Genomic DNA, 121,896 nt, shown 5'->3' with positions numbered 1-121,896 from the left:
AATCATATCTTAGAGAAAACTTCTAATCAAATTCAAAACAAAACCAAACATTTACAATCCCTTCAGGAAGAAATCAAATATAAACAAATAGAAAATCAATTATCTCAGTCTTGTCTTCAAAATCAAATCACTGAATTTCACCAGACCTTAATCAGTGAAATTTGTGCAGATAACCCTAATGCCTTTTGGCATCGGGCTAAATATACTGTTAAATTACCCTATATAAAAGATTTTGATAAAAAGAATATCCCTACTAGGCCAGAGCTATTAAAATGAATCAAGAATTAATGGAATACTACAAATCAGAAATCAATGATCTTTTAAATAAAAAATTAATTCGTCCTAGTGAATACCCTTGGTCTTGTTCTGCTTTTTATGTTCAGAAAAATGCTGAATTAGAAAGAGGATCTCCTAGATTAGTAATCAACTATAAACCCCTAAATAAGTGTCTTCAATGGATTAGGTATCCTATTCCAAATAAACAAGATTTAATCAAAAGACTTAATCAAGCTACTATTTTTTCAAAATTCGATATGAAATCAGGATTTTGGCAAATAGAAATCAATGAATCAGATAGATATAAAACTGCTTTTGTTACCCCATTTGGCCATTACGAATGGAATGTAATGCCTTTTGGTTTAAAAAATGCTCCTAGTGAATTTCAACACATGATGAATGATATATTTAATCAATACAGCCATTTTACTATTGTCTATATAGATGATGTCTTAGTATTTTCCCAATCAATAGATCAACATTGGAAACATTTAAAAATATTCCTAACTATAATCAAGAAACATGGTCTAGTTGTTTCTGCCTCTAAGATCAAGTTATTCCAAACCAAAATCAGATTTTTAGGTTTCAATATCTATCAATCCCAAATCACTCCCATAACTCGAGCCATAGAGTTTGCTAATCACTTCCCTGATGAAATCTTAGAAAAAAATCAATTACAAAGGTTCTTAGGATCCTTAAATTACATTGCTGATTTTTATAGCCAATTACGAATCAAATGCAAACCCTTGTTTGATAGATTAAAATCAAATCTTCCCCATTGGTCTCCCAATCATACCAATCTTGTCAAACAAATCAAAACTCATGTTAAAACCCTTCCTTGTTTGGGAATTCCTTCTCCAAACTCATTTAAAATTGTTCAAACTGATGCCTCCGACATTGGTTTTGGTGGTATTCTCCTCCAACAAATCACTCCTGAATCACCTGAACAAATAGTCCGGTTTCATTCTGGAACATGGACATCCTCTCAAATCAATTATAGTACAATCAAAAAAGAAATTTTATCTTTAGTATTATGTATATCAAAATTTCAAAATGATTTACTTAATCAAAAATTTTTAGTTTGCATTGATTGCCAGAGTGCAAAATACATTTTAGAAAAAGATGTTCAAAATCTTGCATCTAAACAGATTTTTGCCCGATGGCAAGCTATCTTAAGTGTTTTCGATTTTGACATTGCATACATAAAAGGAAATCAAAATTGCATTCCTGATTTCTTAACCAGAGAATTTTTACAGGAAAAGAAATCTCTCTGCAGGATCATAATGCCTCTTAAGAAAAAGGGATCATCTATCCCAAAGGGATCATTTATCCCTCCTCCTCTTCATCAAAAGGGATCATCTATCCCTCTTTCTACCCCATCCATTCCATCTTCCCAAAATCAAAACCCCCCCAATGAGGATCAAACATCCCAAAATCAATCCATAATTCCCATTAAATCAACCCATCTTCCTCATCCTATCCCAATCAGTCAAATCAATTATCAAACTGCTTTAACCAAACCATATAACCCATACAGTTTAACCCCAAGTCAACCATTCACACCTCTTGCCCAATCATAACCTAAATCAACCCCTTACTTTGATATTGCTAAAAAAACTTCTATTCTATATTGAACCTTCCCTTACTAAATTATCTACCATTCCCCAAATCATTAATCAATTCTTACCACCCAATTTCCATTTCATACCTAAATTACCAGGCATAACTTTAAAATACTAACAAGGGGAAACAGTAGAGTATAACAACAAGAACAGATATGGAAGGGACAGAGTATGAATATGAAAGCGGAAGGAAATGAAAATGACAAAAGATAGAGGCGGCAAAGCCAGCCAAGAACAATAATGAAATGTGAAATATAATGAAATGTGAAATATAAATAATTAAATTGAAATATAAATATAGAGAATATATATTGTAGGCGGTAGAACCAGCCAAGCAATACAATTTAAAATAAATGATTAATATAAATGAATGGTAAAATAAATATGAATGCTTACTTGATTATGAAGAATCAAAATGTTACAAGCACTCAACACTCAGAATACACTCAGAATAAATTGATTACAGAGTTTTTTGGGATAGAAGAAGATTGAGAAAAGAGGAGAAATCTGCCAGAAACTCTCTAAGCTCTCTCTATCTTCAGTAGTAAAAAACTCTTGGGAGAAAAAACTTCCAAAGAAAAAACTTGATTTTGGAATGGGAATGGGGCTCCTTTAAATAGGCAAAGGAGGACTCGATTCCTGTTGATGAACAGTGATTGATCAGTGATTGAACAGTGCTCTGTCGGGAACAGTTGATTGAACAGTGATCTGCTTTCGGCTCCTTTTACTGTTTATGAATAGTGATTGAACAGTAAAGTCTCGTGATCTGCTTTTGTGAATGGAATTTTGAAAGCAACTTTGTACTATCAAAGATTCCTGATGTTGATTATGATTCAGCGGGCCATTATGTTGATTTTAGTCAGACCCAAGATCATAGGGGTCTTGACTGTCTTGATAATCTGCCCATCTTGAGGAAGATCCAGGAACAGTTTTGGATTGGGAACCAGCTGATTTAGCTTTGGGTTGACTAGAAGCATCATCAGATGTGTCTGATTCATCTGATAATTGATCAACTTCTTCGATTAATTTTTGAATATGGGCCAGCATTTCTTTCTTTGATCTGGTTGATTTACCTAAAGATTGACTAGTAGATGGTTTGATTGGCTTAGGGGGAGAAATAGGAAATTCATCCATGACCATTTTGTGAGTTCGGTCAGAATTCCATTTATCCCACCATTTAACTGAATGAATACGATGTATAATATCTTGTTCTCGAGAATATTGCCATTTGAATATCCAAGAGACTTTATATTTAGACATAAAAATTAATTCAATAGGAAATCCATTTTCTTTATAAGTGATTTGGTATTTTTTGGAAAAATGAGTGATTAAATTTTGAATTTGTGATGGAAGATGTTCCTTTGCAGGTCCATGATCACACCACCACTGGAAAAACCAGCTAGGAAACTTTCTTTGAAATTTAGAATCCCAACTGATGAACCAGGAATGAAAAAATGATTCGTTTTGATGCAAGAAAATATAATCCCAAGCATCGATATAATCATAATAATTATAGGTATAGGGGATCATAGGGACATCACCAGGGTAAGTGATTTTCTTGGATTTGTAAGCAGGTTGATTCCATTCTTCAAGGGTGATTAATTTATGGATCCAAAATTTGTGGAAAATAACAGTTTGATTATCATTTTTGTCAAGGAGTGGGGTAATGGTTACAGATTGGGTATGTTGGAGAATGGCAGTATAATATTTGAGGGTTATGCCGGGTGTTTTAGGAATAAAATGAAAATTGGGAGGTAAAAATTGATTAATGATTTGGGGAATGGTAGGAAGTTTAGTAAGAGAGGGTTCTATGTAAAATAGAAGTTTTTTAGCAATATCAAAGTAAGGGGTTGATTTAGATCGTGATTGAGAAAGGGGTAGAAAGGGTTGACTAGGAACCAAACTATAAGGATTATATGGTTTGGTTAAAGCAGTTTGGTAATTTATTTGGCTGATCGGTATGGGATGTGGAAGGTGGGTTGATTCAGTAGGAATTATAGATTGATCTGTGGGTGATGGAGTTTGATTTTGGGTAGGTTGATTAGGGTTTGAAAGGGGGGTAGATGACCGCTTTTTACGAGGCATGATTAGGCCTCGGGGAGGAAGTCGTACCTTGCAGAAATTCACGTGTTAAGAAATCAGGAATGCAATTTTGATTACCTTTGATGTATGCAATTTCAAAATCAAAAATGCTTAATAGAGCTTGCCATCGGGCAAAAATCTGTTTTGATGCAATGTTTTGAACATCTTTTTCAAAAACATATTTAGCACTTTGACAATCAATGCGGACCAAAAATTTTTGATTAAGTAAATCATCTTGAAATTTGGATATACATAGTACTAAAGATAAAATTTCTTTTTTAATAGTACTATAATTGATTTGAGAGGAAGTCCATGTGCCAGAATGAAAACGGACTATTTGTTCAGGGGAATCAGAGTTGATTTTTTGTAGTAGAATTCCTCCAAAGCCTAATTCGGAGGCATCAGTTTGAACAATTTTGAATGCAGTAGGGGAAGGGATGCTAAGACAAGGAAGAGTCTTAACATGGGTTTTGATTTCTTGAACAAGTTTGGTATGAGTGGAAGACCAAGGTGGGGGTTCTGATTTTAAACGATCAAACAAAGGTTTACATTTGATTCGTAAATTATTATAAAATTCAGTAATATAATTTAAAGATCCTAAAAATCTTTGTAATTGATTTTTATCTAAAATTTCATCAGGAAATTTGTTAGCAAATTCAATGGCTCTAGTGATAGGAGTGATTTGGGATTGGTAAATATTAAAACCTAAAAATATTATTTTTGTTTGAAATAATTTTAATTTAGAAGCAGAAACAACAAGACCATGTTTTTTGACAATTTCTAAAAACATTTTTAAATGTTTCCAATGTTGATCAATTGATTGGGAGTAAACTAAGACATCATCAATGTAAACAATGGTAAAATGGCTATAATTATTAAATATGTCATTCATCATTCTTTGAAATTCACTGGGAGCATTTTTTAATCCAAATGGCATTACGTTCCATTCAAAATGACCAAATGGGGTAACAAAAGCAGTTTTGTATCGATCTTCTTCATGAATTTCGATTTGCCAGAATCCTGATTTCATGTCGAATTTAGAAAAGATAGTAGCTTGATTAAGTCGATTGATTAAGTCTTTTTTGTTTGGAATGGGATATCTAATCCATTGGAGGCATTTATTTAATGGTTTATAGTTGATTACTAATCTGGGGGATCCACGTTCTAATTCAGCATTTTTCTGAACATAGAAAGCAGAACAAGACCAAGGGGATTTACTAGGACGAATTAATTTTTTACTTAGAAGTTCATGAATTTCATTTTTACAATATTCCATCAATTGTTGATTCATTTGGATGGCTCGGGCCTTAGTGGGAATGATCCGTTCATCAAAATCTTTTATATAAGGAAGTTTAACAATATATTTAGCTCTATGCCAAAAGGCATTAGGGATTTTAGCACAGACTTCTTTGATTAAATGTTGTTGAAAATCAGTGATTTTTTGTTGATTATAAGAGGTAGATAATTGATTTTCGAGGTGTTTATATTTAATTTCGTCTTGTAAAAAATGTAGATGTTTAGTTTTATTTTGAATGTAATGAAATGTTTTTAAATTAGAATTTTGTTTTGATTTCTGAATAAATTTAAATTTGATTGTTTCACCTAAAGGGTGACTAATGATTCCATCATTTTCTGTGGTGAAAGGGTATAGCAAAGAGAGAAAAAGGGTGCCTAAAATGACTGGATCTATTAAATTTTTAATTAGAACAAAGGAGGTGATGAAACAAACGTTTTTGTGGCAAATATGAGCTTGATTGACTTGATAGTTTAAATCCATTTTATTGCCGTTGGCAGAAGTTAATTTTTCTTTTATTTTGGTATAATATTTACTAGGGATAAGGCCTTCTTGAACACAGTTTAAATCTGCGCCTGAGTCTAAAAGAGCATGTGTGGTTAATTGAAAATCTTGAATGAGTATGGTTATTTGAATGTGCCATTTGTTAAGTGTGGGTTGGGGATATAAAGTTTGATTAGAGGATGCAGATTGAATTTTTAATTCTTTTATTTCTTTTTTGATTGATTTATATTCAGATTGTAGATCTTGAATGGTTATTAAATTTTGGTTTTGTTTTTTGTTAGGTTTTGAAAGAGGTGATTCTGGATGTTCTTGTGATGTTTTGTCTAGAGTATTTAGACTAGGATGATTAAGGGGTGGTTTTATACAAGAAGAAGGTGTAAGTTTACCGGGGAGTGAACTGAACACAACTGTCGAGTTATCGGTTTCTTTTGGTAATGTATTTATGTAATTTAAAGTATAATAATCTTCGAGAAAATTGAAAAATAGTATATTAGTTTTAAGGTCGAGCATTGTCTCTTTCCAACTAGATAAAATATGAGCTTTTTGTTCTTTAGTGTGTGATTGTTGGTATTCTAGTAATTGAGTTGTATGTTTTTCTAATTTAAATTCTTGATTTAAATATTTCCAGTTTGGTTTAAATGGTATGTTTTTGTTGATTAGGTGGCAGATTTCGTCTTGATTAAGTAATGTATATTTAAAATTTTTGTTATAATTATTACTAGATGAACCTAAAGATATATTATATCTAATAGACTTACTAAAGAGGGACTACAGGAAGGATAACTAATATGTTCTTCATTAATTATGTCTGGTATTTGATTTCCACTAAGTGATAACCTAGAGCTAGTACTTAATCTAAAACTAGTAGAAGAATTAGTTCTGAATAATCTATCAATTTTCAAATTTTAATTTTTAAAACTCTATTAATTCAAAATTATATATATATATATATATATAGAGAGAGAGAGAGAGGAGTTCTATGCTTAGGACGTCCTGATCCAATTGCATGCGGACAAAAAACGTGATTTTTTGTGAGAAGTTCTATTGGCTGTTTGATTAAACAAATGGTTCAGATTTTTTTTTTGGCTAGTCGGGACTTTCTCCTCTCTCTCTCTCTCTCTCTCGTGGCTTCTGGGGCTCTCTCCTCTCTTTCTCTTGCTTCCTCTCTCTCTCTCTCTCTCTTCTTCTTCTTCTTCTTCTTCTTCTTCCTCTTCCTCCACCACCTCTTTTCCTTACTTCAATGTCACCATTTTAGTTCTTTTTTTTTTTCCTGACTCTTTCTTCCTTTCTCTCTCTCTCTGTCTTCTCCCTTTTTTCTTTTGTTTTCTTCTTCTCTTTCTCACACAAAACCAGAAAACGCAAAAGTTCAAGGAAAAAAAAAAAAAAGCCTAACAGAGAAGAAAATATGATTTTTATTGGGATTTCGAGGATGCCAATGGAGATGCTGCGAAGTGATTGATGTTTTAATAGTGGATTTATTAATTTAGGGGTTTAGGTTTGTGATTTAGGGATTTTGTAATTAGGATGGATGAAGCTCAGGTCAACTCCAATTTACTGCCTCCTTTCGTTACAAAGACGCATGAGATGGTAGATGATCTTTCAACTGATTCCGTTATGTCATGAAGTTCCAATAATAAAAGCTTTATTGTGTGGAAACCACCAGAGCTTGCCAAGGATTTGTTGCCCAAATTCTTTAAGAACTATAACTTGCAAATTATTTAATATTTTTTTTATACATCTAATTACACATCCAAAAGAAAAGTTGAATAAAAAAATTTAAAAAAAAAAAGATTTCAAGGTGAACCATTCATAAAAGTAAAACCCAACTTCAAACGATGGTTGTAACTTCTGCATCATATGCAAAGGCTTCTTACCCTCACCAAAAGCCCTTCTTTCTCTTTAGTCATTTTTTTTTTTTTTTCTATCTTGAATTTTTGCAAATCTCATTAAACAGCTTGGCAGGTGGATACTTTTCTCTATTCTCTTCCCCATACCGACCCCATAAAATATTTTTGCTTTTATCCTCTTCTTTTTTTTTTTTTTAACTCTTCATGATGCCTTTCTTTTTTTCTTGTCATTTGTTCTATACTTAGTAGGCTCCACTAAAATAGATATAATTTTCTATTTTATCACAAAATTTGCCATTGGTCCGGATGAAACACGATCAGGGTGGTCCTCTCCTTAGCAATTCCTTGTATATAAATAAAGAAGATAATTCTATGATCAAAATCATCCGTATATAGATTAAGGGCAAAGCAGATGCTATTTTAAAAAAATTCTAAATAGCATCTAGTTTTTTCTGTATGTGTGAGAGATAAATCGATGCTATTTAGGATTTTTTTTTTTAAATAATGTCTGTTTTTTTGGGTCCATATTCAGAATACTAAAAAATTTATATATATATATATACATATAGGATGATTCTATTATGATCAAGATCATAGAGCAAAACAGACGCTATTAAAAAAAAATTCTAAATGTCATTAGTTTTTCTTGCATGTATGAAAGAAAAATCAATGCTATTTAAGATTTTTTTTTAAAAATAACATCTACTTTTTTCTAATCCATATATGAACGATCTTGACAATAGAATGACTCTATATATATAAATTTATAACCTTTTGATAGTTTAAAAAAAAAAAAAAAGTAATGGAGAATACTCCATCTAGATTTTTTGAAATTTGCATTAATTTTTATTTAGCTTTCTATGTTTTGAAAATTATAATTGACATTTTTAAAGGAATGTAACTAAAATTATTTTGAAGGCTATAAATGAATTAAAAAAAATTAAAAAAAATGAAAACTAATTGAAACTTAAAAGGATGAAAATGACATTTTTAAAACTATAAGGATCAAATTGTTTTAAAATTAAATTTCAATGGAGATAAAAGAAATTAATCCAAAACTAATAAACAAGCACAAATAATTGGTCCTTCAGGTTTGGGTTTTTTCAATTGTAAAAGACGAAAAAAATGATGCTTCCATACAAACATACTTGAATAAAAGAGTTTATAGATATAAACAGCACAAAAACAGATTTGAGCAACTAAAGAGTTTCCGATTATACAATAAGCCATTTAGAAACTTACTGGGTTAATTTTTGGTAATAAGAAACTTGACAAAAAGCAAGTAAAAGTAGAGGAAATCTTTTTCTTTTATAAGAGCACATTCACTTCATCTCGAGGGCATACCCACATACACAAATCTCTTACATAACCGATAACATTAGGGGGAAAAAAAAAAAAATATATTAAAAGGATAAGGACAAAAACAAGAAGAAAAGAATGATATACAAATTTTAAAGTGTTTTGAAGTAATACAAACCACAAAAGAGCGACCCAAAAAAGCCATAAAAATTTTGGGCTTCCTAGACGTCCATGTTCTCAATCTAATCAAGCCAGCGAGTGATTCCATCATCTTCTCCAGCAGCCGCCAGAATCTCGATGCTTACATCCAAAACAGCCTGCAGTTTGCATTGGATTAAAGGTCTGTAGGCGACAATGGACGAAAGGAATCTAAAGTGCTTAGTTAATTACACATGTAACATGTTTTGTCAAGGCACTGAAAGAACAAGCGATCAAAACTAACATTCTAATCAAATTAAATAAGCTCCTAAAGAATTTGACATATGGAATTATTCAGGTTGCAAATGACAGCATGGACTCAAGAACATGCACAGGAACTTATGTTACAATTTAGTAATTACCAGCATTTACACCAAGTAATAAAGGAACTTACCAGTGGATTTCTACAGTTAACCAGCCTACATTCCTCTAAAGACCCTTCCAACATCCAACTTTCCCAAACATCAAAGCTGTGACTGGCAAATACAAATTCCATTCTTCTATTAATCTGCAATATGAAAAAAAGAAAAAGGGCTTAAATTGCTAAACAACGTTAATCTCGAAAATTATGTTGTCAGGGTGTCAGGATTAATGAATGACATCGCCATCTTTATAGTCATTACCATCTCTATAGGCTTGTAGTAATCAGGGTAAAAAGCAGCTCTATCAAAACAATTTACCTGCAATAATTTTCCACCAGAGGAAAAAGATCGCAAACCAATTGTATCCTACACAAAGTCCAGAAATATTTTCATATCAGCTAACCAGTATTACAATTAATAACTGCACCCACCTAGGCACCATAAAAATGAAAACAGAACTTGTGCCCAAGAGAATATCACTAAAGTTCATTTGAGGGCAAACCTTGCTTCTGTAAGCTACAAGAAACTGTGCAGCGGGATCTCTCTTTGTTACATTTGATACGGTATCTAGGAACCAACCACCGCCCTTAGCTCTTTGCCGAGAGACATGAAGAGCAGGGCGATCTCTTGCATATAAAGCGATAACATAACCATCTTTCAACAGCTCACTTGGCTTTCCTCTAAGCACCTTGCTTGTTTTGATAAACTGGCTGGAAGGTGATTCTTGAATTGATTCTATTGTTGTTTTCCTACTTCTAGAGTCTTCAGGGGAAGCAAACCGAGAACTGGAACTCAATGCTTGATCTGTTCCACTCATAGCAGTATCATCATCCCGATGTGAGGTACTCTCCTTTTCCAGTGCAGAAGGATCATCTGATTTTTGGTGGGATTTATGACGAGTATGCCTCTTTTTGGCCTTCTTACCAGATCGTGAACGCCTTCCATCAGATCGTGTGGCAGTACTTTGAGACAAACTGGAACCCTGAGGCTGGATAAGAGACTCTTTAGACTGAGTAACTCCTTTGTTATGGGAGCTTTCTGGAGTTACATGTATGACGTCGGTTAATCTTTCACCAAGAGAACTCTGCTGAGCACTCTCTCTGTCTTGTTTATCAGACAGCTCATTTTCATTACCTGTTTCACTCATTTCTTCTTCCTCATCAGAAACAGCACTTTTTGGAACAATTCCATCAAAGAAGAACGTCTGCAATATGGAGATTGCTTTATCCCTTATCTCCATCCACACTTCTTCACTGTAATCTGCACTGTGCGGAAGTATCAAAACATTGGGCATTTCCTTTACCTGAAGAAAGCCACTGATCAGATGTTATATTCAATTGACTTATTACTAGTTGTAACAACCAAAGAAAATATTTTGGAAGAAAAAGATCACAAATGCATATAGGATTACATTTATGTAACTCCAGAGAAGAGAAAACCAAGTACACAGAGAATAGCATAAAGACACCCAAAAGAGAAAACTAACCAAAGAATAGTGAAGAAAGAATTTTGATAAGAGAAGCGATAATGTCTATAGCGAGGGCTACAAATTTCTAATTCTTTACTAAAATGAAATGTTAAGCAGCAACTCTCTCCACCCTCATCCGGTGATACCACACCCACACACAAGAGGGTAAACCATCATTCAATATAATGCAGTCAGTTGGCACCTTGAAATTGAAACCTATATATTAATTATGAAATATATTTTACAAACAACTTGTGAACCAAAATTTACAAACAGGTTATAAAAAGTTCATGTTAATTACTGCCGCACAGCTCCCAAACTAGTGTAACCAAGAAAAAAAAAAAAAAAAAAAAAAACAAAGCAGCCATACTGAAAAGCAGCTCCTCAAGCTATGAAGCACAAATCAATACAAATAGAAGATGCTTTTAGCTTGCTAGAGTATTATAAAATCAACAAAATAAGTTCATAGCCTAAAACTAGTTAGCATACCCATGCTTCCATCCATTGAGGACCTTCAGCACCATCCAGAGCACAGCCAGCTAAGGTTCCATCAATTAGAAGCTGCTTGACAGCACAATCATCCAACAATTGACTGCTACCTGTATTTACAAGAAATGCCCCTGTACAAGAAAACTGATAATTAATCCACGGTAAGAGATAATTGGAGTAACCACGAAACATTCATTAAACAGGGCTCAAATGGATACAAATATACCTGGCTTTATGTGCTGCAAACATTCAGCATTGATGATCTGAATCGTTTCGTTTGTCAGTGTGCAGTGAAGTGAAACAAGGTCACTTGCAGCAAGTAAATCATTGAGAGTATCCATTCTTCGGGCAGCAGGAGGAAAGGTTATAGAAGACCTGCTCACTTTTCCATTCTCCTGTGTGAATGCAATCCATGAAAACTTGGTCCGTAGCACAACGAAATGCATTCTCAAAAGTCATATACGAAATGAACTAGGCGCATGAAGGAGAAAATGTATGATAAATAGACAAGAACACTAAAAACATCAAGTTATATTACAATGAAGAAAATGCAAAATTGAAATCAAATTTAAAAAATAAAAATAAAAAAATTTGCAACCCATCTAACTATGACACAGATATAGTCTATTTCAAATCCAAATGGTTCATCACCAAAAATGCATATAGTTCTCGAAAATGATAACCCATTTCAGTTAGTCTCTCATTTCCATCTGATTCATGCTTCATAAACAACAAAACGAAGCACATTCTCCTTGGCAAACACGATCACAGCAGCGACAACTTCAAAGATCAAATTTTTAGCTTCTCTACATGTAGTCCCAAATCAAAAAGCAAATTGAATCGCATTTTCAGCGACTGAAAATTCGACCACCAACAATTTCAACCAAAAATAACTAAATAAAAAAATGCTTGTCGTATTTGTACCTCGAAAACATCGAAATAGAGGACGCTCATCTTGAAAGCCAAGCTCCGAGTAGCCAAAGCCCTCGCCGAGGCAGATCTACCAATAATCCCCAACACCAACCCACGACACCGTCTCATACCACGGCAAAGGGGCTGGAGCGAGCCAAGCCATCCAGAAGCCGAGAGCGCGTGCCTCGAAAGCAGATGCGTACGGCGAAGCAAGCCGAGGAAAAGCGCCATGACGGTGTCAGCAATCTCCTCGGCGCGCGAGGTGTCAACGTGGACAAGGCGGAGGCCGAGGTCAGCAGCGAGAGCAGAATCGACGGCGCGGTCGGAGGAGCCGAGGCAGAGGATGAGCTGGTAAGGACGGAGACGGCGCTGGGCTGCACGTGGGAGGTAGGCGAGGGAATGGAGGAGGACGGCGGAGGCGGACTCGATCTTGCCGTCGGAGAGTCGGCTGAGTGGGACGTGCTCGACGGTTGCGACGCCGGCCAAGGAGTCCTGCTCCAGGGCACAGTCATCGATGCAGTTGAGACTGACGACCAGGGGGAGAGGAGGTGGAGGAGGAGGCGCAGAGATGTTGCGCTGGGGCATTGCAGCAGGGGATCTGATATGATAGCCACACACGACGTCGTTTTTGGTGGTGAGGAAATGAAGTAGCGGTTGTGGTAGCAAGAGCAGTGGTGGAGGTTGTTTCTGTTGTTGTTGCAGGTGCTGGATTTTTTTTTTCTTTTTTTTTTTTTTTTTGGGCGGGTCTAGGGTTTATGAGTGTAAATTTGGAAAACTGTGGAGGTCAAAATGGACTTTTTAGAGATGCGAATAGGGTGGCAGTTGGAGATGGGATTGGGGGTTCCGGTGGCGGGTCGTTTTTGGTTAAAAGCTGACTCTCTCTCTCTCTCTCTCCCTCTCCCTCTCCCGTGCTCCTGGAGAATGGGGAGGAGGAGTAAAACGAAGGGGTCCGAGGATCCGACCCCAAATCGCTTTTCCCTTTTCCCTCTCTCTATTCTCTTTATGCCCCTCACCTTACCATAAAATGCCATTCATATCCTCGTTCTTTGTCTTCTTCTTTCTCTCTACCACTGTTCAGCAAGTTCAAACTTTTCCCAGAGGACCCAGTGGACGATAACGTGGAGCCCACCAATATATATATATATTTATGGGAAAAGTAGACAAACAATTTGTTTATAAAAAAGCTCTTTATTTTTCACCCCTTTTTTTTTCAGTTCTACAAAGGATTATGAAAATTAAAAAGAAATTTACCAATATAGTTGCTCTTGGATCTTTTGGCCAAGTGAATTAATAGTGTTTTTGCGTGAAAATGCAATAAATTGGTGAATAATTGCTTTGGACAACATACAAAAAAAATCTGCTTCTTTTTGCATAATAACCATAACATTTATCACACTTTTTCTTAATAACTAAAGCTCACAGCTCACAGCTAGTTGTTTCACTTTCACCAAAAAACTAAAAAGCTCAGCGCCTGTTGATTTGTCATTTGTATAAATTCTAACATGTGCTGCCATTTTCATGGAAATAAGTTTCATGGAAAGATAATGTGAAATATTTGATATATGAAAATTTTTATCAATATATTTTCATATAAATTTCATCACAACTTGATTAAAATTTTCAAAATATTTGTTAATAGTATTGAAATTTTCACCCTAATTTTTATAGAATTTTAAAAATATTCCTTAACTTTCATTTTTATTAGATTCTTAAACCCAAAAAAAAAAAAAAAAAATTTACGTACGAAGGGGAGTATCATATTAACAATATAATAATATAAATGTAATGATTTCTAATCTTTTAATCAAACTTTTGAAAGAAAAAAATAATTCAACAATATTTAATATCAGATCCAATCCTTCGTATTCTCTTCTATTATTTTTTATTCATAAGTAATAGTATTCATTTACTTATTATTTGAATAATTATATTAAATGTTGGCTCAATGTGTGATATTTGAACTTAATTATGGTAGAATGGCACCGCTGTCTTCTTTGCCCTAGAGTGAGAGGACGGGATGTTTGAGTGTGTGAGACTCTTCTAGCTAGAGAGAGAAAGATGTTTTTTTTTTTTTTACCTTCCTCCCGAAAGACCCAATGGCTGCCATTGTTGTGGGTAGAAGCAAGCTTGTAATTTTTTTCTAAATTAATACAAGAGTTTATTTCTTGATTACGTGTGGAAGTAGTGGTAGATAAATAAATATTTATGAATTTAGCATAATTGATTATTTATTTATAAGGTTCATTTATACCATTAATGAGATTGATTTGTTTATTATTTCATAGTAAAGTCTTTGGTCACATATTCTCTGTAATATTCTGGTTGGTCCATTGGACTGAGGATCAAATCTTTTTAAAAGTCCATTTTGACTTACTTATATTTTTATTATTATTAAATTATTATTATTTTTTTTTGTATGTTAAATGAGATTTACAGAGACAATAAAATATCTAGGACAAATTAATAAATACGAATGTTCAAAAATTTACTTGAGAGTAGTGTGTCCATATTATTACGTTAATATAATATTTCTATAAATGTATATAGATTTTGAATTTATAGTGTTACAATAATATATATTTAATTGTTCATATTTAATAGCACTAACAAGTACATCGTTACACCGACAATTAAACTACGTAAGATTGCTTGTTGTTTCTTGTGCTCATTCTACTTTGCGTTTATTTCTCTTCCTCTTTGATTATGGTTTGGTGGTTGTGGATTTATTGTTCATTTGTAACTTGCTTGCCTTCTTGTTATTCATATTTGTGCGCTTGGGATTAGATTTGTTAACAACCCATTCTCAATTGCCCACATAATTGTTTGTTGTTGAGTGATTAGACCTCGTTTCACCAGCATTTGTTAAAGTGCATCATCAGTATTGGCTACTTTTTATTTATTTAATGGAATGACTAAAAACCAAAAACAAAACCATCCGATTCCTCAATGATGGTATCAACTTGATTGGAAAGGCTTTGATTTTACTATTTGATGGTGTGGCTATAATTGGATAAGACGATCAGATCCAGTTGTTTCTATTGCACTTCGATTTTGAAATGACGAAATTAGTCTTTTTAAGTGATTATTAAGAATTAAAACTTCTTTTACAAATTTCTTATTCTATTATATTTTAAAGGCTATATCACAAAAACAAACAAGGCAACTAATTGGTGCTGGAATATAGAGTATTGAAGATACTATGCTTTACCTAATTGGAAATGACAAAAGATTCTGGCTCTTTGGTTTCTAACTAACCTTCAACATTGTTCATCTCCCAACCTGGTTCTGTAACTGCTACTTGTTGTGGAAAGGAAGCAATGCCATTTTGTGAGATCAAATTCTACTTTGAAAAATGCTATGATGAAGAGATTAACAGAGATACAGAAGACTGAGTCAGTGAAGGGAATTTATTTTTATTTTTATTTTTTATATCTTAGGTATATATAAATGAAAAGATATCACATTTAATTCACAATTATCTAATATTTTTTGTAGATCCACATACTTTGTCATTGTGTAGCGTTGTGGATGATTATAAGTCGTAGATTTTATGTTGCACTTGATAATTGAGAATGACACCATTAAATTATATATACATGTTATATAAGATATTTTCTCCAGCGAATGAGGACAACAACGGGATTGAGGAGGGCAACAAAAGGGGCTAAAATTATCTGATTTGTTGTATAGAGTCTGGAATTTGGAGCAATATTGTATAACACCTCTCACAAATTGAAAATTGAGTATAATTGAAATCGTTACCATTTACCAATTATTATTATTATTATTATTATTGTTAATCTATAAAATCAAGCATAATTTGTTTATGCGGCTGAGATCGCATCCGAGTTGACAAATATCATACTTTCTTATCTTTTATTGTCTAGATTCGATCTTGTAATAAGACGGCAATATCAATAATTAAAAAAAAAAAAAAAACATAATTTGTTTATAAAAATCTTTCATTTATTTTCAAATTGGAATGTGCTACCTTTGCAGATTTTTGCGAAAGCATTGCTTTTGGTTTTTTAAAAAGAATTTAGGGTTTAACTGCACTTTCAACTCCCTCTAGTTTGAGATTAGAGAGTATTTACAACTCTAAAATTTAAATCCACAGTAAATTCTATTCCCATTTTATCAATATTAAAATATAATTAATTGTAGTTTAGGTTTTATAATTTCAAAATTTGTTACATCCCCACATTTAACTTCTCTTAACATTTAGAATGCAAAAATTTAAAATCTGGGGGCTAAAATTGCGAAGGTCTAAAACGTAATTTCCCAAATTAGAGGGCACTATTGCAATTAACCCGAAAATTTAATGCAAGGCTTGGTAGATAATGTGCACCGGTGAATTGCATTCTAAAGTTGTATATAAGAGTATTACTAAAAATACATAAAAAGTAGTTTGTAGGAGTGCCTTTCTGGTTACTGTCAATTTGATGGAGTCCGACAAATAAGATAGGACCATAGGAAAAATGGTGCAACCAAATTTAAACAACAACAATACCCATAAGAAAACCTCATTCTCTGCCTAGGGCCGTGAAAGCATGGTAAAATCAAGACTTAAGAAATAGCTTTCAATTTACGAGCATATAAACACAGAAACCAAAATACCATTCAAAGGAACAATTTCCACATGAGCATTTTTTCGATTGCTTGAATGGCATATCATATGGCAGCTTACAAGCAAATTTATGCAAAACACCAATATGAAATTTACAATATACCATTAAATCCATTAGCAATCTAATTAGTTAATTTAACATTTAATTCACAGAAGATGTAATTACAATACATTTATTCTTATTTCGATGACACAAACCAAAAACCAACTTTCCACAACTAATGAATTGAATGTAAGAACAAGAACCATCAAAAAGAAGACAAAGACAGTGTTACACTTCCCTCCACCGTGATTTTAACAAAACTCAAACTTTTGCAAAATTTCTACAAGACAGGAAAGAAAATAAATACATCTTCATAAAAACTGAACTCACACCTCTCACAAGCCTAAGCCGGCTACCAAAACTCTTCTTTTATTCCTGCAGGATCATGGTTTCATTAAAGCCTGCTGTACCTTTCTATTTCCAAGGGTCATACAGTTCCAAGGTTTTAACCATATTTGCCTTACATACACCTCTTTGTTTCTTTCGAAACAACATATACACCGCCTAGTAAGCAGCCTTGCAAATGAGACGGAACTTTTTAAGCTTCTCTAACAGCTTTATGCAAAGATAAACTACAGAACAGAAAACCCTGTACAACTTCCAACCCACCTACAAAAGGTCGTGCTTATCAGATCTGTTATTATCTATTTTCTGATTTCAATCTTCCACAAACTTTACAACTTCTGTTTCCTTTGTCATCAGTTAACATGTTTTTCCCTTCTTAATTGAACCAGATCAACAGATTTTTCAAAGTGAAAAGATCTGATCTAAAGAAACCTCCTCCTGAAATTCCTTGTAGTTGCTTGGTAGGAACGCATAAGGAGTCCGACACCAATTCCTATCCCAAGGCACATTCCAAGACCAATTCCAACGCCAACTCTAACACCAGCATTAAACCAAGAAAGCTGGCCATCCTCACCAGCATACATGTCTTCAGAGTAGAAACCACGTCCAATCTTCTCATCTGACTCATAATCATCAACTTCAGATTCTGTGATCTGCATGCATAGTCCCACCAAGGATTCTACATTAGTTGTAAACATAACAAGTAATAATCTTCTTCTTCTGAAAGTCCGAAGGACCATCTAAAGAAATCATTAACCTTTTCCCAGTTCAGAACAAAGACAAAAAGATACAAACAAATAAAACAAGAGGACTAAAATATATATTAGAACGTTATAGTTACACAGTGAAGATGTTTCTGAATCCATGCATTGTAAAAGTAATTTAATATAGCAAGTAAATAAGCTGCCAAATTGATGCTCTAAGTTACTTTCTATAATTCAAGTTGACTAGTTCATCGACAAATTTATTAGAATCTAAAGTTGTAAAAGACAATCCGAAACCATATTTTAAGTTTTCATTGCATGAGTTGATTCCAATAAAAGGAAAACTTTGAATGCACAATCCAACACACCCAGACCATTTGCTAGAAGAGCATTTCAATAACCGAAAAAAGTAATCCTAGTTTTACTGTCTTCATACCATTAATAACTGGGTCAGCTCGTCACTCCCTCCAGACCGCTTGGGGACTAGCACATGATTCTTTATATATTGTATTGTAATTAAATATTGGATGAAACAGGTACAAAAGAAGAGAATTTTGTCAGTCTTTATCCATCATTTTATAGTGAATAAAATTTTTTGTGACGCTTTATACAAAATGAGAAAGATGTAAAAGTGCTTTTGAAGTGATCTTAAAATTAAAAGACTTTACTTGCTAGAACCTCTCATTTTTAATAGGGTCAATGGAATTACTTTGTCATCATATTCACCTCCATCGCCCAACATTATTTACTTTCACCATTCTGCTAACAAATAATTCTTTATTTTTGATAAATATTCTACTGAAAAATAATTACACAACCAAGTTTCGTGCAAATTCATAAACTTGAAAAATAATGTTCCACCAAATTTCATAGCATTTCACAGCATCTCAAAAGTTCTAAAAATGCAATAAATGGGCTTTTTTACCCCTACTGATACATACACTCACAAGATTCTCTTCGGAGTATTAAACATAAAGGAATTTTTCCAATTGCAAATCAACGAAGCCATGGCACTTCTACACACAGTCACAAGATTCTCTTCAGAGTATTAAACATAAAAGGGATTTTTCCAAGTGCAAATCAACAAAGCCAAGGCACTTCTAAAAAAATATAAAATAAAATTGTCGAAAAGGTAATAGGCATATACTTTCTACTTTTACAAGCAATTTTTATACAATTCATCCATCTGTTCATCAAATATAATATTATAAAAATCATATCCAATACATAAAATCGATCATGTAGTTCTAAATAAAATTGAAAACAAAAAAAGAAAAAAGAAAAAAGAAAAAAGAAAAAATAAATTTTGAATCAGTGAGAACATATCAATTTACCTGAACTTTCCGTTGGCGAATCAGGGCATTACCAGTCTTCTGCTCTTTCCCAATTTCTTCATCCTCCGGAATCGCATCAAGTGTCGCATGTCTCGTGGGCTTTCTCCTCGGACTAACCTGAATCGTCTTAGTCAAAATCACCGGCACACCGGAGCAACACCCAGCGATGTAAACCTCGATGGACGGCGTAGAAACCCCCAATTTCGGCTGGAAAAACGCGGAAGAACCCGAACCGATGGATGCAGCCAAACAGCAATCCATGCTCCACCCAGTTTTCGAATCGTTCTCCAACCGAACAACATTCCCATTCACCCAATTCGTCTCCATCTGTTCCAAAGAACCGCAGAGAACCAAGTCGTCCTTCTCGTAAACCTCGAATTCCACACCGCCAGTGACTCGAACAGTATCGGTACTAACATAGGTGACCTCCGACGATTCCTTATCGACCCTGTCCCGCCGGAGCGTCAGAACCGACGAATCCGAAGCTGGTATTCTGGACCCATTGATTTCCAACGAAACTCCAATCTCGCGGCGAAGGTGACGTAGAATGAGATGGTCCGGCACGCTGTCGATCACGCAGGGAACAATTCGAACGTAAAACAGCCGGATTTCGAACCCCGCCGAGTGGGTTAGAGACGGCCCGTTCAGAATCTGACATGAATTCAAGCTCTTGGAGATCGCCATGTCATGTTGATCCATAAAACCCTAGAAACTCCAAAAGAAAAAAACAAAACACTCGATTTACAAAAACAAAAAACAGAATAAAAAAAAAATAATTTCTCAGGAAAATTTAGGGTTTTCCGAACCAATTGAACCGAAAAAAAATCGCATTTCTTTTTATTTTTATTTTTTTCAGAACGGGAAGGAAATTTTTTGGCGATCCAGGGAATGGAGATTTTGGGGGATTCCAGAAGAAGAAGAAGAAGAAGAAGGAAGGAATGAGAAATTTCGGAAACAAAGAAAACAAAAAGTTGTTGCGGAAAACTGGGTTTTTGGAAGCAAAAGTAGTTTTTCTTTTTCTCCTGGCGTTATGGAAATCGATCAAAATCAGGGTTTTTGGACTTTTTCAGGTGGGTGTGTCGCTTGCATGAAACGGTGGTTTTTCTTATTTTATTACGGTTTATTGGGATATTTTTCTGGTTCCACTAAGCATAAGACGGAGTCAACCTATGAGACACGTGGCATTTCTCTGACATGAATAACGGTAATTAAACAGCGTTAAGTTTCTGGGCTGTCTTCTTGTGTGGGCTTACATGTGTCGAATCGAATCAACAAGATTTCGCACGGCCCATATATATATATATATAATTTTATTTTTTTTTGCAAAAAAAATTTCTATTATGCTTCCGAAATTTATTAAGAAAAAAAAAAGTATTTATACCACTCCATAAAATAAATAACCGTCCCTAAAATATTTGAAACACTAAAAATTCAATACTTAACTCTAAAAAACAGATGAAGTGGGTTAGCGTTAAGCATTTTTATTTATGTTTATTAAAATATAAATTTGAATTATATAAGAAATGAATGATTTGAATAGTCTGTAATTTAGATAATTTATTAAAAAATTTTTTTTGAAAAACAGATACTATATAAAAAAAAAAAATCTGTTAAAAAAATCTTCAACAAAGTATTAAAATATGAGGTATTTTGTTATAGTTATGCCATAATCACCAACATAGATGATAAGTTTTTGTAATTTTTTATATTAATTACTTTTTAATTATTTTTTTTCAAAAAACTCAAGCTACCAAATTTTCCTTTTGTAGCTGACATTGTATTTTTAGCTTATTTATTTTATAATAATTTCATTTTTATAGGCAAATTTTAAGTACGGTTCAAAGTTTGTACCTCTTTTTTTTTTTTTTTTTTAAATTTATTCTTCAATATTTTATGCTATTTCTATTTCTTAGAATTAGAAACGGTATTTATGAGCAAAAAGGACATTTTAAAATTTTGGAAAAGGATTTTTACGTAATTAAAAAAAAAGAAGTTAAAGATTGTAATAAAGTTTGGAAAAAGGATATTTACGTAATTTAAACGAAATCAAATTGGTCGGTTTTTCTTTTTCCCTCCAATTCCCGCTGTGCGGGAAAATTTTTACATTCTCTTTCAAAAAATGGGCTCCATTTTTACCCGAGAAAAAGAGATGAAAGAGAGAGACGAAGCCAAACACGCAGACAGAGAGAGAGGGAGAGGGAGAGAGAGAAATGGTAAATGGTAACTGCTTCGGCAAAGCCATTTGCTCAATCTGCTATGAAGATCTCCAGCCCATTGTTGAAGATCTCCAAGTCATCTCCATCTGCGGCCATGTCTTCCACGAGCTCTGGTAACTCTCTCTCTCTCTCTCTATATATATATATATATATATATAGTGCCTGTATGAATAGGAAATCAATGTTCAATTTGTGTGATTTTTGAATGTGAAACCCTAGCCTACAGCAATGGTTTGAGTACTGTCCGGGCAAGAAAAAGCAAAGTTGCCCAATCTGCAAGCAGATCTCAAAGGCAAACGATGCGGTTAGGCTTTACTTTCAGTCGGTCGGGGACGCAGCCGATCCGAGTCTCACTCAGAAACTTGTCGCCGATTGCGAGGATGATCCGGTGGCTTTGCGTAGAGAGGTGAAACGCCTGGAATCGAAGGTGACAGCACTTGATTCGGCTTTGGAGAGGCAGACTAAAGACTTCAAAGAGCTCAATGAGGAGGTAATCACATTTGATTTTTGTGGTCAAATAATGAGAAAAAAAAAATCATGATTGAAATTTTGATCTTTTTGCTGTTTTGTTATTGTTATACACTGTTTAGAAAATTTTTGGAAATTAGAAGGAGAAACAATAATAAAAAAAAATTACATAAATCATAATTTGAAATCCTGGCCTCTACATGTTTTAGTAGTCTCTCTGTGTGGATTGTTGATAAGTGGAGCAAAAAAGGACATGAAATTTTTTTTGGGTTTTTGATTGTAATATGGATCAGAGGAGTAACGTATTTAAAATTGTTTTTAGGATTAAAATCTGTTAATTGTTTTGCTGGTAAAAATTATTTTCATTTTCATGTTTGCCATTATGAGACATTTCTTTTTCCAGTTTTCTCTTTGCAAAGAACAGGCAGATAAAGAAAAAGCTATGAGGAATGAAATCTTCAAAGAAAAAGCATCCTTGCAACTGCTTCTTCGTATGAAAACTGAGGTGAAATATTGCTTGCATTGCTGTTCTAAAAATATCTATTTAACTCTCTTTCATTTGTTGTAAATTTATTTATAAAATTTCTAATGAAGTTAAAGTTCAAATCTATTGTAGGAGCTTGATAAATCGACCTCAGATCGAGTGAGATTGCAAGAAAGGAATATGGCGCTGGCCAAAGAGCTTGCAGCATTTAAACTGTGAGTCCAATTTAATTTTTCAGTTTTTCTTGGTAAGGTTGGAAATTAAGATCTGCCTTCGACGTATCCCATCTTTAAAAGTTGAGCTCAATCCCAAGGACCAATATTGGTAGATTAAACTCTGAATAATTGAATCATTTGTATGTCATACTTCTTTGTTTTTTCTTTCTACTCATTTTCTTATTTATTGCCGACTATCATATGGCTTTTGCTATCTAGGGTGACTGATGTTGATTTGGATGAAGAGGAGGTTTTAAAGCTTGCCTCCTTTGGAAATGCGGCTAATAATAAAGATACCATAGATGTTCTAAGAAAGTCCTTGGTTATGCGTAACAGGTGGGTTATCCAAATTTTGCTTTTGTAATAATTGACGGATTTATGGAGCATGTTGTCGAACCCATTCAGCAATTGGGTATTAAATTGGATCTTGGTTTCTTATTTTTAATTGACATCTTTGTTGCTCATATTTTATTGTACAGGAGTTACAAAGAATTGATGGCCAAGTGCAATCTTCTTGGACGAGGAGAGGCTCGATCTAGTAAAAAGTTAGAAAAGGCTAAGGAAAAAATAAATAAATTAAAGGTAAGTTCACTGAGGCTATTAACAATCTCGATTGGTGAATGTTCCCTGATCTAGTAATTTTTTACCATTATCAGACAAGGTTAGAAGAATTGGAGATAGCTAATGAAGTGAAAGATAATGACGCACTAAGAGCTTTGAAAGCTTCAACTTGTGAAAGGGTTTCCAATGATATTAATTATAAATCATATTCTTTTGCTGCCAACAATTTATCAGAAGATCGAAGGAAACAACTTTCTTCTATGGTTAATTTGGATGAGAGTGCAATCTTGACATATGAGCCATCACATCCTAGGAAAGTAAAAAAAATCAATGTCAGTAACAATATGGATACTAATTATGCTAAAGATGGTACAAGTACAACGATTCTTGGTAAAAGGAAAGATGTAATCTCTTTACCCGATGAGGATGGTTCAGAATTATCAACTCCTATACACCCACTAACAAATCCTGATTTGAAACATCAAGCTGCGGAGAATGTTACTACCCAGAAGAAGTCTACTCCACCAACATCAAAGACAGCTTCAGATACGAAAAAAGAAACCTTAGTGTGTGAACCTAGTAGCCCTGTTGGGCACTTGGGTTCGGGTATTGGTATTGACAATTCCATCAAGAAAATTGCTGTCAATATTGATGAGGATGTGGCTTTGCTCCATGATAATGGCACACATGATGAACCAATGCTTAACATTAGAAAAGAATCGCCACTCCCACCATCACTTTCTAACCCAGGTAATTTGTTCATGCATTGAATTTGGATCAAGCTAATAAAAATTTGCTCGAAGAATCTTCGTATCTAACATTTTAACTTTATTTTCCTTTCCAACTTTTTTAAAACCTTAGGGAACATATGCTTTTCTGGTGGATTGCTGGGCCCAGATGGATCAAACAGGTATTTGGGTAAGTGGTGCAAGCGGGGACCAAACAAGGAAGTGAGACAAGGTTTAAGCACAAATACTGGTGATTTAATTGCTGTTGGAGCTGATGGAAAAGGCGGTAGAATCAAAATTCTGAGATCTTTGAACCAATCAACACTGGTGGGTATATTTTTTGCTGGTTTAATTGAGTTCAATTTTTGTCTGTAACCATTTATTAGATTGCCAGTCGCCAAAATTAGGAAACAAATGCATGTGCTAGGTGGTTTTGTTAATTTGAAGCCTATATACAACATGAAATCTACATGACAGGGGATGCAGTTTTGGTTATGAATTACTTCTTGCTTTGCTGGTATCACTTAAAAACATTGTGATAACCTCTTCCATTCAACGAAACATTAATGAGCAGTGCTTTTTTTTGTTTTTATACTTAGGGTGCTACTCCCAGAAGTTAGATTTCTGCATAATATTTTCCAGGGTTGCAACATAAAGCATGTTAATTTTGCAGGAATTTAAGGAGTCTTCCGGAGGGGCAAAGAGGTGCAAAAATGGAGCCAAGTCAAGTAATATGCAGTCCCAAGGCTGCTTGCAAATTGAACACTTCTTTGGAAGGGTCAGTAACTAATGAAGAGTTTGAGTAGATCGTGTCTTATGGCCAAGAAATAGTTATTCTTTTTCCTGCTGTGGACTGTTCATTAGTGAGCAGAGTGATACACGGAAGTAGCAAATGACACTACTTGTTATACATAGAAATGTATATTAAACATTTTAGCTTGAAATATCCGTCGATCTTGTTTTGAAAAAGTTTGTAAAAAGACCATAAAAAGTGATGCAAGTATATTTTTCAGCAAATTCAAAATGAATATGTAGCTGCAAGGCTTCTTTTTTTTTTCAGGTCTATTTTTGCAGTCTTAAACCCTAGAGAGGTGTCCTTTGGATGTGCCACACTTTTGAACTAATTAACAAAAGGCAAAATACAGTGTATTCAGCTTTTGAGTGAAGACTAAATGAGTATTCTACCTATTGTTAAAACTCAAATTTTAAGGATTTTGTTTGCATTATGAAATGGTTTACTGGTTGGTCATCCTTCGTTTAGGTATATTAAATTTGGTATGTTGCCAGTCCAAGTAGCGGCATGATTTTTGTGAATTAGATCATTTTCAAAATAATTTATTTATTTATTTTTACAAGTCACGTGGAGATTTGAATTCTCAATCATTGTCTGCCCCCTCATGGACTGCAACTAGATAGCCTGTTTGGTGGGACTGTCTATAAATATTCTGTGGACAATAATAATATGATTTTTTCGTTATGATTGCTTCAACACTTTGGATTTGGAATATATGAACTGTCCCGCGGTCCAGGTGCCTTTTTGGTCTTGAAACTTTCTGTGAACCTGTATTTGGGATCCAAAAGGTTTTTATTTTGCTCTAAATGAACCTTGTATTGTCAAAAATGTTATCTGTTTAAAGCCTCAATGTAAAGAGCAGGAATACCAATTTCCTCATTCTTTTCAAGTGGGATTAGTTTAGATGGCAAGTGATTCACTAGGAGGTTGTGTTCCAAGCATAGAAAAGGTGGAAATTATTGTAAATACTATATATATATATATATACACACACACACACATATATATACACATAGTTTTCCACTCTTCTAATCCCCGCCATCTTAGCGAGATTCACTGAGACTAGATGGCAGGAATGTAAGTTTGTTTCGTAAAAACCTAAATGAGTAAAAAATGAGTAAAAAATAATAAAAAATTTAAGTGATAATTGTACTTTAATATTTTTTCATTTGAAAAAAAATAAAAAATTTAAATTTAAATATTTAAATTGTAACTTCTAAATTGAAAGATCGATAGCTATTAAATTGTAATTAATCTTAAAAATAAAAAATAAAAAAGGTCAAAAGAACAAAATTATCCAATCCATGGTAAAACTTAATTTTATTTTGATTTTAATAAAAATAGTTAGAATCGTTAAGGTCAATGAATGGAGTGTCCTTTTTCTTATTTTTTAATGGTCAAACAAAAAAATAATGGTCAAATAAAAAAAAAAACTAATTGGGCCTATGGAAACTTAATCCAGGCTGCAAGATAGAACAGTATAGGGCCCATATTGACCATTCCCACCTAATTCTTTCCCGGCTTCTCTGACCCTATTCTGGTCAAGACAAAAGCAACTGGTTTTTGCCCTATTTGTCCCAAATATCTTCGCCGAAAACCCCCTCTCAAATCTCTCGGAAAATCATACAGAATGAGCAGGTCAGGTCAGCCTCCAGATCTCAAAAAGTAAGCTCTTTTTTTCTTCACCTCTCTCTAAGCTTTATCATCTATATATTTATTCCTCAGTTTAAATTGGTCACACTATTTTATCGCTGTCGTGTTTTGTTTCTTAATTTTGAGTTTGTTTTTGACCTAACATTTGCCCTTCTTCCGCAGGTACATGGACAAGAACCTCCAGAGTAAGTTCTCACATTTTTCTGTTGCTATTCTAATTTTTAATTTTTGGATGATTATCTATTTTCCACTAATTTACAGTCCACTGTATTCCCGCATTTTGTTGTTGAGAAAATCTAGCGAAAATGGACAAGTTTGAACTTTAAACCTATTTATTGGAGTGGTAAAGTAGATATGCTGAATCAAACTGTTATATATATATATATTTCTATTTCTCTCTTTTTTTTTTTTTTTTTTTTTTAAATTGTTTATATTGCAGTCAAACTAAATGCTAATCGGATGGTTGTTGGAACACTTCGTGGGTTTGATCAATTCATGAATCTTGTGGTTGACAACACTGTGGAAGTGAATGGGAATGAGAAGACTGATATAGGCATGGTGGTGGGTCCATTATTGTTTTATTTTATTTTATTTTTTTATTATAACTTGTATAGTTTTCTGACCCTCTGATCAATTTATCATTTTGCAATTGATGTTGCTTCTACCGCTGCAGGTCATCAGGGGGAATAGTGTGGTCACTGTTGAAGCTCTTGAACCTGTAAATAGCTCTCAGTAGTATTGTGGCTTTGTAGTGGTAGGATATGATGTAATACCAGCTCAAGTTTAGTTTGGGTATATAGCTGTGAGTATGTATTATGGAATAAAAAATGGTTTGTAATTTTGAATTTAATGGTGATGAAGTGGGCCTCTTTTCCATACATATGGATTCTGAGTGGACTTCTTTGAGTATAAAACTATATGAATGGATGAGGAATTTCAGTGATTCTTCAAATCCCATTTGTGGCAATTATTTTTCTGAGTGGAACTTTGTTTGGTATATTCTGTGCGTTGGAAGGCTGATTACGGAACTAATCCTGAAGCTGTTTACGATTTGTTTGATAAGAACAAGCAGATAATGATACTTTGCAATAATTTTTGTCTGTTGCATTTAAATTTGCATGTTAACCCAGATCTGATGCACTGTTGGATAGCAACACAAAATGTGTCTGTGTTTGTCTTTGCCAGCCCGTCTGTCATTTTCCCAGCTCCCCAAGCATAAGATGGTTTGTGCAAGCTTTCATTACGTATAGCCTAACTGGATCAACAATTGAACAAGGTGTGCTTTATGAACCATTTGCTCCTAATAACGAAAACATACTTTTCCTCTCTTTAGCTTAGCTTTTGGTATTGCTCTCTTTTAAGTTAAAAGTTAAACTTAACTATAAGAAACTCTTTTCTTATACCTAACTAGAATTACGTTATGTCTTACATGTTAATTGGGATTTTATGTTCAGCAATGAATAAGTTGGGAATGTCTCTATGGGCTGAAAGTTTATTCAGAGACTTTTTTGCAATTTCATTGCATATAATCACACTACTGTTGGAAATTCCCATTGATATAACCTACTTTTCATTTTAATCTTTTACTTTACCCTTTCAATGTTGCAGTTTGCTTTTCCTCTACTTTTTGGTAATGAAAGGCAAGCTATCCCATCTTTGTAAAGAAAACATCTATTCTGGATAAGCAAACACTTGCAAAAAGCTTGCCAGTGCGTGCTACATATTTTGATTGGATAAGTAAGATTTAGTAAAATTAAATGATGAGTTGATTGGTTCAGCACAAATCCATGAAAATACTAAGTATTTCTGTTGAATTTTCATTGTGATTAGTAATAACAATGTTCAACTACAGATAGAGCAAATTGTTCCCAATGAGCCAGCGAAATTGATGGCTTTGTTTTTGCAAAATCTGGGCCCCCACTGTTGTTTTGTTGGCTGGTCTAAAAGGACTTGGAAAAATAACATTACGTACAAAGTTGGCTTTTAGAAACAGGTGGATTTCCAAGCATGAACCATCCCTCTTTTTATGTATTGTTATTTCACGTATGCCAAGTCTTGCTGACATGACATCAACATCAGGGTAGAGTTAAATGCTAGTAGCTGGAGATGTGTATAGATAGACATGCTGCTTTTGATCAACTTCTTACTTCGGGTGAAAGTTATTTGGATTTTCGTTGTTATTAAATCAACCAACATATAATGATAGTAAAAAAAAAAAAAAAAAAAAAAAAAAATTCTTCACCATACGGAGTTATGTCTCATAACAGGTGAATCTGGCTGTACAGCATGGACTGAAGTTACACTTGCAGAAATGGATAACTGGAGTTTAGTGTTTATTATAAGTCTTGCAGAACTTCCAACTAGAAATACCTCATTATTTTGGTAATCTTTAAGCATATAAACGAAATGTTCAGTTTGTTTTGAAAGTTGGAGTTGAAAACCTTTCCAGACCAAGGCCAAGTAGTATGCAACTGTTCTTTCTAAGTTCTGAATTGCAGTTGTTTTATGAAAGGTGGAATGAGGGGTTAATGGGTTTACGCTTTTAGTAATTTGACTTGTTGAGGATAGGCATATATTGCAGTGCTGGAAGAACAACCCAATAAAGTATCTCTGCAAAACTAATGTTCTTCACATGTTAAAAAAAAACAAGAGATCAATTCCGACGGGGATATATATAATATTTATATTTTATTAATTGTATATACAGCACACTACCCAATGTGGCAAATCAAGATAGAATAATGTAGAATGAATATTTTGGACCATTTTATGAGTACAGCACTTCATCCTTGACTCAATTATGGAGATTCCAAACAAGTCTCTGGTATGGTGTCACTGCCACCGATCTTGGAAATTTCTTAATTTTTTGTTTCTGTGGGAACAATTTTTTTTATTATATCATACAAGTTCTTTTTTACATTGTCATTTAAGTGTGCAGCCACTCAGCCCTAGTGGTCCACTTCAGTTTGGATTTCTCTTTTGTTACATGTTAGAAAGCATCTTAAAGAAAATAAATATAAGGCTAATATTTCTCCTAAAGTAGCTGTGATATTTGCACTCGCAATTCCAACTGATATTTGCTATCTAAGTGCACACTAAAATACAAAGATTTTATTTGTTAGATTGGTAATCCATGTGACAATAAACCATGCATGGATGTCAATCACATAATATGTATTTTATAATATATTTCAAAATATATATTTTATAATAATAATGTACATGTAATAGATCATACTTTATCACATTGTTCGATAGCTATTGGTAGATATGTTATGAGGAGAAAGATGAAGTTATTTAGGCATTTATAGATTTTTTAAAAAGAGGATAAATGATAATAATTTTTCATTGGTTTACAAGTTTTCGATTCATGTTTTTTGTTTGAAGACAGTGGTTTTTCAAACTTTTATTTTAACATCATTATTTTGATAGAATTCTGAATGTGAATATTTTGAAAAATGATATATAGAATACTTGTAACAAAAATGGAATATAAGTTTGTTTTTATATACTTTAAGAAACTAGAATACATATTAGTAATCATCTTTGGAGAAAGGCAGAGAAACATAAAATATGACCTATCAAAATATATACATCATTCCGATTTATGTAATTACATTTTTAATTAATCAGGGTCCAACACCTAACAAGTTAATTTTTGATGATTTAATTAAAAATTAATTGTCAAGTAGCTCTTCTTTCCAAAAAAAGAAAAAAAGAAAAAAATAAAAAAAGAAAAAAAAGAAACAAAAAAAAATTGACATTACATTATGGAAAAGAACTGGTTTTTCATCAATGAAAATTTCAATATTTTTTAATTGATATTTAAAAAAATATATATTAAAAAAATACTTAGTTTGCGGTTCTAAAGTGAGGAAAATATAATATATTTAAAAAAAAAGAAAAAAAGAAAAAAAGAAAAAAAGAAAAAAAGAAAAAAAGAAAAAAAGGGAGATAAAAAACACTAAAAAGGGTTTTGACGATGGCATTTGAGACTTTCAAGTTAGGGGTGGCAAAGAGCTTGGCGGCACCGAGCCATAAAGCCTATGACTCCTCTTTAGCAATCTTGAGGACCCACCTTTCAAACCCCTCAAAAGAGAATGAATGCAGAATCTGGTGGTGCTGAATCAGTGGCAATCCGATAGGCATGCCACGTGTCGATATCAAGAAGGATTACACAATCGGCGGCATTCTAATTTGACGGCCAAGATGCACCGCCGTCTCAGATTGTGAAAAACCCGCAGATGTATTTGACATTGACCATAGTGTGGGACCCACACTCCACTCTTCCCTTTTGGCCCAATGTGACGTCTAACTAACACCTTTTATGGATCGCAGCCGGAGGGTAAGTCACTTCACGCGCCACGGGACAACTCCAACCTAACACATTGGACAATGATTGACCAACTGATGGGACCCACATTGGTCCCACTAGCCTCCTCCAGCAGAACTTTATCATTCATCTGACAAGGTTAAAACCAAATACACGTGATGGGGTGAAAATTTTACATGTCTATCTGTCTTTTCTTCAAATTTATTTAGATATTTGTTTTTTTTTATTATTAATTAGTTAAAAAAAAAAAGATAAATAATATTATATGTTTTTTTAATTTTATTACATTTTATTTTTTGTACTAGCTCAATAGCCCCTATCTAAGAGAAACAATCACATTGCCTCTTTTAATTTATTGTTTCCTATTAAATTAATTCATAATATTATAGGTGATAAACAAAAAAAAAAAACAAAAAAATATATATATTTTTTTTTGGGGTCTTCCAGATGAAATGCAAATTGTGATATAGTCTATCCAATAAAATGACATTTACTTATGAATAAGAAATGGGTTGGCCGTCTCTGTCCCGTTGAATAAATATGTTTAATGCCGTGAATGTAATTATATTTTCTAAGACTAAAATAAATTATATTATTTTATTTTCCTACTTCTTTTTGTTTTTAAGTAGGATTTAGAAATAATGGCTATCTATTATTATAAGCTAAAGTAAGTAGGATGGGACTTAAGGTATATAGGTGCCTACCATCCTGGTTGTCTTATCAAAAATAGAGAGCTTAAAACCTCACTAGCTAACTACATCAATCAAATTAGAAGAGTTAAATTAGGATCCTAGGTTTACAAGACCTTGTAAATATATATTAACATAGTTAATTAGTTAAACCATAAGTAAAAAAAAGTATCCTAGGAAAACTTTCAACCAAACAAAAAAAAAAAAAAAAAAAAAGTATCCTAGGAGAACGAAAAAGAAAAGGCCAAGGGAAAGAATTACAATCTTCTACTTATTAGTTTTTTCATATTTATTTATGTTTGTTTTTCAATTCTAATCATAAATTGTCAATATATTATATAAAATATAATCACTTTATCAATTCAATATTTTTAGATATAAGTAAATTCAAATAAAATATGTGTGGTTAAATATTTACAATTTTTTAAAAAGCAAAAATATACAAGGATAAAAGAAAAACAAACAGAAAATCCAAGTTTGAAGAAAAAATAGTTTAGGCTTATCAACAAAGATATTAACATAACTTTAACCATTTTCCCCTGAAAATCATAAAATTAAATTCAATTACTAGTTCTAAATTCTTATAAATAGCCCAAATTATTCTTGATTATTTAGGCATTAGGGATTTAAGTTACTTAAGTTTTTTTTTTTATACAGTTGTTTTTTTAAAACAATGACTACAAGTTTAAATTCTCATAATCCTAAAATATTAAAAAAATAAAAAGAAGAAGAATTGGAATGTTTAGAGAACCATTAAGGAAGAAAGAAAAATATAGAGTTATGTAAGTGGGTATATATTTCTATTTCTTTCTTTCTAGTTGAGAAACTTTTGTATCTTAAAGATAAATTGATTTGGATATAAATAACAAAGCAATAATAGTTTGCATTAAAACCAAACTATCAAAATAACTTAAAATATAAACTTTCTACAAAAGGAAATTTTTATATTAAGATTTTGTTGCTCCAATTGTAACTCATAGCGTATACCTATTTGTGTCACATGATATAATCTTAAATTCCTTAAATAAAGTTTTCGATGTGTAATTTTGGTTTCTTAAAGGTTATATTTCACTTATTTTTATATTCATTCAAACATGCATTATCTATTTCAAACTAATTTTGTTTTCAAAGGTGTCAAAATTTTGCAATACTTTAGAGATTATATCCATGAATTTAGGCCTCATCTTTCTCATATCACCCAATCTTATCACTACCTCTCTTACATTATTTATGCAACATAAACAATTACATGCCTCTACCACTTTCATTTTCGGTTATAAATACATACAACCAATCAACTTTAACCTAAAATTCAGTAAAAACCCATTTACATTGCTTCATAAAGTGATAAACAATCAACCGCTCTATATGTTTTAAGTAGATGAAATTTATTTTTGGTAGAATTCATTTCATTTTTAGGGTAAAGAAGGATAAAGAGGGTTGTTGTTCTTTGTTATATTTCTATTTAAACATATAAAATACTTATTGAGGTTAGTATTATTTGCATAGGTTTCATCTAAATTTAAAGTTAACCGGATCCCATTAATTTTTACAATTCCCAATAGTTTTTTTTTTTTTTTTTAAATCATCCCATTAAGTCGATGCACTATTTTCTGGTACAATGATCCGGATACGAATTCTCGCATTTCTAGATTAAAAGAAAAAAAAAATCAATAAACTTCGATTAAACTAAAAGCAAAAAACAACAAAAAAACCCATATTAAAAATGTCTACATAGAACACAACGAAGAACCAATAAGCGTGTAATAAACGTCCCTCATGGATCGCGTGACCGTTATGCAGAAATTAGAAGAGACTTTGGTTTTCATGTTCCAAATGGACCATGGACTTGCTCATAATTTTAATTTCTTCAAAAATCAACACCTTCGTGCACACAAAATCTCTTTCTCTCTTTTCTCTCTCTCTCTCTCTCTCTCTCTCTCTCTCTCTCTCTGTACCCTTTTCAATTCCTTTTTTTTCCCCTCCACTCTAAACTTTCTCTTTCCTATTCTGCATTTCTTGTTTTGATTCGGATTTTCTGGTACCTAGTGTGTCCAACTCCAATCCTCCTCTATCTTTTTCAACAAAGCATTATTCGATTTCTTCTTGGCCTCTATCTCTCTCTTTTGTTTTTTATTTTTTATTTTTTATTTTTTATTTTTTCAACACCCTCCGTCCTTTTGCTATTATTTCCCCTGTTCTCCCCCATTTCAAACTCTCTCTAAGTTTCTGGTTTTTCTCTTTCTCTGCTTAGTTCTGAAAAAAGATTAAAAGAAAACCATGATAATGAAGGTGTGATTCCCTCACTTTTTTATTTTCTGAAGTTCAGTCTTTTATAGCACTATTTCCTCTTTTGGGTTTGATTCTTCCACAACTTTATTGGATTTCTCTATTTTTTTTTTCTTTCATTTTCTTTTTCTTTAAGGAATCTATAGACTGATAACTGATGGGTTTTGCTAAATTTCTTCTCAGATTCTTATTTAAAGGATATATGCATCATCTGGGTTTCTTTTCTTTTGTGTTAAAGATTGCTCTGCTTTCTATGATGTGTTAAATTTCAGAATCTACCAGTTCTTCAGATTTAGAACAGAGATTGTTCATTTTTCTTTTATCTCTTTTTTAGTTTTTATGTGATTATAAAAAAGATTGCTTTCATGAGTTCCTGAATTAGATCTGGTTGTTCTATTGATTTGTTCATGCAGAAATTCATTTTGAAGTTGGATTTGCATGATGACAAAGCTAAGCAGAAGGCTATGAAGACAGTTTCTACTCTTTCAGGTACTAGATCTTAATTGTTTATATGATGCTCTTTCAAGTTTCAACTGAAACTTATTTAATTCTTTTTCTGTGGTCTAAATAATGATTTTAAAAATTCTTTCAAGGGTATGTTATAAATTGATCTTTTTGTTCTTATTCATTTCTAACAACTCCAGGAAAACCATTAAAAAACAACAAGAGATTTATAATAAAAGAATGAACGTTCTCCTGGAAGTCTCTTTTTGTCTTTTAATGTAAATAAGCAAGATGGTTATATTAAAATCTGTCTATAAGGTAATCTTTTTGATTGAGATGTGTTTACTGACAAGTGTAGAGTGACTCTTTTCTATAAGACTACGTGGAAATTGTCAAGAAATTGTGCTGGCAAGTATGGCTAACTTTGTTGTATATATATCATTGCTGGATCAATTTAGCACTAACAAGTAACGGTTTTGCTAAATTTTTTTTTTTTCCCCTCAAGAAAATTTAAATCTGAATAGATTTGGCTGAAAAAGTAAAGAATTATGTATTAATTGTGTATGTTCTCCAATTGTTTTCAGGCATTGATTCAATAGCCATGGACATGAAGGAGAAGAAACTAACAGTGGTTGGAACAGTGGATCCGGTGATTGTAGCGAGCAAATTGCGAAAGTATTGGCAAACAAATTTAATCTCAGTTGGTCCAGCAGTTGAACCAAAGAAAGAAGAGCCAAAGAAGGAAGAACCAAAGAAGGAGGAACAAAAGAAAGAGGAACCAAAGAAAGAGGAGGAAAAGAAAGAGGAACCGAAGAAAGAAGAGCAGCCAAAGAAAGAGGAGGGCAAGAAGGAAGAGAAAGAGGAAGAGAAAAAGAAAGAAGCACCACCAGCAGCAGCAGACCCTGTGTTCGAGCATGTTAAGAATTACAGATCATATAATCCCTACATGACCACATATTACTATGTCCAAAGCATGGAAGAGAATCCAAATGCTTGTGTTATTTGCTAAAACAAGCTTTCTTTCTTCAGAAAAAAAAAAAAAAAGAGAAAAAGAAAGAGAGAGAGAATATCAAAATCGTTGTCAATGAGAATATTAGGAGGCAAGTGAAAAAATCCCAAGAGATATATTGGAGAATCTTGTATATAGATGGTTAATGTCTCATTGAAATATTCAGAGACATTTGAGTAATGTGTGTAGAAGAGCCAATAAATAAGTTTTTGGAATTTGTTTGGAAGAAAAAAAACACAAAATGTAATTCATATTGTTTTACACTCCTCTTATGCTTGTAAGAAAAGGAGAGAAACTAGACTCCAAATGGGTTAAGATTTTCCAACATTAAGTGCCAAAGATCTTATACCTGTTTTTTGGGCGTAAAAATTGGATTTCAGTTTCTTCAAAATTGGTACGAGCTATGAATACAACGACACCCCAAAAAAAGGGCCAAAAAAAAAAAAAAAAAGAAAAAAAGAAAAAAATTGTGGGCCTGGGAATTTGAAAAAGATAGAGAATAGTCCATGATTTCACTGATTTGAGCTCATGGTGGGATCAGATGGATGTTTTACTTACTACTTTTTTTTTTTTTTTTTTTTTTTTTTTTCCCTCTCTGATATGACTGTCTTTTCTCTCTTTTTATGAGCTGGTGTTTGTAAATGTAGTTAAGGCTCATCATCCTTGAAGATTTGTGGGTCTTATTGAATTGTCCGTCTCATATATGCATAAACAGAAAGATAATGGTCCCCATGGATAAAATGGTCGGTTTAAGTAATCATTTCATTTGTCTTTTAAATTATTTTTCTTTTCTAATAGGTTCATCATAGCACAACTTGGTTGGATAGGAAGAAGTTTGCTAACGGAACTTTCTGTTATGAGAATACTGTTTTGTTTGAATGTTTTATGGATCTTTTCAAGCTTTTCTGGCCACTTGTTTTCTCAATTTAAAGGTTTTTATGTATATACCCTTTTTTTTGGTATACACAATTAATAGAGCTAAATTTTATTTTATTATATTTTTATTTATTTCTTTGTGTGTGTTTTTATTTTTATTATTATTATTATTATTATTTTTTTTTTTTGGGGGATTGTTGTGGTGGTGTGAAGATTCTCAAATCCACAAAATTTTTTGTTGCTTTAACTTGATGTAATCCACATGTAAGACGCCTAAATTATTAGAATTTTGAAAGTGTGACTAATTAAATTATTAAATGCATGTGATAAGAATGAAGCTAATGCATGTGTACCTCTATTCAGTACACTTAAAAGTGTCCACTTATGAACATAGACGGCTATTTATGACCATACAAATATTCTTTCTTGACCACTACTTAATTACATTAAAAACCAGAAACAAAAAAAGAAAAGAAAAGAAAAGATGCATGTTCAGAATACATAAAATTATTTTTTATTCTATTATAATATTATTTGATTGAGAGAATTCGAATTAAGAACCTCCATGAGAGAAAACAAAGGCTTTGTTAGTAGGTTAGTCCAACAACATGTAAATTCTTTTAATCTGAAATTTTTGATGAATTATCAATACCAAAGTTAGAATTGGCAAAGAAAGAAAAATCAAATAGCTTTAATCATAATCATCCAATAATTTAATTACATGTCCATATATGTCAAATTAATATGAATATTTCTTTGGAGACCACAGAATTAATTGTCCTAATTAAGCATATAATACTTGTGCATTAATTGGATCTGGTCGTTTTGAATATTTTTATATTTTCCCGTGTAATTCAAGAGGATGGCTGAAGACCAACAAAGAAAGACATAAAGCAAGCACTCTAGAGCCTGTGTGAAGGGTTGATTTTCACCTACTTAACCCATATAAATGATCCATCTTCGGATTAAAAGAAATACTTTAACACGATATATATATATATATATATATATATATATAATTTTTAATCTTTTAAAAATTATCTTTCAAATTATAACGAGAGATATAAAAAAATAATAGTATAAAAATGTCATTAAAAATTGTTATTTTCTCAATTAGATTTTTAATTTTAAATAATTTATTAACATCTTATTCATATAGAAACAATTATATTATCTCTAACACCAATATAAGGAATATTATAGAACGAATATTACTTTATATGTAACTTAGATTAGGTATATATTATACTTTTATTCTGGTAAAGATTTATCCTATTTCCGTTTCGTTTTTAACAGCTAATTATACCGTCTTTTATCCTTTTGAGTTCTATTTTGAACTAAAAATTTACACAAAACAAACCCTGTCAAAATCATGATGTAATACACACACACACACACACACACACACACACACACACACATATATATTATATAGATATTTATTTCAAAGCTAATTAATACCCTAAACAAAGTGAAGTGCATTGGACCGTATTCCTTTTTTTTTTTTTTTTTTTTTGGGATACATATGATCAACATGTTTAAATTAATTAGTAATATAGTTTAAAGCTAACTACCTTTCATCTTTAGCTTCAACATTTTACCATCTTTGACGTACCTAATCAACAAATTAGCATTGTGTTAAATAACTCATATAACGCATAAAACTTAATTAAATGACCTTTTGCCACGGATTTAACATATGTAAGAGTTAGGCAGATATAACATATATTGGGTCAAAATTTAGATATATGTACGTTAATAACATACCTCTACTTTTTTTAAAAAAAAAAAAGAAGAAAAAAAAATGGATACATTTTGTTAATCATGATGAGATGAGGTTATTAGATGTAGAAGGCCAATTAAATGAAGGAAGGTGTGTTTAATAGCAAAATTTTTCAGAATCACGCAAACATTTTACATATATATACCATATATAAGAAAAGCGTAGCTAATCAAAGAGGCAGAAGAGCAAGATTTTGCCAAGAAGAAAAAGAAGACGTTGACCACAGCATGGTCTGTGATGCCCACAAATTGGTACAACAAAACGTTGGTCGGTTTGGGTTTTCTCAGACGGAAGGATGAGGTTCAATAGCCCAGCCCCAGCCAACCAAATATTCAGCAGAAGATATGCATATGTTTCATCGTGGGTCATCTATGTCTATATATACGTACATACATATATATATATATATATATATGCACACATATGCACATGCATATATGTATATTTACATATAGTTGCTGTAAAACGTGTCCATTCCACTCCACATATTTATATTTTTATATTTATGTCCAATTTCGTCGCACAATCATATATCGCTCATAAGCCATGTGGTGGTGTTCAATGTAAGATATTTGATGGAGCATAATTTTGTGTGTATATATATATATATATATATATATATCAAATTTTGATATGGTAAAAGCATGATGAAAACTTTATAATTAAAGCATCCTAGTAAACCATAATCTATATTAATTGCCAAATTGAAAAAAAAAATATCAATCAAGTAATAATAAAAATTCAATCAAGTTTTATAATAATTATCGTGAATGTCTCATGCAAATGATTCGATGGGTTGTTAATTTGTTATTTTCTTATTTATATGTTATTTTCAAAAATAAAAATAATATTTAAATGATATCACATTATTTAAATAATATAATTTGTTATATAAAATATTTGTTATAAGATCTTTATTGCATTATTACTGTATTAAATCTATATATATATATATATATATACATTTTTTACATTTTTTTAACATATATAGGCAACCATATCAAACTAATGATATTGTCATCTATCTACCACCCACTAGTTTTGTGAAAAATGGTGATCTTCACAAGTCACAAACAATGACAGAGTGCCCAATTTGATGAAATCATCATCCCACGCAAAGCACTTTCTTGGCCAAATGGAAAATTCTAGATCACATCAATATATTATTATTATAACACATTTACATTATTCAAGTAGCTATAGCTAGTGCTCCATTACTCATATTCCTCATTAATAATTAATACGCAAATTAGTTAGGTTCATTAATATTGTTCCTGAATGTCATTAAGCAGCTTGGAAGGCTTTAGTTTTCCATTCTTCAGAAGGATATATATATATATATATATGTGTATATATATATATATATATATAGATAAACTTTTCCTATGATGCCCGTTAATTATATATAATTTCGGTAATCACCTTTTAATTAATGTGATTTATAGATAAAGTACAGTACATAACTATGATTGATGCTGATATTGGCCACGCCATTTATTATAGTAGAATTATATGTATATATATATATATATTTATGTTAAGAGTATTAATTTTGTACCAATTATATGTTTTATTATAATTAATAAGGATGAATGTGGCACATTATATGTATAAAATTTAATTGTACCAACATCTGCAACCGATTGCATAAAATCCAGGTGAAATAAATATGGACTCATGATTTAATTGGTCGCACATAAGCTGGACAAATATATTTATTCATTTATTTCAATGTTGAAGATGTGCAGGATTCATATTCAAATTATCGTCAAAACATTAGACTATTTCTGCATGAACTCTATATACAGCATGATCTCAATTTAGCATTGTTATTCTAATTTTAATCTTTGACATGTTAAAAATTGAAATTTAAAATTAAATTAATTGGTCACATATAAATTCATTGATATAAAAGAACTATATATTTGAGTAAAATAAATTCTATTATTCAAATTTAGATGATTTTTAATTTTTTAATAGAGATCTAAAAGCTTAAAAAATATCCTTAATTGTAAAATTATCCGCTATACATAATTAGGTTATTATGATCTCTAGGAAACATAATGATGCAATAAATGCTATACGTGACACCTTAATTATTGATTTATATTGTGAGTGAGTGTGTGTGTGTGAATATATATCAGAACAAAAGAGGACGAAAGTAGGGATGGACATGAATTGGATTGGTTCGGTTTTGAACTGAAATACAATCCAATCTATACATATCGATTTTTCTAATTTACAATCCAAACCAAACCACTAAAGTATAAAATCCAAACCAAACCAAATCATTTATGATCGGTTTGGTTTGGATTGGTTGATCGGTTTGAAACTTACTAATTTATAAATATATAATACAAATAAAAAAATTTCTAAATATACAATATAAATAATAAATTATAATTATCCAAACCTAAAATACAATTAGAATAATACAACATAGTCTACAATGAAAAATAAAGAAGAAAATGTAGCAAATGATACACATCATGCACTTATTAAACAACAAACATTAATGTCATCATCTCACTCTTATAAAATCAAATTAAAATTATTAGAACAAATAATGTAAAATAATACATTCGTCAAAATTCATTCACTCAAGAATCAATGCATAATTCTTTTCTTTTTTTTTAATCTTAAAATTTTGTTAAATCATAAGTCAATCAACGTTAATAGGTTTACTAATTTTAGTTGATTCTGTAAGCTATACAAATATCAAAACAATAAAATTAGCAATAAATTATATTTAAACATTTATATATATATATATATATATATGAGTAACAATTGGATACAATATATGTAGATATATATATATATATATATGTATATATGATGGGATGTAAAAACAATATATATATTATGCTGATGGTGATGGACTGGTGGTGGGCAGCAACAAAGGTAAATGTTTAGTTTAGGGTTACAACTTATAATTTGATTTGGAATTTGAAATATAGGGATGTAAAAAAAAAAAAATTATATATATATATATATATATATATATATATATATATATATAAATATATTAAAAATTAATATATAAAAATAGAATTTTTTTTTTAAAAATTAATATATAAAAATGAAAAAAATATATTAAAATTAATATATAAAAATAAAAAAATAAAAAATATATAATTTTTTAGTTATATAATATATTATTTGAATTGAATTGGATTTATATTTCCAATTCATAACCAATCTAATTTATACAATTTATAATATTTTGAACCTAATTCAATCCAATTAATATAAAAATTTAATCCAAATTATTAAAAATAGATTAGATTAGACGGATTAGATTAAATTTTATCTATTTCTTGATGAAAGATGGAGATTGACAAGTCGATGGAAGGATTTCCATACAAAGATGAAAGAGTCGATCGTATGTCAGCGTCGTGGAAACGTGGCCTACAAATGAGTTTGAGTCATGGTGACAAATTAGGCACGCAGCATGCCTCACCCTCCAGTACTCATCACCTTTATTAATTTTATAATAAATTATAAATGTAATTAGCATATAGGAATAGAATTATTTAATATAAAATGGATAGATATACATAGAAAGGCAGTGTCGTGGTCCAGGTTGTTGGAATTGTCTTGGGTGGGCATGCATGCCTTGTCTGTTTCATATACATTATTTTCAAGTTTCACCACCGAAAGCCAACGCATGTAAGTACACCTGCGTTTATGTCATATCATCTCCACGTTAGCTGTCTATCTATTTATTAATCTATCTATATATTTATATATATTTATAGTTTTTACATTCAATTAGAATTTAATAGATTTAAAATAGATTATAGATTTTAAAAAATTTGATAGATTGTTATGAAATTCTATAGATTTTATAAAAATTCAACAAAATTTTTAAATTTTATTGTTAAAATTATTTATCTATTAAAATTCATCATTTTTTAAATTTTTTTAGAATCAATGATTTTTTAAATACTATTAGATTTTAAAAGAATTTTATAAAGTACTAATTGAATACATCTGGATTTTAATGGACTTTTATAAAATTTATCAAAATCTGAATTGAATATTATTAGACTTGTATGAACTCCTTTAGAATCTAAATTAAATATTTCTAAACTTTTAAAATTCTTAGAATTCTAAATTAAATATAACCCCTTAAATATTTTTAATATTTTTTATCAATGGTTAAAATTTATTTTTAATATTTTTTAGAGCAATAATGCTATAATTATTAAATATTCATTAAATGATATGATATGATATATAATAATATCCAATTTATTCATTTTTTATTCATTTAAAAATTTTATTTGTCTAAATTATATAAATATATTAATTAATTATATTTTGTATATTATATATCATTTAGTAATATTACTATTTTTAAAGTTTATAGATTGATAATACTCCCAAAATAGGCTGAATTGAGATCCCTAAATTACACGCACTTTTTTCTTCTTCTTCTCCTGCTTTTCTTCTACACGTTTCTCCTGTGCTTCAGTTTTCATTTTTTTTTTTTTTAAACTTTAAAAATACTAAGGAAAAAAATTGTCAGAGGCAAAATCCAACAAGAACTCTAATAAGGTTAAACGTATTTTAACAATAATTCTGAAATATTTTCTCCTTTACAATTTATTTTTTTTGTCCCCATCTCCTGCCCTTTTTTCCATGGTTTCCAGAAACAGTTTTCATCTTTTACTAACTTCTAGAAACAGATTCATGAACAAGGATGAGTTACGAGTCTTTCCTCCTATTGCTGTTTGGATAACCTTAATATAAATATATATTCTTTAAAAAATAAATTCTTTCCAAATTTTAGGGCTTATCTGTTTTTTATTTTTATTTTTTTAGGTGATAAAAGGATGAATTTTATTTTAAAAGGTAATAAAATTAAATTGACAAATAAATGAAATGATGAATCTTAGCCTTTTATATGTTAGTTACTGCATGCCATTAGATTAAAGAAAATTTAAATGAAAGAAAGAAAATAAAAAATGGAAAGATGAACCTTCACATTAATGTCATGTGTCACTATCCTCAAAAGCTCATTTAAAGTTTAAATGACGAGAGATTCTGATCCATTAGTATTAACTTGTTAATTGATACGACAACCTACATGTCATTTATATATAAATTATTATTAAATAATTATATTTATGTTACAAGTGCTAAAAGTCTCTTTTAGGTTTAAGTTCAAATGGCATTTATCAAGACAGATAATAGATAAGCATTTAAAACTTAAGCAATTCTAGTTTAATTAAATCATAGATTCCACTTGCTTAGATCATCATCAAGGAGCTGTTTTAAAATAACAAATTAATAAGGAACTTACCTTTATATACACTTTTAAAAATTATTTAATTACAAGTAATTAATTTTTTTTACGTTAATTGATGTAATTTAGCTATACCACATTCCTACATCATACATTACAATTCATTATACTTTATTTAATTAATTTTTTTGTTGGTGAAGCATTATATTTTATCGTAATTTGCTTAAGGCACGCCAATATTATATGATTGTATATATTAGACTTACAAAAATATATATACTTGTCACTCTCACGTGAACAAATTTACCATGTATTTACTTGCATAATTTTGTAAATATAGTGAATCCATTATGCATATCTGATATATCTCAATTTTAATTCCTTAATTTATTTCAATATCGTTACTGTATTTTCATAACATGTTACATAGAAGAAGAAAAAAATTGCCATACATGTATGTAAGTTTAAAGCCAGATATTTTGATTTCATTATATATAATAACACAAATCATTACATCAGTTTTATTTCAATCATGCTATTACATATAAGGAAGATATATAACCCTAGGGTTAGTTGCCCGGCCTATATGGACAACATATAAGATATGAATCACAAAAAGACTAGGTTACAAATATTCCAACAAAAAAGAAGAAGAAGAAAAAAAAGGAATTCTTAGGTAACCCACAAAAATAGGAAATAAATTGGCAACTATCGCTAATGAGTCAAGAGAAAGCTAGATAGGGAAAAGAAATCTATATGGATCGTACAGACTTTTTTCCTGTTCCTTTTTCTTCTATTGGATACCTTATAGACTAATTCTATTCATCATACATACGTAAACATACATATGTATGATATTATTTTTATTAGCGGGTAATTAAGTAGTGAATTAAGTCCTTGCTCTAACAAGAGGAGAGTGAGGTACTGGTGAATGGGGAGACATCATATGTGGAGACATAACACCCTCTTCATATCTCCTTGATGAAAAGCTCACCTTAAGGTTGTTCTTCCATGATCTTTTGCTGCTACTTTTCACTGCTTCTTGTTGCGGCTGCTGCTGCTGCTGCTGTTGTTGTTCTCCTTCTTTTCCTTGACAAACAAATGCTCGAATCCTTTTGAGTGCAACCTCGACAGTCTCATCGTCCATATTCGCAAAGCAAACTCTAAACCAACCTGGCTCCGAGCAATGGAAAGAAGATCCAGGAGACACATTCAGCTTCACTTCATTGATGATCAACCTCCATAGCACCATTTCTCCTTCAAATGTTTGTTCTTTCATTAGGCTCCTCAAATCCATCCAGAAGAAGAGCCCAGCATTGCTTTTCAAGCAAGCTATCCCCACTTGCTCAAGTCCCTTTGTGAAGATATTGTACCTTTTCCCCAACCTTTTTGAGCTCTCAGCAAGGAAGTTGTCAACGAATTCATCGTCCGAAAGCATGGACGCGAGCAAGTGTTGAGTTTGCGAAGAAACAAGCCCGAAACTCGACATCTTTCGAGCACATTGGACAACCAAATCATTGTATGAATAAACTATCCCCACTCTAAAACCAGGGAGCCCCATGTCTTTGGACAAACTATAAACGATATGAATGAGATCCCGATTGCATTCCATGTCTTGTATAATCTCGGAGACGCTGACGAAGTTAGGAGAGCTGAAGACAGTGGCTGCATATATTTCATCACAAACCAAGTGGATGTTCTTCTCATTCACAAAGCTCACCAAGCTGATGAGAGTGTCCCTATCAATGGTGGTGCCAAGAGGGTTTGAAGGGTTTGTGATGATCAATCCTTTGACATTGATGTTCTCTTCTTGGGCTTTATTATATGCTGCTTCCAATGCTTGTTTGGTTATTTGGAAACCATTTGAGCTATGACAATGAAATGGAAGCACTTGAACTCCAGTTCTCCATCCCAAGTCTCTTCCAAATCTGAAATTAATCCAATATATAGATAAAAATCCCATAAGTGAAACTCACAAAAATAATAAAAATACTTATAGCATAATTTTATCAACTTGTCCAGAAATATCTTGTACAAAGAAAAGGAATAATAATTCAAACATAAAGTCTTTGGCTAGCTAGCTGCCCACTGAGCAGGTGCTGACTTGAATTTGGAATTGAGGGGGTTTGTGAAAGACTCAAATATTGAGGCAGGTGGTATGGAATATTAATTTTTTAGACAAATTGGTAAAGATTGAAGACTTTTAAAGAATGGAAATTGTCCAAACATCCAGCTGTTAAATTGCACGTGTTAGAATTTAATTTCGTTAAGCTTTTTAAATCCAATTTTAAGTGGTATCTTCTCTTGGTTGCGTAGGTCAATATATATACCAATAAGGTCCACCAAAAGCAAAAATTAATTTGGAATATATTTTAGTGTTTTTGTTCCACTAAATCTTCAGCAATTTTATTTATAACTTTGACCCAACTTATTGAACGATTAATTATATTACTAAAGTTGTCTAAGGACCACAGTTAGTCCAGCTCCAAATACAGAAAAGTCTCCGACCCAAATATTGAAAAAAAAAAAGAAAAAAGAAAAGAAGAAAGGGAAATAGTATTCTTCCATGATTTGCAAGCATCTGTGAAACCCTCCTTGTTAGTCCCCTGGGGGAACGGTTTGGAATGGTAAAAGTCCATTCGCATTTATCACTTAATTTGGGTTGAATTAAGTTGAAAACATTTACCAATACCATATAAAAAAAGAAAAAGGATTTAAAACAACAGAAAAAAAATTGTACATACGGTTTCCTTTTCATTCCAAACCCACAAGGAATCGAAGGACGAAATTCAAAATAGAGAGTTAGGTTGGAGGTGTACTCTTATTAGCTAGAATTGAAATGTTCAAACTTAACAAGAGTGTTCAAGTAATTCATAAGTAAAAAAATGTAGGCAAACATATATTTAAAATTCTTATATTGGATGATATAAGTTACGAATATATGTAGGTAAAAGTAAGTTATATATAATCGGATGACAGATACCTAACTAAGAAAAAACTTCATATATATTAGAGAGAGAGAGAGAGAGAGAGAGAGAGAGTACATACGCAGGATAACAGGGTGAGGGAACGAGGAAGGCATCGCCGGGGTCAGCCAAGCAAAAGGTGATGAGCTCGTTTGCTCCGGTAGCTCCACCACCCATCACTATCCGTTCTGGATCGAATGTGACTCTTCCTCCTCTCACCCGAGACATGAACTTAGCAATTGCCTGAATATATAGAACAGAAAAAATGCTAATTTTTATTAGCAATACTAATTAATCACAAAAAAAAGTACGTATCTTCTCATGATAACTCTTTCTTCTTCATATATATATGTTTATATTTATTGTATACATGCATATATATATATATATATATATATGTATGTGTGCATTCACCTTTCGGAACTCGGAAAAGCCATGATAATCTTGAAAGATAGCAACGTTCTTGAACTCATTTACTCCTTCAGGAGTGCAAATGGATGCTTTAGGATTTCTCCTAATCCATTCGTCAATCAAGTCGAAAGAAAGCTGAACAAAATAAATAAATAAATAAATCAATAAAAGAAGCATACACATTTAGTTTGCATGCAAACCATATATATATATATATATATATACACGTAGAAAACTCCTTGTAATAATGTAAACCAACCTGGTTTTCAGCAAGACCCATCTGGATAACACCACCAGGATTCTTAATTGCATGAAAAGGGTCTCTGTCATAAGCCTTCCATCCATCAAAATAGGGCGAATTCTCGCCGTGTCGATCGCTGTTTGCAATCTTGGAAAGAAGAAGACGACTCTGCTCAATTGAAAGTCCCATTTTCTTGTTAATGATTTTTCGTATAGTACGAGAGAATAATGCTAATAAGATGTTTGATGTTTTGAACTAGTAGAAGGGAACAGAAAGAATAAAATTAAGATTTGGCTTTTGGGTAGTGATTGCTTGCTGAGAAGCGAAAAATATATTTGCAAGTGTGTGTGAGGGAATGAGGAGGAGAATATGTTTGGTTTATATAGAGAGAATGATCAATATGTTCTCACCAATAAAAAGTCACTTTTTCAAAGTTTGAAAAGCCTGGAATTGGAAACTGACACTCTTTTAAAAAATAAAAAGTAAAAAAAAAAAAAAAATAGGAATGTCTTTTTGAAGTGTTTGGTCAATCAAATATTACATATGCTATGCGGCAGACATTGCGTGTTATTTATGAAATTCATTTTTTCACAAAGATAAAAACACCCACGTGGTGTGGAAAGAGGGTGGAAAAAGTGCCACATTGTGGTCCTCCAAAGAAATTCTTTTATGAGAAAAAACTAGCTAAAAAAAATTTTTTTTTGGGGATTTTCATGCTTTGGAAGAATGATATTAAAAAAAAAAAAATGTATAATGTTGTTGGCTTTGGGTGCTGACTTTGAAGTGGGTTTGGAGCAGTTATGACTAATTAGATCTAATCTCGATATTTGAAGGTCAAGTGCGTCTTCTTAATTAGGATTACTTATAGAGTAAATTTTTAGAAATAATATCGTATTCACCAAATTACTTAGTTTACCAAATTTTGGTTACCAATGATATATGGTAGCTAGGATGCTTTATTATAAAATTAACGATGTCAATTTTCAAAAAAATATTTGTTATGTATAATAATAAAATCCAATGAAACGGTAACACGTCAATAATTGGTGTATCTGAATTTCGGTAAGCTAATTTGGCACCCCATAATATTTTTCAAGTTTAAGAGGGTCCTTAAATAATCAAAAATATCTAGAAGATTTTTTCAAATTTCCCCATAATTTGCTTATTAATTTTAGCTTTACCATTTTCATCAATAATATATTTTCTCTTCTTCTTGCATGTGCTTTTTTTTTTTTTTTTTTTTTCCCTAAAATGAATAAATCCTCGTGCACTTTAGTTTATTCCTCCAATTCCCATTTGATTGGAGTATTCTTGGAGACCTTATACATTTTAGGAGAATAATAAAGAGGTTTTAGATTCCACCTAGAATTTGACCAAATTAATCTTGATGATCGATTTTAAGCAATCTAGATAGCTCTCCACGTTTATTTTGCCGTCCTTTGTAGAAGACCAAGGAAAACATGACATATATACTAATTGCTAAGTTTGCTACTTAACTAAAACAATAAAAATAAAAATAAAGGATACTATATAAAAATAACTATACCATACCGAGTGTGTACAAGTACCAACTTGTAGAATTAAGCATTAAATTTGTACCCCCAAAATGAAGTATATGTGTAACTTTATGAGGATACTTGACCACAACTCCCACCTCCTTCTTTGACTTCAAGAGACACAGTCATGTGTAAATGCAATTACCATTCCTTTTTTGAGTATCACATTTGCTTGCATGCGTGCTTCATACTTCTGGCTAAATTTGAAAATTGTTTTGCTTAATCAAGATTGTCTAAATTTCAATGTCTAGCCTGTAACTCAGATTGATTACTTTTGGGCTCAACGCCCTTTCCGCTTCCTATATATACAATAAAATTTTTATAAATGAATATTCATGGGATCACAAAATATTATTCTTTTAAAAGAGTTATTAATTTATCACTAAATAAATATTTTATTAATTTATCAATATAAATATTTATTTATTTAAAAAGAAGTTTGTATTATTTTTGTGAAATATTTACTTACTATATAATATATATTAATAAAGAAAAATATTAATTTGTTTTGATCAAATCTACAATTACGAGATTGATCACTACTAGTTAATAAATAAAGAAAAAATATCAATACAGAGAATTTTTCTATACAAAGAAGTCTACTAATGGAAGAAATCTTTCTAATAAATACAAAAAGGATTGTAGTTCAATTGATTGATTAGTTGGCTCTTTATTTATGAAAAATTGTAGATTAGTTGATTTATTTCAAATTTTATTTCCTTTTCTTGTACATGTTGGAAAAACCGAAAAAAAATAACTTTAGATGCATATTTTGAAAAAAAAATAAAAACTAATTTTTTTAAGAAAAAAATTTCAAGTAAATTTTTTTTATTATGTATGATAAATTTTTATATGGATTATTTATTTTTTTATAAGTTTAATCAAATATTAAATCATATATTCAATGGGACTTAAAGGATTGTTTAAAAAAATATTTTTTTTATGCATATAGAGAATTTATTCATTTAATATACTAGTTCTGAATTAGGATGGAATAATTTTATTTATTTATTGAAATTATTTATTTATCGAAGTTTCACTAGAATATGTGTTATGAGAAATTATGCTATATAGGAAACATGTTACAATATGAAATAAAAATATATTAATATGTCAAATATTAAAAATTAAAAATATCACGTGAATTAATAATTTAAACTAAAATTCTAGTTGAAAAAATGACAAATCTTAACCGTTTTTACATCTATAAATTTTCAGTCATGAAATGAATCTAACGTTCCCAGCAATATATCAAAATCTTATAATATATATATATATATGTATGTAGCAATACTCCATTTTCTTGAAATTTTTTATCCTATTTACTGCTTTCACTTTCTTACCTACAAGTATCATTAATTCATTGAATAAAGTTATCGATCCAATATCCTTTCAAATCAATAGTCAATTTTATGTTAATTCAATGAATTTGGTTAAAATAAAAGTTAAACCTAATCAATGATTCTAGTGCTACACCTGCCACCAATACTGTCGGATCCAGTTTTCGCTTTATTAGTATTTTCTTCTTTTTCTTTTTCATTTTTCTTTTCTTTATAGAATTTAATGCACTTTCCTATCCTCTAATTTCATTCGAGTCCCTTTATATATAAATATATATTTCTCTTTTAATCAATATTCTCTGTTTGTCAATTCAATTCTTTGCAATTAGTAGGACCAAATTATTCTGTTCTTTTTTTTAAAACAAAATCTTAACAGAACATTAATGGCACGGTGCGCTTTGTTTTTTTGACAACTCTACCAATTCTAAAGTTTGGTTTTGGATTTCATCTCCATTTTGAATCTACTGGTACCAAGCTAGTTACATTTACAAGATCGTCGTAGTTGATGAAAAATCTACTCATGCATTCTTCTTAAGGTTAAGCTAGAAATTTGAGATTTTGGCATACACTACAAACATTTAAAAACAGAGGTTATTGATTGAAAAGAACCCACAAAAAATAATAATAATAATAATAATAATTGATCATGATAAAAATGAGATAAAACCAGATAGTAAAAAAGTATATCACACCGTCGTTTCATATTAATTGATAAACTTTTTTGAAATACCATATTTAAATCTGTTTGACTGTGTTTTTTCAAAACATTTGTTTTCAAAATAAGTAAAAAAAAAAAAAAAAAAAATTATTCTCTTGGAAAAACAATAGTTGTTTAGTAATCTAGGATCCCGAATCCGCTAGGGTGATCCCAAGTGCCCGGCCTATTTGGGCAATCCAGATACCGAACGCATTCAAGCAGTCCCATATATTGAGTTTTTTTGGGTGGCCACGGGTCCCAATTGCATTCATGCAATACCTGGCCATCGTTGGTGATTCTAAATCTTGATCTCAATAGGCGAAATTAGTGGTTCAAATAACTTTTTATTGCATTAAAATTATTTTTAAAACAAGAAAAAAAAAATATTTCCAATTTGATTTTCATTGTTTTTGTTTTTAAAGACTAATAATCAAATGCTTTATAATTATTTTTAAAATAGCTTTCTACTTAGAAAAACTATTTTAAAAGTAGATGATAAAACATATATATATATATATATATATATATTTGTGTGAGAGGGAGGAGGATAGGAGAACCACCGTGATTTAATTTATCACAACATGGCAAAGAAAAAACTAGTAAATGTAGATATTTGTTAATTACCAAATCCTATCAGTGTGAAAATACTATCCTAGTTCAACTTTTAGGTTAATTGTCTGGACAAAAAGTTTTTATCTGATTTTGGGAAGAAAATCTTCTTACCATTTTTCCCAAGTCTAAACCAAGTGCGTTCAAACCTTTGAAGCTAATTTTTAATTTTTTAATTTTTTATTTTTTTCTAGTGCTTGGAGCACAAGCAAATAGAATATTTAAGTATATTAAAGTCCATGGGTCATAAGCTATCTGTACAAAAAGGAGGAGTACGGTCCAACTTTGCAATATTTGATTCAGTAAAAAGTGCTAATAAGTGTTAATTAAAAATATTAGATTAGGACCAAAAAACAAAAAAAAAAAAAGAAAGAAAGAAAGAAAGAAAGAAAGAAAGAAAAATTAATTATAATATTATAGCTCTTTCTTCCAGCCAGTACTAGAATAGTCTTCAGAAAACACAATATCATTTTGATTATGTATGCATGGTAAAGCTCCCCCTCTTGCCTCTTTTTACCCAAAAATAAAATAAAATAAAAAAATAAAAAAATAAAAACCAAAATAATCTCTCTTTCTTTTTGGTGATTGACAAAATAACCTCCCTATTGATTTGGGATTCATTAATTACACATTAAAGGTTTTGCAGCCACACATGCATGGGTAGGTGGATTACTTTTCGGTGCTCCTGTTCAAATGGGTTTCCTGGAAAGTGTTCTTCAATTTGATTTTCCGATTTGATCATAGAAAAACAAAATATATCTTCTATATTTAAAAAAAAAAAAAAAATCCCATATGTTTCACATATTAAAAGTGAATTCTCATGAATATATATGTGCTGGCTGATAAAGAGTAATAATTGCTCATATCTTAAGAAATCTGGTTGTCATTTTTGTCCTTTAAAAGATAATTATGTTCTGTATTTAAGATGGAGTACTGGATTCGCAACTCAAAATTCCTGTAAAATGTCCCTAAGAAATTCAACGGCCTTGCATATGTAATAATTAACCTACCTACTTAAAAAAATATTATTTATTTATTTTGTACAAGAATTATAATATATTTTAAATTAAAAAAAAATCATTTAATCAAATCGAGCATTACAAATGTATTTTTCATGATTTTATTATTGCTCTAAACCTAAAATACTTGCTAAAATTTTATTGAAAAATGAAAATGGTAGAAATAAATGCTCTATATAAAAAGACCAACATGTATTTTAACTCTTTGACCTTCCATATCTCACTTTAATATTTTTCACGCTTAAATAGTATATAAAATCATATGTCTGTGGGCGGCCAATGACCATAGATTAGAGAGAGGGTAAAACCAATTTCACCTCATGTGTTGCATATGCATATGGATGACATAAATAAAGACAAATTTAATTAAATTATTTAATAATTGATGGTGAGGTAAGACTAGATGTTGGTACTTCTTTTTGGAATTTTTTTTCTGCAACAAAAGATCATGATGATGCATTATTTAAAGAAAGAGCTGAGCTCAGGAAGTACGTGGGAAATGTATGTATTTACGTATTCTGATGTTATAATTATTAATTATCCAATAATTCAGAGAAATAGCTTGGCTAAGGCATGCAATAGAAAATCATAGAGTGCCGTGTCAAAATAATGCATGTTTTATTGATGACAAAATAGTAACAAGATCCCCCAAAAAAAAAAAAAAAAAAACATGCAAAAGATATTGCAGAAATTATTGATATTCAATCTGACAACTAAATTGCGATTTTCTTTTATGGTAGAGATCTGATTATCATGAGAATATAAAATCTTGATTTGTTGGCTATAACCTATAAGGATAATTGAAGTAAGCGAAGAAATGTTGACAAGTTGGAATTTGGGAGCACTTGGTTAATGGGTAAAATTTGGACTTCTGAAAACTAAGCGAATCCCCCTTGGAATACTGCGGACTAAAGAAGATTGAGCTCTTTTTGTACGAGTTCTAGTAGTCTTCACCACACAAGCAATGCTTGTTGTCTAGTTGGAAATTTTAAGAGATTTATTTACAGTTAATGATAAATAAATCAGTGAAAATAATAAGGTTATGGATTTTTGTTCTCATGGTTTAAACCATCTTCCCTTATTATTATTTTATTTTTTTGTGAAAAAGGATGTTAACCATCTTGCTGTTGGTTATCCATATATTGTTGGACTAGCCAGTTATTAAGCTATGACTCAATCGGTGTGAAGATATATTGGATCGTAACAAATTTTTTTATCAAAATTTTGATAATTAATTTTATGTCAGTTTTTAATTAGTGTTAAATTGATATTATTTTATATTCATGATAAGATAAATTATTTAAAAAATATTAAATCATGGATAGTAAAATTTTGATAAAAAAAATTAATCGCTCTATATTTATCCTTGTCGTTTATAAAGTACGTATTGATTTTAATAGTTTTCTATCAAGATATTTTTTATCAAATATAAAATTTAAAAATGTACTACAGTTTATTAGAAATTATATAAAGTTTAGTTTATCTTTTAAAAATTTAATATTTACTAAATTTATATGGTTTATCAATATATTTTTAAATTATAGAAATAAAATGTGAAATAAGATTAATTTAATTGATAAATTATTTATATTCACATTTAAAAAAATTATTATAAATAATTAAAAAAATCATAGAAATAAAGTCACCAGAATAACTAATTTATTTATAGAAAAAAGATTTAAAAAAAAAAGAAAAAAAAAACTATAGTCCAACGTCCGGATTCTCAGTCAATGACAAAAGTTCTTGTGTTTCCACTGAGGTTTAAGGTTATCTTGTGTTATTTATGATGTGTATATATATATATATATATATATATATAATTTTATTTTTTTTAGCACATGTCATACGTAACCGGGTTTAAAATTCTTGAATAATTTCAGAGATTGACCACATGTTCAAGGCCTTAGAACACGACTGTAGTCTTGGCAGCATGGCAATTTCCTAACTAATTAAGTGCCATCAGAAGGAAAGAGACGTGACATATAATAATTCTTATATACCTTTTAATTAATTATTCTATTTTTCTTTGTAAATTTACCTAAAAAACAAATTCCATTTTCTTGTTTAGAGGCCTTGAGGTTGAAGATGTCTTTATCAAAATGACAAAGTCAATTACAACGCGGTTGGCTATTGACTCTTGGGTCAGCTTGTATTTTGTTCTTTTTCTTTTTCTTTTTATTTTTTTCTTCTTCTTCTTCTTCTTCTTCTTATTATTATTTTTTCATTCTTCTCTTTTCCCTTTGAAGGGGTTAGAACTTAGAAGTGGTTTGAATGTCTGCTCAGATATAAGTTCTATGTTTTGGGCTGCTACCTTAATCAATTTGGTATATCTGGCTGCTGCGTTCCATTAATGTTATTGAAAATTCTAGAATTACAATATTCATCAAGTAGCCAAGATGATTATTATAATTATATTTATTTCATAAAGTTAGTCCCAACATACATATACTAATGATAACATTCTCTGAAATTTTAATGGTATTATACATGGTTATAGTGGAATAGCTACTAGCTAGCTAGGCATTAGAATTAGAATCAAAGTATATAATTTCATCAATTTATTAATGCAAGTGGATTTTACTATACTAGAAGCATCATATACAACTTATATAAAATCTTAATGGAAGTCATTAGGATACTAAATTTTGGTTTTCGAAATCTTTTCTAAAAATGGGTCCTTGGCTATGGGAATCAATCGTAGCCAACCCACCGTCCAAATTAACCTCTCATCTCTCTGAACACCATGTACGTAAACCTGTCCTTCAGCCTCACTCATATCTGCCATTCAAATAGTTTACATTTTCGTCTCTTTTATATGAAATTTATTGTATTATCAAATAAAGAATTTCATTTTCACTTTTTCATAGTTTTGATTATTTTATTTAGATCCATACTTTAAAAAAAATATATATATCATTTATCACTTTTTAATTTTTTAAATTTATCAAAAGAGAAATATTTACTAATTTTTATTATTTTTACCTGTTGATTTTAATATTTAAAAATCAAAATTATATTTTACAATATTATTTTGATCATAATATATTAATTTTTGATTTTTTAAACATTTTAATTGTTAAAATTAACTGATAAAAATTGATAAACATAATAAATAGGTATATTTGATAAATATAGAAAACTAAATAATAAACATTAATGATAATTTTTCAAAAATATAAAATTTAAGTGAAATAATTACAGAACTGAAAAAATGTGGATAAAATTTACCATATTAAATGTTATCTTTTTTCGATTTCTTCTATTTGTTTAGCAGAAGAAGTTTTACCAAAAATATACCTTTTGAGAATACTAACTAAACAGTAACTTTATTGTTTCAATAGTGTATATGATTAATTTAATTTAAGACATTAGTTGCTTTTAGGATGATTCCCTCGTAAATTCATATGCATATATATTATTAGAATTTCTTTTATGAGAGATCCTCGTATATTTTAAATAAGGGCCAGTTATAATTTAGTACCTTAAAATTATAAAATTATAAAATTATAAAATTTAAGCTTTAAATTTAGAAATTGTGTGATTTGAATATTCAATCTTTAAATTTGGCACGAATTGGTCCATTTACAAGTGCATCATTAACACGCTGTCCATGCAATTCATGTAGGCTCTTTTAATTAATTGAATTTTGGTATTTTCGACTTTCAGGTCTGTTTGATTTAGGTCATTAACTTCATTAGCATGCAATTTAGACTTTTGATCTTTTAGATAATTTATAAATAAACTATTATTTATTAAATAATTAATAACAAAAAATATATAAATATGTTTAAATTAGATTTTAAAACATTTTAGCAAGAAAGAAATATTCTTTTGACAAAAAAAAAATAATTAATGCTTTAAATAAAGACGTTATTGGTGAATAAGTTTAAATTAATTTTTTTTTAATTTGAAATTTTATAATATAATAAAATAACCATAAATGACTAAGAATAAAAAATCAATAAAAGAATTTTTGGATAAAAAATTAATATGAGAAGAAATAAGATAAAAATATTTAAAATAAAATATCCACAAAATAATTTTTTCAATATTCATAAAATAATATTTAATAAGAAGTATTTTATTTATAATGTATATTATTTGAAAAACTGAAGATTTAAATTGCTTAATATGAAAAATTGAAGGCTTATATCATACATTAATAAAGTTGAGGACCCAAATCACATAAAGCTGTAAGATGAAAATATCAAAGTCCAATTAAAAGTGGTCATGCTTGTTGCACATGGATAGTCCTCAGTGGTCAGTTTATAATTGGATTAATTCATACAAAATTTGAAAATTGAGACTTCAAATATCACAATTTCAAAGTTTAGGATTCAGATTGTACAACATTAAAAGTTCGAAATGCTAAAATGCAATTATCTTTTTAAATATTGAATCCTAATTCCAGTTGTTAAATTATTTAGAGTAAGAGTGATGCTATAAATACTATTAAGATAAAGTAACAAAATGACATATTTTTAATTTATTGCTTGAAATTTTAATATATCTTATATATGAATAAATGGGTTCTTTAAAAAATAAATATATTAAATATAAACTAATAATATAATGACATTTATCATTTGATAAATATTTTAATAGGTTATTTTTAATATTATTTTTTAAAATATATTGAGATCTGTTTTGATGAATTCAAAAAAAATATTAAAAAAATGACAATTTGATAGCATTGCAATGACTGCCTCTGATAATATATTTCATTTAAAAAAAAATAAAAATTATATAGGTTGCTCGTGATAACTCTTCGATTCTGGTTAGACATAGTAATAAAATTTCCTCCTTAATTTATTCAAATTAAAAATCATCTATAAGTAAGGGGTCATTTGGGATGTTAAAGTGGTTCATTGCAATCTAGTGCACTTAGCATTCTAAATGGTCATTCCTCAAATAATTAATATATATATATATACACATAATTGTTTTATGGTATGATCCGTCCGCATGCAGACTTTACTATAGCATTTCTCTTTCTCGCTCACTCTATATATATATATATATATATATAATTTTTTTTTTATCTAAATTATCTCTTTCATTTTTTATGTTGGGATGACCGAGGAATTTGGACTAAAAATCTTTCTCCCAAGAACTAGCTGGACTGATACCAAAGGAGACAAATATCCCTATTATATATAATAAAAGGGAATTTCATACAGGTTTGGTTAAACATCATTCACACTCAAGGTATACAAATTCATCACTTAGCCTTAGGTGTTAACATTAGTTAAAAATATTCCTATTGTGAGTGCTTTTAACATTGTTTTAATTATTATTGAAATTTAAAGGTATGAGATTATTATTGTTTGGAGAAGACTAACTTTATCAAATATTGATTGCTCGAAAAAAAAAAAAAAGGTATGTGTGCATGTGTTTGTGTGTGTGTGTGTGCATGGTTTAAAATATTTGAAATTTACTTGAAATTTTTGTTTTTTAAAGGGTTGAAATAAAATTTAGGTTTCAAATGTAAATGGATAAAATTTCCATAATATTTATTGAAATTTTTGAAATTTTGCCAAAATTTCCATAGAAATTTCTGCAAAAATATCCATATCAAATCCTTAATAATTTGGTTAAAAAATCTATAATTTCATGGAAATTTCTGAAATTTCAAAAATATCCATGGAATTTTGTAATTTTTTAAAAAAAATTCATAAATATTATTGATATTTAGTAAAATTTTTTAGTAAATTAACTTCATTGATAATTTTTTTTACCCTTTAATTGCCTTTTAAACATTTAGTGATATAAGTATAATAGAATGAATGGAATTGAATAACATTAATAAGTTCTACTTATTGAATATTGATAAAGCAAAAATACAAAGATTGTAGATTATATATTTTGAACTTCGAAAATCTTATTACCGGGAGTATTTGTTTTACAAATGTAGGTAAATAAATGATGAAATATATACATAGAGACGCCATAATAAGAAGATGATTCAATTTCTATGAATTTTAGATCAATAAGGGTTGGAAGTCATTTTTATAACCCTTATTTAATGGATATTTATGAAATGTCATCAAGTAGTAACTCATGGATATCATCTCAAACTCAACCATCAGAGAGTAGTAGTTATGCACATAATCAACCAATAATGCAAGATCCATATAGTTGGCATATTAATAATTATATGCAAAATTATCAGGGATATATATCTTTTCATTACTTCTCACATTTCACATTTCAAAATCAAAATAAGAAAGAAACTGATAATTTTCAACCATCCAGAAGTTCTATGTAGTATTAAGATAACATTTATGAACTACAATGTAATTGTAGTAATCATTTCATAAATTTTAGTTAATAAATAATTTTATCATATATGTATTTTTTGACATATTTTTATTGATAATAATTTATCTATGGTGATTAATACGTATTATAAATTAATTCATTAAGAAGAATATAACATCCATTCAATATTTTAGCAAGTTTTATAATTAATTTGATAATTGATGAATCAAATAAGGTAATTCTAAAATTTCAATAAAAATTTTCATTTTTTAAAACAAATTTCCATCAATTTTTTATAAATTTTTAGCGTTATTCAATATTTTTTTTATATTTCTATAGAAATTTTTGTATTTTAAACTTTCGATATTTCCATCAATACAGATTTTTTGAATATTGTGTGTGTGTGGTTTTTTTTTTTTTTTTTTTAAACTTACTTTATGGAGAAAAAGAAAACTAAAGTACAGTAATTTTAAGCATAGGACCCATCTAATTAATCATTTATGATAATAAAATCGCGTGGTTTAAAAGCATATCACAAAGAAAATAAAGAGGCATATTAGCCTATATTCCATTGGAAAACATGGGTTAGAACTTTAGAATTTAGAAGTCAGAGAAAGAGGACGTGCAGCTACATATAAATATTATTTTCCATGCAGAATTCATTTGGTTGTTTGTACTCTGTACACTTTGTGAAGATATTAGTCTTTCTTATTATTATTATTATATTTTTGAAAAATATTATAGACTTCTTTTAGGTTTGATAAAATATCATTAAACCCCTTAAGTTTCCAAAATCTCCCGCTCAGCCATTAATTTTTTCCATTAAATTTAACAATCAAAGGTCAAGTGATAAATTTATTTATGTTTGATAAAAAAAAATTAATTCTTTTACTTGTGGATGAAGTTTTCTACTACCATCAACAACAACAACGCAGAAATTGCTTTTTATCTTTCTATTTTTTCCCCCTTTTTTCGTTTAAGTCAGATTTTAATCTTCTGCGAATTTCAGTATACTACAAAGTCTACAATGAGTACAACATAAAAAAGAAAAAGAAAAGTGTAGCATAACGTTAAATAGTTGCAAATGAACAAAAGTCAAAGTGAAATCTTATAATAAATAATAAATGAACAAAGTCTTTTACCTTTATTCAAGCCAAAAAAATAAAATAAAAAAGTCTTTTACCTTTAAAGTCTTTTACCTTTATTCAAGCCAAAAAAATAAAATAAAAAAGTCTTTTACCTTTAAAGTCTTTTTACCTTTAAAGTCTTTTACTTTTTTGACCATATCGCAAAGTTTGGAAATTTACAAGGCATTTTACTTGTGTTATCAGTGGGCTTGACCGTATGCCTTCAGATTTCGATGAAGAAAAAGTCGACGACTTTAGTGTGATGTCGAGGATAATATTAGAGTTCGGCAAGCATCAATATCGACAATGAGAAGAAATGTTTGTCTTGATTATCGTGAAAATATCAGCGTTGTCAATGAATGTCGATGTTATCGACAGAAATGATGATTTTTTTGCCGATATTTCGGTATCTCTATCTCTCTTTCTTCCTGGCTCCAACTACCACTTTTCGGCCATTGGAACTTTTGGCAAGTCCTTGCCTCTGGCGACGATGAGGAGAAGACTTCGTTGATGGTGCACTGCTTTCCTGTATATGTGTTTTTTTCTCTTTTTTTAAATTGTGTATATCTCTTTTTGTTTTCCCAAAATATAAAAAAGAAAATTTGGGATTTCTAGGAGGCTGTAATCCCCAAAATTAATTATAAAATTCAAATAAAAGAAAAAAATTAATTTGTCTTGATAGACAATTAAAATAAAAAAACTGAAACAAATTTTTATTAAAAAAAAATTGAAAATAAGAGAAAAAAATTTTCTTGGTGCTTTTATCAACATCCAAACAAGATAAAAACTTTGATAAGGAAAATCATTTTTTTTTTCTCATACTTTTTTTTTTTAATCTAGTTTTTGTTGTAAAATAAGCAGAGAGTGTTTCTCTAACATAATTTTTTTGCGCACAAATATTTCTCTAATATAATTGAGAAATATACATTTTTGTTTTAATTAAAAAAGATACACTTGTTGGATAATCCAATTAGAATAATTAAGATAAAATATTTGTATAGTTTTCATTTATTATCTATATTTAAATTTATTAAAAAATTTTCTATATTTTTGTGTTAACAAATATTGTATTTTTTTATTTATAATAATTTTTAATATTTATGGACTATTTTATAGTCGTTGTATTTTAATTATTATATTTTTATATTATTTTATAATATTAATTATTTCATATATCAAAATTTTTATTCTAAAATAAATATTTATAATTTTTTTAATTTTATCAATCTTTCTATCAATATCAATATTTTTATTGATATTTTTATAATATTATACTTTGAATATTTTTATTAATATCGATATTTTTATTATTGTTCAGACTTAGCTTTTTATTTTGTCTTCCAAAAAGGTGTAATCTTCTCTCTCTTGGAATAAGGGTTTTCTTTTGTGCCATAAATGCAGCAGCTTACACAAGAAAAAAAAAAGAAAAAATATGCTTGACCACTGTGGCAGATCTAAGAAAATTTTCCAGGAGCATCCTTATATGATAGAATATAGTTGTTTTAGAATTTTCCCTTTATTTGGAGATACAAAATTATACATAAAATGCAAAATTTTTATTGTATGTGATTCAAGTAATGAGAATATATTTTAAACAAAAGAAGACTAAAAAAAATTGTATATTAAAGATTAAAAATATCTTCTTTCTTTTTTTTTACTAAAAGTTTTTTAGGGAAAAAATATTTTTTCAATGATCAAGTTATATAATAATAATAATAATAACAACATAAAAGTTGTTAGAAAAATAAAAGAAGTGGCAATTCAATATCTTTTTAGTTAAAACAAAATAAAGTATATAAATATTATCATAAACATATTTTTTTGCTTAAATTGTTATTAAATAAATGCATGTATTAACTAATTATAATTGTAATGAAATATTATATTAAAAATATTAATCAAATAAGCATTGTATGAATCAAATTATAGATAAATATTGAATTAAATAAACAATTTTGATTGAGGATAAGTGGGAAAATATTTAGAAAATTACAAAATGAAATTCAAAATATGGGTAAAACCACGTGCCCGCTGGTCACCATACAGGTCCATCAACGCTTGACCATATGTACACGAATTTATTTCAAAATATATTTTATAATTTGAAAACAATTTTGAAATACTCTTTGCCATTAGTTATAACTAAAAACAATAAATTCATAACCTTATCATTAAATTTTTATCATGTATTTTAGAATTATCAATTTTTTTTGTTGAATTATAAATATTGGATATGATTGCGTGGGTAAAATAAACCAAGGATACATCACCAAATAATGTCCAATGAATAGCGACAACATTGCCACGTGAGAACTAAAAGTGACACATCAGTAATGAAACTACGATGGCAATAATATCTTGGTTAAGGGTTAGAAATGACTAGGATTCAACAAATAAAATAAGAGCCATGGATATGAGATAACTCATCTGAGGTAGATCATCGGAGGTAAAATCGAAGTACCGCGAAATCCGATGTATCCGATGTAAAAGTTGAATTACAGAGGCTAAAACAGCATTTGAACAAATATCTGAGTTTCGTTTAACTGAATCTTGAAGATAAGGAATCAAACAAATAAATCAAATCTTTTAGATTTCTCAGATTCATTTCAAACGGAAATCAAAACAGGTCAACAGAACACCCAAAATCTTCCTAGAATCATATTAACAACCGGATTAGTGAATTCAAACCATGATAAAAGCTACAAAGGCACCCTGTTCAAGGTATGCATGAATACACTCTCTTCCACCCATAAAATTCAATTATCCACTAATGGCTTGACTTGAGCGTTGGAATGCCTTTGGCCGGTATCACATCGGTGCCAAGGTAACTTTGTCCCTTTGTTCTTTGTTTTGCAGTTACACACATTAATTCTGGTAGCTACATCCTCAGCTTTTGGTAAACTTTTATTTAAGTCAACATCTTCCCAAATAAGCATTTTTGCTCAGTTGGAAACTATCCGAATTTTGACATCAATAGTTTGGTGCGCCAGGTAGATGAAAAGAGGTAAAAGATATTGCTGAAAATTTGGAAATGGATTCTTAAGATAATCTTCCAACGCAAGGTGAACAAATTTTTGCTTTACAAAACGAAGTGGAAACACTTCAAACTAAGATCCAAGAGATGGCAACAGTACATGAACAAACCCAGAAGGCAAACCAAGAATTGATGCAGCAATTGCAACAACTTCTCCACCTCTCGGGAGTTAAGGGAGAAGAAATGGTAGAAAAGCAATAGAAGGAACAAAGGGAAGAGAGCCGAGACAAGTCACCTCAAGACAGGCTATCAAAGTCCCAACCACTCCGCAACATGGTGGTAAGAAGTCATAATGACAAAGAACACAAGAGAAGACATGACCAAGATGAGGGGATTTCAAAATGGAGGAAACCTACTCAGGAAGATGTCAAAGAAGATTTGAGGGAAATTGTGCAAGAAGATGTCAAAAGACAGAAAGTGTGGCCCAATTCGTGGGTCTCAAATTTGGTACATACACCATTTGCCAAATGGATAGCTGAAACAAGTTTGCCAACTCAGCTCGTCCCATTGAAATTCGACCTCTATGATGGTGCAATTGATCCATTGGATCATTTGATGCAATATCACCACACCATGTTCCCATTTGGACTACCCCATGATAAAGAGAGGCTATATTGTGCAAAATCTTTGCTACAAGTCTCAAAGGAGCAGCATTCACCTAGTTTGATAGTCTCAAACCAGAATCAATTAACTCCTTTGAAGAACTTAGGAATCATTTTGGAGCACAAGAAGTGACTCACCTTTTCGCCATAACTTAAGGAAGGAATGAATCTTTGAAAGCTTATACACAAAGATTCAATAAAGAAAAAGTCACCATCTTAGATTGCAATGAATCAATTGCAATTGAAGCTTTCAGGAAAAGGTTATAAAAGGAAAATTGGTTATATGAGTTGCTCACAAAAAGGGTCCATGAGACCATGATTGAGGCAATGTCTCAGGCGGTGAAGTATTTTAACCTTGAAGAAGACCAAAATATGGAAAAAAAAAGGGACAGGGCAAGAAACATCAAGAAGGTCGAGCCTGTGATGGAGATAAAAAGATTCCACGGTCGAAACCCGCTCGACCCCTCCAACTCCAGACAAAAGAAACAAAGGCCGATAGAAGAAGATAAGATGAATTAGTGATCCTTTCAAACATTATCGATCCTTTCAAACATTATGCTCTAAAAGTCTCTCATGAATGCCTAGTCGAGTATTTGGAAAGGAAGAAATATGTAAAATGCCAAAGAAGATGACAACAAATCCATGTCATCGAGATGCAGGAAAGTTTTGTGCTTTCCATAACGATTATGGTCACCTCACTGTGGAATGCCAATAGTTGAAGTGGGAAATTGAGGCACTGATTAAACGAGGTACTTGATGGAATTCATGCCAAAGGGGAAAAAGCCAGACATAGAGGAAGAAGAGCCTCAAAAGAAGTATGACAATATTATGAACACCATCCATGGTGGTTTTGCATGTGGAGGAACCTCGATGAAAGAAAGAGAGAAACACATTAAGTTGGCAGAAGTAGCTTCGGTAAGTATCCCTAACCGAAAGGCTCCCATGTTAGAATCAACCCCCTTGATCATATTCTCGGATCATGACACGAAATGGTTGCATATGCCACATGATGATGCGTTGATCATCAAAACGGACATAGCAAACAACTTGGTTTCAAAAGTCCTAGTAGATAGCGGAAGCTCAGTCAACATCATTTTCTTGTCAATGTTAAACAAGATGAAGTGGAAAAGTGACAATAAAGAAAAGGTCGACGCTATGAATCTTGTCGGATTCAATGGTGAAATGAGCTGAGTCATGGGAAAAGTAACCGTGCCCATTCTAACAAAGGGTAAAACAGTGCTTTCAAAGATAATGGTGATTAATGTAGATTCAGCATACAACGCCATTTTGGAGAGACCTTGGATCCACTCAATGGGAGCTGTACCATCTTTTTACCATGAGGTCATGAAGTTCCCCATTGGAAATCAGATTGTATCTGTAAAGAGCGATCAAATCAGTGCTAAAAAAATGCTATGTGGCGACCATGAAAGGAAAAATTTATGGAGACAAATAGTAATCACAGATCTCGGGAACTCAATTGAAGAAGTAAATGAAGTCGAAAGTCCCGAGACTATTGTAGAAGTAATGCTAGATGGGGAAAAGCCGAACCAAAAAATTAGAATTGGGGCAAGTCTATCAGAAGAAATGAAAGAACGGCTCCTAAATTTCTTAAAAGAAAGAAAGCACTGTTTCTCTTGGGATGCTTCAGACATAGAAGGAATAGATCTGGAGATAATTACGTATCAATTGAACGTAGATCCAACTCACAAGCCAGTAAGACAGAAGAGAAGGAAATTCACACTCGAAAGTAGTTGGGTCATTAATGAAGAAATACAGAAGTTGGAGGATGGTGGACTCATTCGAGCAGTACACTACCGGAATGGCTTGCAAACATGGTGGTAGTGATGAAAAAGAATGGAAAGCCGCAAGTCTGCATCGATTTTATAGACTTAAACAAGGTGTGCCCAAAGGATAGTTTCCCTCTCCCGATGATCGATACCTTGGTGGATGCAACAGTTGGACATGAGTTGATAAGCTTTTTGGATGCATATTTATGGTATAATCATTCTTATGCAACCAAAAGATCAAGAGAAAACCTCATTTATGACTGATTGAGGAATATACTATTACAAGGTAATGCCCTTTGGACTTAAAAACGCAAATGCAACTTACCAGAGGTTAGTGAACAAGATGTTCAAATATAAGATCGGTAAATTCAGCCAAAGCAGAGGATCATCTAGATCATCTGGGATAGACTTTTGATGTGCTGGAGAAATATAGGATGAAGCTAAATCCTACGAAGTGTACTTTCAGAGTTCCAAGAGGAATGTTTCTCTGACATGTCGTCACTCAAAGAGGGATCAAAGCAAATCTAAAACAAATCAAAGCCCTGGTAGATATGCTTTCTCCTCAAACTAAAAAAGAAGAATGAAGTTAAATGGCATAATTGCAGCATTAAGACAATTCATACCAAAGTCCCTCGACAAAAGTTATAAATTCTTCAACATCCTTAAATGATGTAAAAACTTCGTTTGGATCGATGAATGCGAGGCAGCATTTCAAGAATTAAAGGCATATCTTGGTTCATGTCCCCTTTTGGTGAGACCAAATCCCAGAGATGTACTCCAAGTGTATCTTGCAGTTTTGGACAAGGCAGTCAGCTCAATTTTGACAAATACTGAAGAAAAAGGCAGCATCCAATATTCTATGTAAGTAAAATTTTGTTAGATGCTGAAACCAGATATACTAATATGGAAAAACTAGTGTTAGCACTAGTAGTGACAGTCTGAAAGATCAAGTCGTATTTTCAAAGCAACAAAGTAGAGGTAGTATCGGTATATCCTATACGATCTCTATTACACAAGTCTGATCTATCAGGAAGAATTGTAATCTAGGTAGCAGAGCTAGCTCATTTTGGAATTGAATACGTCCCAAGGTCAGCCATCAAATCCTAAGTACTGGTATATTTTATAGCTGAGTTTGCAGTACCAGAAGCTGAATCTCAGGAGGGATCTGTGCAAAGAAGTACAGAATCATGGAACCTGTTCATTGATGAATCTTCCAATGAAAGAGGCTCGGGAGTAGAGATTCTATTAGAAACTCCAATTGGGGAACTTGTTGAACATTCTCTTCAATTCGGATTTCAAGCCTTGAACAATGAGGTAGAGTATGAGGTATTGATTGCAGGATTAAATCTAGCCTAGAAATTCGGAGCGAAGAGGCTGAAGATACACAGTGATTCGGCACTTGTAGTAAACCAGATAAATGGAAACTTTATGGCAATGAGTCCAGTGATGGCAGCTTACTTGCAGAAGGTAAAACAGCCGCTGGAAAGATTCGAAGAGGCTGAAGTAAGATAACTACTGAAAGATGAGAATAGCCACGCAGATGGTCTTGTAAACATAGCTTACTCAATCCAGTCCGATCAAAAAATGATCATCCTTATAAAATACCTTCCCAACAAAAGTATTACCAAGGAGGAACTCGGTTAACAATTAAACTGATGAAAAGTGTTGGATGACTTTAATAGCGGAATATATAAACAATGGGGCTCAGCCATCAAATAAGTCTGAAGCAAGAAGTTGAGAATTAGATCAGCCAAGTACTGTATTCTCAACGGGGAACTTTATCAGATATCTAGACCTTTGCAGAATTTTTTAGGACCAACAGCAGCACTAAAAGTCATGGCTGAAGTACATTAAGGCCATTGTGGCAATTACTTTGGAGGAAAAGCTTTGCCTTGGAAAATAACGCTGCACGCTTTCTATTGGAAAACTTAAGTGAAAGATTGTGAAAGATATGTGAAAGAATGTGTTAAATGCCAAAGGTTTGCACCTTTACACCATGTACCGGCAAATGAGCTAACAAGCATATCAAGTCCCTAGCCGTTCATTCAGTGGGGACTTGATATTATGAGTCTATTCCCTATGGCTTTGAGCCAACGGAGATTCATTTTGATGGCGACCGACTATTTTTTGAAATGGATTGAAGCCGAAGCTTATCCAAAAATCAAGAAGTCACATTTGATAAATTTTGTGTGGAAATTTTTTATATCCAGATTTGGCCTATCAAGAGTTCTAATCTCGGATAACGAGTCCCAATTCATCAGTAAAGGATTCAAGGATTTTTGCAAATAATGGAAGATAGAGCTTCGATATTCTTCTCCAAGACATCCCCAAGGAAATGGACAGGCTGAAGAATAAAAAAAGAGTGTATTGAATATTTTGAAAAAGCAACTTGAAGATGCAAAAGGTTTATGGGCCGAAGAACTCCTGGGAGTCCTCTGGGCATATAGGACAATGATCCGAGCCCCAACAAACCATTCTCCATTTTCCTTCGTCTATAGAACCGAGGCAGTCATCCCAGTTAAGATATTAGAAGAAAGTTTACATACGAGTGGATACCTCGGACAAATCAATGATCAGTTGTTGAACCAAGCGCTTGAGGCTGAAGAGATGAGGGAAGCATCTTCCATCAGGCTTGCAAAATATCAGCAAATAGTAGCAAAGTATTATAACTCGACAGTCAAGACTCGGATCTTTTGAGTAGGGGATCTTTCAAGTTTTTCTTGGGGGATAAGAGCGCAATGTTGGGAAGCTTGGACCAAACTGGGAAGGGCCTTACAAAGTTATCTTGGTCGTTCAACCGGGAACATACATGATTCAGGATCTTAAAGTCAAAATCATTTTGAGAAATTGGCATTCAGATAATTTAAGGGTTTATCAGTCAATGTCTTTTTTTTGAAATTGAAATGCTACAAAATGTAATATATGTATTTGCATTCGTTAAAGCAATAAAAGTTACAACAGAATTCATTTAGACACAACATAAGTTAAGTAAAGAAAAATTTTATTTATTCTCAGTCAAATTTACAATAGCTACAAAACCCAAACATGCTGGGTATACATCGGAAGTATTTAGTAAAAAAAAAAAGGTGTCATATATTTCGGATCAACAACTTTCTCAGTTTTCCTCTTCAGACACTATTTCTTCAGCGACTTTCACCTTCTGTCTCTGTCAAACGAGAATAGGCTATCTCAGATTGGCAAATTTCATCTTTTGAGGGATTTCTTCTTCGAAGAAAGACTTTGCCACTCTTTCTTCCTCATCTCCTTAGACGATAAAAAATATTCCCCCAGAACTACTGTGAACACTGGGCAAATATTTTTAAGATATGCCTGCTTTCTGAACTTCACCAATAGTCATGCTGGAATTCAGGAAGCAGGCGGGTGGCTTCATAACATATGAGAAGTGTGGATAACTTCATTGATTTGGAAATAAAACCATCCACACTTCCAAATGAAATATCTACCCACCCAAGAAGGTCGAGAACCCTATCACGAGCTCTCAACCATTGAGATCAACGTTGCCAGTACCTAATGGCCATCACCGAGGGAATAAGATCATCAGTGCCAGCATCCCCTAAACATTTCCACTCTCCAAGAAGAATGTAGAGGATACTGGCAATGATGATCTCATTGCCTAAGCGAGGTGAAAGTAACAAGATCAACAACTTTACTAGCATACAGAAAGAAGAAAAGAGAAAAAGAAGAAGAAGAATGAGCAAAGAAAGATAGACAAATTTGAAAAGTATAGAGCAACAGTATAACTGCCTCGCCCTATATTTATGCCTCCTCAAAGTATACGGCTCATTACGCACCTAGAAATGGGGAAGCATTTCACGTCATACACGTAAGTGAAACCTTTTCATATTTTGATTTACTCACGTCTTTTCAAATCTAGACAATAATATCAATTTTCATAATTATCTTCGATCACGATGATCCTAGAGAATCAAACTGTCATGACATTATCAAGAAAGATATGGAACAAAAGTGTGACAATGACGAACATATGCTACATGTTCAAAACAGCTCAACTATTATTAAAAGCTCAGAAGGACAAAGAACAATAAATTCACAACAAGTTATTAAACTAAATTCATAAAGTTTTATTCAAGAATAAGTCAATACAAAGTAAGCTCGGACACTCAACTACAATAGTAAAACTTGAGCACTTCGTAAAAGCTATATAATTTATAGAAGAAAGAAAAATTCTAAATTAGAACTACAAAGGGGTGTAGCAACATTGGTGTCATACAATTTCACCAGCTGCTTAAGTCATCTTCGGAAGTGGAAAAACAAAAGTTTTCCACCCTAGAGCAGATGAACAAATCCACTTCTCCGTTGGATCCCTTCTCGTTGAAGATCCGAGATGATCAAAACTCCAGAGCCTTCTTCAAATCGTATCCATAAAACTCGAAGAAGGACCATCTCAAACTAATGCATTAATCTTCAAAAGAACATTGCGATAGTATTTTTATTATCTAATCAACCTTTGGAGAAGTTGTACTAACAACTTGAAACACATTGATTTGTTCAAGAACATGAAGCGAAAGATATGGCTCTCATTTTATTATTCAAACAAGCAGAAGAACAAAAGATGAAATTTTTTAAGTCCCACAATATTTTGCCAAGTTAAAAGCTTGATTGAATAATAAAATAAAAGCCAGTCATTCGTTAAAAAGCTACACAACTTCGATATGGCAACAAAGGCTGTAAATTTATAGCCAAAAGAAAATTTCAAAATCCATAAAAGATAGGATAACCAGGAACCTGAAATTCAAAAGAATTTGAAATACAAAAGAAGGGATAAATAAAAGGAATAAGATAACAGTTATCAACGACAAAAAACTACAAGTTTTGTTTATCCACAAACATAATTATGAAGTAAATCAGTTAAAAATCTTCAACCGCAACAACAGGGTTATTCTCATCTTCTTCAATCACAATTGGAGACTTCAGATCTGCTGAGCTAGAAGGAACCGAGTTAGGATGAATTGTATCTGCCTTCAGATCTGCAGCAAGTTCAAAACTTCTTTTAGGGACTTCACCTTGGATCGGACTCGAAACTTCCTCTTCACTTTCAACATCCGAGAGATTGAAAATAACATCGTTTAATAGAGAGTGACATTGAGAGACACTGTAGGAGGACCTTTAATTGCATATTTTTTCTTGCACTCACTCTAGCCGCGTTGATACCCCTTGTCCGAGCAATCAGCTTTGATGAGACTTGCTAAGGTCATAGCCTTCTCAAATCTTTAGCAATTTTCAAGACCTCAGCAGTCTTCACTTCTAGTGCATCAATAGTGTTTTCAACTATTATTGTTTTTTCTTTCACATACCTTTTCAAAGTTTCAGACTTGGATCGTAAATGGTATCTCTCCTCTTCAAGCAAGACAAGCTTTTCCTTAGCGGCAAGCAATGCAGCCTTAGCCTCATGGTTCTTCTGGGTCAGAGACGAGTTCAATATGGTTAACCTTTTAACGTTGTCTTCCAAAGGTTTAACCCTCTCAGCAGCCACTGTACAGTTTTGAGCCATCAAATACATATGAGCAGCAGCTTGTTTCATGAGTGCCAAAGAAGAATGGTTCACCATCTTTTTCTCATCCTCTGGAAGTAACATGGCCACACTGAAATTAAGTAAATCTTGGTCCGATTTATGAATAAAAAAACCTTCAGGAAAAGGTAATAATGACCTCTTTTCCATTAGATGACTCGGAAGAGAAAATTCATCGGACATCATCAACACCTTTGGATCTTACTTTCTTTGAAGGTTAACTTTTCTCCCATTGATTCACAGAAGATCTAGCTAAGATCATAGAACCAATAGGAGGGTTTGAAGTAGCAGTTTGAACTCCATCAAAAGCCTGAGGAACCGAAGGAACAGCCTGACACTTTTCACATGGAATTTCAGCAGCACGAGATGACTCAGGAGCTTCTTTATTTTTTTTTGCCTTAGTTTTCTTAACTTCTTTAACCTTCTGAAGTTTTGATGGATCCATGTTAGCCACAATTCTTCCACTTACCATATGAAGACCAGCTTTCTCAAAATACTCGGTAGTAAGAATTTTAGGCAGGGAAAGAACTTCCACATCGCGAGCTGGATTGAAGCCACAATTTGTTCCTCAGAATGAAAGTTCAAATTGGGATCTGCAAAGAGAAACACACATAACCAAGAATCAAAGAAGGGAACTTTTACATTCACACAAAGACACAAAATGACAAAGAGCTCACCAAAATGAAAATTCTAATCTATCTTAACTGGCCTTGAATTCGGGACTTCACAGCCCCATTCACCCGAAACAAAGAAATACTTCTTCTTCCAATATTTGTCATCAGAAGAAGTTTTGGTGAATAGTTTCTTGTTTTAGTGGGCATGCAAGATATAACGATGATAGTCCCAAGAATTCGCTCTTACTTCGTACCACAATAAAAAAGTATTTATGTTCAGTTTAATGTTATGGAGATTAATCAAAATGTGGGTTGCTAAGAGAATATGCCATGTATTCGGCATCAGCTGACCAGGGGAAATGTTGAAATACGAAAGAAATTCATGAATGAAAGGAGTCAGAGGAAAATGGAGACCCAAATCAAGAAAATATTCATACATACATATTTACCCAGGTCGATTCAAAAGCGCATGTTCGTCCTTTTTAGCCAAAGATAACCTAACCGAGTTAGGTATCCTATATTTAGCTCGGATATTACTTAGCTCATTTATGGAGTTATAAACGGTTTGAAACTAGATGGATCAGTTATTTGCCCTTTAACTGAAGGAATAAATTCATCTTCCTCTAACTCATTGGAAGGAATTGGATCGTGAGTATGTTTGGTTCTAGTTTCAGCCTAAGAGGTGTATGAATCATCATTAGTAGAGGAAGTGTCACTACTATCAACAAGGGGATCTCTACACGCAGTAAAAGTTTCGGTATTATCTTTTGAAGATGACATCCTAAGCTTATGAGATAGATGAATACACAGCAAAAGAGAAGCAAAATTAAATTAAAGGTTATGGCCAGAGAACTAATCGAAAAGTCAAAGGAAATCTTCAAAAAATGCTAGAGGCAAAAGCGACTTGACAAAGAAAGGAAATCAAAAGACATCTTGGACATTTGGTGAGCATGAAAAAGACGAAGAAATGAAAAGGCACCAATAAATGAGGTGCCTCAGAGGGCTTACAACTCTTACAAGTGCAATAACCCTTCACTCGTACAAGTTCCGGGGGTGGGGGGGGGGGGGGGGGTGCGTTAACTGGGTAAAATAAACCAGGGACACGTCACCAAATAATGTCCAATGAATAGCGACATCATTGCCATGTGAGAACTAAAACTGACACATTAGCAATGAAACTACGATGGCAATAATATCTTGGTTAAAGGTAGAAATGATTCAGATTCAACAAATTGAATAAGAGCCATGGATCCGAGATAACTCATTCGAGGTAGATCATCCAAGGTAAAATCGAAATATCACAGAATTCGATGTAAAAGTTGAATTACAGAGGCTAAAGCAGCATTTGAAAAAATATTGGAGTTTCATTTAACTGAATCCTGAAGACAAGGAATCAAATAGATAAATAAAATCTCTCAGATTTCTCAAATTCATTTCAAACGGAAATCAAAACGGGTCAACAGTACCCCTAAAATCTTCCTAGAATCATATTACCAACTGGATCAGTGAATTCAAACCGTGATAAAATCTACAAAGACACCCTGTTCAAGGTATGCATGAATACACTCTCTTTCACCCATAAAATTCAATTATCCACTAGTAGCCTAACTTGAGCGTCGGAGTACCTTTGGCCGGTATCACACCGGTGCCAAGGTAACTATGTCCTTTTTCTCTTTGTTTTGCAGTTATACACATAAATTCCGGTAGCTACATCCTCAGCTTTTGGGTAAACTTTTATTGAGTCAACATCTTGCCAAATAAGCAGTTTTACTTAGCTGGAAGCTATCCAAATTTTGACATCAACAATGATTACTATTTGTTTTTAAAAACATCCATCGATTTATAATTATGAAATAAATATAATATTTTATTTAAAAAATACATTAATATTAAGAGAAATATTTTAAACTTTTAATGGAACTTGATATACTTTACTTTACGTTTATTTTATATATATAAAGGAGGCTTTTAATTTCCTCAAAAAGAAAAAAAAAAAAGCCTGATGCCATGAAGTTGTCTAGTCAAGGGTTAGCATCTGCATAAAAAATTCTTGTAACATGTTTGATAGCAAAACTAAAACCCAGATTGGCTTGAAGCTAATTTTGGACAATTTAATAGGGCTGTGTTTCTTGTGTCCAGAATTGAAACAGAGAAAGGTTGAGCTCAAGTCATTGGAGCTACGGAGGAAAAAAAAAATGACTGCAATGCTGATGGCCAAAATTGAAAAAGTTGTGATTTAGAAGAAATTGAAGAGTTGGAGTCGAAAAAGCAATAGAACTCAACGAAGAAACTGCTACAACAGCAACAACAGAAGTGGAAGAGAAATTTGATCCAGGAAGCTTGTAAGACTTATCGATTTCAAAACTCTAATTGCCAAACATATTGTTTTCCAAAAAATAACCCCCCCAACAAAAAAAATAAAATAAAATTAAGATTCCACACAAAACAAACATAGAAAAATCAAATTGGATTTTTTTTTCTTCTTGTTCTTCTTTTAGAATATGAATTTTTACCTTAGCAATATGTAGGATAATGAGAGGTAGGAGCTAAAACATGAGTAGGGCCAAGACTATGGTTTGCAACAAGATGGATTATATGATTTTGTGCCTCCATCGAAGTGGTAGTGATGGGAACCAGAAAGACAGCTGGAAGAGTTGTTAAAGAGTTGCTACCATTGAAGATGATGGTGGTTGAAGTAGTTGACAGAGGCAATTGCAAAGGTCGAGGAAGTGGGTCTATAGATTTAGATAGAGATTCTAAGGAAGATATTTTGTTTTTCTCAAGAATTTATAAAAAAAAAAAAGGGAATTTTTTCAAGAAGAAGAGGAGGAAGTGGAGGACAAGGAATGACCAAAGCCTTTTTTTTTTTTTAAAAGAAAAAAATTGTTTTCTATTTTATATATAATATGCTACATATTTTTCAAGTTTCAATTTTCAATTTTCAATTGCTGTTTTACACATTTTCAGTTAAATCTAATAGAAATTTATTAGTAACAAAGGGTGTTTTTGAATTCTTTTAAAATACAAGGTAAAATTTGAAATACAGAGTTTATTTGATATTAAGCTTAAGGAAATAGGTCGCATTTTTAAAATGTAGTTTGGTAATATGGTTAGTTTTTAGTTTATATGTTTTATTCTATTTTTTTTTTATCTAATTGTATATAATTTGTTTTTATCAAATATTAGTTAATGGTAGTTATAATTTGTTAATCGTTTAAGGATGGGGAAAAAAAAATATTAAAGTTATGCTCAAAATTTTTTTTTTCCCGTTTTCTTAACTTTATAAATTTGGATGCGAAATGAAGAATGGGAACGAAATGAAATAAGGAATTTCTAGCTCTAGTTTCAGATGAGCTTCTTTCAACTATGATGTTTGGCAATGGAAAAGGGGGGCTCAAATGGGACTGAGCAACCATCGACCATTCTGACACGCCTTTGACCTATTTTTCTTAAGTAATATGAAAGACTGAAAACCTATTTAAAATGGAGTCTAGTTCAAGCTAAGCGCATCACTAACTGGTGAAGGATCAAACATTAAGTCCAGAATTTAAGCCATATTGACTTTCCCTCTCATCCAAGGGTGAGGCAAGGAATTCAAATAAATGTTGCTTTGTTCAATATCCAGGTAGCTTAAGGAGTTGGACTAGTAGCTCCTTCGACTCAGAGTGGATTCAATTCAAAGGTTTTTTTTCCTAAACAAGGAAGAATTCCAATTGACAAGACCTGTTCCAGTGGCCTTTCTAGGACATTCGAGTGATCTCACTTAGAGAAGTTCCATTGGGCAATTTTTAGAAAAAATCCGATGGAACCTCACCCAACCATAGACAAATAAAAATATACAATATCAAATAATACCTCGATATATAAAGATAGAATCATAACAGTATGAAAATTCATAACTACAGATACACAATAGGGTCATTACTGTGTTCAATATTTAGGTTAAAGCATTCTAAGAATATTTGTAAAATTTAGAAACACAACTGAGGCGAATAAGTCTAGAAAAATAAAAATAAATAGGGAAAGGTAAATGTTGTTGCTGTTGTAGGAAACACAGAACAAAAGACGATGAGCGAGGTAGACTATCAGCTAACTGCCTAGACCCAAGGAACGAAATGGCATGATACAATAGAAAATAATATTTTATTTCTGTTAATCTTTCTCTAAAGACATCTTGTTCCACTCTTTTGAAAGGTTCCCCATTTAAACTTATTTCACAAAATCCAAACTTGTATCCTAAATCAATACCATAAAATTGATGCTCAAATAGTACAAATTAATGTTTATTAAAAATATTATAAAATTGAATCAATTATAATATAAATATTGAGCATAAACTGGTATAAATATAATTTCACAGAGTAACTATGAAAGTGTAGTAAAACCATAAATATCAGAAAATCAACAATATACTCAGAAACATAAACAACATAACATACGATATACCCAAAACTACCAAGTGGTGCAAGGTATCTAGGAGCACCACCAGACAGTCAAAACCTGTGGGATGAACCCATCTCACTACCTTTAACGTTTTAAAGGCATCGTGACAATAAGAACATGTGGGATGAATCCATCTAATGACCCTTAGTATACGAAAAGTATCGTGGTAATAATTAACTTGTAGATGAACACAGCCTCACAACCTTTAGCATACTACAAATATCATGGCAAATATGTGCTCTATAATATAATATTGAACAAAAAAACCAGTACTATATGGTACATCAATGAAAAATAACAGTACAATATCCATAAAACAATCTTTGTAACAATATACTTTTTCAAATAATATTGTACGATAAAACATAATCTAATATTTAAATCATATCATAATATTTATATATTTCAAAACTTTCAAACCATCATTTCACACCAAAACATAAATATTACTGTTTAAAAATATATAATTTCCAATCCATTTTCTCAAAACCAATTATTTTCCATAATGATTAAAATCCCAATCAAAATGCCAAGATATTTAAATGCCATGATGCACAAGTTCACTATGAACTCATCAGAGTGTGAAACTATTACATAAGTAAGCATTTAAATCAAATTATATATACAAAAAAAATCCAAATCATATATATATATATTGAATTAGCATGCCTAAAACTATTTAAAAATATAATCACTCATAAGTATTGCAGATGACCACTCTTGTTCCTCTGCAGGATTGCGTCAAGGTGCTTGTAATATAATAAAATATTTCTTAGACTCCAACAACTAAACCAAAGACATCAGTGTCTATCAAATATCTTAAAATAATTTATATAAGTTTAAAATTACATAAATTGGATACCAAGGAATCCAATTATACCATAAACTTTTAGAACTCAATACCCAAAATTATGATTTTTCATTTGAAAGCCAATTTTTTTTTTTTAAATTAAACCTTTTAATGGGGTCTTATTAATATCTAATTACATTAATCCAATATCAATTTAGTCCAATTTGACAAATATTTGTTCAAACACAGTCCAAAGTTTTTCAGTACTTAACTAATTGATCCAAAAATAGAAAAATTACCAAACGATATCCAAAATTTACGAACTTTATATCAACAGAAAGCACAAGAGAAAAGAAATACAATGGTGTGCTCATTTTGATCCAAAAGTGTCACTGGTGGTTGAAAAACTCATCGACAAACTTAGCCAAATTTTCCATTGATATATCTCTCAAAAAGTGAAAAATCTAAGCAAATGGAGCACGAAAATAGATTTAGAGGGTCCAAAAATAGGTGAGAGGTGTATGGTTGGCCTGAAATGGCTAAAAAAAACCCATAAACTCTAGTGACCATTCCATTAGCTGCCGCGGGAGTTACCGCCTAGATCTGGGTGCATTTGGTGGCAGATCGATCGAAAAATTGGAAGGTGTGGCCATCAGTTGATGGGCTACAAGCTTGGTCAATGTGTGTAGCTTTCTAGCGGCCAGAAAGGAGGTAAAACGATGGTGACATGGCTTGACAACTGGTTTTTGGTCGATTCGGTTTGGACCCGTGGGTCTGGGGAGAGGTTTCTTAGGTTTGGAGGAGAAAATGGGTATATTGGGATTTGTTCACCATTAGGCATGCTTCCAATGCTTATATGGAGCCTTGGGTCACTCAAATAAAAATCCAGGACTAGTTTGGATACTGGTATAATACTGATGTTTAAAACTTCCTAGAACCCTAACTCTTTATCCATAACTCGAAATTTGGTATGGCCTTAGTTTATGAACTTGTATTCATGAGCTCTACACAATGGTACATCACTCAAACCAAAACTTTGACCATTGAAAAAGTCATCTTGGGATCCACATATGGTCCACTTGGTCAACCTCGATCAAACTTGTACAACAAGGGTATTTTTGCACGAGTTGTTACAACCTACTCTCTTTAACGAAATTTAATCTACGAAGTTTGTACATTAGTTTTAGAAGAGGTGAGGATACTGACTACATATTTGATATTCTTGCTCCCAAGTTGCCTCCCTAACTCGGTGATTTCGTCAAAGTACCTTCACTAAGGGAATGGTCTTATTGAAGCTTTTTCTTTTCCCTACTCAGAACCTACATTGGTTACTCTCTATAGGACAAGTTGTCCTTCAACTCAATCTCTAGTGCCTCCAACACATATGATGGGTCTAAAATATACTTGCGGAGCATAGAGATGTGGAATACACCATGTACTCGAGAAAGCTCCTTCGGCAAGTCTAACTTGTAAGCCACTAAACCTATCCTCTTGACTATTTCATATGGCCAATGTGGTGAGGACTTAGTTTTCCTCATTTTCCACAGTGCATCATGCTCTTCCAAGGAGAAAGCTTCAGGAATACCTGATCACCAACCTTGAACTTAAGATCCTTTCTACCCTCCATACAATGCCTCATAAGGTGACATCTGAATGCTTAAATGATAACTGTTGTGTAGGTGAACTCTACCAAAAGTAGTTGCTCATTCCAATCTCCTTTGAACTATAGTATACATGACCTCGACATTTTCTCCAATATTTGAATAGTCTTCTTAGATTGTCCATTGGTTTGGGGGTGAAAAGCGGTACTTAAATTCAACTTGACACTAACTTATTCATTAATCTTCACCAAAACCTCGAAGTGAACCATGGATCTTTATCAAATTCAAATGATATTAGTACCCCATGCAAACTCACTATATGATTCATAATAAAATTATACTAACTTATGGGGAGAAAACCTCTTATGAATAAGTAATAAATGTGCAGATTTTATGAATTGATCCATTATCACCTAAATACCATCATGTCTGTGAACTGTGGGAGGAAGCTTGAATACAAAGTCCATAGTAATGTGCTCCCACTTCCATTCTGGGATGGATAAAGGCTGCAGAATTCTAGAAGGCTTTTATCTCTCTACTTCACTTGCTAACAAATAACACACTTGGATATATGTTCAGAAACTTCTCTTTTCATCCCTACCCATCAATAATACTCCTTTACGTTTTGGTATTATAAGGAGGCATAGCATAGGCATAACTGTGGGTTTCTCTCAATATTTGCCTTTGCAACTCTTCTTAGGCTAGAACACAGAGCTTAGAACCAATCACCAAGGCTCCATTACCTCTAATAGTGAAATTTAGCTTCCTTATTTGTTCTAAATTTCCTTCTCATTCTGATCAAGTAAGGGTATTTAAGATGGGCCTTAAGAACATGATGCATAGGTATTGATCATAGCCAAAAACTAGCGAAAAATGCTTTTAAAGTATGCATCTACAAATCAACACCAAACTCTCTCAATTCAACCATTAAATAAAGCTGTATTGTCTCCACATAAGCCAATGAGCCTATAGCCTTCCTACTTAATGCATTGACTACCATATTTACCTTGTCCCAATGGTAGTTAATGGTGCAGTTATAATCCTTATGCAACTCTATCCATCTCCTTTGCCTTAAGTTCAACTTTCTCTGAGTAAACAGATACTTAACACTTTTATAGTCAGTAAAAATCTAGCAAGTAGCTCCATACAAGTAGTGCCTCAAGATCTTCATTGCAAAGATTGCTATAGCAAGCTTCAAGTCATAAGTAGGATAATTTAGCTCATGCTTCGTTAATTGCCTAGAAATATAAGCAACAACCATTTTACGCTCTGTAAATACATAACCTAAACCCTAACATGAAGCATCACTGTAAGCATCAAACCTTTCATTACCCTCTGGCAATGTCAGAACAGGAGCTTAAGATAACTTTTCCTTCAATTTTTGGAAGCTTTTCTCACACCTGTCAGTCCATTCAAACCTAGCCACTTTCCTAGGAAAATAATGAAGTGGTCTCGCTATCTTTGAGAACCCTTCTATGAACTTAAGTTAATACCCACTAAACTCATTAAAACTCCACACCTCTGTCACTGTAATAGGCTGTCTCAGTTTGACACTGCTTTTACTTTCTGAGGATCCATGTAAATGCATTGGTAGAAACTACATGCTCAAGAAATCCACTTGACTCAACCAAAAACTCACATTTGCTGAACTTGGCATACAATTGGTATTACCTTAAGGTCTGCAACATCAAACTCTGATGCATGTCATGCTTTACCTTGTTCTTGAAGTACACCAAGATATCATCGTGAAGATAATAACAAATTGGTCTAAGTATAGATTGAAGACCCAGTTCATCAAATCCATGAAAACTACAAAGGCATCGGTAAGTCCAAAAGACATCACCAGAAACTTATAGTGCCCATACCTTGTCCTGAATGCAGTTTTGGAATATCTGATTCCTTGATCCTTAACTTAGATATATTGACCTCAAGTCAATCTTAGAGAACACCTTAACACCCTGAAGCTAGTCAAATAGATTTTCAATCTAAGGCAAAGGGTATTTGTTACTAATGGTGACCTTATTCAATTGTCTGTAATCCACGCATAACCTCCAAGTACCATATTTCTTCTTCATAAATAACACCGGTGCTCCCTAAGATGAGACACTAGGTCTGATATATCTTTAATCCACTAACTGATGCAACTGAGTCTTCAAATCTTTTAACTTAGTTAAGGCCATCCTATAACATAGTAAAAAAATAGAAGCTATACCAAGGACTGAATCAATGGGAAAGTTTGTCTCCTACTCCGGAGGTAAGCCTGGAAGATTATCAGAAACACATATGGAAAGTCCTTCATCACTAGCACCTCCTCTAACCTCACTTTACTAACTCGGGTATCAATTGCAAAAGCTAGATACCCTTACAACCTTTCTGAAGTAAACGTCTTGCAAAAATAGCAAAAATCAAACCTGAGGATATCTTCCTCCTTTTCCATATAAGAACATTGTTGGTAGATTTGGTCATCAAAATATTACATTTTTAAGGAAGCAATCCACTGAAGCATAGTTGGAACTAAGCCAATCCATCCCACTGGTCACATTCAACGTTTGGAGATCTATCAAGATCAAATCTGCAACCTTTAAGCCTTTGACTAAGCAATAAAGACTCTCTTGTGGGTGTGGAAATCTCAAAGCGCCCAAACGAACTGGAGTCATCCCGACTCCTGCAACATACTCACATGAAATAAAAGAATGTGTGGCCCCTGAATCAAAGAGAACACGTGCATCACTGCCAAAGATAGATAATGTACCTATCACAATATCAAGGGTGGCATGTGCCTCCTGCCTAGTCATAGCGTATGCCTTACCTTTAGTAAGTGATCATCCCCTCTAACCATTACCTCTAGCTGTGGATGCAGGCTATATCTAGTGTAGGTAGAATCACCTAAAGTTTAGCCTATCTTTGTATCTTGTCCTCCTACTTACCAGTCTGTTGAAAACCAATATGCTAAAACTGAGCACTAGATCCGAAGGCTCTAGCCTGGCTACATCCTTGATAGGGGCGATCCTTAATAAAATGTCTTGACTACCTACACTGAAAGCATGATCCATACCACTAGTATGGTCCATCATGAAACTTGTCAAAAAATGCTACGTGTAGAATGGAAGTTATCTCGGCATACGAATCTCTGGAAATGACTGCTGCCACTGCTCACTAATCGAAGTTCTAAACCTTTAGTATGTCCACCATTTAGGAATCTGCTGCCCTGAGGGCCATGCCTATACCCTCTGGATCTTTCATTGTCCGAAGATCCTGAACTGAAACTATCCCTCTTAGATGATGCCTGATTGAGGTTACCCAAAGAAAAGCCATCAAATGATCGGCGCTTTGACCTGCCTCTCTACCTTTAGGCAAGCATCTTTCATAGACTGATATGTGAGGTGAACTACACCTAAGTGCTCAATGTTAAAAGCTTGCTCAATCCATTAAGAAGCTCTTGCTGACCCCATTAGCAACCAAGTTAGGGCAGAACTCTGATAGCTCCTTAAATCTTCACTCATACTCAGAAATTATCATGCTACCTTGAGTGAGCATCTCGAACTCTAGTATCTTAGTCTCAACAAAGGTTGGAAGGTAGAACTCAGTGTGAAATGCAGTATTGAATTGTGCCCAAATGTGATGTCTCTTGGTTTTATCATACATCCACCACTTTCTTATGTGTCCCTCTAGCATAAAGCTAGCTATCTTAATCATGTCCTCATCCGGATATTGTATACCTTCATTTAGGATTTTCTCTATGTCAGCTAGCCAAGATAAAGCTACAATAGTATTTATCGAGCCATCAAAACCCACTACTCCTAGTCTACGAGTCTGATTGACAGAATGTCCAATAGACCTATTCCTCTCGAGTGATCGAGCCAGGTGCTTGAAAAGATGCTCCTCATAGGTGGGCGTAATTGTATTTTTGGATGAAGCCTACTAGGACCTATATCTGCCTCTGTGCACTACCAGGGAATAGTACTGTTTCAATGAATAAAAAAGTGTAATTAATTTCAAGAAATAGGTTAAAGAAGAATGTATAAAGCACAGGATGAAAACCATAAACAGACAAACACATGTAATATCAAATAATACTTCAATATATAAAGATAAACCCATAACAGTATGCAAATCCATAACTACAGTGTGTCATACTATATGCCATAGTTACACATACATAATAAGGCCATTACCATGCTCAATATTAAGGTCAGAGCATTCTAAGAGTAATTATAAAATTCAGAAATATAATTGATGTGAATAAATCCAGAAAAATAAAGAAAAATATGAAAAGATAAATACTGCTGTTGCTGTGGGAAACACGAAATAATAGGTGATGCACAAGGTAAACTGTCAGCTAGCTACCTAGACTTAGAGGAATGAATTTAAAAATCAGTAAAACATGAGATAAAAGTATCTTGGTGAGTGGCATGATACAATAGAAAAATACTATTTTATTTCTATTGAAAATCTTTCTCTCAAAACTTCTCGTTTCACTTTTTTGAAAATTTCTTATTTAAAATTATTTCACGAAATATAAACTTGTACCTAAATCAATATCATAAAATCGATGCTCAAATAGTATAAACCATTAAAAATATTATAAAACTAGATCAATTATAATATTAATATTGAGCATAAAATAATATAATTTTACAAAATAATTATGAAAGTACAGGAAAAGTATAAATATTAGAAAATCAACAATATACTTAGAAACATAAACAATGTACTATATGATATATCTAGTGCTGTCAAGCAGTGCACGGAGTGTCGAAACACCACTAAAAAGTAAAAGAAAAAAATCTATAGGATGAACTCACCTCATGACCCTTAGCGTTCTAAACGCATAAATACAATACAAATCCATAGGATGAATCCACTTTATGATCCTTATTGTACGAAAGGTATCGTGGCAATACTAAACCTGTGTAATAAACTTAACCTCATGACTCTCAGTGTACTACAGGCTATAAGATAATACTAAACCAAATCACTGATATTGTATAGTACATCAATTAAAAGTACTAATACAATACCCATAAAGTATGATCATTTTTCCAAACAATATTGTACCATAAAGCATAATTTAATTTAAATCTAATTATTTATTTAAATATTTCAAAAATTCCAAATTATCATTTCATAGTAAAACATAAATACCACAGTGAAATCTATACCACTATAAACCATTTTTAAACACTTAAAAATATAAAATACTTAAACATGCTTAAAAATATATAATTTTCAATTTGCTTTCTCAAAACTAATTATTTTCCCAAATGATTAAAACTTCAATTCAAATGCAAAGATATTTAAATGCTATGATACATAAGTTCACTATGAACTCATAGTGTAAAATCTTTTTAAAAGTCATATAAAATAATAACACATATATGGAAACAATAGTATTCATATATGCATGAATTAAATATTTAAATCAAAAGATATATACATAAAATATCCAAACCATATATATATATATTGTACAGCATGCCCAAAGCTATTGAAAAATATAATCACTCACAAGCATTGCCGATGCTCACTTTTGCTCTTTTACAGGATCACCTCCAAGCTCATTACGAGTACTTGTAATATAATAAAATATTTTTCAAGCTTCAACAACTAAACCAATGATATTTGTGTGTATCAAGTATCTTAAAATAATTTATACAACTATAAAATTATATAAATTAGATACTGAGCATTCCAGTTATACCACGACCCCATATGACCTAATATCCAAAATTAGGGTTTTTCACCCGAAGGTCAATTTTTTGAAATTGAACCTTCCAATGGATCTTGTTAATATCTAATTACACTAATTCAACCTTAATTTCATCCAATTTGACCAATTTTTATCCAAACACAACCCAAATTTATATGGTATTCAATTAATTGATCCAAAAATGGAAAAATTTTCAAATAATGTCCAAAATTTACAAACTTCACATAAACAAAAAGTCCAAAAATAGGAATATAATGGTGTGCTCACCTCGGTCCAAAAGTATAACCAATGGCCAAAAAACTTGTAAAAAAACTCGGCCAAACTCACCATTGATAGACCTCTCAAAGGATGAGGAATCTTGGCAAACAGAGTACGAGAATTGATTCAAAGGGTCAAAAGTAGGGGGGAGGTGTGTGGGTTGGCTTGATATGGCCCAAAACCCCACAAACTCCAGCTATCGACTTCATCTACCGCCGTCAGCTTCGTTGGCCTTATTCGGTAGCACCTGGAGGCAGATCAATGAGAAAATTGAAGATGCGGTCGTCAATCGATGGGCTACAAACCTAGCCAATGCATGTAGCTTGTCGATAGCCAGAGAGGGGCAAAATCACAGCAACCCGGTTGGCACTTTAAATGGGTTCGAGTCTATCCGGTTCGGACCCACGAGTTTGGAGAGAGATTTCTCGTGTTTGATGGACAAAATGGGTACTTTGAGATTTATTCACTGTTGGGCAAGCTTCTCAATGGTTATATAAAGCCCGAGGACATTGGTATAATATTATTGTTTAAAAATTCTCAGAACCATTACTTTTAATCCGCAACTTGGAATTTGATGTTTGACAGTTCTATAAACTCATATATACACAATGGTACATAAGTCAAATCAAAACCTTAACCATAGAAAATGTCTTCTTGGAATCTACATACGGTCCACTTGGTTAAACTAGAATATTTTCATATGAACTGTTATACTGATAGTGTAACCAAATGAGAATAGAATGATAGAAAGGCTGTTACTCCTCACCACATAAAATATAATTTTTGGATTCGTAAAATTTTGTTATTACTTAATTTAATTCCTTTCTATTTACGTACTATGTATTTTCTTTTAAAATGGTTCTATAAGTAATATTATTTTTGAGGTATCATTTTAGGGATATATTTATAATTTTGACTATTTAAACTAAAAATCTTCTACTTATGAAAACAAATATATATATATATATAGAGAGAGAGAGAGAGAGAATATTAATTGAAAAAAAAAATCCATTATGGGATCTAGGGTTTTGAAAATCTTAAATATGGGTTTTAAATCTTAAATATGGATTTTATATGTAAAACTTAAAAGAAAAATTCAAAAAAAAAAAAAAAAGAAATTAGCAAACAAGTTTTTTTTTTTTTTTTTTTAAAGAAAATATTAAAAAAAATAAAAACAAGAAATGAAAAACACACCGTGTTACCAAATGACACCTAAAAAGAAACATTAATTTTTTCATGGATTTGTTTAGTAACAAAGTAATTTTTTAGATTAAATCATATATATATATATATATTATCATCGATTAGATCATATTTAACTACAACGATCAAGTATAGAAGTATTTGTAAGTTTCATCTAGTAATAAAATCACTAAAAATATACTTTCAGGTTATAATTGAAATTCAAATCTTCACCTGGGTCAAATCTCCCTCCTCTAAATTGTAATTAAAAAAAAAAAAATACAACAATCATTTTCGCTATGAAAACTAATTGTTGCTAACTTAATTTTAACTATAAAAAAAATATTATGTAAGCTTTAGCTATGTAATTAATTATTTGCCATGGTATATTCTAAATATTTTTTGTTGGCTAATACTAATAAAAATTTACACTTTTAATTATCAAAGAAAAAAGTATAAAATTTGTCAATATAAAATATATATATATATAATATTTGTTGTAAGTAATATTTTCTTTTTCAATTTTGTAACAAGATTAGTATCGATCTCGTGTGATCCATGGCATGCCATGTAACCGAAATAGATAATTTTGAAAATTAATTATATTCAAATCAAATAAAATAACCAATTATTTTATTTTTATTGAGTAAAGACTAAAGACTATTAATAGTTTGTTATCAATTTTACAATTTTCATTAATATTGTTTGGTAGTTTTGCAAATATCAAACAATTTATGTTTCTATTAATGGGTACGAGTATGTCACTCTAAATTCAATTAGAGAAATAAAGAAAATATGATAATAAAATAATAAAAATTATGCAAAATAAATTTGACAAAAACCAAATGATTGTACAAATTTGTAAAGAACAAACAAATTAAAGATTCTTAAATATTTTATAACAAAAAAGACTTTAAATATAAATTTAGTTAACTAAATGAGACAATAAAAAGTAACAATAACTTGTATGGTCATTACCTTTCTAAATTTGAATATTATGAACCTACATTATTTATGTCCTCATTTATTTAAACAAATAAATATTTATTTTGAAAATAAATAAATGTTTTTTTAAATAAATGAGGACATAAATAATGCTAGGTTTATAATATTCAGATCCTCATTTATTTAAGGAAAAAAATTATTTATTTTGAAAATAAATAATTAACCTTATTTAAGCTTCAATTGCTTCAAAAAAATAATTATTATTTCAAAAGAGTATTATTTACCTTATTTAGATTTATTTATTACCTTTCTTAAAATAAAAGTAACTTTATTCATGTTCTGATAATTTCTCAATCAATTCCCAAATTTATCATTACTATTTAAAAATCATAATTTGAGTGTTTAGGAAGGGAAAAGAAAAACATATTTTGAGTGTTTTTGACTAACATGCCTTAAATAATTGGCTATTTTTATGCTTTTTTTTTCCATATTTAAAAATTAAAAAGAAATTATCAATTGTACTATTAACTATATATAAATGGCATTTAATTAATATTTATGAAGTAATTGGAAATTTTTATATTTATTGATTGGAGAATATTAGTCTATATTTTATTATCCTAATTTTGACTTGGTTAAGAAGATATTTTAAAGCTTTGTGATTAATAATATTCTTTAGGTGTAAATTTTCAAATTTTAAATGTTAACATCTTAATATTATAATTGATATTTTAATATAATCTTCTTTAATTGCTTATATAAATTACTCATTATAATAATACGTACAAATTGAAATTTGAATAGCTTTATATTAAAATTGTCGATTTTAAATTAATGAGCTATTTACTATTGGTAAATAATATCCATAAATAATTTATGTGAGTAAAATTTTAAAATATAAAATTTTTGAAATTTTATATTTTGGAATATAAAATTTAAAGAGCCTTATATTAATTATTTAAAGTATTAAGTTAATGGCATTTAATATGGACAATTAATTTCATAATTTATACAAATAAAAAATTTATAGAGGTCAATATTTTTAAATTTTAAACTTTAAAATTTTAAATTAATGATTAATTGATTTGTGTATGTATGATATCAATATCATATATAAAGTAGTTTATTTTGTAAATTGTATTATATAGTTTTCTTTATCTATTAAAAGACAGTATTTGTGTAGTTTTTTCATAATTTATTAATATTTTATTTTACAGTATTTGTGTAGTTTTTTATAATTTATTAATATTTTATTTTCTTCATGGAAAGTGTTATTGTATAATTCGTTACCGTATTTTACACTTGATTAAAAGGATACATTTTTAAAAACAATGAGATATCTACTTAAATGGTAATTAATTAATATTTAGAAAGTAATTGTGTATAATATTAGACAAATAAACCTAAATAAACAAATTAATATTATACCTTTTTCATGCTTTTGAAGGGAAATCAAATAAATTTTATTGATGACATACCCAAAAAAAAAATTTACTATTATTTTACTTTTATATATAGTATAGATATAGATAGATATAAATATAGATTTCAATGTGATTTATTAAATTATTTTATAAATTCATAATTCATAATTCATAATTTCTAATATGGTTGGAAATTAAATAGAAGACAAATTTCTTCAACTCTTATCAATCCAGGCAATCAATCCACAAAAAAGTGTACACAATTTCAAAATACTTTATTAAATATAACACATAAACATAAAAAATGCAAATAATTTTAAGGTATTTTTATTAAATAGAAAATCTAAAATGTAAAATTCTTGGAGTTTTATTTTATGTCATGCCCAGCAGTAAATTGATAATTAAGAAAAAGGATCAAATACATTTTTTCCTTCACATAAGTTATTCTTCCTTACATGATAAATTAAAGCTTGAATTACCAAATTTATACCTCATGAAAAATAACAATAAAAAACCCAAAAATCCAATAAAACCCAATTTTCATCTCTAGTGTTCTTTATTTTTTCTCACCATCTTAGACCTAAAACCATAAAATCAATCTGTTAGTGTGAAAGAATAGAGAAGATGTGGGCAATTTTTTATTTTTTACTTTTTATTTTTATGTTTGAAATAGATCTGGACATGAATGGAAAATAATGATTGAGAAAGGATAGGACGTAAGAGGAAGAGAGAAAAATTAAGAAAATTTCTACACGTATTTGGTTAAACCAGTTGGGTTTTCGTGGGGCGGTGTTAGTACGAATGAGTAATTTCAAAATCAGAATTTATATATATATATTTTTTTTCACGTGAATTTTTCCATGATTACTGAAAACTATATTCTATATTGAAACGTGACCAAATTTATTTGATAAAAGATTCATATTATTATTAGCGGTGGGAGGATTCCAATAATCATTGAGGGAAAAACAATCTTTTTCCTATTGAGTTGTTCTAGAGTGAAATTAATTAGTAGGTTATTTTCTTATTAATTGTGTTTTGACTCAATCTCCCTTGTTTTTTACCCAAAAAAAATGTTGAACCCAATTAATGAGATTATTTATTATTATTATTATTATTATTATTATTATATCAAAATTTGCTCACGCCAAACATCAAACAAAGAAACTTTATTATTTACCCCAAAAAAAAAAAAAAACTTTATTGCTTGATTCAGCTGATAAAATATATATAAAAAAATGACATTGCTATATTGTAGAATAAAAATTATGTTATTTTACTTTGAAAAAAAAATGTTTTTTTTTTTTTTAATTTTCATAAGTTTATTTGTTTATTTGTAATCTCTGCCATATCTCTTAGAAGATATATGAAGTTGTTTAATTTAATCCTCCAACTAAAATAAAATCAAAACTAAAAACGTGTTTGGAAAAAAATAAAAATAAAAAAAGAGAGAGCATTAGAAAAACTTGTGCTCTTCCTAATGGTGCTTGTCCATTGATATTCGGATTGGTTGTAGGCAGTGATGAACCAAACACATAAACATGAGTATACATACCTGGCAAAAAGAAAGGGTATATATGAGCAACCGTTGATGAACAAAGGGTATATATGAGCAACCGTTGATGAACACACTAGGCCCAAAAAAAAAATAAATAAATAAAAAGTATACATGAACAACCGTTGACGAACCCACCATAGATAAAAGGCCTTCGTACCACCATCTCTCATAAGTTATAACCTTGGAAATCACCCTTTGGATGAAATACCCAATTCAGATTAATGACAAAAACAAATTAAAAAACTAAAGGAAAAAACTTCCTCCCCCCCCCCCCAAAAAAAAAAAAAAAAAAAAAACCTTAAAAGAAAAGGAAAAGAAAAGAAATAAAAGAAAGAGCCCAAAAAATATTTGATAGTTGCGGTAAAAAAAAATAAAAATAAAAACAAACTCATAGACAAATAACTACAAATAATTTCACGTAATAATTGGTATATAAAACATTATATATATACATATATGTATATCTTATTGTTGATATACAAAGAATCGATTTTCTATATGAAATATTCATAATAAAATATTTATTCTATTAATTTCATATCAATTTTATCAAAAATAAATCAAATCAAATATATATATTTTTTATATGATAAAATCTTATTATTATTGTTTGACAACCTAATGATAATTAATGAAAATATTTTTTTTATGCTTTTGGAGGAAACTTAAACATTGACTTAAAATAAAATATTATAATAAGGGTCTACAACATTCTTTCAACAGCAAGAGAAAGAGATTTAGGCCATAAAATACAAGGTTGAATCCATGCTTCTGTAAACGAATCAACCAAAGAGCACAAAGAAAGAGCAATTGAATTACAATTTCTTGGCACCCACTTTATATTATAACAACTAAATTTAGATAGCTTTTTTGTAGATGTCATATAGTGCTGAAATGCATTCCCAGTAAGGGGTGACTTTTAGATGATCAGACTGCATTAGTGAGATCTTGGCAATCACCCTCAAAAACCATCTTCTTTCCAACCTTGAGATACTGCAAGATCAATAGCCCACTTTAAAGATGAGATTGAAATTTTCTTAAAACCACATTTTTAGAGCATTTCCCCAATGATCTTTGGCCACTACTCCTAAAGCAAACACATCTTGTTTAACCGAAGCATCAAAATTTAATTTAATAAAATCATATTGATGTGGTCTTCAATTCACACTACATGATGCTTAAGCCTTAGGAGACAACTTATTAACTGAACCTGCTGTAAAAAAATTTCTTCACTCTAGAATTTAGAGTATTGATATCATGCGTTGGATAAGAGTTTCATTCTTGAAAATCAACTAATTTCTCTTTCTCCAAATAGTGCCAAAAAGAGTGAACTCTTTTTTCTTCTCTATTTTAAAGGAATGAAATTTAAAAAATCTATGAATAGGTTAAACTCTAACTGATCCAACCTGAGACACCACTTATTCCTAACTAGAGATATATGGTAGAATTTTTATAGACTATTTAATTTTTATATATAATATAGATTTTTAGCTCAGCAGAAGATCTTTTGGAAGCTTGTTAAAATTTATTAGTCCACCAACTCGCTTTCTCAATATTAAGCATCCATTGGTTTATAATATGCATATATAAAGCTACTTTCTACTCGACGACCTCAGCCAACCAGTACGTGTAATTGTTTACCAGTGATTGAAATTTATTTTTTCATTTTTCAGAGAATTATTATTATTATTGTTATTATTGTTAGATCATCAGTTCATTATATTGTAGTAAAGAAATTTAACAAATAAATCCATTCGAGTATATTTTATAGTTTAAATTTTAGTATAACATTCTTTAAAGAAAAAGGGATTTGTTACATTATGGTATCCTTAATTTTTGCGATTTTGTAGTTTAGATCTTGACTTGACTTTCGAAAATTGTAATTTAGATTTTTAATTTACAATTTGTTGCAATTTAAATGTCTGAGTTTTGACTAATAAAGTTTAATAATGGTCTCACATATAGGTTTAATAATTTCAAATTAAAGCACACTAAAGTGTAAAAAAATTTTAAAACAATAGGATATCAAAAAACATTGGATTCATATAGGTTTTAATACCTTATATTTTTAAAATTTAACCCAACACGTTTTAATGCATTTTAATTTTAAAATTTTATATTTTAGTATTCATTATTTTTTTTAAAAATTACATTTTGATACCCTTTGTGCAATTCACATGGAATTGTCAAATGTCACATTACCCGAAAACTAAACATGATCCAAATTGCTACAAGTTATAAATTAAGAGCTTAAGTCGCATTTTTAAAAGTCAAAGCCTGAAATACATAATTGCAAAAGTCAAAAATATTAAAATGTAATAATTCCCCTCAAAAAAAAAAAAAAACACTCTACTGTATACATCAATTCAAAAGCAGATGGAGTTGCCATCAAGTAATGTACCTAGACCTTTCTTCACCATGCATGCACGAGGTTATAGCTTATGCGATGTGATAAAATCCCACACCATATATTTTCTTCATTGTATAAGTAATATTGGTAGTTTTATTTTGACTTTAAATAAACATAAAGCTTATTTTTTGTGTGAAAGAGACAAATATCCGCTTCAAGGATGGCTTTTGCCTTCTTGGTCAGCTTACTAAAATGTCTTGTCTGAAAGTGGCTTGGACCCGCCTGTCAGGTTATGCTCCATTACCATTTCATTTTCTTTGCCTTTTAATTGGAACCGCTCTTTATTTTATTTTATTTTATTTTCAAAATTCATGACATGTTAAACCCTCGCCACGTCTGAATTTGAAACTTAGAGAAAGTGACAACTTTTTTTGATAAGCACAAAATTGTAACTGTGTGTGATAGAAAAGCACTTATCAATATGCAATGAACAAGATTGATTTTTGAATTTGGACTGTGCGATCATGGCCGTCCAAATGGTCCTATGCAACTATCTTTCGAAATAAGGAAAGAATGTGACTATATATTCAAGTTGAATAAGGAAAGAACGAAAGAATGAAAATTCTGGTTTATTCTTCAAGAAATCTTATGAACACGGAATTTGATTCAAATTGGAATTTGATGAATAAAAAGAATTTTGGACATGCATTTAGTAGGTGGGGCCTTTGGAATTGTTGGACGGTGGTCTTAAAAAGATAAATATGGCCAAAGTTAATTAATTTTGTCATTTCGTACTGGGAAGAATAATAGACTATGCTTCACATGAAAAAAGGGAATACAAGCCATAAGTCAAAGGTTGCGTCTAAATGCAAAATATTAAATTTTATTTTATTTTTTGGGCTAAAATACACCTTAGTACCCTTTATTGTCACAATATTTTATTTTGAAGGCTGTGAATTTTTTTTTTTAATATTTGATACCCCTTTATTTCCAAAATATTACACTTTAATCCAAACCTGTTAATTTGTAACAGAAACTGTAAAAATGGTCACGTGCACTTTAAGTGATCCCCAAAATTAATTTTTTATTTTTTCCAATTTTTTGATTTAAAATTCAAAAATTTTTTGTTAAAAACTCAAATGCACCATTTTGAAAACCCTTCGTCTTCTTCTTCTTTCTTGTTCCTTCTTTGCTCACCCCCTTAGACCCTCTCTTCTTTGACTACATCAAACCAAACTTCAATTCTTCCTTCTTCCATTTCGTCGACCACAAAAAAGCATCGTTGTGGTCATAATTTTAGTATTGCTATTATTTTGCATCTATGAATTTGTTATTCAAAACCACCCCCTTAGACCCTCTCTTCTTTGACTACATCAAACCAAACTTCAATTCTTCCTTCTTCCATTTCGTCGACCACAAAAAAGCATCGTTGTGGTCATAATTTTAGTATTGCTATTATTTTGCATCTATGAATTTGTTATTCAAAACCACATAGAACCCAACTGGTGATTACATGTGGATGTGATCATTGAACTCTGATAAGCCTTTGTATGTGGCGTGTGTTGAGAAAATCGAAGTTGATCACCAAAGCAATGTGAAGGTATGGCGGTGGTATTTATTGGTCAGCGGAGTCGATCGGAGGTAGGAGGTAATTCCATGGGGACCAAAACCTATTTTTAGGACCATTATGATGCGCAAAGAGTGCACATAATAGAAGAGAAGTGTATATTGCATTCATTCAAGAACTAACCAAACTTGAGAATATGGGAGCTAATTGCTTTTGTAGGTTTGAGTACAAGGTCGCCACTTAAGGGTTCACTTTAAATCGTAAGCTTTGGTTTTTTTTTTTTTTTTTTGGTTTGAATGTATAGTAAATTTAAGATGCCATATAGTCTGAATGACCTTATGGTACAGTGTAAAGGAAGTAAGTATTGGTAATTAGTTGCGTATCATTCAGAAAATAAATTAAATGGGAGTGCAAGAAAGCACTGTTATAGTCGACGGAATGGAAGGAGGACCATTGAAGTTTGGTTTGAGTAACCGAAGAAGAGAGGGAGTGAAAAGGTGAGCAGAGGAAGAAGATGAAAGAAGAAGAAAATAAAACTGTGGGGATATTGTATGTTTTTTTAAAAAAAATAATTCAAAATATTAGAAGAAACATAGAAAAAATCAATTTATTAATCACGTGAGTAGCATGTGATGTATTTCTTACGATATCCATTAACTTTTAATAGATTTGGTAATAGAGGATATTAAGTGTCAGATTTTTCTTACATCCCCTTAAATGAAATTTTGTGAAAATAGAGGATACTAAAATGCATTTTGACCTATTTTTTGATATATCGAAATACATTAGTGGTTTTGAAGATATGATTATAAAATTTCACATGTTTAACAAAGCAAATATCATGATGATTGATGAGTCTCATTTTATATCGATAATATGGATGCGCAATTTGCACCTTCCCTATATGGTGACTTCAAGAGTTGTAATTGTAAAACAAAACCCACTTGAAGGTCTCTAGGGCATAGGTGTGGTGCCGGCCAAAAACACTCCGATGCTCAAATCAGATTGTGTTTTTGAATGCCTATATCTTATTTCCTTTTTCATAAGCTAATCTTTAACAACATAGTTTCCACACAAACAATGACTATGTGGGTTGGTCCTATCCCAAGGGTAAAAGTTCGAACCTCGAGTCAAGTTATATAATGGGCAGTTTTAGAAATGGATCGTGCTTCGGCCCTAGACATAAATAGGTTGGAGGTTGCGGCAAAGCCTAGCAGCAAGGATTTGGACTTGTTTGGTCAAGCCTGTATAGGCTTGCAAACAACTCTAATCGGTTTATATTTACGGTCCATTTTGATCAACTAGAATAAGCTTATAATAGCCTGAAGAGAAAAGAATATACTACTTGTCATAATTAAGGAAAGTGTCCCAAACCTTTCTTATGGAAACTACACTATCAAAAATTAGCTTGTAAAAAAGAAAACAAGACTTTTGGAAGTAAGATAACTTTCCTAAATTCAGAGTTCGGTGGCATAAGCTCATTGGGGCTTAGTAAGTCAGATTTCTCGAGTATCAAGAATTCCAATGCCTGTGTAAAGAATGGAAAGCCCGCAAAAAAATAAGTCTCATTATATACACTACTCTCCATTGATTTGTGATCAGCTATAGGCATAAAATATAAATAAATAAAATAAATATGACTTGAGCGTCGGGGTGTCTTTGGCTTGCATTACATCTAGAGACCTTCACATGTTTTGTTTTATAGGAACAACTCTTAGAGTCATCATTCGAGGAACGTATAAAATTGTGTGTCCACAGTTTAGTGTGCCAAATAGAGGGAGTTTTCACAAACTTTTCCTACGATTAGTACTTCAGCCAAATAAAAAACCTTGAAAAAGTTTCAGCTGGTAGGATGTACAATTTCCTTGATGTCAACCTCAGATGATATCAGTAAGAGTACTCTAGTGGCAATGCCGGAACAATAGCTGTGATTTACAAATCGTCTATACGGATATGCAAGAAAAATTGAATTCGGTGATAACAAACAATGAATAGATTGGCCAGGTAAACCAAGGATTTATTAGGCAACTATTTCCAAAAATTGATCAAGACCATGTTCAAGATTAGGCCCTAATTAATCGAATTCCCTTGGGATCAGGTTTGAACCTAAACATGATATCTTCACCACCCAAATTCTGTAACTAGCAGAAGGATCCCAAGCAGACTCTTCTAACCCAAAAAGCAACCAACAAGTAGTCAAAGAAAAAGAGCATCTCGAATTTGAGGGAATCCTAGAACAAGGCAGAATTCATAACATGACAAGCAAAATGATATTTGAGGGATTAAATTTACCAAGAAATAAAAGGAATGAGGAATGAAGAGGGCCAAACGATGATGTGTGGCTTTCAAGTTTAATGTAGACACCCTTTACGAGATGGATAGTGGAAACAATGCCGTCATCTTGGTTTATGGCCACAAATTTCGAGCAACTTGATGGAATATCTAATTTAATGGAGCATGTTCAGTAATATTACAACACAATATTATAGCTCGGCATTCCTGAGCAAAAATGAGATGCCACGATGTGCAAGATGTTCTTGACCAGCCTTAGGGGCCCTGCCTTAACATGGTTTTAGGAATTGTTTAAAAGTTATTTTGACGAATTGATCAAGGAATTCAAAGCTCAATTCACATCAAGCATTAACGATTAAAAAAAAAAAAAGGCTAATTCTTCATTTCATATCAAGCAAAAAATAGAAGAGACATTAAAAAGTTTTACACAAAGATTCGATAAAGAAAAGATAAGCATTCTAGGATGCAACGAGGTAGTTGCAGTAGAAGCCTTTAGAAAAGGACTAATAAAGGAATCACCATTGTATGATTTGCTCACAATGAAAACTCCAACTATCAAGACTGGGGTCTTGGAAAGAACCAATTAATATATCAAGTTAGAAGAGGATAAGCACGAAGAAAAGAAATAGAGGTATCAGAAAAATTGAAGGGATACAATGGCATTTGATTTGGTTAGCTCAGTGCTGAAGGTAAAGAGGAAGAGAATGGAAGAACCATAGTTTCAGCATATTCAACCTTGAAACCCTGTAATCTTTATTATAGTATAGCTTAGTAGCTAAGAGCTTCTGGTAATTTAAAAACAAATGTAGAGATTAAGTTGTTTTGCATTAATGGGACTTTGAAGGGCACGTCTTCTGTACCCTTATCAAGCAAGCCACACCAAATCGCCTTCAATGCCATCTTGACAGTATTGGTGTCCAGTCCCCCTATTATAAAATTTCAGTCAGTGGGTAAAAAAACTTCTTAGAAAAAGTGGCTGCGAGTTATTATCCAGCTTAACCCTTGTACCAGCGACACCAGCAGCATATGGAACCTCCCTCTCAGAGCCAACTTCAGCCAATTGATTATTAAAATCGACCTTATAATGATGATTGAGAGATCCTCAACCCTTTCAAATATTACTCATTGAATATCTTTCTAAACATGCTACAATACTTAAAGGTTAAGAAGTATGTAAAGTGGCCGATGAAAATGTACACAGACCCAAGACTGAGGGACAACATAAAAAATTGTGTTTCCAATAATGATTATGGGCATTTAATAAAGGACTGCTAGTTGTTGAAGTGGGAAATTGAGTATTTGATTAAGACCGGATACCTCAGACAACTCTTACATGAGGAGAAGAAAGCACAAACTTACAGAAAGAATGAAAATTTAGAAAAAAAAAAATTATATGAGTCATATTGTCCAAATAGGAGGAATACCGAAAGCCATAATTCCAAACAATTGGTGATTCATATGATTCATGGAAGATTAGCTAGCGGACGAGAAGCAATAGCTGTAAGAAAATGCTGTGCTAAGCTAACTTAAGTAGCCGTAATAAGAGTAGTAGTGGAAAAGTAAAAGAAAATGTAAGATATAACTTTTACTGATCAAGATGCCAATGAGATTCATATGCCTTATGATAACGCCCTAGTAATGGAACATTTTATTGCCAACTACTTCATTAAAAAAGTTCTTACACATAACGAAAGGTTGGTAGATTTTACTTTCCTCTCCACACTTAAGCAAATGAGGTTTGACAACAGAAAGATTGAGAAGTTCAAGACCAACTTAGTCACATTTAAGGGTGCCCAGTCTGGTCGTCGGCAAGGTGGTAATACCTATAACAATCAACATTGTTACAGTATTCTCCACCTTGATGGTTGTCGATGGTTAAACTGCATACAATGTCATTATGAGAAGACCTTGGTTACATGAGATGAAGGCAGTACATTTAACCTATCATCAGATATTGAAGTTTCCAAATGGAAAAAGAATAAAAGCCCTTAGAGGGATAGAAAAGGCGGCTTGGAATTGTTACATTGAAGCCATGAAAGGAAAAATTCATAACAACAAATAGTAATTAAGGAACCTTGGGGTCCTCATATGGAACAAAGTCAACGTGGAGCAGATTGATGAAGTCCCACTGGATCTTGAGGAACTCGATTGAATGATGAAGATTAGGAAAAAAAAAAATGAGCCCTAAGATGTGGTCTGAATTGCTAAACGTTTTAAGAGAACATAGAAAGTACTTTACTTGGGATACAAAAGATATGTCTAGTATAGATCCCAGGTAATTACACACAAGCTAAATGTACATTTGAACTATAAACCCATCAAACAGAAAAGATGAATATTCATTATTGAAAGAAATCAAATCATCAACAAAGAAGTGGACCGTGAAGTCCAATATCCCAATTGATTAGTAAATTTTGTTATGGTAAAAAAATATAGCAAAAATAAGGTCTACATTGATTTTACTAATCTGAACAAAGCATGCCAAAAAATAATTTTCCATTGCCTCATATTGAATAAGTAGTAGATATGATGACAAGTCACCAGATGATGAGCTTTTTGAATGCTTTTTCAGGTTACAATCGGTTTCTTATACATCTAGAAGATCAAGAAAAGACTTATTTTATAATCGAGAAAGGTATATATTGCAACAAGGTAATGCCCTTAGGGTTGAAAAATGCTGGAGTTACATACCAAAGGCTTGTGAATAAAATGTTCAAAAAAAAAAAATAAAAAAACCATGGAGGTATACATTGACGACATGCTCGTCGAATCTTTGAAGGCGGAGGATCGTATTGAATACCTGAGGTAGACATTTGAATTTTGAAAAAATATTAGATGTGATTAAACCTAATGAAGTGTACTTTTAGGGTATCCGTAAGAAAATTCCTCAATTACATGGCTACACAAAGGGGAATAGAGGCAAATCCATATCAGATAACCACTTTATTAAATATGCCCTCACCAAAATGCAAGAAAGACATCCAGAGACTAAATGGAAAAATAGCTGCATTGAGTAGATTTGTGTCTCGATCATCGAATCAATGCTTAAAGTTCTTTGATGTTTAAAGGGTAACAAGGATTTTGAACGGCCTGAAGATTGCTAGTTAGCCTTCTAGGAACTTAAAAGGTACCTAAGATTACCACCATGATAAGCTAAATTCGAACCAATTGATGTTTTACAAATATACCTATCAGTTTTTGATAAAGCTATCAGCTTTGTCTTGGTAAAAGCTGTGGCTAAGGTTCAGCAGCCTATTATCTATATCAGGAAGATTCTGATAGACGCCGAGATAAGATATTCACAAATGAAAAAAGTTGGTGTACTCTTTAGTAATAACAACCCAAAATTGAAACCTTATTTTTAGTGCCACACAATTGAAGTTGTAACTACCTAGCCACTACTGGTGATCCTCCACAAACCCAACCTTGCAAGAAGAATGGCACCCTAAACAACCGAGCTTAAAGAGTTCGATATTAGGTACATCCCATGAACTTCTATGAAGTCTTAGATATTAGTAGATTTTGTGGTAGAGTTCTCAGTTTTCTCTGAAGATGTCAATATTGAGGCAGAAGCATATTGAGCTAAGTGGATGCTATTAGTGGATGGGTAGTCAAACTCCAAAAGTAGTGGTGCTAAACTCAGACTGACAGAGAAAGTGCGAATGGAGATATTGGTGAGCATTCACTAAGATTCAGTTTTAAAGTATCCAACAACGTGGCAGAATACAAAGTATTGATAGCAGGACTCGAAACAGTAGAGAAATTTGGAGCAACTTCCATAACAATTTATTGTGATTCACAACTTGTGGTCAGCCAGGTGGATGGTAGTTATTCAGCAAATGATCAAAACATGGCACTATATCTCAACAAAGTAAAGGAATTCGTGCAGAATTTCAAAGGAGTTGAATTCAAATAGCTAATGAGGAGTGAAAATAGTCATACTGATGCCTTGGCAAGTATTACCTCATCAGTGCTAATGATTAAGAAAAGATCTATTCCGATAGAATTTCTCTTTGAAAGGAGCATCATAGTAATGGAAAAGGGTTTGTTCCACAATCAAAGATGATCCAGGCTGGATGAATGAAAATATTTAGTATATTTTGCATGATAACTTGCGAGAGAACAAATATCTGGCTCGGAAAGTTCATATGAAAGTGGTAAAGTATTGCATGTTTGGAGATAAGCTGCATTGTAGATCATTTTCTGGAACACTGATGAAGTGCTTTGAACTGAAAGCAGCCCTGAATGTAATAGCCAAGATAGATGAAGGAAAACTTGGAAACCACTCATGCGAGAGTTTTATGGCCAATTGAGTAATGTTGCAAGGGTTCTATCGGCATATATTATTAAAGGATTGTAAAAATTATGTTCTTCAATGTGAAATGTGTCAGAAATTCGCTCCATTCTACCATGTGCCTTTTAATGGACTAACTTCGGTTTCCAACCCGTGACCTTCTATTCAATGTGGTTTGGACGTAGTTAAACCTCTCTTTACAAACCCTACACAAAAAAAGTTTATATTAGTGTCGGCAGATTATTTCTCAAAATGGATGGAGGCAAAGGCGTATTCAAAAGTAAGGATTTCTATGTAATTTAGTTTGTTTGGAAGAATATTATTTGCATATTTGGCTTTCTAAGAGTAATAGTATTAGATAATGGTCCGTACTTCATCAGAATGAGATTCAAGGATTTTTATGCAAAATGGGAAATTAACATCAGATATTCCACACTGAGACATCCAGAGGGACATGACCAGGCCAAGGCAACTAACAAAATAATCTTGAATACTTTGAAAGAGCATCTAGAGTAATCTACAGGAAAATGGGCCGAGGAGCTACCAGGGGTACTCTAGTCTTATAAAACAACAACTAGAGCTCTTATGAACAAAACACCTTTTGCTTTAGTTTATGAGACCGCAACAGTAATTGTGACAACAATAATCAAGTGAAGTTTACATAACAGTGGTATGTTGGATCAACTATATGATCACATGATGAGATAAGGACTCGATATATCTAAGGACAAGCAGGAAGCAACTGCAATCCACCTCAATTAATATCAACAACTTATGGCACAGTATTACAATATTAAGGTTATGACTAAACAGTTTCGAGTTGGTGATCTCTTTTTCAAGAAGGTGTTGCAGAATACATAAGAACTAAATATAGGTCAACTCAAACATACCTGGGAAGCCCTTTATAAATCATTTCGATATCTCAACCTAACTTCTACCAATTGAAAGACAGGCATAGACAGCAACGAAATTCCACACTGCTGGAATTCAGATAACATTAAAACTCACCACTCTAGTTCTTTGTATATATATATATATATATGTGTGTGTGTGTGTGTGTGTGTGTGTTAGCATATCATTTGTCATATTTAGGTATACCATTTTAAATGTTCTTATTTCGGACGACAATTTTTTTTTTGGTGGGGGGGGACAATTTTTTTTTGGGGGGGGGGGGGGGGGGGTGGTGGCATGAGGTACACCAGTCCCTGACCATTTATTAATAAAATTTCATAACTCATTGTTTGTCAAATCATATTTTACTTCAATGTTTTTCATTCATACATAATATCCTTACACATACTCAACATTAAAACTTTCCATGCGAAAAATGATTCGGTACTGCATTGTTCAGGTCTTGGACCATGTTCACAATTAATGAAGGCTACAAGCCGTATGAATTACTGTAAGACTACAATCTAGTCTTGGACCAGAATACAAGCCAGTCTCAGACAAAAAGTTCTAAGACTAGAATGACTACAAGACTAGGGGGATTTTGGCTGTATATTTTAGCCCCCAGTAAAGACAACATGCTAATCTTGGACTAGTAAAGACTACGAACCACACAAAAATGTTGGGCATTTCACTTTTCTAAGGCCAGTCTTGACCTTAAGAAGGCTTTAATTTGGCAATTCAGAGGGTGGAATGATAGCGGAATAAAATTTAAATTTTGAAGTATTTAAAGGCAGTTGAGGCTGCGGCATCGGAAGGCTTAAAAGTCTTAACCTGTCTAAGCTTAGCCTATGATGGATCAACATTAGAGTTTTCACTTGCAATTTTTGTTTAGTTCCTGTCCACTATAACTTCTTTCACTAAAATCTTACCTACATTTTCATTAGTAGAGGAAATGTCATTTATAAAGCATAAGTTGAAGTTCCTCTCTTCACTTAGCGGTGACCACTCGACATCTATGTTATAATGCTTCTCCTCACCCAAGTGATACCCCATTGTGACTAACATGTCTGAGTTTCTCTTAGTAGTTTTGTGAGCCTTCATGGACTTTTTCTTCTCAGAGTCAAACGTCATGTTGATTATTCTAAGATCCTCCCCATGTTTCCTCAGTTGGTCCCATAAATTTAGTTCTTGATCGACTGCCTCATCCCGCTATCTCTCTTCACTTGTGATTTTTTGGCCTCCACTGTTTCAACCTCCTTCTGAGCCTCCTTTAAATCTGCATCTTTCTTTTTTAGGGATGTTGTGTAATTGTCATCCTATCTTAGAAATTCTTTCTTTAGTTTTTCCATCTTTAGCCTCAATTTGTTATTTTCTTTCCTAGTTCCCTCCTAAAGCTTTTTCGAGGCAAGAATCTCCATGGTAGCCTACATAATACATCAGAGTTTAAGTAGGTGATTTCTTAATAGATGGATGACTAAGATAATATAGCCTTATGGTAAAAGCTTTCACGGTCGCCCTTTCGATTAGAAATTGAGAGTCGACCTACTTCATGGCCTTGGCATCAGCAAAGGTAGTTGAAGCTGCTAGAAGTTTTAAACAGATAGATGGGTTGTCTCAGAAGAACATTCTTTCAGTAAGTGTCAAAAAATGTAATCTACTTTAGGAGTTATAGGATCAGTGCCTTTGTGGATGGTTATGGCTTCAGGCCTTGTTCCTTTCATTGGAGGCTCAAAGGTTCCACTATTAGGTCAACTATGTCAGGCCTCACCTCAAGCGCCTTATGATGGAGAGTGAGTTGTCTCTATACAATCCTGCTCTATACTTTGGGATTAATAAACTTGAGGCTTGCCTCTTCATTTTTTCTCTTCTTTCTCTCGTCCTAATTTCTTTTGATGTTGCAAATCACATTGGAAAGGCTTGGCTTTTGGGCTTTGGTAGTCTTGTTTTTCATGGCTTGAAGTTGTTTGTGGAGAATGTTCAACCACAAATGAGTCCAAGTGTGAAGAACAAGTCACAAAGTAATATAATTACAATGATGTAACCAATCAAATTTAGAAACCCTTAGCTAGTGGCTATAATTTTTAAATTTGAATCTAAAGGAATACCTGTAGGAAACGAAGTTGGATTGGGATAGAGTTTCAAGGCGATGGAGTTTCCTCGGTGAGAGTTAATCTTAGATTTTTGTTTGCAAGAGACTTTAGTTGAGCTACGCTAGTATTTTTAACCTCAGAAAATGTCTTTGGTTCTTTGTTGAGACATCAATCTGCAAGATGACGGAAAAGTTCATCTTAGAAAATGGACGACAATTGGTATCTATGTAAAATATTAATAATTGGACTCACCAAAATTGAAATTCCGGTTCCTCGGGGTCTTTTTGTCCTAAGCACCAATGATGAAGAAAATTTTGGTCTGCCATCTCTTGTCGCCAAAAGAAGTGCCAACCAAAAGTTTCTTCTTTGAAGAATCACTCACTTGAAATCGAAACTTGTCGTTATTACTCTCTTGAATAGAATAAAATCTTAGATAGATTCTAAGGGTAATAGTTGATGTTATGGAGCTTAAAGATGATCCAAAATCCTAGTAAAACCCTCGAGAATTTTGACATGAGTTGGGTTGGTACAAGGTGAAAGTGTATTAGAAATTTTTAAATTAGTGATAGGATAAGGAAAGCAAAAGCCAACCTTGAATGAAATTGCATGGAAGTGTGTAAAGCCACCACGGATAGAGAGTGGGGACTCATTTTACTTGGCATGGTCGATAATAATGTTTGAAAAGTGGTGTTTATGGCCAACCTTGAGGAGTTGTTAGGGGTTATTTATCCAAGATTGATATTTTGCCAAGTCTTTTTTTAACTTCAACCCTTCAATGACGATGGGGGATAGCTAGTTCAATAGAGACCTAGGATGATGAAGCCTATTCCCTTCCCATACTCTTGGAATTGCAGGAATTAGAGTGGATAGAGGCATGTCCTTCCATTTCCTTAGTCATAGTCTCAACCATTGATGAAAGTAGGGCTCTCATAGCGGAGGCCCCAGCAAGAGTTACTCTATTATAGGCTAGTTAAGAAATTGAGCCAATTATTTAGAATATACATTGTCTATGAAGTTTTAAAATGTATCATAGGAACTTTCATCCTCAAAAGGGTTTTAAATGATAGGTAATCCCAGTGACCTATCTTCAAAAGATTGGTATTCATCTATTTGTCTATACAAGTTGATTGGGCCAGATGCATTTGAAGACATTGTTATTTACTAGAGTGGTAAAGGAAAGTACTTAGAAAAACTTATAAGTTTCACCAAAGAAAGTTCAGTATAAAATAATAATAACCTAGAAAAGTAGTGCAACAAGGAATTTAAACACAAATTCGGATCAAAAATGACACTAACTAGGAAAAATTGAAGAAGTTAAACAATGCAAGGGACACAAAAAGCTTGGAAAAAAACTTAAGCGATGGAGGTGGAGATAAAATTCCTTCAAAAGGCTTGAATTATAGTGTTGCCATACAAAATGTGGAAGAAAGTGGAAGTAAAGGAGGAAACTTTAAAGTAGAACGTGATTTTTTTCTGGTCAACAAAGGATGGTGAATTTTGAAGAAAGTTTTGAGGGATTCTTGTGTTTAGGAGTGAAAATGAAAAAGGTAAAATATTAGTAGAAAGGTATGGACATAGAAGATGGAGATCAGAAAGTTTGAATCAACAACTAAGATTGGAAGACCTTTAATCTGAAAAGGATAACATTAATTGTGGTTTTTAGGAATGAGAATGAATTGTCATGTGGCAGTCGTGTCAATTGAAATGTCTTAAATGCCCCATAAGAGTAATAATAAGGGAATTTTAGTTTTTCTTCTAAGTACTAGTATACTCCCCTAAGTGAACTTTTCACTTAGAGAGGTGGGCGGTTGACTGTATGGGTCGTTCCTATCTCAAGGTTAAAAGTCTGAGCTTCAAGTTAGGTTATGTAAAGGGCAGTTTTATAAAAGGCTTGTGCTTCGACCCTAGACATAAATGGGTTAATGGTTGAGGCAAAGTCTATCAATAAGGATCTGGATTTGTTTAGTCAAGCCTTTGTAGGCTCGGGAGCAACTCAAATCAGTTTACATTTTTTATCCATTTTGACCAGCTAGAATCAGCTTACGATAGCCTGAAGATAAGGTAGTATGATACTTGTCATAATTAAGGAAAGCGTCTCAAACCTTTATTATGAAACTACGTTGTCAAAGATCAGCTTGTAAAAAAGGAAACAAGAATTTTGAAAATAAGGTAACTTTCCTAAATTTAGAGTTCTATGGTACAAGCCCATTAGGTCTTGTTGAATTGGATTTCTTGAGGACCAAGAATTCCAATGCCTATATAAAAAGTGGAAAGCCAGTAGATAAGTAAGTGTAGTTATATACATGACTATTTATAAATTCGAGACCAGCTATATGCATCTAAAAACATAATCTCACTTGAGCATCAAAGTGTCTTTGACAGGCACCACACCGGTACCCTATAGACTTTCACATAGGTTTTGTTTTATAGGTACAACTCTTAGAGTCACCATCTGGGGAAGATGCTAAATTATGCATCCATTGATAATATATCAGGTTGTTCTCCTATCATGTAAAATATTAGGGATTATTATACTTTGATATTCTTGATTTTTAAGATTTTGCACATTTAAGTATTAATATTTCAACTCAGGAATTTTAAACTAACAATTTTTCATTTGTTGCAATTTAGATCTTTTTGACTTTTAACTATCAAGGTTTAGTAGTCGCTCACATAACTAATATTTCCGAGTTTGAAGATACTATAATGCAAAATTTTAAAACTAGTTCTTAACCCTATGTTATTAGTATCTCCTAATTAGAAATTTTATATCGATTAATATCACTTAGGCGACTTATGCCAACTTTTTTTTTTATATATATAACCAAAAAAAAAAAAACTAAAGGATATACTAAAGTGCAAAATTTTAAAATAGTTTTAACTTTACATTTTACCTTCTAATTTAAAAACTGATATTGTTTAACACTAATCCCCTTAGATGGCCATTAAACTAGTAGCTAAAAGTTAAATAAGATACAAATTATAATAAATTGAAAAATTAAAGGTCGTAAAAGTTGAAAAGTTAAAAGGTTAAAAAAACCTACATTACAACATCGTAAAATTTGAGGGTATCAAAATGTAATTAACTCAAAATATTATTTGTCATGTGTTCAATTTTTAATGTATGGTAAGAGTTACAAAGTCTTAGTGCCCATTTGGATTGTGAGATTGAACTAGACTATTGGAAATCATGTCCCCTCATACTGGATTAAATTTAAAAATATTACAATTTATTTGGTTTGAATTTAAAATAGTGTAGTTCAGTCGTACAATTAAGACTCTTTTGCTTTTTGGTGTGTAAGTTAATAAAATTTATTTTTCCAATGAAATTAATGAATCTGTAATGAAACTCTTTGTTTTTTTTTTTTTTTCTTAAGAAAAACTTATAAGCTTTATTAATTAAAATCAATAGATTGATTAACCCTAAAGTGGTGTTTAGTTGTAAGAATGGAGGGGAGGATGAAATAGAAAGAGAAGTGGAATGGAAAGCAATGGAATTGAGGATGGAATGACATGGAGGATGGAATTGACTATGGTTTTTGGTTGGATTTTGTAATCAAAACTTGTATGGACAATAAAATTAAGCCATTTTGACAAAATAACCTGTAATGTCGTATCATACGTATAATTAAATTAATTATAAAGAGAGAAAGTGGAGAGAAAATATGTTTTGCAGAAAGATTAGGAGGTGAGGTAAGAGAAAGGTTTTTTTTTTTTTTTTTTTGGCAAAGGTAGAGAGAGAAACTGAAAAAGATAACATGGAGAGAGAAAAATATAGAAAGAGAAAAGGAAGACATGTAGAAAGAGAAAGTGGAGACATAAAATGTTAAATATTAAGTCAGCTCTAGACAGAAAGGAAAGCCAACCAGGAAGACACTAAAGAAACTAGGGTTAGGGTGGTTAATGACTCTAAACAACAGGAGATCTCAAACCCCATATCTTGTGAGGCTTGACAGAGCTTGTCCAATCTCCCCATTTTCAATCCTAGAACATTGAATGTCAGAGAAGATAATGAGAGAGTGGTAGTGGGCAAAAAAAAAAAGGCCCAATTCACTAAGACGCGGTCCACTTCTAAAGCTTCAAAATTGGGCCAGAGAGAGGCAGGATGGCAAGGGCTCACGAGACAAAAGGTTGAGGAATTTGGGATCATGACTATTAAAGAAGGGGTCTAAAATTGGGAAAATCTAACCAATCAATTGGAAAGGAGTGAGACCCAAACCCAGGAGAAGGAGAAAACCAGTCAAAGCCATGTTCAAAGTCCACCAAGTTTAAGTGCCCTGTGTGAGCCAACAGGAAAGGTAGATGTGTTGGAAGCCTTTTCAAATACTTTAGCCTTGTCTTCCCCCTCTAGAATTAAAATCAAAGCACTAGCAAGAAGAGTTAGCATAGGAGGATAGACTAAAAGAGCTAAGCCAGAGGTGTCTACCACTGTATCTAAGAATGAATCTAAAATAGCCGAGGAGGTGGGCCTGAGCATGCCCCCAGCTCGCCTATGAGTCTTATGGCATGGAACTGTCGAGGTTTGGGGAGGACCTAGACAGTTAGAGGGCTAAGAAGCCTCATTCGGAAACACTCCCCAACGGGTCTCTTCCTCTGTAAAACCAAATCACTTAAGGATAAAGTTGAAAAAATTAAGAAGAGACTACTGTTTGACAATCATTTTGTAGTTAAGGTAGAAAATAACAAAGCAGGTTTAGTGCTTTTCTGGTCGATTCATTGGAAATGGACAATTATATCAGCTTCGAATTGGATCATTGGTGTTCTGGTGGAGTTAGACCCTAGAGGCAGTTGGATGTTGTGGTGCTACTATTCTTCGGCAGAAAGGCCGTTGAGGAAAGGTTTCTGGGAGGAATTATCTTTGAAAGTGAAAGTAGGTCCGAGTGAATGGGTTTGCATCGGGGACTTTAACAATGTGATCAGCCAAGATGAGAAATTGGGTGGAAAACCAGTGTCCATCAAGTTAAATTACTATCTGCGGAGCTTCATTTTTTACGTAGCTGCACAAGAGATCGGGTACTGTGGAAACACTTACACTTGGTTAGTTAGCCCAGATTGGCTTGCTTCATTCGAGCAGGCGGGTGTGGTGCATCTTTCTAGTTCTGTATCTAATCACATTCCAATTCAACTCTTCCTCTCATTGGACCACCAAGTTAAGGTATGATCTTTCTGTTTTCTTGAAATCTAGACTAGAGATCCCAGATGCAAGGAAGTTATGGGGACAACATGGACAAGTTCAGACACAAGGAATAGAATAGCCTCAGTGAGATACAAAATTACCAGTACCGCAATAACTTTAAAGAAATGGAATTGAAGTGAATTTGGTTTTTGTGAATCTCGATTAAGGAATTTAGAAGACAAATTACAATGGCTCCATGGAAAACCTTTAATCGAGGAAGTCCATTAGGAAGAGAAGATTTTACAGTGGGAGACTGGTGAATGGAGGAGGAGATTGGAATTACTGTGGCGGCAAAGATCTAGGGAACTTTGGCTCAAAGAAGGGGATTGAAACTCAAAATTTTTTCATGCGGTGACAATTGCAATAGGAGGAAAATCTTTATCCCAGCTTTGAAAGACGGCACTGGCACATGGAAAGCATCGAGAAAGGAAATAGGCGACATCTTATTAATGAATTCACAAATCTTTTTAAGGCAGAGGATCTCAAGAGGAGTGAGAGTTTGGGGGACTTCATAGATGGTTGTATCACCAGGGAAGAAAATTATGTTTTAGAAGTTATCCCTTCGAAGGATGAGATTTCGAGTGTGATGAGAAGCATGCATCCAACCAAGGCTCCAAGCCCTGATGGAATACCCGCAGTATTTTTTCAAAAATATTGGAATATTGTGGGAGGAGATGTAACAAGAATGGTTCAAAATATTTTTCATTCTGGTCTTCTTCTGAAGGATATCAACCGGTCCTTCATAGTTTGATCCCCAAAGTTGATCGTGCCTTGGAGTTTAAACACCTTAGACTGATTAGTTTGTGTAACAAGGTCTATAAACTCATTTCCAAAATTTTGGCGGACAGATTAAAGTCTTTATTATACAAGATCATCTCACCGAACCAATCGGCCTTCGTGCCCGGAAGGTGGATTGGTGAAAACGTTATCCTGGCTAATGAAATCATGCACTCCATGAAACTCAAAAAAAGGCTAAGAGGGATTATAGGAATAAAAGTTGATATGCAGAAGCCCTACGATAAGGTGGATTGGGTGGTGATTACTAGGATTTTGATCCTCTTTGACTTCTCGGACAAATTTGTAAAACTCATCCTCAATTGTATCTCTTCGGTTTCTATGGAGTTGTTGCTGAATGAAGGTGTCTATGGAAAAATACCAATGGAGAGAGGATTAAGATAGGGAGACCCAATTTCTTCTTTCTTATTTATCATCATGGTTGAGCTTTTATCAAGAATGCTTCACAAATGGGAAACAGATGCCAAGTTCAATGGTATCAAAATTGGAAGGTTAGCTCCCTCTATTACCTATCTTTCGTTTGCAGATGATGTTATCATTTTCTGTAGAGTGAATGTGGAAGAGATCAGGAATATCCAAAGATGCCTTCATTTACACTGCAAATGGACAGGTCAATCGTTTAATAAGGACAGGTTAGGTTGTTTTTTCTCTAGCAACGTTCCATGGAAAACAAAAGCTTCCATCAAGAGATACATGGGGATGAAAGAGATGGACAAAAAAGGCAAGCATTTAGGAATGCCTATGGTGGTGGAGAAAAATAAGTCTACTATCTTTGAAGACCTGAGGAAAAAGATTGAGTCTAAGTTTCAAGGGTGGAAAGCAAATTTGTTATCACAAACAGGCTGAGCTACTTTAGTCTAGCATGTTGCCACCTTTATCCCAATCTACACTATGTCTTCCTTCATGCTTCCTAAGGGGTGGTGCGAGAAGATTGAAAAAATGGCTAAATCATTTCTTTGGAAGAATGACGTGAAAGATTCTAAAGGGTTTGTCTCGGTGGCTTGGAGAAAAGCTTGTAAGCCGAAATTCAGTGGTGGTCTGGGAATTAAAAATCTTTGGAAGTTTAATAGAGCTTTGATTGGTAAGATTGGGTGGAATTTAGTTTCAAAGGAGAGCAAGCTGTGGGTTCGGGCTTTAAAAGCCAAGTATTTTTCGCAAACTTCTTTCATGAAGAGTAAGAAAAATAGGGTATGCTCTTGGTTATGGAATGGGATTTTAAAAATTAAACCTTTATTAAAGAAAGGATTGTGTTATAGAGTTGGGAGGGGAGGTAATATGAACTATTGGGAGGACCCCTAGGTTCCGAACCTTCCAGGTTTCATCCTTAAGCCTAGAAGGCCATACAATCTAGCTTTTGGTATGGTTAGCTTGCTCAAGCTGAGTAATGGAAAATGGGACGAGAATCAGGTAGAGAGTTTGTTCGATCCAGAGTCGACCTAGTGCATAAAATAAATGTTTTGGGTGATTTCCAGCCTAGAAGATAAAGTGATTTGGACAGGCTTGAAGTTAGGAGAATTTTCTGTAAAATCAGCTTATAGATTAGAAGCAAGGGAGGAAGATAGTAGAGTGAAATGGTGGAATTTTTTTCTGGAAAAGTCCTATCCATGATCGAACAAAATTTTTTCTTTGCAAGCTAGCCAACAATGGGCTCCCACTGTTCTCTAATTTGTCTGCCAAAGGGATGATTATCGATAATTTGGAGTGTGTTCATGGATGTCCATGCATCAAAAATGAGATTCACATTTTCTTTCAATGTGAGGTAGCTAAGAGAATTTAGTTTGCAAGCCCCCAGGGAATTAGATGGGAGGACAACAACAACCTTTTTTATTACTTATAATGCACAACCAGTCCAGAGGGTATCCTGCCAGTCCATAAGGAGGATAAGGAGGATTTCTTTGCTTTCAGTGCAATTACCATGGAGCATATCTAGTGGATTAGAAACAAAAAGGTCTATGAAGGCAAAGTTGACAAGTTAGAGAGCGTTACTGAATTTGTGTTTGATCGAGTTTCAGAATTGAAGGAAGTTAACAGGTGTGATGAAAGTTGTAGCAACCCCCAATTTGGTAGCAGGGAAAGTGCTTGCCTAAGTGGTGCCGTCCCCCAAGAGGCACCATAAAATTGAACATTGATGCGGCATGAGGAGTTTTGAGAGTCACCTGGCCGTTATTGCAAGAAATGAAAGAGGAAAAGTCGTTCACATTCAAACCTTTAAATCTGATGTTAATGTCCCAGAAGTGGCAGAAATGGAGGCGATATTACAAGCGGTGCATGTGACAAAGAATTTTGAGCGGTACAACATTCAAATTGAATCAGATGCCTTGTTAGTCATCCAAGCTCTAAAGAAAAAGGATTCGAACTCTACACATTGGGCAGCTGAACACTTCTTCAAAGATATTTTGTTTTATGCTGCGTTTTTTAGTTGCTGCTCTTTTTGTTGGGCTCCAAGGAAAGCTAATGATTTAGCCCACTTAATTTGTCAATGGGCAGTGAGCCAAAATTTTTACGGGCCGATAGACCCAACTCGGCTCCCGTCCTCTTTTTATATCTGTATGACTCTAGAGTGTGCTCCTGAGGAAGCCTCCTAAGTCTAAGCTATTGTGTGTAAGCCTTTCTTTTGGTTCAATGTATCTCGAATTTTTAGCAAAATAAAAAAAATAAAAATAAAAAAGAGGCATGTAATACCAGTCCTTTTTGCTATTTCTTTTTCTCTCTTTTGAAATATACTAAAAACATGATGCTTGCATTACCAATACTTTTTCTTTTTTTCTTTTTTTCTTTTTTTTTTTTTGGTCTGTGTGAGATTGACGTACCATCCTAAACATTGTCTAATATATATATATATATATATAGAAAACATCAATTGCATAAATTTTCTAAGTTCATTTAGATAAATCTATGTTGTATATAAATATAATTAACCAAAAGAAAAGAAAGAAATATAAAATTGAAAAGAAGTAGAGTGATGAATCAGTGTTTATTACATTTATATATATATATATATATATATATATATATATATATCTTTCTTTTTCGAAAGAAAAAAAAAAGTAGAAAAAAATTGTAGACAACCTGACTGAAAAAGCCATAAAAAAAAATTGACACTCAAAGCATATATACTCTGCAAAAAGCAATTAGTAATAAATATATATATATATATATATATGTATTTTATAGTATGGACGTCCGTATTTAGTTATGGTACGGATTTGCTCAAAAACGATGATTTCTTCAAACCATTGTCAATATTATGTATAAAGACAATAATTTTTTTAATAATCAACGTTTTTTAAAAAATCCACACCATAAAAAGATATAGACATTTGCACCATAAAATTTCATTATATATATATATATATATATATATATTATAAACATATTTAGTTAAATACAAGATGCCAAAAATATTTAAACAATACTAATGAATAAAACCATTTTATTTATTTAAAATAGGGGAACAATTAGGTCAAAAAAATACATAAATAGAAAGTTTAAAAATTTGATATTTACATTATAACGTTATAATAAACGTTATAAATTAAAAAATACAATACAAAAACACGATATTATATATATATATATATATTAAAAATAAATTAGTTATTTTACTATATATGATAAAAATAAAACTATAAACAATATAATAATAGTTTAGTATATTAAAAAATAAAAAATAGTAAATAATTAGAAGAATAAATTAAAAAAAAATCTTTTTATACATATTTTTTTATGCTGTTGTAAAAGAGAAAAAATAATTGAAATTATTTATTTTTTCAAAATATGTTTTTTTTTCTTAACTTGTATGATATGATATTACGTTTCCATATTTTAAACTTTTTCCTTAAAAAAATATGTAATTTTTCATACATTTGAGATCAATACAAAAAAACAGACCTTTTTTTATCAAAATTACGTACATACATATATTATGTATGAATTAACTAACTAGGAATATAAATATACTCTTGAGATATTTATATTTAATTCTATTTATATTTTTCTTTATATATATACACACATAAATATTGGGTAGTTCTATGGTGCGGTCCGTTCGCATATGGACCCGCATCAAAACCGATGTTTTTAAGAAAAAAAAACGTCGGTTTTGCTCTGTGTACGTAACAGTAAAACCAATATTTTTCTTTTAAAAAAAAATATCGGTTTTGATGCGGTCCGCATGTGGACAGTTTGCACCGTAACCTCATTCTATATATATAAATGCATATAATGGAACTTGACGGAATTCTTTTATCTAATTCTATTTATATTTTTCTTTATTTATAAAAAAAAATCTTATTATCCAATTCTATTTACAAAAACAAATCCTAACTGAATAAATAAATAGAAATAGATTTTTATAAACCGAATCCATTTTAGTTTTTATATGTGTATAAATAGATAAATCTACCCAATAATCTTTCATTTTTATATTTATATAGACAAATACATTTAACGGATAAAGTAAAATATAAATTGAATTAAAAATCAGGTAGAGAAAATATAGTGAAAATGTGGAGAGAGGATTGGATTTATGGTTCAAATGGTTATGTATCTATAAATTTTGCACATCAATGTTGAAAATAGTACCAATTTTTGTCATTTAGTGGCTCCATGTGTCTATGTAAACTTTGAAATTTGTGTCTAGGATTAAAAAATTTGGAAAATGCTCAAATTGCCTCTAAGGTGGTGTTTGGTACGCAGGACAGGTTTGGATCGGACAGGATAGATCCGGATTGGACAGGATCGGATCGGATATAATAGTGCAGTACTGTGTTTGGCACAGTTATAGACTAAATGGTAGATAAATTGTCCAACATTTGGTGCAGGATTGAACTGGATTGGATTATTTTATAATTAAAGTTTTATTTTTATTTTAAATGAAAATTTTAAAAATTATTGTCATGTAAAAAAAAAATCTTATTTATATGAACATGCAAAATTTATTTTTTGTTTTTACACCCATAAATTATGTTAATATATTGTTTTGAACATCAATTAAAATAAAATTGATATATGGTAAATCATAAAAAATAATTAATCACCAATAAAAAAAAAGCTAACATTATGCCAAAATTAGCATTTGGTTTTACTTGTAACAATTACTACATCTATATTGGCTTTTACAAGGATAATCTAGTTGTATAACAAATAAATAAATACACACATTGATAGTACTCCAAATAAACAACCTAATATAAAACCATTACGCCACTCGTTGTTCAATTGAGCACGTGTATATGTGGTGGGATTTTGTATTGGATTTGCCTCATTACGATTTCTTATCATTTGTTCTACAAACTGAACATATGCTATTTCAGCTTCTTCAGTTGTATTATAGGCTTGATATAAATTTTCTTTAAATCCTTGCATTTGTTGATGACATTCAGGCCAAGAATTATATATCCCTGGTTATCTACCTTTAAATACAACATAAACTTTTTTCCTTGCCATTCAATATTCCTGCATATAATAATAAATAATAATATAAGTTAGTAATATAATTAAATAAAATAAAATTAACTAAAGCAATCAAGTGCGTGTTAATATTCTAAAACATAACACATAATGATCAATTATCCTTACATGCATAATTAGAAACCAATATCCAATACCTTACAACATATGTCCATAAGTTTGAAATTGAATTATTCATAATTGTCATCCTCTCATACATAGATATAAATATATAATCCACAACAATACTAATTTAGTTATCTAAAAATTCATTAGCAAATTCAATCTTCTCCGCATCCGTTTTAATAATCTTGAAAACCTCTATGTTCGATGGATCCGATCTCATTGCCTTAGAGTTTATGAGATTGTCTCTAATAGGAAATCCTAACCTATCAAGCTCCATAGCTAAGTATTGTGGATAAGTGATATCGGATTTTTCTTGTTTTTCTAACGTTGCAGCCAATTTATCAAACCATTTATCCGCTACATTGTCCAACCCCTTTACGATGTCATCATCCTTCGCTTTATTTTTCCTCTTCCGTCTTGCTTGGGATTGTGTGGATGGTTCACTATGTGTTTGATTAACAGACATTGGAGAACAAATATCATCAAATTGTTCATTTGCAACCTCCATATTTATATCATTAACCAAATCAATTGGAGTTTGTGCTCCAACTCCTATTGCCCGATCCTTTCCAAAAATATTAGCAAGCCTCTCATACACGGGAAAAGGTTTACTTCTCCAACTTTTTGCACTTGGATTACACTAAAATAAAGAAAGATAACGTTTAGTCAAAAAAATAAAAAGATTAGTTTAGACATGCTAGAAATAAATTTTAGGATAGCAACCAAAAAATTCAATAAAACTATATTTCCTAAGAAAATTCAAAACCTGCATATATGCTCTCCAAGCATCGTCACTGTCAACCTCCACACATTTAAGAGAGTCATTCCATCAAAATCCACTTTTGTTGAGCATGTCATATATTATACCATATTGCTTCTTCTATTTTTTCATCTTTGACTCAATATGTGGACTTGCTCGCAATCCCGAATTAGGACACATCTCGGCTAGTTACCTCTCAATCATATTCAGTGTGCCAGGTTTAAATGCTCCTGTGTCACAACATTGCCCACTAGCTACAGCTTCATCTAAAATATTTAGTAAAGCCTCTTCCTCACCTTTACTCCAAGTACGCCTAGCTTCATTTCCCTTGTTATTGTTACTGCAACCTCCAGCTTCCATTGCTATTCACGTATAAATTGCATTATTCCAACAACACCATAACAAGATGCAAGAAATATAACATGATTCTCAAATGTTGCACTTAATATAAATTGGACTTCATACAAATTATCCAAAAGATTAAACAAACAATAATATTTAAGCAGTTACAACAATCAACATAATATTATACAGAGCAATCAACTACTAACCACGACGACCTCTCCACTCATCAAACATTTGCTTAGCTAACTCATCTCTCCAGTTAGTCCATTGACTCGAGGAAGCAATTGATCCTATAATGTCCTCGTCTGCACTAATGTCCACATCTTCCACCCTATCATATTCAATTTCTCCAGGATCAAGTGTCATTTCTCTTCTAATCAGATTATGTATAAGACAACATGCAGTAATTATCTTGATTTGTGTTGCAATTGGATAGAACGATGGACTTCTTAAAATTGCCCAACGCATTTTAAGAACCCCAAAACATCTTTCTATGATATTCCTAGCAGATGCATGCTTCATGTTGAAATACTCTTGATAAGTTGTGGGTGCACAACCATCTTTCCATTCGGAAAGGTGATATCTTGTTCCCCTATATGGTGCAAGAAATCCTTCACCATTAGTGTAATCAGCATCCACTAAGGAATAACAACCTATATAAAAAAAATCTCCTATCAGTTTATGCACTGTTAGTCCATTACAATGAAAAAATTAATGATTGGTCTTACCTGTTGGTACTTTTAAGCCATTTGGTCTACTTAATGCATCTCGAAGTACTCTAGAATCTGAAGCGGAACCTTCCCAACCAGGTAATACAAATATGAATTCCATATTCGGATTACATACACCTAAATCATTTGTGGCTATCTCACCCTTCCTTGTTCGATATCTTGGCTTATCGATTTCAGATACTTTCACCTTAATATAAGTTCCATCTAATGCTCCCAAACAATTCTATGTCATAAAGAAATTCACTCACATCAGATAATACTACAAATAATCTAACTGTAAGATTAGTAATTAAACTATTCCACAAACATACCTTAAACATTTTCCATCTATCATCCGAGCAATTATCTGACACAGATTCAGGTTGCCTCAACAAAATTCCATGTAAACGTAACACTCCATTCAATACTGAATTGAAATATCTACTAACTGTTTCCCCCGATCTATAGAATCTACTTATAATTGTACGGTTCTTTGCATGATGAGTAATTATGTGCAAAAATATACACACTTGCTCTTCCAATGTAACAATACCATCTCTTTTAACGTAACCATCCTGACGTAATAACTCACATAAAACACCAAATGTTCTCCTATCCATCCTCATTTGACTAATACAATTGACATCATTATCTAACAAACTATTTAACAATGATGTACGCCATTCAGTCCCCCTAGTTATTTGATTCCTAACTTCTTCATTATTTCTCCTTCGCCATGCTACATATATATACATAAGGAAGACAACCATAAAGCACGAACAAAAAGATTGTATTGTGAATAATTTTCTTCGATCCATATCTACAAAAAAATAAATAAATAAATAAACAACACATTAAATGGAATGTGATCAAGTGATAATTGATAAAAATTACATGAAAACACCTCTATCATTAAAAATTGTATTAGCATCTTTATTTTTCATGAGAGGTTTTCTGTAAATATGATGATAATGTAGCATATTTAATTTTAATTGAACTACATGCATGTGCAAAGTGCAAAAAGAAGCTAGTGATTTAAAAAAAAGAAAAGAAAAGAAAAACAGAAGAAGAAGAAGCAAAAACAATTGTTGGACTGTAAAAGAGACACCAGATTTACCAGTTGGTATGATGGAAGAAGAGAGAATGATAAAGGAAGAAGTTGTCATAGACTCTGTACTCTACCAATCTAGTACATCTAAGAAGCTTTTTGTGGAGGTACTCAAAGAGGAAATTCAACACTTAAATAAGGCTAACCAAGGCTAACGATGGTCTTGCAAAGAGTATGTTTGTCGTGACCTTCTAATTAATAGAGGGAATCAGCATTTTGAGTCACATTCATCATTAACATAGTCTTTTTCCTCTCTGGTGAGCTTCCTTATTCTATAGGAGACTTGACAAATCTAAGGTATGTAGGTTTCATGCTAAACCAACTAGTGGTTCAATTCCTATGGGAATGACTAATCTCACTAAGTTTAATAAAAACTGGGTACTAATAACTTCACTAGCCATTTGTACTAGTTCTGACATTTCCTTCATGATATATAATGACTGAGGTTGCGGAAATAGTCCAATGCTAATGAGAAATCCGATTTATTACTTTGACGATAAGCTAAACCAAGACTATACTAATAAGACCATCCTATTATTACTTTGACGATAAGCTAAACCAAGACTATACTAATAAAACCATCCTAAACTTCCTACATGAGCTTGTTCTGTCTTAACAGCCTCCAACAATTCCTCAATTTTTTGTTGGGATACATTATTATCTCTGGCCTTAAATTCTCAAAAGAATTACCTACCTTCTTTGAAATATTCCATTTTTATATATGCTGGCTAACAGCTATGTATATGAAATAAAACAAAGTAGTTAAATGTTTTTAAATCCTAATGAATGGCTAATTTTGTAGGAAAGAGTGAACAAATTCAAAGGAGGAAGGCAAGTCCAACTGCTGTTTTTCCTTGTGTTAAAGATATTAAACCAAGAGCAGTAGATTCCTTGGACACTTACCGACCAAATGAAGAAATCTACATCTTACGAAGTTACACTTGAACAGAGATGAGATAAAATTTCTGCATACATTCTATAATACAGAGATAATGAAGAACAAGTTGGTTTTTGTAATAGATGGTGCTGTTAGAAACGAAGAGGTCTTCATTGGTTGGGAAATGTGGAGTTGTTGGGGATTGTGAAAATGTTATCTGCAATGGGGTTGATGTGGTTAAGTTATGGTGGAGGACAAAAGCAAAGAGTGGTCGAGCATGCTAGTTTTTGATAGAATGAAATGGGAAGGAGGAAGAGTGGGATGGGAGGGTGGGGTTGAAGGACAAATGAGAATGGAGAGAGCAGAGGAGTGTGGAGGAATAGATGGATACTAGAGCAAATTTGGTTGCTTTGTGTTGGTGGAGAGATTTGTACTAAAGAGAATGGATGGAAAAACATTACAACACCCATGATTTCAACCCACTTACCAGATCAGGTGTAAATGGGAATGAGAAACTTGTATTAAACTATTGTAATATATATATATATATATATGTATGTACATACACATACACACACCATACTATTCAGCTTTAATCTTTTCAAAACATCTACTCTAAGCTATAATTGTTGACATGGAACAATGGAAAGTGCTAAGGATCGTCACTTTCCCAAATAAGGTTTTTATGAGTCATCCATATCGTTTATTAGTTACAGTTTCTTCCACTACAATTTGAGAGATTGGGGACAAAACTTATTTCTCATATCTAGATTTATGGAGGTTTTTGGACTGTAAAAGAGACACCATATTTACCAGTTGGTATGATGGAAGAAGAGAGAATGATAAAGGAAGAAGCTGTCATAGACTCTGTACTCTACCAATCTAGTACATCTAAGAAGCTTTTTGTGGAGGTACTCAAAGAGGAAATTCAACACTTAAATAAGGCTAACCAAGGCTAACGATGGTCTTGCAAAGAGTATGTTTGCCGTGACCTTCTAATTAATAGAGGGAATCAGCATTTTGAGTCACATTCATCATTAATGTAGTCTTTTTCCTCTTTTTCTCTACTTTTCCTCTTTAATCAAAGCATGTTCTTGCCTAGCTTTCAGGAAGTCCAGACCCAGAATTGATGAATTTTGTGCCTAAAATTATTGTTGGCCTTAACAGTTAGTTTTTAACCACAGCAATTAGTTTTAACTACAAAAATAGTTATGATAAATAAGATAAACACTTCTAACCACGACAAATGATAATAGTTATAGCTAGAAACTTTTGGCTACTGGGTTATTATTCACAGTATAATAATGACATTTTCTATCTCTAAAAACGTTTAGCTAGAAAAAGTACAGAAATGTTATGGCCTGTATTTTTTTGTAGTGTTCAATTATGAAAGTGAATGACCTTATTTCGTTTTTATAGTTATGCAAAACTCGAGGGTGGCTCAATAAAATTATATGTTTAAGCTCCATCAGTAAGAAAATCTAATTTATTCAAAAGTTTTAACTGCCAACATTGGTCAAAGAATCACCGACTAATGAATGATAGTCTCTTGACCCTTTGTTAATGAAGTAGTGACTGGTTGGCTTAAGTCATTAATGATATGTAATGTATTACCAGGCAATCAAGTGAACATATTTAAATCATTAACAAACAATTAATTGAGATTTTAGCTTCTAATTTCATTTCACCATATCCATAGGTTTCACCTCTCAATGGAATTTACCAAAGAGATAAAGAATTAAGCAACGAAGAAATCTTTCCTAAAAACATAAATATAGATCCAAAATAAAAGAGAACACAAATAAATAAGTTTTCCAGCTGTCTTGCACAAAAGTACTGTTCACGTGCAAACCAGCACCCCTTTGGTAAAATGGCCATATCTTCCTCTAGAAGACTCTAAATTGAACAACATTTGCTTTCAGGTGCCATAATTTCATAATTTTCGAGCTAAAAAATGATGTACAAACCCGAAGAAGAATAATGAAATGATGATGATGGAAGATCGACAAAGCAACTGACATTTCCCAAAAAAATTTAATAAATTTTCAGCTAAAAAAATTAATGTAAAAAAACAAAGAAGAAGAACAAGATGGTGATGATGGCAGATCGATGAAACAGAGGAAGGATGCAGCAGAAGATAAACTCACAGGCCAGAGATGCTTCGAAGGGTAGTTTAAGCCTCCAAAATCAAGCTTCTTCCTCCTGAATATCAAATCAAACCCTAACATAAATAGATCGAAGCTTATTTCGCAGATCAACAAATGACATTTCCCAAAAATATTTCATAATTTTTTAGCTAAAAATTAACGTAAAAAACAAAGAAAAATAACAAGATGATGATGATGGAAGATCAACGAAACAGAAGAAGAAGACATGCTCACCGGCCAGAGATGCTTCGAAGGGGATGGTGATGCGAGATCAAAGATGCTTCGAAGGGGGCGGCCAGACATGCTTCGAAGATAGCTCAGTCGGAAAAAAGTGACCTAGTCTCCAGATGGGTCAGATCTACCCCTTTCATTTGGGATAAAATGATCAACGAGACAAACCTGTCCCCCTCCTATTTTTACTTTCCAAACACCGGACTGGGACTGGGTCCTGTCCTGACCTGCCCAGTCCTATATAACAAACATGCCCTAAAAACTTACAAACTCACGGACTTTTCCCCCCTTCCCACCCAAATTCCAGCACTAGCAACCACCATCATCTCTCAGAAATCATCAAAATTGGTCCCTTTCCTGGAAAAATCAATAACCACACACCACACCCACATATTACCCATGAGACTTTCGACTTGCCATGAAACAATCTCTCTAGAAAACCATTGGATGAGCCTAGATTGGCCAATTTTCTAGCAAGACGTGAAAATTTCGATCAACTCAGGTTTGGCCAAATTTCGGTCATTTCAAGCTGTGGGTCTGGATGTCCCACCTCCCCCCCAAACCCCACACCTTGGACAAGTCCACAAGTTCAAATATGACCTTTAGTTGCTCCAATTCCTCACCTTTGGGGAGATCTCACAACTTCAAGTTTGGTCAAAATGTTAAATGCATTTTCTAATTACCGACAATGTTTTTCGACTAAGGTAAGTTTACCATTTTTTACATATTCTACAAGCTTTGATTGGTATATTATTTGTTAATTTTGGACATTGTTTGATTATAATTTCAGTTTTGGATTAATTAATTAAGTACAAGATAAAATTAAACTATGTTTGGGTAATATAAGATTAAATTGAATTTATTATTGTGTTTTTAAAGTTTATTGGAATCTATTAGAAGGTTTAATTTCACAAAACTGATCTTTGAATAAAAAACTCCAATTTTGAATATCGGATCCTAAATGTTCATCATATAATTGGATTACATGTCCAATTTACGTAATTTTATAGTTGTATAAATTATTTTAAGATATTACATACATCAATATCTTTGGTTTAGATTTAGAGCCTAAGAAATATTTCATATAGGAAAAATTGCATTTTAGTGCCTTATAAAATCATCTAATTTTGTTTTGGGACTCTAAAATTAATTTTATCACATTGATACTCGTATTTTTAACATTCTTATGAATTTATCAAATTCAATTAAAATTGACAAAAACTGTCAAATAGGAATCATGTGTGGTGCATATGACCTTCAAATCTGATTTGTTTAATTTATTTCTAGATTTTTAAATTTAAAGATCAAAAATATTTGAGCATGCAAAAATTACAAGATGTACAAAAAAAAACATTGAAAGCTGAAAAAAGACCAAATGGTAAAAGCCATTCCAAGGGCATGATAAAAAAAGACAAGATATTAAGAAAATTTCAAGATTACAGAAGAAAAAAAAAAACCAAATGGATAAAAAGAATTCTGAGTGCCTAAAAAACTAGATGTTCAAAAAACATTTTCAAAGCCCAAAAAATAAAATGGTAAAAAAATTTTGAGAGCATGATAGAAACACCTAATGATAAAAAATTTTGAGAGCCAATAAAAAAAATTAGATGGTGAAAAAAATTATGAGAGCATGATAAAAAAATGCCAGATGTTCAAAAACAAATTGAGAGCTCGATAAAAATACTAGATGTTTAGACATCTCCAAGAGCCCTAAAAAAATACCAAACGGTTAAACAAAATTTCGAGCACCAAAAAAAAA

At 31.8% G+C, this 121,896-nt stretch overlaps 5 protein-coding genes across 7 annotated transcripts; 3 read left to right on the top strand and 2 right to left on the bottom strand.

Moving 5' to 3' along the window:
- Window positions 1-8,914: 8,914 nt before the first annotated feature.
- On the bottom strand, window positions 8,915-20,527 carry LOC107432964 (C-terminal binding protein AN). Its single transcript, XM_060812576.1, has 10 exons — window positions 19,407-20,527; window positions 17,801-18,021; window positions 15,577-15,588; window positions 12,366-12,951; window positions 11,668-11,836; window positions 11,442-11,572; window positions 9,987-10,787; window positions 9,803-9,850; window positions 9,517-9,630; window positions 8,915-9,241 (listed from the first exon to the last, which is right to left on the bottom strand). The coding sequence occupies exons 1-10, from the start codon at window positions 20,103-20,105 to the stop codon at window positions 9,167-9,169; spliced, it is 2,856 nt and encodes a 951-aa protein (XP_060668559.1). The 5' UTR covers window positions 20,106-20,527; the 3' UTR covers window positions 8,915-9,166.
- Window positions 20,528-21,559: 1,032 nt separating this feature from the next.
- LOC107432929 (uncharacterized) lies at window positions 21,560-25,188 on the top strand. The gene is made up of 9 exons (XM_048464790.2): window positions 21,560-21,735; window positions 21,842-22,112; window positions 22,494-22,595; window positions 22,707-22,789; window positions 23,009-23,125; window positions 23,269-23,371; window positions 23,446-24,100; window positions 24,212-24,405; window positions 24,752-25,188. The coding sequence occupies exons 1-9, from the start codon at window positions 21,617-21,619 to the stop codon at window positions 24,866-24,868; spliced, it is 1,761 nt and encodes a 586-aa protein (XP_048320747.2). The 5' UTR covers window positions 21,560-21,616; the 3' UTR covers window positions 24,869-25,188.
- Window positions 25,189-26,400: 1,212 nt separating this feature from the next.
- On the top strand, window positions 26,401-27,521 carry LOC107432952 (probable small nuclear ribonucleoprotein G). Its single transcript, XM_016044176.4, has 4 exons — window positions 26,401-26,536; window positions 26,687-26,709; window positions 26,964-27,085; window positions 27,198-27,521. The coding sequence occupies exons 1-4, from the start codon at window positions 26,502-26,504 to the stop codon at window positions 27,258-27,260; spliced, it is 243 nt and encodes an 80-aa protein (XP_015899662.1). The 5' UTR covers window positions 26,401-26,501; the 3' UTR covers window positions 27,261-27,521.
- Window positions 27,522-33,467: 5,946 nt separating this feature from the next.
- On the top strand, window positions 33,468-35,549 carry LOC107408392 (heavy metal-associated isoprenylated plant protein 39). 3 transcript variants are annotated; one of them, XM_025069977.3, is made up of 4 exons: window positions 33,468-33,838; window positions 34,249-34,324; window positions 34,638-34,687; window positions 34,864-35,549. In XM_025069977.3, the coding sequence occupies exon 4, from the start codon at window positions 34,881-34,883 to the stop codon at window positions 35,286-35,288; it is 408 nt and encodes a 135-aa protein (XP_024925745.2). In that variant the 5' UTR covers window positions 33,468-33,838; window positions 34,249-34,324; window positions 34,638-34,687; window positions 34,864-34,880; the 3' UTR covers window positions 35,289-35,549. The 3 variants fall into 3 exon arrangements, with proteins under 3 accessions (XP_024925745.2, XP_015871263.2, XP_015871262.2); XM_016015777.4 differs by lacking the exon at window positions 34,638-34,687 and having other exon boundaries at window positions 33,469-33,903; XM_016015776.4 differs by lacking the exon at window positions 34,638-34,687 and having other exon boundaries at window positions 33,470-33,838.
- Window positions 35,550-43,660: 8,111 nt separating this feature from the next.
- Window positions 43,661-47,185, bottom strand: LOC107432945 (1-aminocyclopropane-1-carboxylate synthase 1). Its single transcript, XM_016044166.4, has 4 exons — window positions 46,838-47,185; window positions 46,582-46,713; window positions 46,250-46,410; window positions 43,661-45,129 (listed from the first exon to the last, which is right to left on the bottom strand). Exons 1-4 carry the CDS (start codon window positions 47,006-47,008, stop codon window positions 44,091-44,093), a joined length of 1,503 nt encoding a protein of 500 aa, XP_015899652.2. The 5' UTR covers window positions 47,009-47,185; the 3' UTR covers window positions 43,661-44,090.
- Between the last annotated feature and the right edge of the window lie 74,711 nt (window positions 47,186-121,896).

This window comes from Ziziphus jujuba, chromosome 11 (assembly GCF_031755915.1).
Source record: "Ziziphus jujuba cultivar Dongzao chromosome 11, ASM3175591v1".
Taxonomy (NCBI): Eukaryota; Viridiplantae; Streptophyta; class Magnoliopsida; order Rosales; family Rhamnaceae; genus Ziziphus; species Ziziphus jujuba.
Note: the sequence above shows the minus strand (reverse complement) of the source record. Positions and strands in the feature narration are given on the sequence as shown.

Bases quoted from the DNA above. Each gene is read 5' to 3' on its own strand.
- LOC107432964 (XM_060812576.1), bottom strand. From the start codon at position 20,105: ATGGATCAACATGACATGGCGATCTCCAAGAGCTTGAATTCATGTCAG. The intron at 9,631-9,802 runs GTAAATTGTTTT...TTCATATTGCAG, and splicing joins CTGGTGGAAAATTATTGCAG to ATTAATAGAAGAATGGAATT. The intron at 9,242-9,516 runs GTAAGTTCCTTT...TGCAAACTGCAG, and splicing joins TTAACTGTAGAAATCCACTG to GCTGTTTTGGATGTAAGCAT.
- LOC107432929 (XM_048464790.2), top strand. From the start codon at position 21,617: ATGGTAAATGGTAACTGCTTCGGCAAAGCCATTTGCTCAATCTGCTAT. The intron at 21,736-21,841 runs GTAACTCTCTCT...GTGAAACCCTAG, and splicing joins CATGTCTTCCACGAGCTCTG to CCTACAGCAATGGTTTGAGT. The intron at 22,790-23,008 runs GTGAGTCCAATT...TTTGCTATCTAG, and splicing joins GAGCTTGCAGCATTTAAACT to GGTGACTGATGTTGATTTGG.
- LOC107432952 (XM_016044176.4), top strand. From the start codon at position 26,502: ATGAGCAGGTCAGGTCAGCCTCCAGATCTCAAAAA. The intron at 26,710-26,963 runs GTAAGTTCTCAC...TTTATATTGCAG, and splicing joins CATGGACAAGAACCTCCAGA to TCAAACTAAATGCTAATCGG. The intron at 27,086-27,197 runs GTGGGTCCATTA...CTACCGCTGCAG, and splicing joins AGACTGATATAGGCATGGTG to GTCATCAGGGGGAATAGTGT.
- LOC107408392 (XM_016015776.4), top strand. The intron at 34,325-34,863 runs GTACTAGATCTT...AATTGTTTTCAG, and splicing joins GACAGTTTCTACTCTTTCAG to GCATTGATTCAATAGCCATG.
- LOC107432945 (XM_016044166.4), bottom strand. From the start codon at position 47,008: ATGGGACTTTCAATTGAGCAGAGTCGTCTTCTTCTTTCCAAGATTGCA. The intron at 46,714-46,837 runs GTTGGTTTACAT...TATTTTGTTCAG, and splicing joins TGGGTCTTGCTGAAAACCAG to CTTTCTTTCGACTTGATTGA. The intron at 45,130-46,249 runs GTATGTACTCTC...GATTAATTTCAG, and splicing joins CCCTCACCCTGTTATCCTGC to ATTTGGAAGAGACTTGGGAT.